The following is a 123,499-nucleotide window of genomic DNA, read 5'->3' on the forward strand; positions in this document are numbered from 1 at the left end:
TGCATTTTTCTGGGAAAAGAGCAATGCAGACAGTGCTGTAACATTCCCATTCATGTCGCAGCTAAATACAAGCATGGCAAGGTGGGTGAAGCTTTAAGAGTTTCATTCTCTATTGTAAATAGAACAATATTGGGAACAGCATAGATTGAAAAATTTAATTCATATTAATCAGAAAAAATAGTCACGACAGTTCATGAATATTCATTCATTCCTTCTGCACTTTTTCTTCCAGGCTTTCAGGTGTTGAAATTATTTTAAGAGCATCTTTATATTGGAAGGAAGCAATTTAAATACAGATTTGCATGTTCATTTGTGGCTCATTTTAATTAAAAGTCAATATTTTGGGAGGGATTAAGGAATACATTTAGTTTAATTGAGCTGAACCTCAAAAAGAAATTCAGTGATTTATCTGTTCATGTGCATTTATGTGTACATATAAAGTATAGTACTTAAACATCTATTGCAGAAAAGAACACACTGGGGATTTGGGTAGTAGATCATTTTAATGTGGGAATAGGTTACATTCCTGATTGCTAGTTAGGAAGGGTTAGTTTGTATGGGAAGGGGAATAAGGTAAATGGCCAAGAAAATTTATAGTGATGTAATTCAACAAAAATATTACTTAGAATATGTGGAATTCCATTTTTATAACCTTAATCAACATTGGTTGTTTGATGTTTAGCTAATAGTCTGTCAGTGAGAAATGAGTGATGAGCCTCAGAGTCTGTAGGAAAGCAAGCTGGCAATATTCTAAGAAAAAAAAAATCTAACCATACAAAAAAACCTCCAACCAGATCAAAATCCCTTATGAAATTTTCCAGAATATTCCAAGGTGAAATATTTAAAGGAGGACAGAGACTGTCTATGTTTTGTTCAGGTTTTGGTGCTCTATAGTTGCCTGACTGGAAATCACATTCCAACAAGCAACTGCTGTATTTATTGGCTTATATTTTATTATGTTAATATTCTGCTAGTGTCCTGCATTTCCATAGTAAGCCTCTAATAATCCATTCCACAAAATAATCAGTTGCCAAGATCCATTTAGAACCAGGAATGCTGTGGCCAAAGGTCAGTGCTGGGGGAGCTCTGGTCCCCAACCTGCAGGTGCCACTTGCATCATAGCCATTGAGCATGAAACTAAAATCAATTTCCCTGCATGCTGGCAAGCTGGAAACCAGACCAGTCACCTCAGCAGAAAAAAAAAAAGATGCAACTTGCACTCGTGGTGTGCTGTGCCAAGTCTGAGAGAAGTTTTAAAGAGCCTGTATGTCTGGCTGCATCCCCAAAACCAGCTGCTGTGTTGTCTCTGCTGCCACCATGCAGGGACCTCTCTGCTCCACTCGGTTATTGTGTTAGAAGTGACTTGCCAAGGACAATCTGTTTGATGGATTTGCTTCATGCAGTAAGGTTTGCAGTGCTGTTGGAGAAAAAAATGTGTCAGGGTATGGACTTGTGACTCTGGATTTCAGATGACAAAATGGGGCTCCTCCTCAGCATGTCATCAGTCAGGACTGGATGCTTCCAGGCTTTTCCATGCTAGGGATTTTGCTCCACCTCCTCTTTTGGAAAACTGCCTTTTCTTCTCTCAGTGGTGTCTTAGAATAGATGAACTCTTGGAAAGCTTTTCCTCCTGAACTTGACACAATTCATCAGAAAGAAAGTGATGAGAGTGTCTGTTAGGTCATTTACTGAAAGGACAGCCAAATAATCAATGTATCAGTGTTAAAGTCAGTTGAATTTCAATTAGTTGCCAGCAGTCTTGATTACTTTCAAGTCAAAGACTAATAATAAATAAAAGGGAAAAAAACAAATCCTAAACCTATTTGGCCCGTGAGCATAGGTACATGATTAAGTTTTGCTTGGTTCTTTATACAAGTTGGTTGTTGATTTTTTCAGAGTTTTCAGTTTATTTCATCCTTATTGCTTTCATTCATTACTGATTTCCAAGCCTGCAGGTACAGCACTGACATACTGGTGACAAGGGGCCACCTACCTGGCTCGTGTGATCCACATCACAAGGATTCATCTTTCATCTCAAAGCTTCAGATGCTTTCAGGGCCCTGGGGCTGAGGTTTCCTGCTTTAGCACAACTGCTAGGAGCAGGGAAAAAGCTGTAAGTTTCCCTGGAGATCCTCTCCCTTTTAAATAGCCCTTGAACTGGGGAGTGATCCCTGATTCCTGGGAAAGGTGAGGAGCTACTCTTGCAGTGCATCCTGCAGGACCTGGGTTCTCTAGGGTGCCTCTTGCCCACCTTGGCTGCCAGAGCATCATTTCTGGTTCTGGATTGACAGCTGTATCCTATTTGTTTCCATTTCCTTCTGTCAAACTGGTTTTGGACAAGATGGCTGCTACCAAGTGCTCTTAATTTGGCATTTTCTTTAGGACCTATCGACATCCCTGGAAATATCATCTGTCAGGGAGGTGGCAAGCTGGGAATTGGGTGCCTGCCCAGCCATGGCATAACAAGACTTCAGGGCACAATTGACTGGGGTGAACAGGAAAATTTCTGAGCCATTGATCCACAAGTTCACATAATGTGTGAAATTGAAAATGTAGCCTGTCAGAGGGAGCTAGCTGGGTATTTTTAGATTATCTTCCAAAAAACTACCCTTAACCATCGTGCAGTAGAAAATGTTCTTTGATGTTTTGCTGGAGACTATTTTGGTGTGGGGGGGGTGTGGTGGTGGTGGTGGTGTTTTTTTACAGAGTACTTCCTACTGGTAAATATTGCAGTTTTTCTTTTTAAAATAATTCTAGTAGGCCACTTTTTCTTTCCTGTCCTGTAGCTTTATGTGTAAGCACACACACAGATGTAGATATTGACACAGATGTGTTTCAGAGGCCAGCAGTAAGAAATATTTTGCATTATAATCCTGGGTGGTAGAAACAAGCACTTGGCAGGACAAGAAAGGGTGTCAGGAGCTATTTAACATGCAATTGCACCAAGAGAAATGAGCATGAAGCTGCATCCTTAGAAATCTGGTGCTCTTCTCATTCACTTTGATATTATGCTTATAAACATCAGTTGACCTCTGTGGAGTTATTTCTGATTAGCACATATGTGAAACAGTCCCAGAGACTGTCATATATTCCTTTTCTGCATCTCTTTTTTTTTTTTTTTTTTTTTAAAGGTTATTACTGCTCCAGTACTGTATTTCCTACCAGAGGTTTCCTAGGCTCTGAGAAGTTTGTTGGGTCTTGCAGCTTGCCTGCTTTTGAAGTATTTTCTCACCCTCTGAATGGATTTTTCTGTGAGCAGAAAGAAGGTGTCTGGACTGGGACAGCAAAATCTTTCAGTGTTTATACATCCACTTCTACTGAGCAGTACCAATTAGTTACTTCTTGCATGAAGCTTTTTTTCCTTTTTTTTCTTTTCTTTTTTCTTTTTTTCCCTTTCATTTCTTTTTTCTTTTTTCCCTCTCTTTTTTTTTTCTTTTTTTTTAAATTTTCTTTTTTCTTTTTTTCCTTTCTTTTTCCTTTTTCTTTTTTTTTCTTTTTTCTTTTTTCTTTTTTTCTTCTTTTTCTTTTTTTATTAGCTGAGAGGTGACCATTAGATATTCAGAAACTGTAATATTATTGACTCTCTTCTACCTGTGGAGGGGGAAGTGGTGGCCACTGACTGCATCTTCATGTTTGCAGTCCTCCTCAAGTTTGGGAGATTATCTTCTGTACTACATGCTGGTCCTCTGCCAAACCCTCTTAGCACACAAAACCCACTATTTTTGTTCTTTTTTTCTGCATAAAATTGAAGTAATGAATCTTCACCATAAGGTCTCTTATTTGATAAATAGGTGGTTCTGTATGGGTAGGGATGTGTGCATATGTTTCACAAACTACTGCTTAGTTGTTTCAGTGAAAATAAAGCAGCTTTACTGCATGTTGAATGTCAGTAATGGTATTTACACAGAATATTTCAAATGGAAGGTTTTCTGTGAACCTCATTGCAGAGGTAGTAGATCATCCCTTTAGGGCCCTTAATTTTACACAGATCTGAGAATAAAGCAGGGTTAAAGATCTTCCACTTGTCTCTGAGACACTAAGGAACAAAATTCTATCCCAGTTTACCTGCTGGCTTGGAGAACTGTTGGTGTAAAAGCAAAGGAAAGAGCTGGTTATTTTGGTGTGGTTATTTTGGTAAGAAATTACTTGGCTTCACAGAAATAAAGAGTGGATCAGGTCACCAGCACCCAGGGCTTTTCCTACCCTCTCTTCTGAGTTTCCCTCCTTCTGTTTCTTGAGGCCAAGTGTTTTCAAACTGGTAAATCCTGTAAATATTCTGTATCCTTAGCAGCAATTTAATTAACTGGAAATGAATTAATTTGGAAAATCATGACTTAATGTTTCATTTTCTTTTTAGTGCTTGTCCAGGGCACAATCCTGTTTGTGACACAAGTTTGCTCTAAAAAGCAAATATTTTTTTAAACCAAAACATTTATTTTTTTGAAATTATAAAAAAGAAAAAAATCATGGAGAGATCCTTTAAATAAATTATTTCATTCAAGTAATAAAATACATTACATTTAGAAAAAAGGGAAAAAGCCTTTAGTGAGGAAAGTTGTGATGTTTCCTTTCCTACTTTGTGTGCCAGCTGTACTCGGGCTGCTTTTCATACAGGGGGAGAAAGGTTGTGCTTCCAAATCTAATCTACAATTAACCTGGGCATAAAATCAGCCAGATAACAAATGAGTTCTTTATCATTATTTTATTTCAACTTGTTCTTTAAATGTTTTTTTTATGTGACTAAATTGAAAGTTGTCCACATCTTGGTATGATGAGCAGTACTAGTTCCATCTCAAGTATTGCTGGTTCACATAGCAGTTTGTGCCCTTCATAAATTACATGGTTATTGTTACTGCAGCAAAGCAGTAGATTTGTCTGATTTTTAACATTTTCATGTTTTGCTTGAGAAGTTAGGGAATCATCATAATTCTTATTATTCATCCTTCTCCCAAGAGTTTCGCAGGCACTTTGGGGATGCAGAGCAAAACTGATCCTTGCCTCAAATATCTCACAGCTTAGCTAACTTTCTTTTCAGTTCTTATCTCAGAAAATGTTGAAATTGTTTTCCCAAAAATAAAGCATTTTAAACTTGTGTTGGAAATTCTGCTAAAGGCTTTCTCAGAGCTGGCTGATTTCTGACAGCTGAATTATTTCTAGCACGAGCTCAAAAAAGGGGAAGGCACAGGACCACGTGTAGGGTTTGTTGCTTTTTTAGGGTTCATCATATGATCCATCTGGGTAGCACTTTTTTTTAGTCAATAGAGCCTGTTGAGCCTTTGTCAGTGGTTTAATTATATTTATTGTAGCATATTTCTATATAGTGAGCTTTGCCCTTGAAGGGCAGAGAGTCACATTCCAACAGTTCTCCTTGAAGCTATGAGAATATCTCTAATACCTATGAGAAGTCAGACAGAGGAGAGGGGCATTTGGAAGCTCAGTAAGATGCTTGGGTTTTCTTCTTGCAGTGATTCATGGATCTGTCTGATCTCCCCCTTTTAAAGGATATGTCATTAATGAACATTGCCATGACACAAAATCAAAACTAATTTCATTTTGTAAGGGACACCCACAGCTGTGACTCTGGCTGAAAATATGATCATGTTGTTTTTCTGTCAGAAGGATGAGTAGGGGTAGGAAATGTTAATAAGTTAGCACTTCTAGCAATGATAGGTGAGAAAGAGTTCAAGCTGTATCATGCAAAGCTTGGAGTTTATATAAAGAGGCCAATAGAGAGGTTTCTAGCTATTGATTGTGTTAAGAAAGTTCACAAATCAGGAGCAGTGTTCTTTGCTTAATTTGAGAATGTTGGATTAGTTATTTAAAAAACCTAAAATCAATATTATGGATCATGAAAGAAACCTCCTATAAAGCTTCTCTACACCACAGTTTAGGAGGGCAGCCCTAAAACAGAAGTCAGGCACAGGATTTATCTGTGCACTGCAGTTATTTTTTCAGTGCTGGTGTAAAATAAAGACACAGTGTCCTATGATTGCCATCTGTCACAATGGCAGGATAAGCAGCTGAGAGGTTTGGAGGGAAAGATCTCCTATCCACCAACTGAACTTGGATAAAATCACCTTTGAAACATGATAAAGGGAATTTTTCTTCCCAGTTCTCAAGGCAGTTTATCTATTTCTGAAACCTCTTGTCATTAATGAGCATATTATGATGTCCTGGTGTAGGGTAGAGAAGGACAAAGGTAAAACTGAAACCAGGTACACCTAGATGAGAAAGTCTTGTTTTTTCTGTGTAAAACTTTCCCTCCCATGCTGTCTGACAGTTATGAACAAAAGGTAATTAATTTAGGGATTAATATAACCCAGACTGTCAAATCTGAAGCTCCCTTGGTCTTTCACCCACTGCTTTTGGAGGACTAGTCTTGAACCCATACCTACATTAAGCTGCTTCTCTAATGAAAGCAGATCCATTTTTTGCTGATTTTTTTCCTTGAAGAAGATGACTTTATTAATTGTGTGTAGTCTGATTTTTATTGGCTTTGATTTTATTATTATGATCTCTGCTTCTGCAGCCACAGATCAATGTGAAATGGCCTGGCACACAGCTAGGTCAGCTCTTAACCTTGCCTTGTTTTGAACGTGTGTGTAGTGTTGGCATCACCACACAGGACTAACCCAAAACAGGTTTTTTGATTCACTTAAGGTTTTGTGCCATGATATTGCATTTTTTTAAAAAAATAACACTAGCAGCACTAGCTGAGCTGTTCCAGATTATACCTCCAGAGTCATGCAGTCTGTAGCAGTGGTGAGAGCTCAAGTTTAGAAGAGTAGAAACCTTCTCTGTACATAAATATTTTATTTTAAACCAAATGGTGACTTGCACACTAAGAACACCGCCCATGGAGGGCCACATTTAATACTGTTTGAATACTACATCTTTCTACTAAGAATGAGGACATTTTTTCCCTAATACTGCAAAATAGGTTACATGACATTTAAAAAAACAATAGAAAAAAATCTAAAACCTAACAAAGAGAACCCTACAACATACAAAAAACCCACCCCGAAAACAATGCAGGTCCAAAGGAGGGCAACCAGGCTGGTGAAGGGACTCGAGCACAGATCCTATTAGGAGAGGCTGAGGGAGCTGGGGGTGTTCAGCCTGGAGAAGAGGAGGCTCAGGGGAGACCTCATCACTCTCTACAACTCCCTGAAAGGAGGTTGGAGCCAGGGGGGGGTTGGGCTCTTTTGCCAGACGACTTTCAACAAGACAAGAGGGCAGGGTCTTAAGTTGTGCCAGAGGAGGTTTAGGTTGGATATTAGAAAGAATTTCTTTAAGGAGAGGGTGATCAGACATTGGAATGGGCTGCCTAGGGAAGTAGTGGATTCTCCGTGTCTGGAGATATTTAAAAAGAGACTGGATGTGGCACTCAGTGCCATGGTCTAGCAACCGCAACGGTGGTTCAAGGGTTGGACTCGATGATCTTTGAGGTCCCTTCCAACCCAGCCAATTCTATGATTCTATGATTCAATGCAACAGCAAAAAAAAAAAATCTTATGTTACTTCTTCATTAAACTGGTTGTTATTTTATAAACTGATAAAGTTTTAACATTTTCTTACAAGCAACTGTTAAAGTTTTTTATCTAGATCACATAGCAGATGGTTTTGTTAAGCAGTTTCACTTAATGTATTATGACCTTGACAAATAGACTGTTGACTGCCATTATTACAGAGAAATCAAATAACTATTCAACTTCCAATATAAACAGGCTCCATGAGAGCTGAAAATTAATATTAAAGCAAATGTTCTGGATCTGTGGTTTGTAGTTCTGAGGTTGTTAGGCCAGTGTGAGTTAAGATTGACTTTTGATCTTTAAGTGGTTAAGGATTGGGTCTGTAAGTCAAAGCTTTCAAATATTCCTAACAAATAGGAGAGTAGGAAGGAAGAATGATAAAATAGTGTGTGAGAGGTATAATGCTGTACAGAATCCTTACATTTTAAAAATCAAGTTTAAAGGTATGGTAGATGGTGAAATTTGAAGGTAGAGTAGCATCACTTTTTCAGCTCCATACTGACCCTCTTCTATTAAACTGGCTTCTTGAAACTCCTAAATTTTAAGACAGGCACTGGTCATTATAAGTGTTCACCTGAGGACAGCTGCCTGAGCTCTCTGCATGTCTCTGCCTATACACAGGGAGGATAAGGGACTGGGAAACTGGGAGGCACAGGGTAGTTCCCAAGTCCAGTCATTTCAGTGGGAAAAGAAATTCCCATCTCTCTCCCAGCAGCTTCCCTGCACACCACCACCATCAAGCAGTGCTCCCTTTTGCAGTCAGTGTTAGGGCAGATATTTTTGAGAATGTTTAATATATTACTGCTGTTACTTACTCCTTATTTCTAGGGCCAGCTTTAAGTGAGGAAGGGAGATGAGTCCCAGGCTCCTGGCAGCCTCAGCCTGTACATGAATCATTCCCATTTGTCAGAGCATGGAAGTAGATCTGGGCATCCCTTTCCCATCTGATTCAGCCTTTGGAAATTACCTTTGCTTCTCGTAAGAGCTTGATGACAATGTTATGAGATAGCTGAAAAAATAACCAAACAAACTCCAATCCAGCAAAATAGGTTTGCATATTGCCTTTGCTATGCTTTGGGGTGAGACCAGAAATTGCTGCAACTGAACCTTATTTGATTTTTCCACAATAATTGCCTCTCCCCAAGCCAGAGAACAGAACACGTGCAGGTTTGATGAGGACAAAACTCACCACTCTGCACTGTGCCTTTTATCTTTTCTCCCTGGGAATCTGAAAATAAAAAAAAAAGACCAAGAGCTGCCCATCACCCTCCTGTTCTCCCACACCACAGTGTCAGGAGTTGAAGAGGAAAGAATGAAGCAGCTCTGGTATTTTCCAGCAAGCTGGCAGAGGTGCTGGAGTAAATACACACAGAGGCTGAGGCTGTCCCCCTGCTCCTGAGAGCCTGCCTGGCAGCTCCACCTTACACACAGCTAGAAATTGTTCCACAAATGATTTCTAAGACCTCCTCCATTTTCATTTGGGTCATTCAAAATTAATTTTATTTAAAATTGTCCCTTTCTCACATCCTTGCATGAAGTATCAGCTCCAGCTATCCTAAAGCACGTAGTTTTCCCCTTGAGATGCTGCCTGTGATGAGCCACATCCAGACTGGGTGTTGGTACTGAAGTCTGAACTTCAGAGAAAATAATTACCTTGTTAAAAGAACTCTGTTTAATGCACAGTACATAATGAGAGGACAACAGGGAGGATCATTTCTCTTCTTAGCAGGCTACAATTAAACTTAAAGCCAACTTTTTTCCTCACTTCCATCAGCATAACACAGTCCAGGACTTTCCTCTTATGTGCAAGGTGCAGTTCTGCAGCTTATTTGTTTTTGTGGAAAGCTTCCTGAGAGTGAAACACTGGGCAAGAGCAGCTGCAGGATCAGGCCCATGGTACACATGTAATTTTGATAATTCTAAAAGAAAGAGAAAGGCACTTGCAAAATGGCACTTCAGCTCAGAGAAAAACCCAGTGTCTTCCATCTGCTCCCTGCTCATACAGCTGAAGTGAATTATGATGTGCTGTCACATTTATAGGGTGATTTCATCAACTGATTTATTTAATTAATTTAGATTTTAAATTGTACAAAGGGTATGTGATAAAGTGGTGTAACTCTTTCCTCAGCCATCGCACCAGCCAAGATTTAAATATCCTCTGCCTCGCTGTGTCCTCCCTTCTTCTTTTCAAGCAGCGGCAAAGAGAGGGTTTGAAATTGTTAATTGGACCTAAAGCTGCTTAATTACCAGTGCTGCCATGGAGCAGATCTGGCAGCTTCCAGCTTGTGTTGTGATGCTAGAGTTCAAGCTGCCATATATTCTCTCCACTGAAAAAAAAAATTATCTACCACTCTAATGAGTCCCTAATGACTCCTGAACCCACACAATGGTTCATGCAGAACCATGGACACATCTGTGGTCTGGTTGTTACTGGGGGTGTTAACACGTTTAAGAACACTCTTCTTGAATGTCTTTGGATGTGATCTTGAAACAGCATTGACCACTTTATTTTGTTTGGGTGGAACAGTGAAGTCCACGGGTGCTACAGTCAGTAGCCATACAAGTCCATGCTTGTCACTTGGTGTCATACAGGTTGCCAAAATAAGGGACTCTGTCCTGGTGATGGTTTCAAGAGTAATAATAGTGCATTTATATTATGCTGATGTGGACTGTAGAAATAGGAAAGTTTGGCCATGTGTTTTGGTAGCAGATGTTGGGAGCCATGATTCCTGTCCTGAAAAGCCTCATATCAAAGAGAGACAAGTTAAAAGAACAGAAGTATTCCGGGTTGAATATATTCTGATATACACACATACATCTGTGTGTGTGAGAAACAGAGCAAGATGTCTGATTTTGCTTCTCTGCAGGGTGGACATAACCTTGAGTATCCAGAGGAAGCAGCAGTTTCAGGTTTTTTTATCTCAGTATTTCTCCAGTGCTTTCTTAAAATGAGGGCGAGGGTGATGCTGAGTAATCCAAGTAAAATATCAAACAGAATTTAACTAAGTCAGTATAAAATATTTGCATTTATAACACTTATTTTGAAGTACTGATCATGCTGCTGTTATGAGCAGTAAGAATTTGGTGATTCTCCTTTATGAGCAAATAAAAACATCCAGTGGAAAAGACAATGTAAGCAATCAAAAAGGACCAAATACTTATTACAATGTGCACATGGAAATAGTCTAACCAAATTTTGTGTTTTCCTGAATAAAGGAATAGGTTTTAAGAAGCCAGAGATAGTGGAAATAATTTCTGTGTTTTGTTTGCATTTGTGTTGCTCATAGTCCTGAAAAACATTCAGTCTTCTGAACCATATTTTATTTTATTTTCCCATTAAGCAATATATACTAAAACCCATAGCTTATGGACAGAGACTAGAAATTCAAGGTTTTTCACTAGTAGAAAAATATAAAATAAAAGCTCAGTTAAATAGGTAGATGGTTTATCTAAAAAGCTTCGTTATTCTTACTGTTGGCTGTTCTGATTTCACAGAATTGGGTAAAACCAGTGCAAGAGAAAATGTTATTACAGAACCTAGGCTTGTTTCCACAGTACTAGAATTAAAACTGAGACCCTAGAATTCCAGGCAGCATTCAGGAAATAAAATTGAAGCAAAAATCAGTAATTTAATGTGGTATAATCATAAAAGGAGTTATCACATGGTAGTTTGGGAAAAAATGAGTCAAAGAAGTGTAAGAACCAGATCTTAATATCAAAAGTAACTTGGGTGATGAGAAGTTGGTACTGTCATTGGCACACAGACACAGTTACACCTTTTGGAAGTTTATTAAGTTCATAATCAAAAGGTAAAATGACTGGGAAAACCAGCATAGATTGTTCAGTAGTATAGACTGATGGACTAAGATTAAATGACACAGAAAAACATTTTGTAACAATATCCATTTCTTAATAGTGTTTACCTCATGTCTATAGATACATGGACATACTTGTGCCACAATCAAATAAGGATTTTCTTTCCACCTCAGTGCAGTTTGTTCATCTGAGTGAAGAAGCTTCCATTCCAAAAACAGGTTTTATAATTCTCCCATTGCAAAAGAACCACAAGCTGGTTCTTTGCCACTGCTGTATAGATTAGCTGCTGTTCTTACTGAGCAATTCACCTTTTGATTATCCAATCAATAAGAACACTTACAACTTGCTATGGATGCTGATGGTTTGGTTTTTTTTTTCTTCTCTCACTCATTATTTTCTGTGATTTCTCTGCTAGATATTGCTTTTCACAGACCCATGTCCTGCTTCTTCCACACAAGGGTATTATTCTGGCTGAGTGCATAAGAAGTCAAGGATCCATTCCTGTCAAAAAAAGAAAAAAAAAAATCTGGTAAGTGCTTTCAAACCCAAAGGAAATGTACATGTGAGTTGATAGTTACAGGGAAATACAGTAGAAATATATTATGTTTAGCCCAAAATTGTACCTATTAGTGTTGAGAGAGGGGGGGGTTGATTTTTATGATCATATCACATCTGGTAGATCCCTTCAGGGCTGTTTTTAGTCTTTTTTTCAGTTTTTCTTTTTTTTTTTTCTCTTCTTCCTGCTAACGTTGAAGTTGAAAACCAGCACCACCCACATTACTTCCAGACCACTGTGGTTTGCCTAGGAAGTGAAAATGACTTCTGAATCAGAAGTCTGATCTCCATATGGATTCTCTCAACGTTACTAAGAAGCTAACAAAAAAAAAAACCCAAAACCTCCTACTGTCAAACTCAGAATGTTTGACTTTCATATCCCTTATTTAACTAAAGAAATATGTATGAACTTACAAGATGAAGCAAGTCGTAGAAATCAAGCTAATCCATCAAAAGTCTAACAAATCAACCTTTAAAAATAGCCTCAATATTTTAGTCCTTGAAAAACGTAATATTATTATTACTTATTTAATTATTAGTAATAATAATCATCTGAGATGGCTTAATCAAACTTCCCATGATTGAGCTAAGGAAGGTGGCAAACATATGATTGCTCCTAGCAATAATGAGAAAACCAGGAGTGGCTAAGAAATAATGGATTTATTTGTCTTTACTTATACTACACAAAATACACATGAGACTTCTTGTAGACAAATTAAAATGTTCTTTGTCAGACACATTTACAGATTCCATATTTTTTCCTTACATTAAACCATTCGTTTCGTGTCCTGTAGAGAAAAAAACTGCTTTGAAGATTTCTCTATAGGTTTTGATACTTGCTGTTTGATGGGAAAGGAATTGCAAATTGCTCCCACTTTAAAACAGAATATTAGTGGAACTATTCCAAGAGAAGACCAGATGAATAAATAGCTAGGAAAAATATCTGCAATCACTGCAGTGAATAATACTGAGAATAAGGTAATACTTGAAACCACTGCTCATTCATGAGAGGTAGCACCTAACCAAGTGGCAGATTAAGGCCTGGGTCACAGTAAAATCTTCTAAATTGAAGTTAATGATGCATTTTGTGATGTAACTTCTTGGCAGCCTCTTTTCACAAATATGTTAAAGACAAGGTTTTTGTGGGTCACTAGTTGAGCCCTCTAGTTTGCCTTTTCTAGCAGTATTTCCTTCTTTACAATCACCATTTCTGATCATCCACACCACCCAGGTTGGACTTCTTTTTCTTTGTCATGTACTCTTGGTGACTCTCTTCCTGGTCCTTCATTTTATGCCCCATAGACTTTCTCTTCAGTTTTAGCTTCTGTACTGTCATTTTTTTCTTGCTCTCCAAAATCTCACCTCCTGTGCCATGTGTTTTAATTCCATGGTTGGTTATGTCAGTGGTGAAGGGGCCACCAAGCTGCACTTAAGGGATCTGTGCATCACATCAGTAACAGAAGCATTCAGAGTCCTGGTCCTTTGAGGCAGATGAACAGGGGACTTAAAAAAAAATATAATTTACCTTCTAACCAACACCAAGGGTAAATATGGTGAAAATTGCAAGCTACATAGTATTGGAAACTCTTGGGTATTCCAGCTGTGTAAATCCTTATTTCTGTCAAGAAAGGGAAAAATACTGCTTTTTTTCCAGAGATTCTTGAAGTTTTTTGCCTCTCTTTACTTTCCCTGGACTTCCTTTAACTCTCATGTTGGAACCTTTGGATGAGTCAAGAACAAAACACATCCAAAATTGCTAAGAGTTGCCTGGTTTCACATTCAGGGACACAAAAACTCCAAGTTCAGCATCATTTCCCCCCAAAATCATAAATCTGCTCACAGTCAGTCAGCCTGGGATCACAGAGAAAGTTTTTAAAGGGCCCAAATACAGATTTGCTAATAAAACCTGTCAGCAGGTTTGGATGTCATTACAAACTATTTGCACAGTTCTTTTTGAAAAGCATGCCTGGAAATGAGCTAGAAGCCAAAAGATAAATCACAGCTGAATCATGCAGACCCAAGAGTAAGAACCTCAATTTTACCTGTGGTTTGTGGACAAAAATCTTAGTGGTGTTCATCACTGATCTTAGTTTTGGACAGAGCAAGGCTTCTTGTGGTGCTCAAGATAAGAATTTTGGCAGTCTGTCTATTCTACCAAAACAAAAAAACAACCAGATTTGAAGCTTTTAGAAACTTCCCCAACACAGCACTTACCTGATCATGTAAAAGGGTCCCTTGTCTACCAGAAGATGATGAATGCAATGCAAGATGGAAAATCAGGAGCAATTTTCTGGTAACTGAAAGAAGGTTAATATTATGTTAATATTATATAATATAATTATCAGAATTATCAGAAGGTTATAAAGGCTGAAGTTCATTGTCTGAATGCTCACATCTTTTTGATCAGTATTGAGATGAACACTAAAGAAAGCCTAATTCTGAAGATTTCTGCCTTCTAAGAGCCATGGTGCCATTTTTAACAATTAACAGCTTAATAAAACGACAGGGCTCTGGAGGCCAAAAAAATGCTGATTTCTTTTAAAGGTGGGGAAATTATTAAACCCATGAATGGAATTTGAGAAACTGTCATGAAACTACAGCATTCTTGCAGACAGATCATCCATGCTCAAGATATATGACAGGACTCTGGGCACCTATCTGTAATACATCTTAAATGGCTTGCTAGAAGGGTCTTGTTAAAAATACTGCTGTCTGTCTTCATAATTGAATGGTTCTAATATGGGGCTTTTAAAATGCTTATGTCCTGAAATTTTAAAGGCTGTTGTACTTCTAGAATGTCCCAAAATGTGGAAAAACAGAAAAAAAATCCACTATTTTGATATGATATTGATTAGAATATGATGCAGTAGTTCACAATGTCCTTCTGAATTTTTATTTAATGACCAAAAGAGGCTACATTTAAGAAATGGAATTTATTTGGTTATGGCACAGAAGGAAAAACATTGCTCTTAATGAGGAGTTAACTAATCTTAAAACTTTGAGTTTCTTTGAAAACATTGGGTGTTGAAGAAAAAGAATAAAAGAAGCCAGGATGGTTTTAAAGAAACCAAAATCAATAGGCAGCTACTTAGAGTATTGCAATATACAGATAAGCAGCTGTACTAAGCCTGAACTTTGCACAGCAACATCAATACAACTTGTAGAACAATGAACTTCAATCCAAATGCTGTGGAGGGAGAAAGGAAAAATACCTCTTATAAATGAAGCAGTAAAAGGTGTTAATGCACGGTGACAAGAGCCTGCTTGAGTTATTTACTGTGGTTAAATACCTTGTGAATGAATTCCTAGGAATAACTGCTTCAGAGAAAAAAAAACATGGAATTGTTGGGGCCTATTTGTTGGAAATACAACCATCAACCAACACAAAACTGACCCACTGAGAAAGGCTTCATTTCCACAGGGTGTATCAAGAGAATAATTCACATTTTTTTTCAGTTGTGTAGAACTTAAATGTCTGTATACACAGAAGTATTATACAGGTGATAATGATATTTAAATTTAAAATATTTCTAATATTTTGTGCCTCACAGTTTCTTAAGTTTATGCTATTAGAATTATACTGGCATATGTCTTGGATAACTGCATTGTGAGTGGTGAGGGCATGAATAAGTTATTGGATATACTAAAGGATGGGGTGAGGTAGAAGAGTTGTAAGTAAACACTTTTGATGCTTCAAGAAAATAATTCATTGGATACCTGGCTACTTATTCAGCTGTCTAGAATGGAGCAGTGACAAAGATCCAGCCTTTAGACTTTACAAGCACTGAGTGCAGTCAAAATAGGACTTACAGATGTAGAAGACAAATGCTTCTGTGAAAATTCTCCTTTGGCTGGGAAGGCTGGCTTCTAGGAAATTCTTGGGAAAACCTTTGAAGGGATGATCCATCATCATGCCTGTGTCTGGAAGGTCTAATGGTCTGCCAAATTTCTGGCTTTGTTATTTATTTATTCATTTATAATATATACATTTTTGGGAACACCTGATAAATGTCTTACAGGGTTTGTCTGGTCTCTTCACCAGGATACTGTGCATGAAAATAATGCTGGTTTGGGTCAGTCAAAACAGTTGTTAAAATAATTACTGGTCTCTGAACTAGCTGTGAGAAATTCCCACCTGAAAGATCTTAGGGTCCTTGTAGCTGCTGCCCCACCTCTCTGTAACTTGGACTCCATGGATGGTGGTGGGTGGGAGATCAGTGCCCCTGCACACCCAACCTCAACAGCTTTGAGTTTCAGCTTTGGGGTTGGAGATGGTGATCTTAGAGGTCTTTTACAACCATCAGTTCTAAGATTCTGTGACCTGGAGAGTTTCATTCCTGAAGTATTACAACTCCTAAAGGAGAAAAAGTGCCTTCTCAACCATTACCTAGACCAATTATAATTGGATTATAAGTAGAAAAAGTAAATTATCCATTTTAATTAAAATTTAGCAGCTAAATGTTTATATTTTTTATCTATTTCTACATTTGAAATTCAGTAAAAGAGGAAAAAAGTGGAGTTGAGTGTTGTTTTAATTAAAAACAAAGTGAAACTTCATTATGGTAGAAGCATTTTCAGCTACTCTCATTGAAATGTTTCAGAGCAACTCACTGTCTCATTTTTAGATAACTGGAACTTTTTAAAGATTGCAGGATTTCATGCATTGATCTTGGCCTAGAAAAGAAAAAAATAATCTTTCACAAGCAGTCTTCACACAAGGAAAAACAAAATGGTGCATTGCTATAAGAAGCTCAAGATCAGATCCAGAGATGCCCTTAACACCTTTATCAGTCCTTACAGATAATTTAATGCCCCGTAGCCTCAGAGAGCACTCCAGACAGATGTCTGTCTGTCCTGATGCCTCCTGAATTTCACCTGGAATTTTTTCTTTGTCCAGAGTGTTTCTGCATGAAAGTCACTTAAATTGTTCTTCTTGTTCTCTTGTCTTCACTGGATATTTCCAAGTCTTTCCAAACTTGAATTCACTGAAGCTTTTATGTTTTTCTGAGTGGTTATAAAACTGTGCACTTACCAATATCTTAATGAGCTGGCATGGTTGAAACAGGCACCCAAATTTGTAAGGCATCTTTTTAAACTTTACTACAACATTTCATGTCCCTTTCTTTTTGAAATTTAAATTCAGCACTTTCTGTGAATTTTGAAATCTTTGAGTATTTCTGCTTCCAGTACAGCTCAGTGAATATTTTTTCTTTTGCTGCCCCTGCTAGAATGGAATTTTTTTGCCTTTGGTGGCAATCAACTCCAGATCTGCTTCAAATTTCCAGCCAGCTGCTTGCATTTGGTCCTTACCCTTTCCTCACACCTGAGCAAGCCTGACTGGTCCTTTGGTAATGGCACAGGTGAAAGCAAATTGTGTAGCTCTTCCTACAGCTGGAGCATCCAGCTCCAAGGACAAACAAGTGTAAACTCAACCCACTCTTTGCTTAATACCAGCACTGCTGTTCTGGACCTTCCTGAAGATCCAGGGATTTTTTTCTCTTTAATGCCTAATGCAACCAGGTATTGCTACTGTGCACTCTGCTTGTTTTATCCACTTTTCTCCCCTGCAGTGGGATAAGGAAATCTAAATCCCACCTATCATTGGGATAGGTGGTGACTTAGCAGCATTCTCTGCATTCAGTCTGATGGGTTGTTTGGTGTTTATCATGTCTCTGACCTCTGTGACTCCAGTGATTTGTTTCTTTTCCTTGCCTTCTGAGGCTAAGGTTATGTGATGTTAATTTGAAAAACTGGTGGAGTGGCCAGCCTTTCATTTGTCTTCTGGAGGACACTGGAACTAAATCATTTCTCTGGTGCTGAAGCAAAGGAATTAAGCAGCAGTGAGGACCCTGAGCTGCTTCCCAGAACAGTTTTGCTCACTGAAAAGTAACTGGTGTGTGAATAAACCCCTGATGCTCATCTAATATACCACAATCTCCATCCCAGTAAGTGAAAAGGCATGCATTTTAAGCTCTTATTAACACAAACCACTTAGAAAATAGAGTGTATATTTCCAGGGAAAGTCAGAGATAAATCGTTCATCATTTTTGCTTAATCTCCTCTGGACACATTTGGGAAAACTCTGCTTATATTTGCTCAGAGAAATCAGTCTGTGATTTATGAAGTTGTGATGCCAAATGTACTGTTTCTGCAGGAGGTCAAAATTGAACACTCCAAGTACTCAGCAGTGTGCTGGGGATGCTCAGCCCAAGGAGAGGATGAGGCAAAACAGCTGAAAGTGTGAATTCCAGGATTGCTTCCAGCAAAGAGAAATCTAAATAATCTTTCAGGTTTTGTGTCTTTCACAATAAGGATTTTTCTTTCCTATTGCCTACATGGTAAATGGGGCTTTATCTGCTGCACGCCACCCTTTCATGGATCAATTCCTAAAGATGTTTTCCCTTTCAGATTTTTCATCTGTGATGTGCAGTATTATTTAATCCTAAGGGAGAACTAAGTGATTGATTTGCTTAGTTTTAAGCTATGAATGCTGCCATTTTGGGGCATGTACTTCCCTTTTGACTAGGAAATAACATTTCCAAACTTAGATGCTCAGCTCCTCTTTCCAAAGGTACTGGGCACACCTCTGGCAGACCCAGCTGCATTTTGAAGAACTTCTTGTTCCAGTAGAGGAAAATAAGCACCCAATGATTTATTTTGCCTGTTAGGCTTCAGTGTTTGAAGATGTTTGTTTTATGGAAACAACGGCTCAGGTAGTGTAACAGGAATTATTAGTGGGTTATGGGTAATGCTGAGCTGGTTTTATTCCATATTAATAATAAATTACCTACGAGGCCTTTAACAAAAGCACAGCACAAGTTTAGTGCTCTGAACTTCATGTGGAGTGGTCATTCTCATTTAACAGAAAGAAAATGTTGAATTGGAGTTTTTAGTGTCAGAGGATTAAGAATAATGCTTTTAATCATGGTACAACTCCTCAGCTGTTTGGAAACCTAAATATGTTAAACATATTTAAAAGATGGGGAGCACAAATTTGGATAATGAATTGCAAACCTGGTTCACCAATGTTAGCTTTTGCATGTATCAGCAAATTGAGTCAGACTTTTGAGGCTTTTAAATAATTTCTGCTTGCTAAATTCAAGTTTTTGAGGCTTGGCTTCAAGGAAAGAGTCAGAATATACTATCTGTTTGTTCTTTTGAAATGCAATCTGAAATATTTAAATTTTTTAGGTTATAGGGTGAGTAATTTTAATTGTACTTTCCAAATTACACTAAGTAGCCTTTTCCATACTGTATTTGCTAAGCAAATCCTCTCTGTTATAAATTTAATCAATGTGTAATAGAAAAATGCTCAGAATCTGAAATTCTCCTGCAATGATTTTCTATCTAATTACCATGGGTTTTTTGAGAACTGTCTCTGAAATGAAGCCCTCTATATAGACAGTCCCTTATATACTTTATTAACTCATACATTGCTTGATTTCTGTGATTTTCCCTAGATAAGCAACTGGGGCAAGGACATTGCTGCTTGAATTTATTCAAAGTAATCAGGACAGCAAGTGATGGCATTGTTAGCATTCAAACTGCATCTTCACTTCCCACGGAAATGTTTTTTTTTATTAATACAGCTAACCATGTCAGCAGTCAGACTTACACATAGACTCGTTGCCAATTAATATAAAAATTCCTTCCTTTGATTTACTAGGAGAAACCAAGGGGACAAAATGGTTTTATTTCATTTCACGCATTTCCTTTCCCCAGGCTTCACCTGCTTGAGGTACTGGTTCTCTGTGGGTCAGTGTGTTTTAAAGTTATTAATTACTTCTCTTCGATCTATAATATTTAATTAGAGCTTAAAACAAAAATAAATTGGTTGTGTTTGAAAATGCTGTCAGCCAGCTGGGATTTTAGCAACATAATAGAGCCTATAGGTTCATTTTGTTTAGAGCGATATTGGATGACCTTGAAGTGTTCATCTGGCCAATGTGGACTCTTTAAGATAAGAACCCAATTTCTTTTCTTCTCTTTACCTGGGTTAGGATTACTAGTTTGCATTATCAAAGGATATTAGCACATGACAAGCCTACAGATATTTCTTCTGTTATTTTCTTTGCTGTCACTTGGAACCAGCACGAAGGCACCGCCAGCAGAATGGGACACATTTGACTGCAGCTCTGTCTGTGCAGAGAAGAAGATGGCTTTAATATTCACTCTATTGCATTTCTTCAAGTCTCATTTTGTGACTGAGCAGAACCTTGCTCTTATTTTGTTGCTCTGAGAGGCAGAATTTAGAAATTGAGACGTTATTAGATTGAAACAGCCCTCACCCTGTATCCTTGGAACACAGAGCAACTGGATTAAGAGGTAGTGATTGAACTCTTCCAATCCTTCTCTCCTTCACTGGAGTGCCTCAAGTCCAAAGACTTTGTATTTGGTATAATTTAAAAGCAGCTGGCCAAGAAAAGCCTTTTCAAAATGCCACAAAACATTCTGCCCTAGTCTAGACACCAGCAGTAGCTGCTCTGGCTACTTCTCAGTTGCTGAAGAAAACCTTTCAGTAATCAGCTCCATTAAACTCTTACCTTGTTATCCCAGATTTCACATGAAGCCAGCATACCCTGATGCCCCAGCTTACATCTAGCTCTTTCTTGAAGGTTAATTCTTTGTGAAAAGAGCTTGCTTTTGATATCCTAGAGAGATTTTTATACCTTTTAAATAATACAGATGATCCGTTTTCTTTGGAATAGCAACCATGGCCTCGTGAGGTGCTTCCTCCCATCTTCTTTCCTCCTGTCATAGAAATGCACTGCTTCAAAGTCAGCATCTGGGCTGAAGTTTTCTCTCGCTTATATAAAGCCAAATGTTAAAAATGAATTTTTAAAAGGTCATTGTGTGGCCTGTGAGTGCCAATCTGATATAGATGTTACTCAAAATGGAATACAGGCAAGTGTCCTTTTGGCTCAGATCACGTTTAGCTCAGCTTCAGTATCTGATGTATCTTGCATCTAGCATTTTCAAGGGTCATACTGTAAAAAAATGGGATGTTATTTCCACTACCTTTTTATTTGGTATTTTATACTCTTAAAACTAGGATCCAGTTTTTGAAAAGGTCTTTAGGTCTTTTATAATACCTTTAGAGAGTTGGCACCCAACCACTCCAGCACTTATTAGTCCTAAACAATTGCATGGTAATGTAAGTTGCTATTCTGCTGATCCTGAAAGAGAAACCTTCTCTCTCTGCTATCTTCAGTGAGTATAACCTTCACTTCTGGAACACTGTGAGACTTGTCTTGTCAAGGTGTACCTTGCTGGTTGGACAGAGCTCTCTCCTGCCTCCTGAGACTGATAACACTCAGGGAACAGACTGAGTTGACTTGCTAAGACACAGATGAAATAAAAGGGAATGACACAAATATAAAGTGGAAATGTACAGGGACAGAAAATGCATAAAAATCTCTTCTCACCCTCCAAGTCTCATGTTCCTGTCACATGGATCCTTTGCTGTGCAGACTTGGCAGGCCCTTTAGTGGAACCCATAATACCTGGCAAGAGGAGAGGCATAACAGTGGTTTATCTGATTCAGAAAAAGAGCTGGAAGTTACTGAAGCATGGATTTGCAGTGCACCTTAAAGTGCAGGTGTGGGTCTGCAAGTAGAACTTAGTGTTTATATTCCCATCACACAAGGGAGATTTCTGGGGAGATTTTCTTTACAAATAGTATCTTGTTCAGCTGAGATTTTTGTCAGAAAAAACTTGCCCAAGGAATGCAAGTCCATCCCTTCCTTGAATACCTGGCTAAGTTCCTGAGTATTAAATCTTGTGTGATTACAAGAAAAGATGCACAGAGGAACATAGACCTTGGTGTATGTTATTTACATCTGCAAAATTTTGGGGGAGGCTGAGTATAAAATCAGCTTCATTCTTTCTGGAAAAGTACAAAGTTAGGAACTAATATAAGCACCCTACTCTTGTGAAATCAAACAACAAGGAACCAGCCCAGAAAATGGAAACTCCAAACTAGAGATATTTTTTTAATTAGGATATATTTGTGGTGGTTTAGCCTGTGCAAACTGGATCAATGAATTGAAAAGATGTTGTTTGGAGAAAGCTTAATCAGGTCAGATTTGCAATTGTCTTTGACTCAGTAATCACACAACTCTGGATCTTTTCAGCCTGTCAAATCCCCTCACAATTACTTCATTTGCCTCCAGGGCCACCGTATCATATCTTAAATTAGTTGATAATGACTTTGGTAGGGTCATGTCTTGCATTTTGTAGCCTGTTATCAATTTTGAGCCTCAAGTGTGGACCTCATGGCACCGTGTAATGTTAATAAATTGCCTTTGAATTAAGAATCTCTACCTGTTGAACACTGTCTCAGATAAAATAGGAATTGCAGATCTGTTGGTTAGATTATGCTGTTGTTTATGAGTGTCATTAGACAATGGGGAATGGATACTGAAGCTAGAAAGAATTGGGTTTCATTAAACATCTTAGATGTTTACTGGGTTTTTTCTATTTGATGCATGATCTTTCTGACAGCTTGCTTTAATGCAATAAAAATTGACCAATGTGCATTTTAATTGTCCCCATGTCAGCAATATAATTCAGGTGGCCAAGAGCACCCTGCCTTCTGTCAGAAACAGTGTGGAGAGCAGGACCAGGGAAGTGACAGTGTCCCTTGGGAGGCTGCATCTCATGCATCGTGTTTGGTTTTGGGCCCCTCACTCCAGGAAGGACATGGAGGGGCTGGAGCATTTCCAGGGAAAAGCAATGAAGCTGGTGAAGGGTCTGGAAAATAAACATTATGAGGAGCAGTTGAGGCAACTGGGGTTGCTCAGTCTGAAGAGGTTGAGGGGAGACCCTATGCCTCTCTAGAGCTACCTGGAAGGAGGCTGTAGCAAGGGGATGGGCAGTCTCTTCTAACTAGTTACTAGTGATAGGATCAAGGGAGATGGATTTAAGTTGTACCCATGGAGTTTTAGATTGGATGTTAGGAAAAACTTGTTTGCAAGAAGGGTTATTAAGTACTGGAAGGGGCTTCCCATGGAAGTGGTTGAATCACCATCTGGATGTGAGTAAAAATGGTACAGATATATGCTCAGGGACCTGGTTTAGCAGTGGGCTGGTAGAGCTAGGTAAGCAGAGTTAGGTTAAAAGTTGGACTGGATGATCTTACAGGTCTTTCCCAACCTGAATGATTCTATAATTCCATGATGCTTAACTTTTACAGTCACCTGAACTACGGAAAGAGTGATCAGCTCTAAAGAGTAATTATTTGAGCACATCTGAGTTACATGCAGAGGGCTTCACTTCTTTTAAACCAATCCTTTTGTCCAAAAAGAGCAAACCTCCAGTGAGAAAGTTGATTGTTACTGGTTGCAACTGGTTGCCAGCACAGTGTGGGATAGTCAGAGAGTTGCAGGACCAGAGAGCAGCATCAGTGTCAGCATGGGATGGGGGTTGCTGCTGGGCTCTGGGCATGCAAGAAAACTCATATTCTGGTTCCTGAGAATAAATCATGCTGTATTGACAGCGAGGTCAGTCCTCTGAAGGTGTTGCCATATGATAGGGGATGCTGACATTACCAGCTCTGCCCAAGCAAAGGCAATATGTGGGTGTGAAGCAGGCTTAGGAAACGTAAGCCTTGTACAAACACTGTGCTCTTCCTGCAGGTTAATCAGGTCTTTAATAAAAGACCATGGAAATGTCAGCAGTCTGAGCAAATAAACCAGAATTGTAACTGGATGTTCATTCAAACAAAGAAATATAAACCGTTTTTTATTAACGTTCTTCACGCAGAGAAGAAATGGATTAAAATTATAATTTGGAAATAGATATCTTCTAAATATTATCTGAGCTTCTGTACATTCTGGAATATATGCATTCCATGATAGTCTTATAGATACAATCATACTTCAAGGCTTGCAGTACAAGTTTTTCTTTAATGAAAAATAGATGAAACAAAAATAAATAGATGAAACAAATGGAAGACTTAACTAATTAAGCAGCCCTTTATACTGGATTAATTAAGAGATGATAATGATAGAAGGAAAGAAAGGGGGGGTTTTTTGTCTTGGAAAAAAGCTAGTAATGTACCTTTTTGGTCAGAGATATAAACTGCTCTTTAGCCAACCTTTTCTTGCAGGTAGTGGTGAAATTCATTTTTCCTAATGCTGGATGATTTGGGGCAGACTGAAGGCTGACTGCTAACTCCTACTCTTAAATGATCCTATTACTGTGTCTTGAATCTTAAATGAGATATAACCTGTTACCTCTCTGAGTAGTATCATTTCTATGATAATTTCTAGGTGGGACTTTAGGGGCTTGTAAATCTCTTAGTTTTTGTAGGGTTTTTCATTTGTTTCAAATATAAAAACTGGCTGATGAGATGGTTTGAGATGGTTTGATGAGATGGTTTGTTTGCTCTTTTAAAGCTTCCCTAGCCACTTAAAATACTGTAATAATTTCTGCTCTGGTTTGTTTACCTGCAAAATAAGGCCAAAATACTGCCTGATCTCCTAGTAAATTGAACGTAAATATAGGAATAGGAAAGCTGTAATTTTTGTCTACTGTAGATAGGTGGGAATACAGACAGCAAAGCAAGATAAATTAAACTGCAGCAAGGAAAAATTATAGTTAGTATAATGAAAAAAAATTATATCCTCTAATGTTTAGATTATAAAACATGAGGCCTGAAAGCCTAGCCAGGCTCTGGAGTTTCCATTTTTAAAGAGATAATTAGACAAATATTAGTTAGGAAACAGAGTTGTGTCTGATCTTTTTCTGGAGCAGGGGATAGACTGCATAACCTTTGGGGAAGAATGTGAGTGGAAGGAATCAGGCATTTTCTGTCTAAAAAGACTAATGAGAAAGTCAGTATGCACCTTACTGCTTTTCACCATACGGAGTGGTTTCTGCTTTTTTTGTGTTTGCTTTTTTTCCCACCTTTTTTTTTTCTTCTTTTTTTCCCCTTCCCTTTCTTTTCATTGTTTCCAAATTAAATAGAAGGAGTTTCCTAAAACCATACCATGAAGTTTGATCATAGCTGCAGAACCATGACCCCTGGACCCTCCCTGTCCTCTCCCATTTGCCTCTTGGGCTTGATGGGTAAAGTAGGTGTGGGGAAGGTGTGTAGGTAGTTTGAATCTAAATATATCAAGGTGTTATTCTAGATTATCAGCTTCTGAATAGCCAGTTCTCCAGGATTTCTTGGATATTGAGAATTGTTTAATGTAGTAAATTGCAATATTTAATTGCAATACAGAATTTGTCTCAATGAAAATGATAAATAACCAATTCAGTATTTTTCTCCTTTTATAGATGCCTTTTTTCTTGCATGTCTAACATGCTTATTGCAAATATAGGTGGCTTACTTGCCAGAAATTTTTGGTCTAGCCATGGTAGTCACCTAATTAGGCTCAGTTACATCAGTTGTGTTGATGGTGCCAGAACAGTGGAATCCAGAATGGGACAGAAAGAAGCTTGAGCAGCATCTCGTGGGAATATGGCTCTGGCAGTAGGACTACAAACTGTTACATATAGGGAAGCAACTAGAGCTGGAATGGTTCTTTTCAAGGAATCCTTCACACCAGACCATATTTTGGAGCAGCTAGTAAGGAGAAATACTTAGCCAAGTTTACAATGTGGAATATGAATTAAAACACAATGTGATGTATGGTTTTGCAGTAGCCCATGGAAGACAAATTTTTTTTGTTTGTTTTGTGGGTTTTTTCCCTCTATGTAGAGAACAGCACAGCATATTTTGAACCCTTATAATGAGTACAAAAAATAATCTGGAATTCATGCAATAACAAATGTAAAATCCCATACATTGCTGGTTGAGTATTTTGCTCTCAGGCAGCTGATCTATCTTACTGGTTTTAGATCAAAGCCTGTTGAGCAGTGTAAGAGAATTTTCCTCATCATTAGTCTTTGCAGAAAGGTGTCTGAGTGTCTACCAGAGTTCCTGTTGGGTACTGTCCCTGTCACTGAACATATTAGCCAGACAGCAATGCTGAGAGCTTTGCCAGTGTGTTTATGAGAAAGGCCAAAATCCAAAGAGGCACAGACTAAACTAAATCCTCCCTTCCTTCCTTCCTTCCTTGTCAAGACCTTGATGCTGTACGTGGATAGGAAACCTAATATTACCTCTGCAGTGCCTGTCTCATGGATTAATAGCAGAATTTAGTCCCCCTGCATGTTAACATGCACTGCTCTCTCAGCAGCAATAAATTCACACCAAAGTACCAGCAGTTCACCAAAAACATTGAGTCCTGTGCTCTCCTGTCTCACCTCAGGTGCACTATGCCTGAAATTTCCTATGAGTGAGTCTGCTTGATGACTGAGGCATATTACTGCTTTAATTACTTATAATGAAGGATCATGGGATGGTGATGTCATCACTTTAAGACTTGCTATGTCTAAGTAAGTGCACTGCCAGGAAGAGGAGAGATGAATGATGATTTATGTACCTTGGACAAAATTCAGATTAAAACCACTTCAAGAATGTTAAGTATTTGAGGTCATTTTCTATTACATAGGCTCTGTTCTTTAGAATTTCCTACAGGTTAATAGAGATGATTCAGGAGTGTTCAGCCTGGGTTGGTTTGACAGGAAAAAGAAGCAACAGAGAAGGGGGGGTGGAGAGGGGAGGGAGGAAGGAGGGAAAAGAAGGAGACAAAGGGTGTGATTTATCCATGTGCACTTTGCTAGTTGTGACTAACAAAGAGATGGTTCAGAAATGTTTCATACTCAAAGCTGTGATCTGTCAGAAGTGCTGAGCTGGGGGAATACTACCACTAAGCAAAAAACAGATTGGTCAGCAGTTGCAGACTTATCTGTAAGCAGGTCAGCCCATGTACTATCTGGACAAGCAGCAGGCAGATGGTTTTGCCAGGTTAGGAGTAAGATAACTTTGTTGCAGTGTTGTCAGTTATCAGTCAATGGTTTTAATTAGTTACGTGATTGCCTAATAAAAATCCTCACAGGTTAATTGATTTCTTTTTTTTTTTTTATCTGGCTAATGTTTTATTGTATGCAAGGTGATTTTTCATTGGAGCTAAATGTTTTGTTATCAAAATACTGAGGTTTTTTTATAATTCCTGAGGTAGTGTGAGTAGGCAAAGGAATCCTGACATCTGTCAGGACAAAATAAGGTGCTACTGATCAGTGTTCATCTGGGAAAAAATATCTGAAGCCTCTGTGAAATAATTGTGAGGGTCCACATATAGTTTTTTGAAAGTTATTGCCATTTGCCACAAATCAACCTTTTGTAACGTTGAAAGAGATGGGGTTTCATATTGTGACACTCCTCCTATGCTGTGTGGATGCTCATGCTAAATACTGTGTAGATACTCTTATAGTAAATAATAAACCCAGTGCTTCTTTACATTGCACCTCAACCTCTGGAGAGCAGCCAGGCAGAAAAGGACCTGGGAGTCTGGATCGACAAGAAGCTGAACATGAGCCAGCAGTGTGCCCAGGTGGCCAAGAAAGCCAATGGCATCCTGGCATGTATCCGGAACAGCATTGCCAGCAGGTCCAAGAAAGTGATTCTGCCCCTGTACTCAGCGCTGGTGAGGCCACACCTTGAGTACTGTGTCCAGTTCTGGGCCCCCCAGTTCAGGAAGGATATCGAGGTTCTGGAGCAGGTCCAAAGGAGGGCAACCAGGCTGGTGAAGGGACTCGAGCATAGACCCTACAAGGAGAGGCTGAGAGAACTGGGGTTGTTCAGCCTAAAGAAGAGGCGGCTCAGGGGAGACCTCATCGCTCTCTACAACTACCTGAAAGGAGGCTGTAGCGAGGTGGGGGTTGGGCTCTTTTACCAAACAACTTTCAACAAGACAAGAGGGCATGGACTTAAGTTGTGCCAGGGGAAGTTTAGGTTAGATATTAGAAAGAATTTCTTTACGGAAAGAGTGATCCGTCATTGGAATGGGCTGCCCAGGGAAGTAGTGGATTCTCCATCCCTGGAGATATTTAAAAAGAGACTGGATGTGGCACTCAGTGCCATGGTCTAGCAACCGCAACGGTGGTTCAAGGGTTGGACTCGATGATCTCTGAGGTCCCTTCCAACCCAGCCAATTCTATGATTCTATGATTCTATGATTCTAACTTAAACATAGTTATATATCTTTACACACAATGTTCTCTCTGCTTTGAACAGGCTTGGGTGGGTAGTTATGCACATCTGAATTTGCTCATCATAAATCTGAGGCAGGACCCATCACAGCAAACAAGTGATGACATGGACTTGGCTCATAAGGTCCTGACTCTCCACACATGCATGGCATGATATCTTGTAGTAGTATCTCTGGAGTGGCAAATATGTGATATATATCCCAGGAACAAGTTTACAGACCGCCTGGGAATACTGGAAGAGCAACATCCCATCTTGCAGTCAATCTGCCATTAATATCAGCAATCTCAATGCATGCTTGGAAAGCAAGCTGCTAAACTTGTTCTTTTAGGGGGGGATGGACTGAGCTGCATGACATGTAGGGCTGAAGCACTTTTGGATGCCAGGCTTTAAGGTATAAGCCTTGAGTAAAACAGAGTCTGAGTAAATCAGATAAGAGAATCAATTTCTCCTGGTCCATGGACCAAGATTCAATCTTACTTGTCTTCATGTCACTGCCCTAACATTGAATACCTTTTTATTTTATGTTCTAGTGTCTGTCAGGACCACGTTAGCTGTTTCTCTTGACTTTGAAACTCTTCATTCTTCCTTTTTTTCTGTCTTGAGCCGTGCATTTTAACAGACTAATAACAAGAAGATTAGCACAGTAATGAGACTGAAGTCCTCCAAAGACCATCATCACTTCATCCACAGACCTAGCAGCTGGGCTAACCCTTGCAAGGTCAAAAAACATTCCATCTTTATGATTTTCCAGGGATGGAGTCTAAAGGAGAAAACACTGGGCTGACTCAAAGCAGCCTGGTAACTGCTTTTCATCTGTGTCAAGGAGAGGGTGTTCTGTGAGGACTGTAAGTCACAGGCAATGCAGACTGTACCTCATTGAGCAGATTTATCTGGGGCTCCCCTCCAACTTCCAGCAGTCAGGGGAACCTCCTTTTTCACTTCTTGCACTGGGGTCTACTGTAGTTATTATTTATTGCAGATATTTATTCTGAGCTTTGTTCCCAGCTATGCTACAATATTGTAGCACATAAAGATAAATTATAAGCTTTTCCCCACAGCAGTAAAACCAAAATACATTGTTCTAATACCTGTAGTGAGCTCTTTTCCTGGCATCTATATAGTAAGTAGTAGAAATATTTTTTGCCACAGCAACTATGTAAATGAGAAATCCTCCAGCCTGCTGAGGTAAGGTGTCTCTGCTTTTTGCTGATGGTTTAAATGCCTCTTGTTAGCTGCTAGTTCCTCAAGCTGCTCAGCAGCTATTTTGGGTAGCTAATGAATGATCTGCTCTCTGCAAATGAAGAGTATTACTGTAATGGCTTTGTGTGTGTAATATTTGCAGCTACAAGTATTTGCTAAGCTTTAGATCACCCTTATGGGAGAGCAGCAAAGCAGATGATGTGCAAAAGGGGAAAGGTATCACTGCCAGACCTAGTGTTTCAGAGCACATCCTCTGGGGCTCATCTGGCTGCCGGGGCCACCCAGTGCAAGGGATGAACCCTTCCACTCCTGGTTGTGGAGCTGACATCTCTGAGCTGTGCTGAGGGATAAACATCTGAACAGGTGAAACATTCTGTTTGGGAAAGAAAATTTCTGTCCCTTTTCCTTGAAACTCAGCCTTTCCACTGGATCATCACTCCTGCCCCAAACACTGCAGGCTCCAACACCTGGAGCTAGCTCCAGAGGCTGATCTGAGCAGGAGGGTGCAGGAGAAAACTTGGACCTGAGATCCTAACTCCATTAGGGAGCTGATCCTGCCCAGGTAAGAAGCCTTAAGTCAGTCCTGATGTTTTCCTCAACATTGGTGCTAGGTGTTGTATGGAATATGGAAAAGGGCTTGTGCTGCCTGAGGGTGTCCTCCTGGATGGCATTCACTGCTCCATTGTGCCATGATGCTTGTCCTTAGGAAAGGTCCCTTTGGTGTGTCTCATGTTAGCCTTAGTGGCCTTGTGTCAGTCTTAAGGGAAGCACTTGAACCCTTGTTAGCAGAAGACTCAGAGAGAGGAATTATACAGAGAAGTATAGTGAGATGCAAACAAGCAGAAAATGTGCCTCAAAGTTCATGAAGGAAGTTGGAAGGACAGGAGAAGACTGAGGACAAATGTTCAATGTGATCACATAGTTGGAGATACTTTGAATTTCTATTTGTGGAGGGCTTTGTAGAGACATTAAGTCACTCTCTAAGGTAAGCTCTGAATCATATTTATGAGGTCACTGCAGGATTCTTATGGCAATAATCAATAGAAACTTCTTTTCAGACTTGTTTCAAGCATTTCCTAGAGGGAAAACTAATCTCAAGCATTTTAACTTGTGGGAGATGGAACTTTTATCTCACACAAAGTTTAAAGGGATAAACATGTTGCTGACCCAGGCACAATGTTTTTTCAGAATGTGTTTAGGAAGATTTGGTTGGATTTACAATGAATGCACAGAGAAAATAACTTTGTCTGAAAATATCCAGTGAGTAGTTTGATTCATATTCCAAATCAAGACTCCTAACACCAGCAAATTCAGGATCTGTGGGACAGGGTTAAGGGATGTTAAAGCCTTGAAATCCAAGCTGGAAGTTGTTGAGGGCAGTAGGTCCTTTAAGATTATTTCTGAGTTGTGAGTTGGGGGTTAGGTTAAAGAACTTGGGAGAAGCTATGAAACAGAAACACTGAACAGTCCAAACTTCATACCCTGATAGTGTGGTTCCAGCTGATTTGGGCTGGAGCTCTCTTGCCATTTTCCATTTAAACTTATTCAAGTCCTCAGTGACTTGGAAATTAGTTCTGGCAGGGCAGGCATTCTTGTTTTCAGTTTGCTGCCAAACAAAATGTCAGCAGGTGACAAGCAGTGTTTTCTTAGTGTAGCTAACAAGGTTAAAGAGTCTTAATCTGTGGCCCTTTCTTCTGCATGTCTTATTATTCTATGTTTCCTACTAGCCTCTCGGATGGGAGGGTATTGAGGACTGTCAGCTTAATGTCTAACATTGTATTTCAATGCAAACCACTTAATTTCATGTCCTTTAAGCTCTGGAATTTTGTGAAGAGTTATTGTGTTGGAAAAAACCAACAGAAGTTGCTTCACCAGAGGAGGTTTCCAATCTAGCTTCTTGGACGACTCTATCCAAGCCAGTTTCAGGTGAACTTAGCAAGTGCTTTTCTGTGTTTCCTGGCCTAGAAAGGTGTGTATGCTTTGTTTCAGAAAGGTAATTTTTTTGGTTTTGTTTACTATCAATATACAATTTGTTGAATTTGGTTTTACATTAAGCATCTTTTCACTGTAGACGTGCTGCACCCTTTGAATAAAGCAAGTACAGCACTTCTCTGAGATTTTCTCAGTAGAGCTGGGACTGTGGTCAGCATAGAGCTATTAAAATTCTCTCTGAAATGAAATATAATAAAAATGTTTCCCTCAAAAAATAAGATATATAATTAGTTGCTACCACTATATAAGGAGTCAAACTGTATTACACAGGGAGTCCTCATCACTTCAGGCACTTTCCATGGCCCCACCATGGCCCAATATCAGGCACCTGCTGAGAACCATCCTGCCAGGGTGCCAGGCATCTCTATCCCCTGCCTGCAGAAGCTGACATCTTCTGTATCAACACCCCTACAACTCTGGGAATTTATTGTTTGCAGTCTCCTTCACGAGCAGTTAAAGGGTTTGCAGGTTTTTTTTAGAAACCAGACATCCCTTTGATTCAGAGATGCCTTATGCAAAGCATTCACTGAGGAACCAACATTAAAAAAAAAAAAAAAAGACAAAACCACCTTCCCCCCAGGAGCATTTCTCAGTATGTCAATGAAACATGTTGAGACTCTCTAAATTGACTTCTTAGGTTCACTGCTCAGTTTGTCTTTCAGTCACAATCTTTTGTCCTGTCTGTGCCTCAGTTGTTTATATTTTTTAAGTCCTTTGGTGGCTGATTTATTGGTGGGGGGACCAGCTGTGCCTGGTTTATTTGGGATGTATTCTAGGAGGGCTGGGAAGGTCTGGTTTAACTTAGAAATATTGGACTTGTAGAAATTGCAAGTTGATAAAGCATTCATTCATCTGATTTCTGTTTACTTGGATCAGTCAAACCAGTTTCTATCAGGTGGTAACTGAGCAACATTTCAGTGTAGTCAGTGTAATGGGAAAAAAAAAAAAAAAAAAGAAAATTTCAGATTGTGTCTGATGAATTTGGGTTGCCAGAGTCTAAGGGACAATAGCCAATATTCCAAAGTTTTCTCTTCCAGTAAATGAGTGGTGTGGCTGCTCCCTAACTATTGCCCTGCATCAACCACTACCTGTGTCACCTTGCTTGTGTTCCCTGAGCTCTTAGTTGTAGTTAAATAGTTGTAGTTACCTGCTGACAACAGGGAAACAGCTGTGGTGAGTTGCTCTGAGATACCAGGCAGCTGTGTTGTAGAAACAAGAAAGAGTTTCCTTCATTTATGCTGCTTCAGAGAAATCCAAGACATTTTTTCTGAACTAAAATACAGAATTTTCCACAGCCCCAACAAAGGGAAATATACTTAAAGTATCTGAATTGACTGGGCTAACTTAAAAGAGAAACTGGCTGTCCCTTTGTAATAGGAGGTATTTATGATTGTCATCTCTTCTTGTAATGTGCATAAATTAAAAATATGATGGTAACCTACTTTCTGTTATTTGCTTTAGGCATTTCAAGTTTCTCTTGTCTTTCTCTCCTGGGCTCAGATTCCTGTGCTTTAAGTTCATGGGAGTCAAGACCCAGAGGAATAGGAGAATGAATTTCTAAGGGCTTATATTGTTCCTCTGCATGTGTCTAAAGGAAGGCAGAATGCCACTAAACAGAAATACTTTCATCTGTCTGGAAACAGAATAAATATAAAACCGGCCTTGATGACTTGATTTTGCAACACCAAGGCAAAAAAATTCTTAAAATTTTTAATTCTTACAAGTTTTTAAATGGTGTATTACAGTCAGTGTCTGGTTGTCTTGTGCTCTTGTTGCTCCTTGTACCAGAGAAACTACAGCCAGAGCCTTGTTGTGCTCTGTGACAGAGACCCTGTCTCCTCTCCCCAAAATACAACTAATCAGTATTTCACACTTCTATGTAATGTACATGTGCCTGTTCTGAAATAAATGGTAGGAAAGGCTCTTTTCATATATATACTTTGAAAACCTCTCATGACCTGGCATTGTGAGCAGGGACCTAAGGGAAAGGAGCACAGATTTTCCCATGTTCATGAAAATGAACCCACATTTGCCTGTGTTAAGCCTCTAACTAAAGGAACTTGCACATTCAGCACTTTCTTGAGACTTTCTGCTAAAATCCCAGAATGGTCCATTTGTTTCTAATGTGTTTTCCACTCCACAGAGCCTTAGGGCCATGCAGGATGTTAGAGGGTCAGAGACCTCTTGTCTCGGGGTGAATCTTTACAGGGCTGGCCATGACTTAGCATCCACTTCTCCTTTTATTGGTCATGATGAGTTGAACAATTTTCTCATCCTTTTTAAGGCGAAATTATGATCAAATTCCAAAGTTAAGGAACAGAGATCAATTGTGGCATCTTTTTGTTCATTTTATGGTGGCAGTCGTTGCTGTTTTGGGTCTTGCTCTCAAGAAAAACCAGGTTAAACTAATATCTTGTATATTTATAATCTATCATGTCTACCTACAGAACTGGTCCAATAGACTTTTTTTTTTTTTCTTTTAGAATGGTTCTTTTCAGACATCTAAATTCTTGTGGTAACTTATGCAGCACTCAGTGAGGCTTCATATGATGGAATTCTGAAATTCTGATTTTAAAAGACTAGGAAATATCATACTGGGAAAGCTTACACTCAAGGACAGTGTCACAGTATTGAACACTCAAAATAGCCAACAAGTTTAACTTTTCAATCTGAGTTCACCCCTTTCATGCAGAGTATTTGTTAGAGTATATATAATTGTATTTATATATATTTATGTATAAATAAATGTGTTTATATATATTGCATATACAGGATCCAGGCCTTCCTGAATGCACAGGGAGGACAAAGCAGCATCCTCTGTTTGTGACAGGTATGTTATTTTAAAGCTATATCTTTGGGTTTGACCCCAGGAATTTACAAGTTCTGGCACTGCTTCTTCCACTGACTTCTAGCTGGTACTGAATGAGACTTAGAGCAAATAAAAAATGTATGGGGCAATCTCCCTTATCACATTTCCTCACAAGCAAGCTCTTGATTTCATTTTTAATGCAATGTTCTTAAATGTAGGGACTGTGTCCATTTGTAATAGAAAAGCACATCCTGTGAGCTCAATAGAATGCAAGGGGCAAACGTGCCTCTATAAACCATGGCATGAATGAAGATGTGTGACCTAACTATCTGAGTGCTTTCTTTTATGACCATGGTCCCATATATTTAAAGATACATTTTAGTATTAATCCAGATCTGGTGAATTAGCCTAAGACCATATTTCCTGGTTTCTAATGATTACAATTTAGTAACACATGGTGCTGAAAGTAAATCAGATTATGGAGATCATTTAACCCAATACGGGTTAACTTCGAGGTGAAGTGCCTTGTAAGTCCTGAATTTGATATTTTTATGCTAATTCCTATAGGGACAAAATTAATTGTTATTCCATTTATTGTGATCTTCTCTTCATTAACTTTAGTGTGCCTCCATACCTATGTTCATGCCTGAATAATGGTCATTATTTGGTCAGCTCTTACCAGCAGAATTTGACCTGGTGGTTTAGGAGACTGAAAACTATCAGATGTGCTTTTGTCAGCTCAGGTTAGCTGCATTTCACACTGAACCCCAAGAATCTGGATGTTTTGATTTAGTTATTTGTAAATTATCATATGAGAAACCCTACATTTGCTTTTCAGGACATGCTGTGGTCATGTTTTCAAGTTCTCTGCAGACAGGTCTCCTATGTAATGAAGAAAATAAAAGCTGAGGCTCACAAATCTTTACTGGACTTTCAGAAATAACCATAGTTTTACTTGGTTGCTACTATTTTTATTTTTTTTTAGTTCATACCAGAGTATTTTTTCAGGGCTATCTACATATTTCAGAACTTTTGGTGAGTTGCAGAACAGGGTGGGTAGATCAGACTGAGCATTGAACAGAATCACAATCTCACACATTCACCTTCCCCAGGCTGGCCATACTTTAGTTGGCAGTGAGGAGGAAACTTGTCTTGGCCATTACCTGGGCTATTACCTGGGCTCTAAGCTCTTGAGCTTTCCCATCTCTCAGGTGGGCTATTTAATGGAAGACCAACTTCTAAGAAACAAGGATGAAAATAACATTTTTATCACTACGATCATAGCAGTACATTATCTCTTGGAAATGGACCTGGAGAAGAGTCAACAAGGGATGTTTTATATTGTCTTAGCTGGTTTTAATTTATCAGCTGCCAGTTTCAATATATTTCTCTAAGTAGTTGTACTGTAACTTGTGGAAAAACATCTTTACCCCCTACTATTCTGATTCTGAGGGGGGGGGATGTGTGAATGTGCTTATTCGTGTTCATAATGTTTCCAGGCAGATTCACAATGTTTGTTTAAAAGCTAGAAAAATCCAGTCTTCAAAGTTCAGAAGAACTTCACTGCTCACACTGATATGGAGAAATTTATCCTACTAATGCTTGTTAATACCTCAGGGAAATTAATGCCTCTGGAGTAATAGAATAAGTGTGGAGCCTCAATGCCAAGGGCCCTCTGGGTTACAACTGTTGGGATGATGTTTTAGTACAGTTCCAGGCAAAAATGATTTGCCTGTGCAAATGAGATAATCATGAGCCATCAGCCCTGTTGCTGTTCCTGAGAGTGCCCTGGGGATGTTCCTGCGCTGATGGATGCTGGGGCAGCTCTGCTGGGTGCTCTCTGAAGTGCCCATCAGCCCTGCTCATCACTGCAGCAAGAGGTTTGTGTCCTGCTTGAATCACACTCCAGTGTTCTGGCTGATACCTTACAGTACCCAAAATGCAGATTTGGGTTGGACTCTGGGTTCTTAAACTGGTGCTGCTGAAAGCACAGAAGTTGGTTGTCAGTGTGTATCACAGGGAACACACACCCACTATGGCTTTGAATTGATATAACAGGTACCAACCATGGCACTCACAGGAATGTCCTTCCAACAGTGATACAAACACTGAGCTAAAGTTTCCTGTCGATTTTGAGAGCTAAAGTATCTTGACAGGTTCAAGTCAAGGTGAGCAACTTAGTGGAAGCAAAACAAGGGGATTTCTTGCTTTGTGTGGAAACATTCTAGCATCATCACCCTCTGCTTCACATAAACTTGTAGCCATGAAGCCAAGCAGGAGGAAATTTCAGATAAATCAGTAGTTTGAAAACTATTTTATTATTGACTTCTGATAGCATCAGACATGGAGGTCTATTTTGCCCAAAAAAACAGATGGGTACAATTTATGATTTCATAAGGGTTTTGATACTTAAGTTTATGCCTTCTGTGAAACAAACCAAATGGCCAGAAATCAGGCATTGTTGCTGAGTAATATATTATCCAAAGCCCCTTATTCTATTTCCCTGGACACAAACTACTCTCTGTTGGAGAAACTTCCAACCTTCTTGCCAAGCAGCAGCAGTGGGGGCTGATGGGGGCAGTCCCTGTAGCAGCCAGCTCAGAGGAGGGATAGCTTTGTTGGGTGGCCAAGGGATTTTGGTTCTTCCTGGTCTAGCCCAGGCTCATCTTCTGCTTTTCTACTTTTCCTGGCACAGCATCTTTGCTTATGCCAGTCCCTTGTCACTGTTTTTGCAAGAATCCTGTTTTTTCCATGAACTCTGTTTAATGGAGCCCTTAAACTTCTTGTGATTGGGATAATTGGTGACATTCTTCACAAATGACTTATTTCCTCCCTATGTGAAAGAAGCATCTTCTTAGTTCCCTTCTCTAGGTGCCTTATCACAGGTTTGCTGCTTTCTCATAAGAATGGGTGTTTCTAACCATTTCACAGCTCTTCTGGATGAGCACTCCAGCAGAACACACACTGTTCCTCCCTCTTCCAGTGATCTCAGGTGGATAAAAAAGGAATTGATTGTGTGGGTATTGTGCACCTTGACTGTCAGCTGTATGTAACAAGTGAGAAACAAAGGAGCAGACAAAAGGATAAGGAAATACTGTATGGATTTTGGAAAAACAGGAAATAAATGTGCCACACAGATAAACTCTTTATCATTGAAGTTATCAAAATTTGATGGTTCCTTTTACAATGAGACCTTACTCAGGAAAAATATCTGTTCAGTGTCATCCCAGCTGTAAATATGAAAGCCTTGACAATTTGATCACAAGGTAATGTTAAGTGTTAATAAGCAATTTTTGTCATTTTATAATTTTTTTCTCACATGATCAAGAATAGCACTTCAGACTCTATAAAAACCAACCTCATAGCATGGGGGGAAAAGTCCTGAACTGATCCAGAACTGGGTTTCAAACAATGTTCAAGAAGAAGTTTTGTGTAGGAAAATATTTCAAAGCTCATGCTTGAATTTTTGGAAAACATGGAAATATGGAACTGTCCTCAAATGTCCTGCCCTGATACTAAATGAGCATAATCCAAGACTTCTGATGAAATCAAGAAACAGTTATCAATTAGCATCAGTTTCAGGAAGCATTATCATATCAAGACATCTCAGGGTGCCTTTAAAAAAGAAAAAAACCCACAATAATTTAATAGCTTAGTCTGCTGTGCCAACTGAATGACTCAAAGCAGGAAAAAAAAAAAAAAGACTGAGCCATAGTTTCACAATTGCAGCAGCCTGCAGGAGAGAGTCAATTTATTTCTGAAGTATTTTTGCTAGGAGAGTGATGGGAGATGACTGTAAAGCTTGAGCTAATTTGGAGAGTTGAGGACACCTAGCTTTTTAGTCTCCATTTTACTGGCAATATCTTCATTCAGGTTTTGAAAGACTTTCAGACAAAGAAAATGTGAATGGCATGAATGAGTATTTTGTTAGCTGTTGGAAGGGGCAGGTGGTTGTAGGCTTGTACTTTAGAAACTCAAGGGCAGATGCCCCACCGCCTGTGCTGAGCCTCTCTAGCAGTGTGGAAACAAGGCTGGGCAGGAAGTGTTTCCATTTTTCCACCAAATTTGATTCTTGAGTGAAAATTCAAAACGTCTCCATTGTCATAGGCTTTTGCAGGGTCTCAGAAGATGCTGCAGTTATTTTTGTCTTCTGTATGGTAGGCTTAGCTTCCTGGATGAAATATATTTCCTCAATATACCATCACTTTTCCATGCTGAGGGTTTGCAGTGTACTGGAGACCATAAAGGAGAGCAGCTCCAAGAAGGATGGGTGACTGCATCAGCATTGAAGTGGTGATCACAGGAGCTGGAACACCCCAGGCACTGATGTTTAGTCCCTTTCTCATCCAAGTTGGCAACTTTTTCCTCTGTGTGCTGTCCCTAAGTTATGATCCTCTGAACACGTATAAATCTGCTTAACTTAAAAGCCTGGAAATCAAATGAAAAAAAAAAAAATTCATTCTGGTGACCTTGTATGACGAACACGATGGCATCTAAAACCAGTTTTAATGTGCTGGAGCAGAGCCTGAAGTTGGCAGAAGAGCAGAGCCTCGGCTTCAGCTGCTGAGATGCCAGAAGAGATTGGAAGTCCTTGAAATTCTTCCAAGAAGTCACTTTGTCCTGGATGGAAATTGGCATTTATCAGTGCAGATGATAGTAGTGTATTTTAGATGGCATCAATATTGATTTGTATACTGTGCAAGCTTTTAAATATGATTTAAGATAAAGCTCAGCTTAACGTAAGACATTTCTGCACAAAACATTGATTTAATGTTTTATGTTTGTTTCTTTGCTGCAGCCTTTCCCTCGGTTTATGGAGACATCCCAAATATGCTTCTCAGCTCCCTCTATTACCAGCATCCCTGAAAACCTTACAAACACTTGTGCATGTCAGTAAGTAGTCAAAAACTTAATTTATATTATCTGTCAGGCTGATTCAAATGCAGTTAATTTACGGTGGTCACTCGTGTTCATCTCAAATTCGTTATAACCCCTTCAAGGGCTTGCACTTGGCTAATTGTTTTCCCAAGACTGATGGAGAATATGGGAATGTTTGATAGAGATCTAACAGAAAAGTTAAAACAGTCAAGTACTTTTATCAGTTCTGCCGGGTTATTTCTTTATTTTGACTTTCACAGCCTTGGGTATTTTAAGCAGAGTCTAAAGAGAGAATTTCCTATTCCATTTGTATTTAAGTAATCGCTAGCAGCTCTCTCTAGGTGTAATCGCACCGAGCATCGTTCTGCAGCGTCTGTGTCTCCCTTGCCCTTGCTGTGTGTGCAGGCTGGGAGAGAGCAGAGCTGTAGCTGCTCATCCCTGGCTGCATCCTCACGTCCCGATCTCCAGAGCACCGCGGCTGTGCCGAGACAGCAGCAGCTACGGGAGGGAGGGAGGAGAGAAAAACCTAACCCCAGCAGGTCGGAGTGACCTGGGAGGAGAAGGGACAGGCGAGGGGCAGGGTTTTCCCTCAGCCCAAGAGGACCCCGTGGCCCCCCCGGGCGGCTGGGGAGCGCGGAGGCTGCGCGGCTGCGGTGCGGGCGGGTGTGGCGGGGCCGATCCCGTCCCGGGGCTGCCGCAGCGGGGATCGGGCGGGTCTGGCGGGCGGGGGCAGCTCCGGCAGCCGAGCACGCAGTGCTTGGGGCGGTGTTTGTTAGCGCCGGCTCTTTCGGACCGCTTTTCGCACCGAAACCGACCTGTTCTTAAAAGCGTATTTTTGGTTTGGCCTGGTCAGATGTTCTTTTTTTTTTTCCCTGCTTGCGGTTTAAAAGTGGCGTTTCTCCGCTAAGCGGGATGCTGGCTCTCCGGGCTACTTTGGTTGCCTGCCAGGTGGAGCTCATCTCTTCCAGCATCCTCCTGCCATCAAGCAAAAATTGTCTCCTCTCCCAAAGATTAATTATTCAACACGTTTAATGTGTTTGGGGCGGGGGTGGAGGGGGAGGAGGCGTCCACTTGGATGCCTCCTGGTGCCGCAGCGCCTGTCCCTGCTTTGTCTCGCACCTGGTGTGTTTGCACGCCTCGCCTGTCCCCCCTCTCCCGCCTCCCCGGACCCCTCCTTCTCCTCCTCCTCCTCCCGCCGCACCCCTCTGCCGCCCTACAGGGGCCGGGTCCCTCCAGGGGTGGCCCCGATCCTCCTCTCCCACCCGCCCCTGCCCCGCACCTTGCCCGCTGGGATGCTCGGGGCGGGGCGGGGGCTGCCCGCCGGGAGGGGCGGCCCGGGCGGTGCGGCCCGGGCGCGGAGGAGGGGCCGGGGGCGGCCCGAGCCGGGCGGTGCCGCCGTCCGCGTACAGCACGGGGGGTTCGGCGGCGGCGGCGGGTTCGGCGCCGGAGGAGCGGGGTTTCGCCTGCGACTTGAGCTTCTCCCCGCAGAACCCGAGAGGCGCCGGCACCGCTGAGGGGCACGGGTGCTCTTCCCGGTCGGTGGGAGAGGGGCGGTACCCGGGAGGAGCGGCATCCCGAAGAGGCATCCCGGCGTCGTCCGTCCCGTCCCGGTTCGGCTCGGTGCGTCCCGTCGCGGCTCGCTGCCGCTGCCATGGGCCGGCCCGACTGAGAGCCCGTGGGGAGCGGCCCGGAGCCCGCCCGGTGCTGCCGAGGAGGGGCCGCGGGAGTCCCGGCGTGGGGGAAGATGCCCTCGGCGGGCTGGGCTGCCGGCTTGCTCCTTCTCTGCGGGGGTAAGTACCGCCGAACCTGGCCCCGCGGGAAGTTCGGGGGGGGTTTAGGTGAGCTCTGCCACCGGTGGGTCGGCAAATTTCTCCCCAAATACAAACAAGATATGAATAACCCCTAATACTTTTTTTTTTTTCCTGTTTAAACTCTAAAGCTAAGTTAGAACAGATGTGAGTTTCCTTGTTCTTTAAATTTATGATGTGAAGAGGAAGAGTATTCAGGAATATTCCCATTTTAAGTTTCCACAACGTTATTCCTTCTCTGTTTTCCCCTCTCCTGGAGCTTTTTGCATCAGCAAATGAAATGGAGCTTGGATTGATAAATGAAAATGATCGAAATATGTGAAGTGATTGGTTCGTAACACAGATGATGCTATCCTCAGATGTCAAGTTTCTAAAGCAAACAGAAAATCCATTCTATCTTTCCTTCTTCCATATGGCTTTGTTTGCCAATGCATTTCTGATGTTTACTTCAAGAAATCAGAAGTTGTTGGGTAGAGAATGCAGTATAATCTGGCACACCAGAAATGCACTTGTGAGAAAAAGTAAACCCCCAAACACCACCGTGGGTCACTAGTTGGTATAACAGAGAGTAAAGTGCAATGTTAATTCTGGACTTGGAGTTCTCAGAAAAACGTGCATCTTATTATTATTTTTATTGTTTCAAACTAATCATACTAGTTCACACCATCTTAAACTACTCTCAGTAACTTGCAGAGATTACCAAACCTCTCTTTTATTATGTTTTTTGTCAAGTACAGAAAGTTGTCCTTACTTCTTCACTTCCAAATATGTTAAGGCCTGATTTTCCTAAAAACTTACTGGTACTAGGTTGTCTGGAAATCAACTATATAGAGTGTAATGCACCTGAACACTTATTAAAAATACAGAATGAGTGTTATCTGAAGTCATTTCACTCTCAGAAAGAATTAGCCATACTTGTATTACTAATGGATGATCTATTATGCCTACTCTGCTTTTATCTTTGGCAAATCCATTTTCTTTAATGTTTTTGGCAGAATTAGGAGAAAGGTAATTTACCTAAGTTCTTTAGTTTGAGGGGTATGGTTTCATCAGCCAGAATGAGTCACTTGCATGCATTTGCTTGAAAATGATTTTCAGCTATTTCCATTTAAGCTGGACAGATAAACTTCTATTCATGCCAGGATGCCTCAAAATACTGTTTGTACTGAACTAACTGGTGCTTGGAACCCCCAACCTGCTTTCCCAAATGTTTTTGGCTTGTAAATTGTTTGCTTTTATTGTTTTTGTTTTTTTTTTTAATTTTTCTTTTAAATGTATTTTCATTTCTTTGTTATTTTCGATTTTTTTTTAGTTGTTTCCCATTGAGTTGAACCCTCATTTGGTTCTCCTTGTATTTGTGTAACTGTAAATGAATTTCATTCTGAAAGGGAGTTCTCTCTGTGTTCTCCCCACTCAGATACCTAAACCCTTCTTTAAGCTTAACAGACCTAAGCAGTTGGAAATCAGTTTGAAAGACTTTTTATTATTAAATGTCACCATAAATTTTTAACTGTTAGATCTGTCCGTAGCTTGGAGGAATATTTTAGGAGTTAATTTATTGGAGTTCAGTAGACTGCCAAGTAGAATTTTGTTTTTTATATCACTTGCTTATACTTAAAAATGCAAATATTTATTTGTTTATGTTCTAAGCTTTGACAGGTGAGATTTAATACTCGATTCTCCTTAATTTGTAATAGAACTATGGAGATGAAAAGTTGTATACATTTAGGATCACATTTCAGGGTAATGGTATTTGTAGCTATTTTAAGAAGTCAAGCATATTACCAATGTCATCTGTGTGTCTGTGGCAGGAGGAGCACAGTTTCACACTGCTTTAGATGCCTGGCACTAATTTCTATTTATTCAGGCAAGGCTGAGGTGACAACAGGGCTGAGATGGGTTGGTACATCTTGGAGGTATCAGCAAAACCCCTGTGTGCATCGAGTTCTGGTTTAGAAACAGAACTCTGATGTCTGATGCTCTGGTCCCTGGAAGGAGGAGGAAAGCAGGGAAACATCAGCAGGTTCTATTCCCAGGGAAAGGCAGAGATTCCCCAGTGGTACCTGGGTTATGAAGGGATTTCCTTCACCTGGGTGAGATGTCATTATTGAGGATTCCCACCCAAAGTTACCATGCAGCAACACCTTTTCACTCAGCCCCTTGGCTTATCCAGCTGTGGGGTTTTGGGAAGCTTACAACAACTCCAGGAGTTCTTAAACCATGTGCTCACAGCTAATCCAGAGTTTTTACTCTAACTTGGAAGGAGATGGTGTTTTACCAAGTGAGCTGGATTCATCAATCTGGTGAAGGTGCTGTTAGTTGAAGGGATTAATTCTGGTTCTTTTGTATTGAGGGGCTTCTGAAAGCACATTGGAGCATTTGTTCTGAAGCAGAAAGGCTTTTGCCCCATAAGCAATGTGTGAATCTCCTGCAGGCATTGGTATTAGCCTAGAAATAGAAAAAATAAAAGGAATGTGTCTTCTCAATTTAAGATTTATGTTTCTTTCAAGAATATAAAAGTGGACATTTTCATTCTGGGGTGTGTGCAGAAGTTTTTCATTGCGTCAGTTATAACGTTTCAGGGTCTTGTGCTGTTGAGTCCAGGAGTTTGGATTCATTTCTGAAAGCTCATGGATAGAAGAGAAGGACCTTGTTAAGTATAGATAAGAGTGCCTGTGGGAAAGACTTGGTAGGATTTTCTTGTCTGGAAAGTGATTTGTGTTATTAAAGTGATAATCTGTTCTGAGTGAATAAAATAAAGCTTTAAAGCCTTATAGTATGTGTGTTTTGTAAAACTGGAAGGGAAACTTGCATGGAAATCATAGCATTACTGCTTCAGGAATTCAGCTTTAGAACACAGACTGTTCAAACTTTTTCCCATTTTAATGACTTTGATATGAAACTCCTGATTAATGTCTTCTGATATCCATTTAAGGCACTGTATGGGATTGATGCTTACAGTACATTTTCATGCTGCTAGGGTTACTGTTAATGTTTTATTTGTACTGGTTACAATTTACAAGTCATAGCTCAACTCATGCATCCAGATGAAGGACAGACTTTAGAAACCAACTGTGCAAATATTGACATTCTTCTCCCCAAAGTTTAGATATTTTGTGGAATATTTATGTTTCATGATAGAAAAGGAGTGTTTGCCCTAGGAAAAGAACACCTATGTGATTCTTCCAGAAATAATAGGATGTCCACTGACATCTTCTGATCAACAGAGTCCTAATCAGATCAAATGGCAGAGCACATCCTGGTGACTGGTGTCAGGGACCAGTCTGAAGGCAGACAGAAATTTGTTTGTGTGCCTGTCATTTTGTCAGTGATCTGGTCAGACAGTGTGTGATTTTCATTTTACTTTGTTAGATGATAACCTTGGATGGAGGGCAAGGACAAAGGGAATGTGTGTTGAAAAGCAAGAGGGACTTGGTTAGACTTTAGGTGTCTTATTTGGCCAGGGCCTGTGTGTTATGTGGAAATTTCGAACCTTGCTTGTCTTTTTGATAGGGAAAAAAAAAGAGTATTAATTATATTATGTTTTTTCCTGAATTTGTTACTTTTGTCTGTCCAGAAATTCAGCCTCTTCTGCACTGGCTCTTCCCCAGGCAGCTCAGAGCCTGCTGATGGTGCCAGTGCTTCCCCTTGCTCCCATCACCTCATCCTGCCCTCATGGGCCATGGCACTGCTGCTTCCCTGGTGATGGAACTGATGATGGGATTTGTTCTGGCACTCCTGCTCATTTCCAGGGAAGGTGCCAGGGTCCTCTGTGGTCCTCCAAGCTTAGAGTCTCTCCTCACCTTATTCCTGTTCCCAGCTCCTTTGATTTCCAGTAACTCCACAATTTAACTTTTGCACTGAAGTTCACCACCTGTGGAGTTTTCCATTTCACAGAAAGTTGGGGGTGTTGGGGGTTTTAAAACTCATGCTGATAGAATTTGTGCTCTGTTTAATTCTCATTGTTATTTTTACTCAGCCTTGTGTCCCTCAGATGCCTGTATTTGCCTGTCTGCTCAGGGCATTGTGCATTTGGGTTGATCAGTTCTTGCCACTCAGTTTGCTGGAGTCTCAGTCTTTGGCTTTGTCCATGGTTTTTGTTACTATCATAAAGACAGCATAAAGGAAATTAATACCAAGATTACAAAAGGCTGGCATTTTAATGCTAAAACCCCTCATTCATTGGACTTTGATTAACAGACAAGATTTCTTGTGGTATTAACGTAAGCAATGAGTTTGTGTGACAGTGTTGGGTCAGTGCCTGAGTACAAGATGCACATTCAGTAGCATCCCCACATCCAGGTTTCCATTTGTATGTCATGTTAGAGCCTTTCAATTTTATTTTTTTCTTCTTACTGAAATAACAGATTGTTGAGAAAACATGGATTTTGTTAATCTCCATTTCTTCTCCTCTGTTTGGCCTCTGGCAGGAGGGGAAGGATTTATTCTCTTCTTGTTGTACTTGGATTCTTGGCACCACTGCTCAGGCTGATAACGAGGGGAATACTGATTGTGGTCTTCTTAGGGTCAGGTAACTGGCTTGAGGGAACCCAAAGAGCAGGGCTCTTCTCAGGACCTTCTTTGGCAGCTGTATTGGTTTATTCATTTATGTATTTCAAGGAGATCTGGTAACAGTAATCAAGAATTCATAGTTCCCACTCCTCCTAGGCTGCTGTCTCTCTCTTAATGCAAACTGGCAAACACAAACGTGCCATGGCTTGGAAAAAATCCATCCTGCAGGAGCTCAGTGTTTTCTACAGAGTTGTTTTGTGTCAAGGTCACTTGGAGTCTATCCACAGGGAGGACAGGGTTTGCTTTACTCACACGTTGGTATCCTTCAGCTTTCCAGCAGAACTGAAAGCAGTGCCAGCTGGTGGTCAACTGGAGTTGTCCCTTGGGTTTGAAATGTACCAAACTGTCCCACACTGCTTACTGGGTGTGTGCATTTGTGTTGGTACCATGGCAAAGCTTGATACAGATGCTGATTCCTTGTGTGAAAAAGGTCAAGGTTAAGAGGATGCTTTTCCAGAATTGAGGCATGATAGGGTCTGTTCTTAGCCCTTACTTTCATTTAGTTTGGCAGAAACAGAGCTTCAAGATTCACCAAATTATTCAAAAGAAACTTTGGAATTGTTTATTCTCCAGATGATTTAAAAAACAAAAGCAAACAAAAACCCACCACACCCTCTTACATTTTGGAAAGGAAACAACTGAAGCATTGCGAGCATAAATAAAGCAATTACTGCAGAAGGATAGAATTGAGGTTTGCATTTTAGTTTGGTTAGATCAGGATTCAAGTTCAGTTAACAGCTGTGCTACAGATTTGTTCCTTGTGTCATACCCTCTCCTAGTTTTCTGTAAAACATCACCACCAGTAACATTCTATTTGCATATCATGTGCTTAGTTGATTGCATATCACATCACCCCAATTGGACCTGACACAAAGTGGGGAAAAAACACCAGGAAATCTCTGAAGTGATGCTGCATCAAGGAAAAAAAGCATCAGAGAAGCTGTAGGTAGCTGTAGAATAAAATCTGTTCAGAGGTTTTATTTATACAATGGGATCTTGTACTTCATCAGTGAAATACATTCCAAAATGTTTTGGTGAGGTCATCTTGAGCCTTTTGGCAAGTGTCATGTAGATACGTTGCTAATTAATATTATTTAGCAAGTTTTTGTTAATAAACTAGTAGGTCACCTGAGGTGTGAATAGCTAGATGGATTTTGCTCCTTTTGGAGCTCTGGGTTGTTTGTAAAAGAACCACAAAGCTATCTAAAGCAGTCTTATCCTTCAGATCTTTTGTCTTTTGTCCCCCATATGAGGAGAACACAAACCTGTTTTCTTAAAGATGACCTCATAAAAAGAGCTGAATAGTTTCTGATTTCTACCACAGCCATACCTGGCACATTTTTACCTACAAGAGATGCTCTGTACATCTTGTAAAACAAAGCTCTTCAGAGCTTAAAGGAAAATGGCAGTGATAGCAAGGGAATTGGAAGCTTTACTGTTTGTTGTTTGACTGAATGACTGTAGAAATTTGCCTAACTAAATCAGGTGATTGCAAAAAGAAAATGGATATATTATTCCTAATGGTTGCCTAATGGCTTTTCAGTGTATACATTTAGTAAATTAATTAAATGTTATATCTAGCTGCTCTAATGAAGTTTCTTGTACTGCTGTAATGGGTGGGGGGTTGTGTGTCCATTATGGCATTCTTGTGTACAGGACAAATTGTGTCTCAGATAATAAAATTAAATTTAGGTTTTTCTCCTTATTCAGAGACACCGAGCTTCGTGATATGGACAATGTAATTTTCTGTTCTTTTCATGTGCCAAGTGGCAAATCTCATATTGACATCAGTAGACCAGGGTTTCATGTATCTCCAAAGCCCCTTAAAGACCAGCTTTGCCACTGAATTAGAGCAGGTAGTCCTGTCAGTGCCATTCCAGTGGCATAGAGACTCCGACAAGTTTCCATGGCTGTCTGAAGAGGAGATGTCTAATTTTTGGATAGTTCTTTACCCCACATCAAAAGCTGAGACATTCAGGTTGCTCCTTGTGGAGCATCTCCCTGTCACATCCTTAAGAGGATCCTTCTGCATTGGTTTCTGGGTTGGTTTTGGGGTTTTTTTTGTCTTGGTTGGTAAGATGGCCTTCCATACCCTTTTACCTGAAGTAGACATTGAGAAGTATTTCAGTGCAAAGAGAAATGAGGTTGTAAGAAATACTAATTGTTTCCAGAATGGATGGAACTGATCTTTTAGGTTATCTTCTACACCCCCTGCAACATTCTTCTTCAAAGATTACAGAATTTCCAAATTTATTTACAAATAAAATGGAGCATAAAGTCAAAGAAAAGCTATGGCTTACTGAAACCTAGCCCATAATAGTAATCTATGGCTTTAAACAGCCACACTTTTTTTTTTATATATATATATTAAATGAATTATGTCTTTTGGAGGGGAAGACCCAGTGTAGAATGATTAATAAACACATTTATGACACTCAGTCATCTCAAAGTAGGAAAGGGATTGAAATATGCATGTACTCTAGGGCTGCAGTCAGAGTTTCTTTTATAAAGAATAAAACCAGACACTGGCAAATGACATCAAATGTTTCTAAATTAGATTGCCACTGCTTTGTGGTCTGCAAGAATGTTGGACAAAAGGTGCTGTTCATGAAACCTAAATAAGAGAAGGCACAAAAACTTCCATCAGAAAAAGGCTAAACGTTTTTGGGTTTGTTTTTTTTTTTAATAGGAAAAGGAGAAATGTATTTTTCCATGAAAAAAAGAAATATTAAGATTAGGAGTAGGAGAACCAGAGTGTATATTAATTTAGAGCTAATTTGGATATCTTTGCTCTACCTCATTCATCTGAGGTTTTCACTGGCAGCATGACCAAAGCTCCATGTGTATCTTAATTTATTTAACTGTCTAATTTTACTGAGTAGCTTTCTGAAGGGTCAAACTAACTTTGAGTTAGCCCAGGTAAGATCTGCACTGGTTTCCTTCAACTGAAGACCTTTGGTTTGTGGTGCTCCCATCCCTTAGATCCCTTGTGCTGCTTTTGAGATGAGGGTTAGGTACTACAGGTACCACATTGGTATTTTTATGGCCATAATGTCTTTGGAAAGAAACACAGACACAAATAGAAAGAAATTCCAATTGCCACTTAGTGCTTTGGAGAAATTCAGGGTAGAGGTTTCTCTGGTTGAGTCTGCAAACGTCATGGAAATAAAAAGGACTGAGGAGGATTAATCTGTGAACGTGTTAAGTTTTAAAGTAATGAGAGAGAAGCAGTGTGGCTGTAATAATGTTGTTGCACATCTCAGTTCTGAGCATTGCTGACATGCTCAGAATGAGAAGGCATTTTGAGCAGTGTTATTACTTTGATAAACTTTTTGTGAAGATCAGAACAATTGTCCTAAAGTGCTTAGCTAAGGACTTGTTCTATAGTGTGAGGGTTTATAGCATAGATTTTCCACATTCCTTTGTATTTAAAGAAAAGGAGAATACCCCAAACATCTAAAACTATGTTGCTGTAAACTCAGGAGCAAGCAGGATCCCCTTAAGAGACTGTGATAGATGGCAGACAAAACCTCTGTAAAAAAGGGAAAAATTATAAAATTACCTTTTTTTCTCATAATATTGAGGCATTTCAGTGAGCTGGTGATTGTTAGAGGAAAGGGTGTTTGTTTAACTCTTCCTTTGCTTAGATTTAATCTAATAAAATTTGAAAGGAAAATTAGACCAAAAGTTGCAGGGCAGTAAACGACTAAACAAAATAAGAATAGAAAAACTCAGGTTTTATTTCTTGTTTCCCCCCAACCTCTTTTTTTTTTTTTTTTAAATCTGGCTTCCACAGACTCTAATTTCTTAAAGCCCTGTGTCCTGCCATCAGATGGGAGTTTTTCACTTTATGAAATAAAATCTGTTCTTTGTCTCTTCACAAGAAATCTTGGTATTATGGCTTAGATGTCCTATGTACCTGACAGTTAGAAAGCCAATCAGAGAAATCTATACAGGTGTCTGTTACAGTCTTTCACAGTCTCTTTGTCCATGTCCCAACTTCTAAGAGACACTAAGGGAAAGGGAAGTATTTAGTTTGGTGTTTGAGCTTAGCTTGAGTATGTAGTAATTGCACCAGTAACTACTAATGTAATAGTTACATGTGTCAGAGTGATAAGGAGGCTGATAACAACAACTTTTCTTTTATAAAATGTTGTGTTGCTAAAAAAATCCCTCTGACAGAAGATTTAATTTTTTTTTTTCCTTCCCTGTTAATTTGTGGTGGCAGTTTTAAGAACTGCAGTTGTCACAACAGAAATCCATCTGGCCCAGTAGCCTGATTATTACTGGCAATATCCAGTTTGGAATGGTGCATTTTGGCCTTCATACTTCTTGGAATGCAAAGAGTAATAACAAAAAGTTTAGGAAATGTTTTTTTTCTTTTTCTTTTGTTCTTTCGGTTTTTTGTGGGTTTTTTTTTTCAGAAAAATAGGAACAATTGACTATTTATTCAAAAAGATAACTGAGAAAACAGAGTTCCAATGCTGCAGTTCATGCAGAAGTGTTGTAAAGGTGGATGTAATGGTGAAAAAGGAGTAAAGGTTGAAACAAGACAATGGGAAGTAAGATGCAGGGAGCATTTTGGTAACATGGAGCTCCAGGAATCAGTTGTCTGCAGTCAGCAAGGAATTTCTGTCACTGGAAGCATCGTAAGAACAGGTGGGAGAGCAATGTGTTGATGTTGGTTATGTATAATTGGTCCTACCTTGGGGGCTCTCTTGGAAACTTTTGACTTCATCCTGTTTGAGTTTTGTGCTTGGAGGTTAAGAAAAGGGAGAAATGCAGCCTTTGGATGTCTGCTGAAGTTAATGCCTCTTGTTTGACCCATCAGATATCATGATAACTTGAGTCTGTGGTCAGTGAACCTTGAGAGTTGATATCAAAATACTTACATTGTTAATCAGCAACAGCTGAATAGACAGGAACTAGATGTCTTTGATGTCAAGATGAGTTTCTGGTTTCCAGAATATCCCCAGGGATATATTTGATATATATATATGGTGGTCTTTGTCTTTTTAGAAATCAAGTTGTGATACCAATCTGCTCAGTGATCTCAAATCCCAGGCAGTGAGTTGGGGACCTCATGCTGGCACAGAGCCAGTTAAAGCCTTAGGACAAAAAAAAACCTAAATAAACTGTATATGTTTGGCCTAACCTTTTCACTCAGAATAATAGGGAATGTGCTGTTTTCTTCTTATAGAAAGGGAAATGCATTGGTGTGATAATATTTGTTGAAGCAGACAAAGGATTTGAGGATCTGTTTTCCCAAGTGTTCCACTGGATTTATGGTTTGGTAGCCCGGTCTTATGAAATGAGAATTTAATGATAGCAGAAAGACCATGAAAAAACCAGCACTGGGTTTATAACTCTAGTGTCAATATTTTCCACCCTGATTCCTAAATTGGAATTGCCAGGACCATTTATTTGTCTTTGACTTCTGCTGCTGCTAACTCTCCTCTGGTTTTCCCTTTCATCAGTGCAATGCTTTGCTAGTTTCTAATCTTGGAAGAACTGCAGTGTCTATTTTTCCCTGTTGGTTCTGTTTCATAGTACATTTCACTGCAATAATGCATTCATTCTCCTTTCACAGCATTTTCAAATTAAGTGTTTATATGGAAATGTGCTTGATTTGGGGTTTGGGGCATGAGCTGCGTGGCTGCTGTTGGGTGACACCACTGATCTCATGGAAGGAGCTGATAAGGTGGTTTACAAAATAAAACTGGGGGGGAAAAGGCTCAATCCTGTAACATTACCTTGTTTCCCATTCTGAGATGATTTTCCTTTACCCTGTTTGTGCCAGCATGGCATAACAAGACCTTGTCCCATTCAGAATGCAAGATAGAGGCAGGAAATCACTAGGAAGGAAAACCAGTTATTCCTCCTTTCCAAGGACTGAATTCTATCCTTGTTGATTTAAAGCAGAATTGTTACCTTGTCACCTTTTCTGGCATTTGGACAGAAACCTAAAAATGTGTAGAACTGGTGCTGGAAAAGAAATAGCACTTGGGCTACGTGATTACATTTCCAAACATCCTGATAAAGAGTGATGATACTGCCACAGTGTGATTTTTTTTATTTTATTTAATTTTTTAAGACATTTGATTTTTGTCTGGGCAGAAAGTTTTGTTTGGATTTTCTCCACATCTAGTTTTTTAATAGGTCATGGCTACCATCAGTCTCACAGTAGAATGAAAACCTTGAGCCTTGACTCTTTTCATTAATTAAAAAGATAGCAGAGATCATTATAGTCAGACTTAACTTGCAGAAACTGCAGACCCTCTCATCTCCCTGCTCACATCAGACACCTCCTTTTAGCAACTTTTAATGCATCTGCCCTAGAGATGCATCTTGACATGTATTGCCTAAACTGGTAACAACACTGAAGTTTTTTGTGCCAAAAGTTTTTCTGCCTGTACCTTTTTTTGTTAGAAGCCCACAAGCAGTTAGGGTTGATCAGAGCCTGCAGATGCAGCCCTGCTTAGAAAGAATGAGCCTTTAAAAAGTTGTCAATGAGAGAAGAAATTAAAAACTAAAAAAAAAACACCAAAACCAAACTCATGTAACTACACACCACCTTCTGTGCCTATCTTACTTGGGGAAATTCTAGCAAAGTTGGTGTTAAAATGCACGTTCCTTTTCTGTTCTCATCTACTTAATGAGGGAAAACAGACCAAGTGTAGGGAAAATCAGGCAACTGTTTTTTGAAGAAAGTACTGTCAGAAAGCAGAATGGGCAAGGTTTTCATATCATGGTTCCCCAATGCATTTAATAGGGTTATAGCCTCTTCTAGCATCACTTAATGAGGGTTGTTTTTTCTCTTAGATTTCAGGTAACCTGTAGACTGTGAAATAATTAAGGCAAGAATGAAATTGGCAGTATTATTAATAGCAGGTTCTTTTCTTTTAATGATGCTCCATGTGTTTCTGGGGAGAACATAGAAACTCGTTTCTGTTCTTCTGCCACAGTAACTTTTCACAACATAATGAAAGCCAAATTTCAGGATAATTTCTAGAGTTTTTTTGGAATAAAAGCTGCAAAAGGGATTCCTCAGTTTATTTCAATGAATCATTAATATTGAAGCCTTGGAAATCATTTAAATGTGGCCATTGGCCACTCTTTTATTGCTGATTTTTTCAGTAGGGCAGTCTGAATAAGCAAGTTACCCACTTGGACTGCTGTGGGAAACAACTGGCCCCTAATGGGTTCTTATGTTCACTGCCAGGGTTGGATGAGTCTTCATCAGGGGCTTCAATGGAGTTGGACCAGTGGAGACAGATTTTGCAGTGGCTTTATGTTTTAACTATCAATGTGGGGTGTTTTTTTTTCCATAACAAGATGTTATATGGTGATATATGAAGTGGGAGGTAGCAGACTGACATAAAATGAGTATACTAGAAATTAAATATGCCACATGGACTGTTTTGCTGATTTTATCTCACTAACTAATGGTACTGTTATACTGAAAACGCTGGAGGATAATCAGGTGCATTTAAGATGCTCTGCATTTGCCAGGAGTCTGGATTTCTCATTATAAAATTAAGAGTCAACATGTTGTCAAGTACTCAGATAAATACATGCAAGTTTATTTGGTTTTATTCTCCTGAAGTGGTACTCCTGAAATTATGGTTTAGTTCAATCTGTGATGCAGAGATGGTGATCTGTCTGTCCATACCAGTTTTTCCAGCAGCAGAATATATTACATTTTGATCACTGGTTGTCTAACTGTGGGCATCATGCTCTGCCAGCCAGTAAAGATCTGAGAAATCATCATAAACCACTACTTCAGCAGTGCTTGCAATTAAAACCTTGATGATAAACATGCACGTTTTCTTAAAGGAGAGGATTGAGGGATGTATAGTAATAGAAAAGGCTGGGAATTCCTGTTGTAAGTGATAATATCCCTGAATGGTTTTGTTACCAGTTTTGAACACACAGCTGCCCCTTTTGGAGAGGGGTTGTTGTGTGTGGGAAAAACTTCAGTGTGGATATTTAATCATTTAAGAATAAGAAGCCAATCAAAGGAAAAAGTCATAGCAAACAAGAACCTCTGACTATCAAATGATTTACAGGCATTTGCTGCTCTTCTTAAGGCATCCAAAAGAGGCTGTTAAGTGACTTTCTGAAACAATGGGTATTTTTAAAATAGGTTTGAAAATAAATTTAGAATCAAGCCATCCTCTGAATGCTAAAGGTTTGTCTGGTGAGGCTGCAGCTCTCAGGTTACTTGGCTTGTTGAAATAAGAACTCTGAACAGCAAGGATTAATCTTGTTTATCTGTAAGGTAAGGATTTCCTCTCTGTACACTTACGGCTGTCAGAAATGGTCCAGGATGGTTCTGGGCACTGCTGTCCAGATATATTATTATTATGTTAATAATATATTATATTTTAGCAACACCTATTCCTGTTAGCAAAGCTGGAAGCAATTGTTGAGTGAGAAGGTGAGAAATCAGAGTTTCTTGTTATACTCCCCCAGTTGTGGTCCTGAGCCCAGCTTCCCACCCTCTCAGTATGGAGAATGAATGAGGCTGTGTGAGTCTGACTTCTGTTTTTATAGTTAACTTAGCACTGGAATTATCTCCTAAATCATCCTTGCCAATAGCATTAACTACCCCTTTGCTGGTAGTCAGAGATGATTCTACAGTGAGTTAAAGGGTAACTCATCTTCTTTTGTGATGACAGGAAACATAGAGGGATGTAAAAGATAATGGCTAATTCAAAGCAGATCACTCCACTCTGCTTCTGGAAATCCATCAGCTCGGTTCAAACACAGATCTGAATTTCTGAAAAAAAAAAAAACCAACAAAACCCAAAAAAACCCCCAGACCACAAGCAAACAAACAAACAAAAAGAACACAAACAAAAACCACCCCAAATTTGGAAGCCCTTTCACTGCCTCAGTAAATTATCTGGGGGAAAGTGATGCAGATGCCCTTGATTTATGATTCCTTTCATTACGAAGGGGTGAATTGCACGTTAGCTTGGCATTCAGAATCCTGAAGGATTCAACCAGCGTGTTTTCTCAGCTTCAGAAAAGGTAAAGGAAAGATGCAAACAAAGTGGTGTGGTATTCAGGAAAGGTCTTTATCCCTCCATCTCCTTTTGCAGCAACAAATCTCTGGAAATCCATCATTTAAAGCAGGGCAGCTGGCTGGCTGGAGCAGTGAGGGAGGTGACAGGGGCAAGTGGAACAGCAGGTGAACTGATCCTTGAGTAAACACCTCTGTTTGCTTTTTAAAAAAAAAAATTATTTTTTAAAGACAGCTGCAGCAAAGGAACAAGAAAATCTAATGTAATAACAAGCCACAGAAAGCTGTTTCAGAGTGGTAATTTTTTTAGAAGCAAGCTGTACCTAGCTCTATGGTTCCACCCATCCCTCCTTGTTTATCACCTGGAGATGTTTCTGATGTGCAAAAGCTGGTAGGTTTGTTTGGTAGCCAGATTGTGTGGATTAAGAGCATTAATTACTGTGTTTTTCTGGAGCTGGACATCTTACAAGCCAGGGAGGGAAGCACACAAAGATTCAGCATCAAACTGCCTGCTCCTGGGGAAACTTAGCAGTGAAAAGGCTGCTTCTAGACTGGAGCAACAGGCTCTAAACACTCCTGAAAACCTTATTAAATGCTGTATCAAAGACAAATTTAAAAGGGAGCTGCTCTTTGTGAAGACAGGGGCAAAGACTGGATTCTTTTCTTCCAGCCACCCTGAATGTTTGAGATGAGGAGTAGTTTACTGAGGGAGCTTTTAGGTATGGCAGCCACAGACACTAGAAAAAAATCTGAAGTAGATTGTTTTTGCTGGGTTATGATTATAATTACTCCCAACTCTGATGTGTATCGTGTACCATGAACCATTTTTAATTTCCTGAGAACAATACAGCTTAGGATATCTTTCTTCATCAGGCTTTTTGATTTATTAGAAAACTATTAGGTCTATGTATGGAAAACTCTGTTAATGATGGCTGTGTATGATTCCTGCTGGGAAAAAGCAAAAAATATGGTAGCTTGTGTGTGTGAAAATGTGAATTTTCTTTTTAGCATGCTATAACCTCTCCATCAGCTCAGTCAAGGATAAATAAAGCCCATATCCAGTGTCATTATGAAGCAGAGCAGGAGTTGCCACATTAAAGTGGTCTTTATGCTACCACATGCAAGAGATTTATTGAAAGTAGAGGAAAAATAGCTAATAAGTAGATTTACAGTGAGAACTATTATCACAGTGTAACTACAAAAATTATCACAGTTTATGTACCTGTAAAACAATGCATTAGGCCAGCAAGTCTGCTTTTATTTTTCAGTATTTCTTTACCAGGTAATCCACAGCATGCTTGGTAAAATTACTCCTATTGCTGTAGATGTATGAGGAGTAATGTTTCCCTTATTCCTCACAGAACCAATATATTACTTGAGAATCGAGCAGTTCTTTGCCATTATGTTCAATGGTTAACCAATAAATAAACTACTGCAAAATAAGATAGCTGTCCACCAAAAAAAAGAAGTTTTTTTATCCCAACATTGTGATGAGCTCTGCTGCCTTCAGAGGACTTGGATCAATCCTTATGAATCACCCTCTTCAAACAAACAAAATTCAGAATGTATCCCCAAATTTAGAATCCATTTTAGGATAAATCAAGGAAGGATATTTAGCAGAAAGTTGGCTGAAAAGGGTATAGCCATTTAATAAAAGAAATAATTGATTTATTTTTGTTGCAAGGTTTTACTTGTGTTTTTCCAGAGAGTACCCCCGCATGCTTCTGACTTGCAGTATGGTTCAGGCATTTTTTTATTGGCAGCTTTCATGATTTAGAGCTTGCTGAGTGACATTTTATTCCCTATTCAAGGTAGTAGCAGCTCAGCTTCTTCAATTAATCACTTTTATAAGTAAAACTGATGCACTGGATATTTATAGAGGGTTTTTCAGGCCGGGGTCTTTGAGATGCTCAAATTACCAAGAAGTCCATGTGGCCAAAGACAACCTGGAGCATGCAGATATCTATGAGACAGAGATTAAAGAAGGAGGCTGTATCTGTCATCTTTAGACTCCCATTTGTGACTTCTAATACGGGGCTGTTTTTTCAAACAGAGGTGTTCAAAGGGAGCTTAAGGTCTATTATGAATTTTCCCCTTGTGATAGATGTGAAATAACTTTGGGTAGGCTCAAGCTTTGTGAGTATCAGCTGCAAAACTCTCATTAAGTCCAATTTCACCTTTTGTGTTGGTTTTGAGACCTTGTCAGAATTTCATTTGGCACAGAGAGAGGGAGCAGTAAGTGCAGTGAGGAAATAAAAAGTTTCAGAAACCCTGATTGCTTTTATAGTCCCGTGGTACCTAATCTGGCAAGACAAGTGTCTGTACCCAAAGATACTGTAGTTCATAGCCCTGTGTTTGTGATTAGATTAAATTTCTTCATAAAAACATTAAGTGTGGTTTGGGGAAAACACTGCAGTATCAGATGATTAGTGGTGGAATGAAAAGTTGTGCTTTTACTGGAAATCAAGTGCTTTCCTCTGATTTAAGGCACACGGTGATGAATATAATCCTGCTAATGTGCAGTTTTTTCTTAGAAGTAGGGGAAACCCTTAGGTGCCATGCATGTGTAAAAGCCTCTAGAAAGAAAAGTAGTGTAATTATATGAAGGGAGGTTTGTTCATTGTTTTGGAAAATAATAACAACTTGAACAACAAGTAAATTGTCATAGTTTTTGCATATCAGGATTCTTTACATGGAAAAGAAGCTACACAATCTCATGGGCTTCTGGCTACTGGGAGGGCATCACATTGGCTTGTCAAGAAGTGTCTGACAGGCTGCAGCAGTGGACCAAATGTCAGATAAAGAGTCAGGAAAAATTGTTTCCCTGTTGGTCCTGCTCTTGGCCAAAATTTGTGCGTTTCACCCTTTATTTCCTCCTCCAATTTATGGCAGTAGAGATCTAATATTTTAAAAGCTCTTTGTGGTCTGTGCATGGAAAAGTACTCTTTGTTCTAGTGACTGCATCTTACAGTTTTCTTGTTTGCTGGTTTCAGGCATAGCTGAGCGTTTTTAACCATTTCAGTATACACTTTAGTGGAAAACTGTGTCCTTTTTATTTCTCTGACAGAGATATTTCTTATCCACCCTCTCATGTGCCAAGCTGCAAAATTAGGGCAATGGTAGAAAAAGATAAATGCTGTTAATTTGCTCTTTTGTTGGTTTAAATAGGATTCTCTGGTTTATTTCTTACATTGGGAAGAATCAGGCAGCACTTGTGTCTCTTTTAATACAGGGTTTGTTTAAAGGCAGAATTCCAAACACATTTGTTGGCTTTTCTCCTGAAACATGACTGTAACAGGGACACAGATACCTTAGAGAGCCCAGTATCCCACAGTCTGGTTTGCTACTGATGTCCATACATAATTTCCACTGACAGTAATGGGAGTTACATGTGTGTAGAAAGCAAAACAGAGCCCTAAAAAATGCTGGTCAAGTAATAAAAGCTTGTCTAAAGAGAGTGTGGAAGTGGAGAGTGGGAGGGTGTTTTGTGGTGTTTTTTTTTTTTAACTTGCCTTCTCTTTAATTTGTCTTCTCTTTAACTTATCCTCATTCCCCTAATGTTAGCTTACTATTATTTTTATGGATTCATTCCTGATTTATTATGGCATGAGAGTTGAGATCCATGTGGAATAGATAAGCAGAAGATTACTTTAAAATATATTTACTCTAAAAAGAATGAGTTGAAACTAAAGAGGCTGGAAAAAGTTTCCCCTTCCTTGCTCCCCAAAATAATTATGTTTTTAAGAACTATGGAGATGAGAAACATAACTGCAGTGGATGCTGTCAGGGGTTTGAGTGTTTGCCTGGAGCTTCAAATGAGAAGGAAGCAGCAAATCCCTGGATAGTTAGAGCTAGTGGTTATCTGTAGTCTACCCCCTGATTAAATTGTTTGCAATCAATGTGTTTTCCTTGTTAATCAGTGGTCATTTGTCCTCAGAAGAAGTTAACCATGGACAGCATAAGAAATAAAACTCTTGAGACATCTACAGGTTACACAAAAGGCATAGAAATCACATTGTCCTTTTCTTCAAAATAGCTGAGCATCATCTTACTGAAGGGAGTGAGAGAATATGTTCCCCTAGTAAACCTCAGTAAAACCTCTAAAAATAACCACACAGATATATTCTAAGTTGATTAGCAGTAATTGAACTGACTTAATGTACTTGGGTGATGTCATATGTAATATTCCTCTAAAGTAATTTCTGTAGACAAGGCACTTGAAGTCCTCTTGCAGCCAGAAAACCATCTTCATGTTGCTCCACTGAGTGCCCAGGTGAAAGCCCTGGGTGGAAGAGCTCCAGAATCTGACTTTCTCCTGGCTTGCCTCTGGGAAGCAACTTTTCAACAACAAACACCTCCTCCTTCTTTGAGTGAACCCCTGGAAACTGGACAACTGTGCAAGAATTCTGACCTCTTAGTGGTAGAATAGTAAACATTAAAGATGGAAAGGACCTTTGGAAGTGCTTAAGTTTCCAAGTTTCCCTTTCCAAGTTTCCTTTTCCAGTGGTCTGTCTGGCTTGGTTCAGCCTCTCCCAAGCAATGGGGCTGTTCCACAGTCTTAATTCATCGCACAAGAAGGAACTCTGGAAAATGGTTTTCCTATGTTTTGGTCTTGTTTTCACATCTACTTAAACATTTCCTTTTGTACATCTGCTCTTTTATTTTTACAACCTTTAAAAGCTTGTAATTGGTTAATGCAGGTGGTGTCTTCTTCCAGAATATTTGGAGTTTGGACTGTTGTTTTTCTGGAAATGTAATTTTGTGAGGTTGTGGAGGGTTTTTTTTAATTTATTTTGGTTTATTTTCTGAGGGCTGAGATGTCCATAGCTGATTTAAATATTTAGAGTGTGGTACAGCATATAAATGTACTTTCTACCAAAAGAAATCGCTGTGTTCTTGCTCTGAGATTTTTCTCTTTTCAGCCTAGATTGATTTAATTTACAAATTCCCCTAAATTTTTCATCATCAGCTTTCTGTGTTATTGACAGTTTCCTTCTTTCCTTTGGTACAGTGGAGAAATCCAACTCTCTGAGATTTGACCACCTAAAGGTCAGGAGCCTTGTAAGAAAATGATTTTGACTGACTGATTTCTGAAACCACAGGACTTTTTTTTTGTGGTTTGCTTTTGTTGGTCAGGAGATCACCAAAGCTTTGCTTGATATTCAAATCCTGTCTGAAATTTTCACTTCTTATTTTTCACAATTTATATTTATTTTTCACAATTATATTTCACAATTTACCCTCCTGAAACTGTCCAAGTGCCAAATGCACTGTTAGTTACAATGCTGCCCTTAATCAAGAGACCTGGCAAGGCCTGGACTGTAGCTTCTGTTCCTGTATTATTTAATATCAGCAGCTAATAGGATGCTTAGTTAGTAATAGTTGAATTTTTGAATGATGGCTTAGGGGGGGAGAACACATCCTGTGGACGATGGCAAGAGTCATTAACTTCCTCTCCCATAATGACATTTTGGAGAGGAAATGTCTGTCCAAAAATGACATTTTGCCCCTTTCCCTGATAACCTTTGAGGAGAACATTTCCTCTTTCTCTCACACTTACTCTGCCAGCTGTCCTGAACTGCCTGCCCACCCAGAGCACTGAGCAATTCAGTTTTCCCAGAGGGTTTGGGACAGGTTTTTCTGGCTCCTGCTGGGGTGAGGAGCTGTCTGGCTGAGCAGGAATCCTTTTTATAACCTCTGTGCACTTCACTGGTACATCAGTTGTGACCTGCAGGCTCAGGTGCACATCTTGGAGGTTTGAGAGATGCTGGTGAAAGCTCTTGTTTTCCTAGGACTGAAGTGCCAGCAGGGCAAGGACAGATTTTGGCATCTTTCTGTCTCTTAAGGGCAAGTTTTAATCATTGAAATCAGGACTGAACCTATAGCGTTTTCAGAGAGGCTGACAATGCCATTTTTATGTCCAACAGTGCTCTCTCTATTCATCAAGGAAATGACCACAGAAATGTGTACCCAGCTGTCTCTCTATCAGTAGCATCTATGCATAGCAGCTGCTGATGTTTGCAGCCATCATTTCCTAGCAGAGACCCTTCTTATTTTGGTGGATAAGCATCAAAAAGTCAGTTAAAATCTTGGAACCCAAGGACACCAAAGAGCCAAGTACAGAATTATTTCAGTACCACCATTGTTGCCTCCTCTCAATCCATGAAATTTAAGCCAGCACTGAATGATGTTCCCTGCACAGAAGGGAGCTGTGCATATGCCCTGCAGCTCTTGTCCTTCAGGATCTCCCCTCCTGTAGCCCTGGTTTCAGATCTCCCAGACCAGAGGAGCCCCAGGGCCCCTCAGCACCCTATGGACCAGAGCCCAGGTTATATCCACATGCTGTGGGGGTGGGAGCAGGATGCTCCCAACTCCTCCAGCTGCTCAGGACATGCCTGCAGTGCTCACCACAGAGCGTGCCTTGGCCATTAAAGAGATCATCTGACTGAAATCCTGCTCTATAATGCTTTGATTTATTTATTTTTTTTTTAATCATTATTTTAAAATCTATGTGTCTGCTGCCATTAAGAAACTTTTGAAAAAAAATTAAATTTTTTGTGCAATTTTCAAAGAATAATAGCAAGAGAAGGGATGGTATCACTGCCAGGGCTTTAATCTATTATTTATTAGACCACAGTTAAATGAGGTGCCTGTGACAAAGCAGGGTGTGTGGTTGAGGTTGAGTCCCCTGGGTCCCCTGGTATGCAGTGTATTAGGACTGTCAATGCAAAGCACTCTTACAGAGGAACTTTGTGTTTGCATCAGAACCCCATGTTGCTTCTTCCAGCTCCTCCTTGCAAAGGAAATTATACCCCTAAAGGCACAAAGAGTGGATGGATTAGGTCTCTGCTGAGACATTTGTGTCTGAGGTTTTACTTGATGGACAGAGTTCTGCCAGCAAAACCTGGTTAGATAGGGACCCTCACCTTTCTGTGCCCCAGTGCTCCAGGTGTAAAATGGGGATAAGATTCTTCCCAGCTCAAGGAAGAAGCAGGAATACAGAAAAACATGGTGAGACCACTTAGTGCTGCAGCGATAGGGAGGGATTTTGTAAAGAAGAAATATTATATCATGTGTATGTTTTAAGGGCACTAATCCACATGGAACATATGCTGCATGATTTGTGTTCATTATTCTGTGGAAACTTTCTTCACAGAATCATCATAGAATCATAGAACTGGCTGGGTTGGAAGGGACCTCAGAGATCATCAAGTCCAACCCTTGATCCACTACTGTTGCAGTTCCCAGCCCATGGCACTGAGTGCCACATCCAGTCTCTTTTGAAATATCTCCAGACACGGAGAATCCACTACTTCCCTGGGCAGCCCATTCCAATGCCTGATCACCCTCTCCATAAAGAAATTCTTTCTAATATCCAACCTAAACTTCCCCTGGAACAACTTGAGACCCTGCCCTCTTGTCTTGCTGAGAGTTGCCTGGGAAAAGAGCCCAACCCCCCCCTGGCTCCAACCTCCTTTCAGGGAGTTGTAGAGAGTGATGAGGTCTCCCCTGAGCCTCCTCAGCCTCTCCTCATAGGGTCTGTGCTTGAGTCCCTTCACCAGCCTGGCTGCCCTCCTTTGGAAGAAACCTTTTGCATCTTAGGGTGCCTTAAATCTGCTATAGAACTCTACATTGAAGCTGTCCTGTGGTTTCTGATTGAGCAAGTCAATATTTATCAACCTAGTGCTGGAAATGCTTTTTCTTGTCCTGAATCAGATCCTGTGAAAGTCTCTGAAAGGGGGTGAAAGAAATACTTACTCTGGGGATTTCAAAACATTGTTTACCAAAAAAAAAGGAATGCGTAAGCAAGCACAACCTTTTTCTTCTGTTCATATGTTATTAAACTATGAGTGCTCAGCCAGTTGACCATTTTATGCTGTTGGGGTTAAGGCATCAAAATGTGGATTGGGAGGCCTTGAGAGTGAGATTCTTTTTGTTGGTCCTCCAAGTGGCAGCACACCATCAGACTCTTGTCAGAAAGTTGGTTTGTTTTTATTTTTTCCAGAAACCATAAAGCCATCTTTCAATGAATGTTACTTCTATGAGAACAGAAGTAATGTACTGAACCTTTACAGGGGATTCTCAGGGCAGGACCAACATTTATGCACAGATTTGCCATTTTTCCCCCAACCACCTGACCAGGCACACTGCCAAAAGAAACAACCCAGCTCGGTCCAGTTCTGGATGATCCAGAAGGTGTCTTTAAGTGGGTGAATTTTCAGCCAGTTGTTAGAGCTCCCAGTCCAGGCTTTGCTTCCCAAGCTATTGAAGCTTTCTGCGTTAGATCAGTGACTTGGAACAGTGATCAGTGCAGAGGATTTCTGGTTTGTGTGGCTTCCTGACAGGAGGCAGACTTCCTTTATTTCTCAGTGCTGATAAAATCAGGATTCAGTTTGTAGGCTCCATCCCAGCCTACATCCATATCAGCCATGGAATAGCAGGATACATTGATTTTCTAAGATGTTCAAGTTGATGCTCAGGTCTCCAATGCACCTTGCATATCTCTCTGACAAAAACCCTAATAAATTCTTTTCTCACTTTAATAATACCTGATATTATCTTAATAACCTGTTTCATCACTGCTTGTTTTTTTGTTTTTTTGGCAGGTTTTCCCCCCGGTTCTGTGAACAGCTGTAGTAGTTGTGCTTACATGGAAAACTAGCAAATTTGTTGTCATTTTAAGTTTAGTTCACAGATCAAAACATGAGAGGGGGAATCTCAGCAGTGTGTTTCCAATGGTTTTAAAGATATTTAGGAAAATACAATTGGAAAAGTTGGGGAATGTTTATATTGAAGTAATATAAGTAATATATAATGACATGGAGACACTTTTCTGTTTATGCAAAATAAATGATAGTTTGTATTTGTAGCCACCTCACTGTACAACAGTTTTGTTTTATTTTTTATCGTGCTTTTCCAGGACTGGAAACTTTGCAGTCACCTAAAATTTCAAAAGAAGTCCAAACTAATAGGGTAGAACAGCACACAGACCATGGCACTTGACCTGCTTTATCTGGCGTTGTAGTATCAATGAGGATTTGATTTAATGGTACATTCCTCCTCCTCAGAAATGTTCAGGAAAGCAGTTTGCCATTTTTTCCTAATATGTTGTCCAGGAAAACAGAATTGGAATGAATTCTGTTAAAGTTACTGGAAAAAAAGCATGGCTGCTCTCCTCCTGGAAAGAATAATGGGAAATTTCATTGAGACATCTGTTTGGTTATTTGGAAAAAATAAAAAAAAATTAAAATTGGCATTAATTTAACTCTTTTTTTTTCTTCAGGATGGCTGTTTGGAATATTATTTGATTGAAAAGAAATATTTTGGATTTTAATTACAAGTAAATCCAGTGCTTTCTGGGTGCTCATGGTTATAGACATGGAGGGTACTAAAAGGTCACTGTTGCCTTGCTTAGCTCTTTTGTGACCCTGTTCTATCCCATTCATGGGAGAATAACTAGAGATGTAGCAATAAATAAAACTTCACTGTGGCTAATGCCTTAAACATTGGAAATCATCTGGAATCTGTGATCAAATTACCAACCCACTATTATCATTATTTTAAGTACCCGTTTGTTGTTTCCATGTAAATAATGATGATCTGGAGGCAGCCCATACTTAGCACGTTTGTTGGCAATTTTTCCTTTCACTGGGACTTTAAAAAAAAAAGGAGGAGGAGAGGAGCTGAGTGTCTGGATCTAATGATGACTTGGACTTGGTTTTTAATGGAATTTCCATTTGGAATGTTCCAAGGAGTCAAGTAGAGTCTCAAATTAAACTGTATGTAAATTCAGCCTTTTTTTCCTTTTCTTTTCTTTTTTTTTTTCTTTTCTTTTTTTTTAAATCAGGCTGAAGCAAAAATAGGGGTTAAGATTTTTCATGCCTCTCCCTTGAATTGTGGTAATCTCATGAAATTTCTCTACAGCTGATCTGGGCAAGAAACCAAACATCTCAGTCTGAAATCTGATCCAAATCTGTAACTCTGAAAGTAAATTTGTATACATGGATACATGGAACTCAGCATCACCTCTTCACTCATTCAAAAACATTTTAATTAAGGTATCTTTCTTCTGTCTCCTACCTTTCCCAGATTTATGTAGCAAATTACACTCAATATACATCAGGTCTTTTGAAGTATTATAGATTTTCCATGAAACAGAACAGTTTTCAGATGCTTAGAACATCTTTTCAAAAATGACTTCCCAAAGGTAACTGAATAATCTCCAAACTCAGGATACCCTGGAGGAGGAGGAGGAGGTGTCTGTACTTTCTGGAATCAGTCTTATTAAACTGTAATCATAGAATCATAGAATTGACTGGGCTGGAAGGGACCTCAGAGATCATCAAGTCCAACCCTTGATCCACTACTGCTGCAGTTCCCAGCCCATGGCACTGAGTGCCACATCCAGTCTCTTTAAATATCTCCAGGGATGGAGAATCCATGACTTCACGGGGCAGCCCATGCAGATAAATAACTGGAAATTATAACAGTAAAGCAAACCTACTGAAATATTCTCTGATTTCTTCCTTAGATGTTTGCTGAACACTTGTACTGGAAGGTGAGGAAGATGTGTGGTAGCTTTGCAGCCTGACTTTTAAACATCCTGTGGCTGCAGCTTCCCTGAGTGAATTGCTGCTTTTTAAGCTCTATTGTCATGGTGCAATTTGTTTTAGGAGAATATTTAGTTTAGATTTTTAAAAAGCCACGATGAAGAATCTGTATTCTATCCAGATCAGTTTGCCAATGTTATCTTTCTGCTAAATTTTTTAAATCCTCTTCTTCTAGCTGTGCACATCCAGTTGTTGGGTGTGCTTTATCTAGGTTTACTACTTCCTAGTATTTTGGGTTTCTCTTGATGGTTTCTGTGGAGTTGCCCATTAATATCTTTTTGACATGAAAGCACATCCGTAGTTTTTCAGTGCAAGTGCCTGATTAAATGCTGAATTTCCTCCATGTGCTGTTTTGTACGTATCCAGCAGACTGTAGAGGATTTGGGTGTTTTGTCTGTTGTTTGAAGTACAAGAGCTGTAGCTGGTTCATTAGGAGCATGAGGCTGAGGGTTGCACATTAACCAGCTGCCCTGCCTGCATTCATGTGGCCACAACCTTCCAAATTTACCCCATCATGAGAGGAAGAATTAATTATAGTCCTAATTGACTGTTTCCTTGGATATAAGCAGGAAGGAACTGCTAGGAGGCAAAGTGATTAATCAGTTAAGCTAGTTACATCAATCAAACGTGTGAGAAAGTTCATCATCCAAAAGGCAAAGTAAAATAACGTCAAGATACCAAACCCATCAGTTCTGTTCGGGGGGGTTTGCTGCATTTCTTTTGTCACTTTTCAGAGGAATTGCAAAAAATACAAACAGGGTTGACCAATAAATACAGTTGACCAAGTCTGTCCTCCCCAATCTGTCAGGGAAGAGGTAATCCAGCAATCTGTTCTCTTACCAGACATTGCCTGTAGTCCCCAATGAAAGACCTGAGCTTACATTTTGCTTGCAGATGGGACAAGTCAGGTGGAGCTCACAAACAAACAAATAACTCAGGGCTGCTATCTCATCAACCCTGGGTGAAGCACTGCCCAGAGAACAGGGTTTAGTTGTGAAAATGTAAAGCTTGACCTAGCAGATGGCATTGCCTCGTAGGGCTCCTCCTCCTTCCCCTTCCCTCCAGGGAACCTGGACCACTTGGAGGGCAAGTGGGAAACATCTGGAAAATACCCTTCAGCCATCATCATCTGCAATTCAGGGGGTTTTGGCTTCTTGTAATGGTCTGGGTTGTAGAGCTGCAGCTTTTAAAGAACAGTTTTTTCCCAGCTTGGCCTGGCCACCTGGATCAGGATGAGAGAAGAGAAAGGATGGGTCACTGCTCTTCTGGAGAGCCCTTGCACAGAGCTAGGCACCACAGAGCTGGCTTGTCCATGCCACCTTTCTTCTGGTCACTTTAACCCCAGCTGGCTCCTTTAGCCATGGACAGCTCTGCAAAGCATTGGCAGCAGCATGGGAGGGAGGGAAAAAACCAAAAAGTGGGTGAGAACTGCTTGGGCTTGGAGTGCAATAACAGCAGAGGTCCCAGAGCCTTGAGCTCAACACGTGTAACTTCCTTTGCTTCAGGGAAGCCACTCATGTTCTTATATTTAGCCACATGAACCTTGTTTCCAGGACCAAAAATGTTGTGATGCTTTTTTTTTTTTTTTTTAAGGAAACAATCCAGTTTTACTGCCATTTATCTTGATAACTAGAAGCCCAGAAAATAGGCTTTCTGTTTGCCTAAGTGTTGGATTGCTGCAGGTGCCAAAGAGAACTTGGAAAATAAAGCTGCACAGGAGGAGGTTAGGAGGGGTGGGGAACTAAGAAAAGCTGGGCTTCTGTATAAAAAAAAAAAATAAAATTGCAGCTCTTTAAGGTCCACTGGATATAGCCATGTGCTCAGATATAAAATCTGTCCATACTAAATAAGTACCTGGAAAATAGGATGTGAGCAGGTATTCTAAACACATGAAAGATCAGGGTTCAAAGTCTGTTTGTGTGCATCTGTATTACTGCTTTTGTTTGATTTTTATTTTTTTTTTAAACCAAATATGTACTCATGCTCCTGAATGGGCATATACCAGTACTCCTAGGCCAAGCTGTGGTAGCCATATATGAAATTTAAGTGTCGAGATGTAAATTGTTTAAATCAGTAGAAATATGAGCAGTCTTAATCTTGTCCTTGTTTTGTTTCTGTATTTTAAATATCAGCCTCCGTAATGATGGACTTGCTGAATGGTACATAGCAGCTTCACTTGTGAGCTTTCCAGGGTAAATGAATTGCCTTAGAAAGCAGGGGATTCTATATAGTTAAGACAGATTTAATCCAAATTGCTCCAAAAGAAACAAGATTACATAGTGAAGAAGCAGCTTAAATTGTTTTCTGATTACTATTAAGAGTTATGCAGTGCTGTTTGTATCAGCAAATATATTTAAGTGTGGATTTTATTTATGTATGTTTGTTTTTATAAATACCCAATCCATAGCTGCATTAGAATGTTGCTATGTGTAATCTTTTAGCAGGATGCTACAGCTTTGGCAGCTGATTCTCTCTAGGCAAGTCACATTTCATTTGTGTATAATTTTTAAGATTTTCTGGAATCAAAGGTTAAATAACATTGGGGCTGTGTTATCAGAATGTCTTTTGACTGGTGTTCTGGGCTCAGTGTAAAAGATCTTAAGTAAAACAACAAGCAGCTCTAGGTGGCCTTGGTGAGTTGGGACATTGGACCAGATGATCTCTGGAGATCCCTGCCAATCTCAGGCATTCTGTGGTTATGTGATGGGCTCTTTTTTAAAAAAAAAATCTGCAGCACAAGTCAGTGTTTTCTGAGCAGGTGCCATCTCTTTGTACCTCCTCAATTTTCTTTTAAATGTGGAAAAGGTATTGGTAGCTGGATATGTTTGAGAGACTGACAAGGTCTGAAAAATGAACCCAGGACTATGGTGATGCTGAGGAAAGAGAAATACTGTCTGTAGGTGAGCAAGTCCCTTTACTCTTTATCTTTATTTGCCTGTTCTATTCTGGACCCCAGCCTTATGACCATAGAGGGCTGCTGTATAACTCTCTGCCTCTTGTTCCACAAGAGACTTATATCTTGGCCATACAGCTCTATAAGTTGATTTACTCTGCCTCCATTCAGAGAAAAGTGAATTAAACCCATAATGAATAAATCTAATTTTAAAATTACCTTGTTGATCATCACTGCAGCAACATGCGAGATCTTTTCTGAGGCTTGCCAAGCAAATGCATGAAGTGCAATACCAAATAAAATATTTGCCACTTAGCATTCTCATTTTGAGGGTCAGAGCAAAGGGATTGTTGTCAGAGGTGTGTCAAAGCTTTGAGTTAAGTCCACAAAGTCCTTATGGTGCCCAATAAAAAAATACAGGGTTTAATGATACGTAGACTGACTGACTCCACTGGGCTTCTTGGTAGAGTAGTGTTCATTCAAATGGATGGGGATCAGTGAGGAGTTACAAGAGATGTGCTAAATTAATTTTGGTTTAAAAGGGAATATTGTCCAACCTGAAAAACAAAATGTTGCTGAATTACAGCAACAGAGAAACTCATTAAGCACACTAAACTCTTAAAATAGTGCTAATACTCCAAATACCATTTTGAACCAAAATTCTGGAAAAAGTAGATAAAAGCAATATATATCATTACCCAGTGAGTAGGAGCTAAGACTTTTAAATCTGTTTTATTCAGCATAAGTTTGTAAAACATAGCACTTTCTCATTGCTTTTGACTACACATTTTTATGCAGCAGTCCCTGGGAATACATCTTTCTCTTTTTAGGTGTAACCCATAGTCTCTCACATTTATGTCATTGTGGATATGCTCAAATTTGTCTTCTTACCCTGTCTGCAAGTATTTGAAAAGTGTTGCCTGTAGTTTCAAACCTGGTGAAGTCTGCAAGGGTCTTGACCTCAGCAAGTTTGGGTAAGGCCAGTGAGTGTATTAAAAATAGGTATTAAAAATAGGTATTTTCACAAGGTACCTGCAGCATCAGTTGGACTGAGTCTGTAGCCTGGTACAAGGGTAGCATTGTGGACACAAAATAATGAACTCACGTGGGCATTTAATCTGTGCTCTTGGAGGAGAAAAGCTGAAGTGCTCCCTGTCAAGGCTCTGCTTTGGGAATACTGCACAGGCTTGGCACAGCATCTCCCAGCCAGTCAGCCCTGTGCCTTCCACCCAGCTCCTCTCTAACACTTTCCAATCTAAGAGCCAAGATTGCTGATGAAAAACTCCTGATCCTTGAAGCTTGAAGCAACTTTTGAGCCCGCTGTGTATCATTTAATGAAAGTCGTCAGTTGGGGTTTTCAAGATCTTCCTCTTCCAGCAAGACTGGTGAAGGGGTGGGTTTGAAAAATAGTCAAAAGTGTTGGCAAATTGCAGGTCTACTCTTGTGACTTTTAGCCTTTTATATTGTTAGCTAAATTTCTCTCCTCAATTTGATGTGAATTATGGTCCATGTAACTAAGCATCTGAAATGTAGAATTATAGAATGTCAGGTTGGAAGGGACCTCAAGGATCATCTGGTTCAACCCTTCTAATATTATTCTTTATATGAGAAGTCTCAGCACCCTGTCGAGCTGACACTTAAAACTTTCCTAAGTGGGGGAATCTGCTGCAGGTCAGTTGTTTTCTGTCTTCCTGAAGGACACAGGTTTATTTACAAGTATGAAAACGTGTGTGGAAAGCCATGCAGTCAGAGAAGGAGGTTGGGGCTACAGGCTGAAGGATTCCAGTGCTCTCCACATTTTATTATTATTTTTTTAATATTTAGTGTGAAAATGTAGTATGTGTGATGCCACCCCAAAAAATGTTAGCTGGGGGGAGACCTTTGGAGCAGGTCAGCCTTCATCTAAATTCCTCCAGTCTCACAGTGAGTTGCTGTATTTTTAGGATTAAATGGAATGGTGATGTAGTACTTGTAAGCTGAACTGCAGAGGGTACATCCTGAGGAATAGGCAGAATGGCATGAAGGTGCCAAGCTCCACTGGCAGTTCCTTTGTATCAGAAGCCAAAGTTTTTCTGAGTCTACATTATATTCCAAAGGCACAAGTTGGTTGGATTAGCTATCTCTGCTCCAGTGCATGGAAACACATGGGAGGTCAAACCCTTTCTAATAATATATAAAAACTAAGGAAACAACATCACCTTCAGACTGACTCATGCAAGCCTAAAGCTGGAATCTTCTCCCATTCCTTGAAATCGATGATTATTAAATTGATAATTGCTTTAAAAGTGGAGAAAGCTGCAAGGGACTGACACTTAATTTCTTTTCCTTCTGAGTACTCTCAGCTTTGCCAGCCGGTGTGTGGGAGCTCCCAGCAAGTGCCAGTGGAACTTGTAAAAATGTTAATTCCAGAGCAAAGCAACAGGAAAGCCACAAAATACTTTAAAGCAACTTTGCTTTTGTCACACTGAAGTCTCATTAGAAAAGTGAGCTGCTGTCTGGTACGTTTTGCAGTCCTTCACTGTTAAAAATATTAGCAAAAGAAATGTATATGCAAAAATGGCACCTCGGGTTGGTTATTGCTCTGGGAAATAGCAGGAGTGCTCAGCAGAGAACTAATTTGTCAACAGGACCTTTTATTCTGCCCCAGAGTATGAGAATTTTATTTAAGAAAGTTTCTGGGTGCTTGGCTTAGTCAACTGTTGTATTTTGCATCCTTTGTGTCCTGGCAGTCCTCACAGTCAGTGTGGATCCTCCTTAAAACTGAAGCCAAGTTGCCTATTTTCAGTGAGGTCTGGGATACCAAACACTCACTTCACAATTTCTAGGAAAGTTTAGCTTCAATTTTGGGTTCTGAACCTGTCAGCAGGGAAGATTTATGGAAGGAAGAGTGCACCCTGCTCCAAATATTGTATTGGTCACTGTAGCATAGAAAGAAATGTGAAAGTTAGAAAGGCTTATGGGTTGTGGTTCCTCTTTGGCATGAAATATGATTGTCATCAACAATGATAAAATAGGAATAAATAAGTCTGTGCCTTAAGATTAGATTTTATTAATTTTTGCAACAAAAAGCATCAAGCTGGGCAGCTGTTCCTGCTCCAGGGAAACTATTTAATGGAAAGCATTCATGGAGGAGTCAATGCACTTGATCTGGTTTTGTTGATGGCTGATGGTTTTTGATTTGGTTTGGCTTTTTGAGTGGTGGGTTTTTTGTTTTTTTTTTTTTTTTGGGTGGTGGTAGTGGTGTCTTTTTAAGTCCTGTAAGAGTTTCTGAGCAGAGGCTAAAGCTGTAATTCTAAGTTTATGTTTCTGGGGTATTCAATTGCAATCTGAACTCCTATTTTCATTAGGTGTTATAGTCCTTTAGCCTGTGAATATTACTGCCTCAAGAAGGGAAGAGGGGAAGCAGAGGAAATGAGGGTTTTTTTGCTGACACTTGAATTTAAAACGTGTGCTCCTGATGAGATGGTGCAGAAAGCACCTTTGCAGGGGAGCTGAAAAATCATCAAACTGCCTTGAGAAAATGCTCATGGAGATCCTGTCCTGGAACAAGGTGTGATTACTTTGTGACTGGAGGTGTTTTCAGCTCAGAAACAGCAGAAAGCATCAGAACAAAAGCATCATTTTCAGCACGTGGCAAAAACGTGAGTGTAGGGAGTTAGGACTTGAATATTCTTTTGGGGTCAGTTGCCCAGGGGCTTGGGGCTGGACAACACTTCTTGCCTTGACTCTGGGACTGGCACTTTGTTGATAAATCAGAAATGTGTGATCAGAATGACTGCAGTGGTGTTCTGAGAGTTCAGCATAAATGTCAACACCAAGGAGTCTCTGTGGGCATCAGTGCAGCCCAGGGTCCAGCCCAGCCCTCGGTGCAGTAGGAATTGCTCAGAATTGCAGACAAAAAGTGATCAGAAGTGACCCAGGAGAAGGTTTGCTGCTTTCTGATCAGTAAAACTTGTATCAAAAGTGACTTGAGATCTACAAAGAAATCCTCTTTTAGTGGGAGTGAAGATAAATATAGGGAAAGGATTTATAGTAAAAATGTTTTTAAAGTAAAAAAGGTGTTGTTATAGCCATGAAATATGTTAAGCAAGTTGAGTCTTTAATAATCAGAGGGGGATTGGTTTGTGTTTGTGTTTGGCAGTCTGAGTGCTTGGCATCCCCTCTAGCAAGAGACTGGGCTAGAACCCAGAAGCTCAATTATAGGAAAATGAAGCTTTTGTAAACTCCTGTAAGGGCCTCTGCTATTCCAGGTTTTACTGCTTCTTTTCTTACTGTTTCTTTTGGACTTCACCTGTCCATTCCTACAACTCTCCAGCAATACAAGCTCATTGAGGAGAGCTGTCTGGAAAATCCCTCAGTGTCAGATGCCTCTCATCAGTGTTGGCAGCCCCTTTCCAAGCCTTGTCAATACAATTTCTGCCCTTTTTTTCTGACAACATGTCGGGTTTAAGACAACAGCATAATGCCTGGCTACTGTGTAGTAATGGCTAAAAGTCCCCACAGGAAAAGTTCTTCAGTTTCATTAAACAGTGATGTTCACAGCTGGCATAAGAAAGCAAGTTTTTTGTCTTTTGTTTCTTTGTGTTTTGTGTTTCTCTCTTGTTTGCTGTTCTTGGGTTTTTTGGTTTGTTTTTTTAATCATGGCAGGGGTGATACAGATTTTTAGAACACTATTCTGAAAGCAAGTTGGTATTGTAAGAGTCCTTAAGAAACTGTATTTTCTGCCAGAGTGTCTTAAGGGATTAGAGGTTCAAATGCAGATCTGTGATAACAGTATTTTATATAGATATTTTTCTTTGAGAGAGATAATATAAATTAAAAATTAAAAAAAAAAAAAAGAGCATGACAAGACCTTGTCTTCTGCATTTCATAGATCCCTTGAAGTATAATAATCCACAGCTAAAATATAATAACCTAAATCAGAATTCTCTGTTAAATCACGGCAAAACTTTAAATAAATAAATAAACAAACACACTCACAATTATGCTGAGATTTCACTTCCTGGCTTGAAAAATTGAATTGCAGGCTCATAGCTCCCTGGAGTGTTTGGAAAGAGAATAGCAGCTCCTCATACCAGGGCACTTTGCTGGGGTGAGGTGGGCATTTGGGTTATTACCATTTTTCTGGCAAATTTTCACCCAGCAGCAGCAAAAGTTTTCATGGATTTCTTCCTCCTGTGAGGCAGCAATGATTCTGCTGCCTCTTTCTTTGGTGAACTGCAGGAATTGGAAAAAATGACCTAGAGATGTTAGATCTGGGTAAAACAGAATTGAGGCTGAGCTGTTTCCTAGGGTGGGATGTAAGATCCAGCAGAGTGGGTTTTTTCCACATCTGCACTAAATACAGAAAATAGGTTTTCCAGTGCAGCAGTGGAGAATCCAAAGTAAAAAAATAAAGATGCTGTGATGCTCTCTAAAAACTGAGAAGGTGCCACACAGATCTGTTGTCTGAAAATCAAACCCCTTTTGCCAGGGCTGAGGTAGAGGGGGCACTGGAGTTGCTCAAGAAGAATCAGAAATTGTGCAATTACCCCAAACTGATCCAATTCCCACATGGCCAGGGGTGACCATTTTGTAAATTATTGCAATCCAGTGACAATGAAGGACATAAAAACCATTTGTGAGGAAGGTTGGGACATATTTGGAATGTGTTTGCCCCATGAAGGTGGTGCAGACAGAGGAAATAACTAGATGGAGGTGTATGGGGCCATCAGAATTCTGAGCTGGGACAAGGTGATCAGTGCTGTCTGACTCTGCAGGAAGGCTCATGTTCATTTTGATGATGCAGAATCAAGTGCAGCTGGGGGAAAGGAAATGGAGAAACTTGAGCTGAAGTAGTATTGGAATGCAAGACTTTGTGCATATACAAATCTTAAAAATCAACAGATATTTTTTTTCATTCGTTTTCATGACTTGGCATTGTAAAAATTCAGTACTTTATTTTTATTATGGAAGCAACATAGTGATCTAAATCCTTAACAGAGGAACTGCAGTGTGGTACTGATATCCTTTTGACTAAGACAAATGTAAATTTATTTGTGTTCACCTTCAAGGATCCTCACATCTCCTCAATTATGCTGCAGAATTTCCGTGGCTGAGTGTGCCTTGTAATTTATTTTATTTTTTTTTATGAAATTTGAATATATTTAGTTGTCAATACATTGTTCTCCACATCACTGCTGTAGTGTTTACCCTGCATATGAACTCTGCATTTTGGAGGAAATATATGTGAAAGCTAATTGAAGTGTAACAAGAGTTTAGAGCACTTGTGTGTCACTACGTTATTAATTGAGGATTTTATGGGTTTGAGATTTACAACTGGTGTGTCAGTTTTAGCACATAACAGGGATACATCCATCACTGGACCTCTCCAGCTTCTCATGTGCCACAAGCTCTGCATGTGTGTAATACATAAACACACTGTAGAAGGCACGTGAAAGATGGATAGGGAAACAGGTCAGTTTTTTAAAAACTAGAAATAAACCAGCAGACTGAGTCCACCTCCTTGTATTACCATCACTTCTGGTATAGTGCAGAATAATTTGCTTGCCAGAAACACATGGAGCACGAATGAACCTCAGCTGTGTTGGGTTGCTGGGGCTCACAGAAACTACTGAAACTACTGAAACTACTGAAAGCAAAAGAAAATGGCTAAGAAGAAGTCTGTCTCCAAATATTGAGCTACTGCTCTATGAAAGAACTTTTCTATATTCTTAGTGGTCCTTTTGCTTTAGGTAGATTCCCACTGCAGAAGATGCTCTTTAGTTACCAAAAATTGGATTGTGTCCTGCAAAAATAAGAATTGGCTGTTTAAATTATTTCTAATTAAACTTCAATATTGAAGTTGGGAAAGGCCACACAGCTTGTGCATGAGGATACAATTTGAGCCTGCCACTAGTCCTGGTTCTTTTATCCTTTGTATAATTGTTAGGCACTTATGCAGGTGATGATCAGGTAATACAAGAAGTAATGTTGTGATTTATGGATCTGTATTTCTTTTTTGTTGATGACTCTTGAGACTCTTACCTACAGACCTTACCCACAGTGCAACTTCTGCTTCTATATAAACAGGCTGAGGTGGTGCTGATGGTTGTTCTGGCTGAACTATTTAAAGAAAAGTAATGGCTGAGAATAGAGCTCTGTGTGTGTGTGTCTGCATATGTATTGTCTCAAATTCAAAATCAAGCTGATTTTTTTTAAATTATTTTTTTCCAGGACCTTGTTTTAAACTTGGTACCTGTGTGAGTATGTTCACACACACGCCCACTCTCTAGATTTCTAAATTCACAGGTTTTAAGTGAAGATTTTTATTTGTCACTTATTGGAAGCAAGCCTGAAGAAAGCCACAAGCTTTGCAGCTTTTAGCATGCTCTGTCATTTCTCTGTTGCTTGTAAACTCTGGATTAATCATCCAAGCAAAATCACGAGGTTGTTGGAAATACAGAAGTATGGAGCAGGATAAATCAGAGCTAAAGTTGAGTGGTGCAAAAATGAAACATTATGTCTTAATTTTTTCATGCTGCCTTGTAAACACTCCACATTTGAGCCAGATGTAAACAGTTAAATGTGAATCAATGTCATTTGTGCTGCAGTGCAATATTCCATTTCTGTGTCTAACATTTCAGCTCTGTGCTTATGCAGAGGAAAATTATATCCAGTTATTCTCAAGCAGTTCAGCCATACTTCCAAAGTGAAGGAGTATTTAATCATACCAACAAGAGGAGTGTCAGAATCAGAAGCTGAGGAATTTGCTCCCTCTTACAGAAGCTTTCAGTGCATTTTAGTTTCTGTGTGAGATGTTTTAATTTTAGGAACACTACTGTTTAGACTTCCAGACTCTCTTCAGTGCCAGCCATGTATTCCAAGGCTCAGCAGTTCAGAACAGGACACAACAACCAGTGAAAACTGAATTGGACATAGCCCCTACTTTGGGAGAGACTCTTAAGGCCATGCAGCAGCTGAAAACTGGCAAGGCAGCTGGGGTGATGGAATTCCATCACAAGTCTAGAGGCTGGGAGGCCAAGCATCCCATCCTTAAATTTCATGAGCTCCTTGTGTGTTCTTGGGAAAAAGGTGAATTACCAACAGGTCTGTGATGCAGTCATCATCACCCTGTACAAGAAGAAAGGAGAAAAGTCAAACTGCTCCAACTACCAAGGTATAACTGAAGATGGAGCTGTGCTGGGCAGGGCACATCTCCAGGATGGAGGATCCCTGCCTCCATAACATTGTGCTCTGTGGTGAGCTTGGCACCAGCAGAGGAGCCCCAAAGAGGAGATACAAGGACTCGCTGAAACAACCCCTCAGCTTTGGCCATATTGACTGCCAGAAGTCCACTCCTCCAGTTGGGAGACATGGAGGTACAGCATCCATAACAGAGAATCAGCCAGGTTGGAAAGGACCTCTGGGATCATCAAGTCCAACCCTTGATCCACTGCCCCTTTGGTTCCTAGACCATGGCACTGAGTGCCACATTCAGTCTCCTCTTGAAAACCTCCAGGGATGGAGAATCCACCCCCTCCCTGGGCAGCCCATTCCAATGCCTGATCACCCTCTCTATAAAGAATTTTTTCCTAATATCCAATCTAAACCTTCCCTGACAGAGCTCAAGCCCATGGCCTCTTGTCTTACTGGGAGCACAGCCCAACCCCCCCCCTGGCTCCAACCTCCTTTCAGGGAGTTGTAGAGAGTGATGAGGTCTCCCCTGAGCCTCCTCTTCTCCAGCCCCTAACACTGCTGCCTCCTTTGAGAACACACAGAGACTCAGTCTGGAGGAGAAAAGACAGCACAGAAGGAACCATGCCTTGGCTGTCCCCTCACAAGAGATTTCTGCTTTGCTTTCTGTTGTAACAACACAAGAACAGACCATAGGAAAGCAAGAGAAAGGCAGCTCCTCTCCATTTTTGCACTTGCAGATGCTCAGAAGGAAGTTTCCTACAAGTGCAGGCTCAGGTTTGACCTCTGTCTGAACTGAGCAGCAGTGAACCAGTGAGCAGAGCTTCAGCAGAGGTATTGTTCTCTTCTCTGGTAGGTACCACACAGAACACAGTTTTCATTCTTGAATGGAGATGAAACTAAAAATCTCAACAGTTCTCAGAAATCCAACTAAAATATTTTCTTTGATCCTAATTTTTTTTTAAATTATGTTCAAAATGCCCAATACAGGAAGAAAACCTTTTTTGTCTAATCCATCTATTGGCTTTACCTTGTGTATGGTATTAATATTGTCCAGAATTCATTCTTATTTTTCTTCCTAGCAGGTCAATACACCTGGCCAGCTGCTTGTTTTTATTTAACATTTGTGTTTACTTAATTGTTATATTTTCAGTGTAAAATACAGTGGGTTTTTTTCAATATGAGCATGGGAACCTGTTGAGGAAAATCACAGGAGAGACAGTTAACCTAGAGCAGACAAGTTCAGCAGGTCTGGAAAAGTACCATGCAGAACATATTTTCCATTCTTGAGTGGAGATGAAACTAAAAATCTCAACAGTTCTCAGAAATCCAACTAAAATATTTTCTTTGATCCTAATTTTTTTTAAAATTATGTTCAAAATGCCCAATACAGGAAGAAAACCTTTTTTGTCTAATCCATCTATTGGCTTTACCTTGTCTATGGTATTAATATCTTCCAGAATTCATTCTTATTTTTCTTCCTAGCAGGTCAATACACCTGGCCAGCTGCTTGTTTTTATTTAACATTTGTGTTTACTTAATTGCTATATTTGCAGTGTCAAATACAGTGTTTTTTTTCAATATGAGCATGGGAACCTGTTGAGGAAAATCACAGGAGAGGCAATTAACCTAGAGCAGCCCAGTTTGGCAGGTCTGGAAAATATTCTAGCTAAGTATTGTTTCTGCTTACCATCACTCTGTAAGGACCTGCTCCCTCTGGAAGAATCATATTCTGTAGAACACGTGTATTCTACTGACACTGCTAATTCATGCACTCTCTAACAATAGTGCTGCATTTAAATGTACACAGCAGGTGAAACTTAGCAGGTAGCCAGCTCCATAAAGTTGGAACCTGCCTGCAGGAAGTTCTGGTCTGAAGCTCTACAGTGACCTTTCCCCAGTCCCCTCTAACCCAGGCTACAGCTTTATAAAAAAGGAATTCTTTTCATTTTCACTTAAACACTGATAGTTGCCTTCTCTGGTTTGTATCACATCTGTTACAATTTCTATAATGGTCAGCTTAAAAATAAAATACCTAAAAATAACTAACTTCAGGCTGCTGAGCTGTGTTCACAGCATGGTAACTTAATTAAGTGCATTCCAGTTCTTCTGTTTATCATTGTTCCAGTGACTTTCCAAGGCACTGGGAGTTTTATCTTGGACACTACTGCCTCAGCCTGGCCTCAGTGAGCTGGTGGCTGAATTTTACTGGATTTCTCTGTATGAAACCAGGGGAAAAAAAATCATAATTGTAATAATTATTATTAATAATTAACTTTTGCAAGAAGCAGCCTGCTCTGAGACGTGGTGATAGCCCTGGGGCTGGCTGGGCAGACCTGGGCTCCTCCATTCCCCATTCTGTGTCCCCATCTGGGCTGTGACCAAGAACCTCAGGGAGAGGTGATGAGGGGATGATGCTCATGGTACCAGCTCTGCCCCAGCCTGCAGGTTCTGGCACTAAAACTCTCAGCTTGGCTTGAAAAAGGAAACAGCTTGTGCTCTGTTGTCAAGTGCAGGTAGGAGCAGAGCTCCAGGTGTGTCCCTTGGTCACCATGCCCTTTCAGAGGTGTTCAGATGGCTCAGCAGGGTTCTTTGTTTAAGCCATAGTTAATTTTTGCCCTGGTGAATGGCAATTCTCTGAGTGGTTAAGTCTGGTGATGGGCAGGCAGGTCTATTGGAAATTGTTCTTCTCCTGTGATTACCTTTTAAGTGAGTCCCAGGGCAGTGATGGATAGTGCAATGAGGAGTTTTTCATTTAAAATCCTGCTGCTGAACTGAAGGAAAGGTTGGAGTGTTTCCCTGGGTAGTGTGGAGATTGTTGTCTTGGTGAAGCTGTCTGTGACTGCAGAACATTCTTCTAAGTGATGGCAAAAACATTTTTATTCTTATGGTAGGGACCAGCCTGAGTTAAATGGTGGATGCTGTCTTAAATAGCTTGCAGGGTGTTCAATCCACATAGCCTTGTTTCCAGCTTCTCTTAAGTGACAGTGCTTTTCCTCTATTACTGACTTTTTGGTTTATGAGAGTGAATTTATTTCTTAATTCTGTTAGGGCTAGAAAGACATTAAGTGGGAAAGACCTTTAATACAGAATGTACAAGTGCATTGCTGCTCTCTTTCTGGGATGAATCAAAACCATTGGGCACATTAATATTAGTAATGGAAGATAATAGCCACTCATCAAACATAAAGCTAATTATTTCAGGAAAACAAAACTAACCTTGTCAAATAATTGCTTGTGGAAATGTGATGCTGTGCAACAAACAGGGGGCAATTACCAGCAGCCTCCCACGTTCATCTGCTCCATCATTAAATCCTGTATGTGAGACTGATAGGGCTATCACTGCAGCAACATCACACCCCTTTTCTTGGAAATTCTGAATGCACGAGGGCTGTTCTATTCTTAATTGTTCTGTTCTTCAAAGTGCTGGGCAGCTCTGAGGAAATTCTCAGGAAATTCTGTCAGATCCAGGTTATATAGACTGAATGAAAGACAACCCTCCTTCCATTTCCATTTTCCTGATTTTATTTTTCTGATGTTTTCTTAAAAACACAAACCAGTTGTTGTGGTTTTAAATGCATGTTCAATCACCAGACACCAGGAGATCTGTGAAGAGTTTCATCTTCTGGGAAAAAAAAGTGTAACTTAGGACCTGAACTAGTGAAAAGGAGGTAGAAAGCAGCAAACATTCTGGTTAAAGAGACAATTTTGAGATTACATGAGTAGTGAAACCCAAAATTATTTTAGAGAGATGTTTGATTTCAGTCATTGGAAGTTCTTAAATAAAGAGCAAGCCTTTAATTCAAATGTATGGTGTAACTTAAACCAAATTTAAGGTCATTTAAGTATTAATTTTCCCAGTGAGCTACACGAGATGTGCTCAGTTAGCTTGAGGCAAAGGGGAGAGCTTTGATTTTGGACAGTGCAAAACTCTCAGTGCTTCTGTGGGTTTCAGCCTTAGGTTCACAACCCCAGGTTCAAACATGAGCTCCTGCTGGGTTTTGCTATGGCAGTTCTGGGGCTGCTGGAACCTGCACTGGCTTCCCTTCAGGAGAGGGTGATGGGGATGGGTCTCTTGTGGACCTGGGTGACAGGATACTCCTTATCACAGCCCCTGATCTATGCTGGGTTTCTTTTCACCATCTCCAACACACTTGGAGACTCTGCAAGTGATCCACATAGAGCTGGGATGGTTTTTTCCAGTTATCTGAGTGCATCCTTTCCCAGAGCAAGTCTTGTGACTGGGATAGTTCAGGTTTTCTGAGGTCTGCTGGGGCACTTTGGGAGATGGTTGGAAGCATTGTTTGGGAGACTGTCTTAAAGTCTTCCTCACCACTAACAAAAAAGTCATGACACTTAATTTTGTGACTAGAAAGTTAAATTATGCTTTTTTTGTTGTCATAGTTGATGGGAAGAGTCCAGTGTTACTATAGCCACTTCAGCAGTTTGCATCAAGTGTAAGGCCCCCAGTGCTACTCAAGTACAGAAACCACTAAAAACATACAGTTTTCTACAACAAATTTTGTACAAAAAAAATTAATTTCCATCAAAACTAGCATTATTTAGCTAGTCATTCAGGACTGAAAAAAACCACATGAAAAATGGCTTTATTTCAGAAGGCAATCACGAAGGCTTCAAAGAATATATAATCTCATTTCTCCACTCTCACTTTATCTGCTTTCCCTCCCTGAGCTGGAAAACTGCTGTCATAACTGCATCTATTTCCTGTAGGAGCTCTTAGTCAGGAGCATTAGGTCTGCTTAAACATGATCACCTTTCTTTTCTGGATGTTACTGATATGCTATTATCACATAATACTGCCCATCCATCACAGGCTGCCACATTTTCTGCACTGATTGTAGAATGGAGGAGAGTTCAGAGACTCAGAAATATTTCAGTAACTCTCTCTCTCACTTGCTATCTCTCTTTCCTCATGTATCTTACGGAGCACAACCTTCTAGGGGTGTATTTCAAGGTTGTAATGTGAAATACTTCTCTAATTCCTTAGCAGAAACACTTTATCCATCAGTTTTGAGCTTAGCCATCTCAATTCCTCTTTATTTAAATTGCAGATTCAATAAAAACTCCATCTGGCTTCCATAGTAAACTTGCACAAGTCCTTAGAAATTGATTTTTTTTTTTTTTTTTATTATTTATTTCCAGGACACAAGGAAGTGTGGCCAGGATTAGAACCTCTTACTCCTGCAGCATAGTTGCCAGATGGCAAGTTTATTGAATCTGGTTTTAACTTAGTAAGGCTTAAAGGAATGAAGACAGCTCAGAGAAGTGGGTGCTGGGTTTCTACTTCAAAGGTCTCCTTCAAAATCAGCTTCCAAAGATTTATACACAGAGGGTGGTTGTGACCTGGGCAGTCTGTTGGATACTTCTCATCTCAGTTCTTGAAATGGAGTTAGAGAGCAACACAAATCACTTTACAGAAATCCCAGTAATTTCGAAATCAGCAGCACTGGGAATCTTGTTACATGGCTAAATCAGTATTTTTGAAATTTTAATTCATTGGTAAAACACAAAAGTATTTCATATCCACAGGCATCACTTAAAACTGTCCTTAGGTGCTGTGGTTAATACGGAACAGTTTTGATGGACACAATTTAGTTTAATCATCTTTTAGGTCTGAATAAGGGAGAAAAACATTATGCTTGTACTTAAATTTCTTCCAGTGGCTTTTCATAATTTCTTAAAGTGGCTTTTATATTTTTGAAAAACATTTCTGGTTGATTAGTAATGCAGCTTCCACATTTTATGAAGGAATCCTTCTCTCTCTTCAAAATACAAAGCATCGTTTTGTATTCCTGCTGTCAGAGACAAAATAAACTTTTTGTATTACAGATTTTTCCCCCATTTTTTTTTCTGAGAATGGTGAGATCTGTGAACTGATGCCAAGGAATTTCAGAGAGGCTGTTGCATAAGTAGTAACTTTTTCTTTCAAACAGAGAGGAGTCGGGATGCTGACCTCTGCTGAGGTGTAGTTGTGTGCAGTTTCAGACCTGATTTTTCCTATTCTTCCCTTTTCCAGTCTCACACTGTACCCAACCACATTGTTTGTGTCTGCTCTCCTTCCTGTACACCCTTTTTATTGGAGATGATGTTGTGTTCTTGAACCGTGTGCTGTGTTTGTGGTGGTGACCACACAACATCACTCACATCAGAACTGTTCACCCTTAGAAATAAGGATGTGAGTCCATGTTCCTCTGTCTGATGCTGTGTAACCCTCATTTTATGCATCAGTGGGTTAAAATTCACTTTTTGCTCTTAGGCACCAGGTTTTCATAATTCTAGAGTCAAGATTTTATTGAGGAAAAATGGATTTGCTTGTACTGAGGCTGGGCTTGCTATTTAGATACCATCTTATACCTCTAATTAATGAACCAGTTGTTATGGGCTTCTAGCACTGTGTATTCACTAGGCTTTCCTGCATGTCAAAAAAGAGAAAAAAAGGGATGGGCAAAGTATTTTAAATTTATTATGGATGCTCAGGAGTCTTACAAAACAGATGGTGATAGCAACAGAAACAAAAGTAATGTTTTTCTTCTAGATAGGGGACATGACGAGTTAATGCTTTTCTAAAACTCTCAAAAATATTATTGTTGGCTTCCCTGTGAGTTAATTAGTTTGGAATTAATTCACCCACCATATTACTTTATCACTTTCTTCGTATATTATAAGTAGAAAAAGTAATGATCCTCTGTAAATCTCAGGGATGTAATTGCATCCAGGGATACTGATGATGCCATTAATCACTGCAAGGTACAGTGGTTTCTGTGGTATTTCCAAATGAAATTAGAGGTCTCTTGTTTATAGCTTGTTTGTGGTCCTCTCTATTTAGGAGAACACTGTATGGATTCAATAATAATAAAAAAATAAAGACCTGTTATAGCCTGGTGCTATGTTGAAGATGTTCTGGCATTATATGCCTAATTTTACTGCTGTATTGGCATCATTTCCAGGTTGTCTGGCTTGGTTTAAGCTAAGGTAGTCTTGTATTAGAAACATATGGAAATTGTTATTATTTTCCTTTGTTCAGGAGATGGGTGAGCCTTTTGTATGCCTTACTCCTTATCAAATCAGATTAAATGGTGTAAAATTTGTCAATGTGCAAGTGTTCTCTTGTATGTCAGTGCAAGTCAAGTACAACAGAGACAGGTCCAGGATGTCAGTGCACACGAGTGCAGGGGAAAAAACTGAGAAGAATAGGACATTGACAGCTATTGTATTAAAAAGGAATGTACATTTTCCTTCCTGCTTCAGACAGTTCAGTCCTCAGCTTTCCCATCTGTAATATTTAAATTACTTATAATATTTTCATATCAATTTTAATTAAACAACTCCCATTTCTGTACTGAAAGCAACACACTGGCCTGTTCACTAAGGCTCAGAAGGACTCCTGTGTAAGGATTCCTTTTGTAATGCCAGGAAAAGTGTGAGCCATTGTTACACATTTGTGTTTTCTCACAACAAGGGAGTGTGTTTAGGTTTTTAAGGTGTGTGTTTTCATCAAATGTTTTTTCCTGCTTTGAGTATAATCTGTGAGATAATGGAATTTCAGCTGAAAGCTCCAGATATGAACTTAAGAGCAAGCAGAGCTTCATTAAGCTCTCTGCTTAAAACTGGGCCATGTTTACAGCAAAGAAGTTTTGCTTTTAAAAAGCTGATGATTTTGTAACTTGAACATAAATCACAGGCCAAGTTTTGGGTGGCTGTGCCCCTGACTTGAATGCAGGAAAACTATTTATTTACACCAGGTGAGGATCTGATTCTTTTTCCCCATCTTTTTAAATGCTTCTTTAATTCTTAGAAAACGAAGCCTTTGGAAACGTGTTGCTTAAGAAAATACCAGTACAAAAATTCATTTAACTGGGAGCACCTCTCCTCTTGTGTGTCTTTTGCAGCTTCCTTTGGTCTCTACTTCCCCAGGAAAGAGTACTCAGAGAATGTCTACATAGATCAGCCAGCAGGTACCCCCCTCCTGCGCATCCATGCCTTGAGGGATTCACATGGGGAAGTGCCCTATTTCCACCTCTGCCAGAATCTCGTCATTTCTCGAGCAAGATCCCATGAAAATCATTGGTTTCAAATCAGAGAAAAAACAGGACTTCTCTACCTCAGCAAAAGCCTGGATAGAGAAGACTTTAACATGCTGTGTAAGTATGAGAGGATTTGGTTTCCTTGTTGGAGTATCTGTTGTTAAAGTACATTCAGATGATGAGATTTATCCGTCAGTCTGTGAGCATCAAATTTGGGAAAAAACCCCACATCTGCCCTTTTAAAATAAGGAACCAGACCCAGCAAAACCCACAGCAAATACAGGGAACCGCATGCCAAAGCAAACACTGACCTGGGACAGATCCAATTGCTGATGCTGTGGACTCCAGGATGGTGGGAAAGTTGCTTTACTTGCAATATTTTTCCTCCCCAGCTTTATAAATCACAGCTTTACTTTGAGATTTGCAGTTTGCTTGTTTACTGATATAAATGAAGCCAGTTGTACTGTGTTAATGCTGGGTGCTTGGTGCCCAGTTAGATTAGCCCAGACTGTTCCATGAGTTGTCCTTGTACCCCAGTAACAAGGATTCACAAAGCACATTTGCATCCAACACCAAACAGCTCCTGGCAGAAATGGTTAAGTGGTGCCCCCTCCCTCTATTGAAGTTTGGCTTTCTTAGAGAAGGTTACTACTGAACTATAGAAATGAATTATCTCTGGGGCTTTTTTGTGTTTTTTTATTCCCTCTTCTTTTATGCTTTAGCAGTAAATTAGTTTTGGTGATTTTGATCTCTGAGGAAATTAGGGATCATTAGATGGTGGAGGAGGAAATGGGTGAGGAGTTAATGGCACACCACTGGGATCAGATGCAGAATTCTGCTGCTGGAGAGTCTGTAGTAACTGGCTTGAGTTTGTGAGAGCCATATATCAACACTGCCCTTTGGCTTGGGTGCCTTGATGTTTAAATGTTCAACTTCAGACACTTACTGCTTTATTTTGCAGTCCTTGATATCTCACCCATTTTTGCTGCGTTTTTTGGTTCATGAATAGCAGATAGCTGTCTTCTTTTGTTCAGTTACAAATACATATCCAGAACTTGAGAGTCTTCTTTTGTTCATACAGATCAAAAGTGACCTAGAGCATCTTTTCAAGTAGATCAGATCTACTGCAGAGATGCTATTAGTCTGTCTGTAGTCAAACCAAGGTAATCAAAATAATTAAGGACTGAGTGCTTATTAGTAAATGCCAGAGGTTGATTTTACCTTCTCTGTTATTGTTTGAGTGTATTTTGAAATGATGAAGCAATTTGTCCTCTAAATATAAATAATTTGGCCTATATCCTGCACTGGTATAAACTATCAGGATGCTGGGACTTAAATTACAGTTTGTAGTTGTTGTGGCTCTGTCCTGAATTATCTGTTGCCACTTGGTGCACTATTTTTTCCCTCCTGCCACTCCACTTTAGCCCTTCTAAAAATTGTGTCTATCAAAAAGCTGATTACTAACAATGATCTGCCTTGTGTTAGTGTCTTCCAGTTAGAAACCATTCTGTGAGGTTCTACAAAGTGAATTTGGTGGTGACATCTATAGTTATTTGGCTTACTGGGGTTCTGAAGATTATCTATGGCTGTTTTGTGGAATAATGGACTAGAGAACAAAGTGGGTAGAAGAAATGTTGGCTCGTCATCTATAAAATATATCCTCTGGTCCATTTTTTCTCTGAAGCTGTAGGAAACTGGATGCCATTATCAAAGGTGATGTTGTATGTCTTCCTTTCATCCCACCCTTTCCAAGAGAAGGAATGTGACTCTGCCACACGCACCACGGTCGTCCTCTCCTTGATCAATGCTACTGCACCATCTTGCAGTTCCCTGACAGCAAGGCAGCTTTGCTTCACAGAAATGGATCTCTCCTTTCACATCGAAGAGAATAAACCACCAGGCACGTTTCACCAGCTCCAGTTACCCTCAGTTCATCATCTGTGTCAGAATCTCAGCCTTTCCTACAAACTGCTAGCAGGTAAGACTGGAACTGAACCACCAGCAATAAACATCTGCACTGTTAAGATCTCTCATGTAGTAGATCTTCTGGACTGATACTATTAAAGAAATTCTGTTGCAAATGTGAATTGAGCCTGAAGGTTTTGCCTTTGAGATATATAGAGGAGAAAAGAGAGGGGATATAGGGGGGAAAGAGAGCTATCTCCTTCCCCAGGGAAAATCCTGCTTTTAGAAGTTTGCACCTGCTAAGAGCAGGTTGGGAATATCCTGAGCTTTAAACTGTGAAACTGTGCTGCTTTTAGATTGTAGGACCTTCCCATCAATCCCATATTTTCTGTTTCCCTAGCATAGCTCCACACCTTTAGCCTGGGTCACTTCCCAGGCTGCCTTTTATCGTGCAAGTCACGATATCTGGATGGATTACTGGATTGTGAGAAGGAAAAGTATCAAGGGTCTTATCCTGGGAGATGATTGTCCAAGTTCACCCTGTGCCTGTGTTTTCCAGCTGAAGGTTTGCCCTTCAGATACAACGAGAACACCACTGGTGTCAGTGTGACCCAGCGCTTGGATCGAGAAGAGAGAGAGAGATACGAGCTGATTGCCAAGTGTACTGTGAGAGAGGGCTCCAGGGAGATGCAGGTCGAGGTGCCCTTCCTGGTCAATGTCTTAGATGAAGATGATTCCCCTCCCTTCCTTCCCAATGGCACTGACACTGCAGATGCTGTCGTGGAGTTCAACAGGAAAGAGGTAACCTGCTCCTTCATCTCGTCCCTGAAGTAGGGATTGGTGGGAGGCCTTGGAAATGCCATGCTTTGGGTCTCATGGTCAAGGACATGACCACACAGAGAGCTCTTACTCAGACTGGAAGTTAACAGTAGTTTGGGGCAGGATATAAACAGTGTAAGGGAATGGGAGAAGTTCCCAGGATCAGGATAGAACCATTGCTGAAGCTGTTCCAGATCACTCCATCTCCCCGTGCTGAGCTCTGCTCTGCAGTTGTTACAGGATTGCCTCCCCCAGGAGACTAAAGTTGATTGTTGTTACAGCATTTGTGTCTGTATATTTTTCACATTTAAGGTACTAAAACACCATTCAGAACATGAGGAGGCTGTACCAGTAACAGAACTTAGAGGAGCTGCTCTTTCCTGCAGACACACATTGCACTTGAAAAAGTGTTCAAGTTTTTGGTGTCAGGCTCTTAAAGGAGAGTTCCAGAATCTTGCTTGCCCTCCCACTTTTCCCATCCCACCCCAACGTGGTCTTTCAAGAGTTCTGAACCCCAAGCCCTGGGTGTCTTTGTGCATGTCCCCTCTTGTTTCAGTGGAGCAGAACACCAGTGGGCTCTTTGCCTCTTCCCACCAGAGCAACAGCCCTTGATAAGTCAGTTTTTAATTGAAGGCATTTCTTTAGGCCTAAACGATGTATTTTTCATAAGAGGACTTCTTTATCTTAACAGCAGGTTTTTTTAACTTCAAAATGTGTTTTGCTCCTCTTTCTGTCAGGAAAGGAAAAGGATGATTTTGGGAGTTTGCTGCCACCTCCCGACTAGAACATGTGTTGACAAGACACAATCATGATTTGGCATAAAGTAAATGCTTTTTTCACTTCTGAAAATGTTGAGATTTGGGAGTTTTGTTGAGCTGTGGATGACAGAAAGTGAAGGCCTTGTAAAGCTGTTTTATGAATTAATTTATTCTCTTTGAAATTAGCTTAGCCTGTCCGAATGTATCTCATGCCTTTTAAGTGTGCATGTTGCTTACATGATTTTTTTAGTAGTATTATAGAATGACATTGCTTTTCAAAAATGAAAACTCGAGTGCACATGCACTCATTTCCTACCTCAGAAGTTTAGCACTGAATTTAGACTCAAATGATTATATGACAAGTCCCTTTTCACAGCCATCTTTGGTGTTCCTAATGCAGATGTGAATAGGTGTGAAACCGTGGTAACCTAAAGCTTTAAAATAGGTTTGAATTGAAATGGGCTCAAGTGAGAGTTGTAAGGTTTTATTTGACCAATATTTCAATCTCCCAAACGAAGAAAGCTTCAGGTCATTGAGCAATGTCATTTTTTATTTCCTTCTAGGGAACTGTCCTTGCAACTCTGACCGTGTATGATGCAGACACGACACCTATTTATCCCCTGGAAAGCAGCAGAAGGAAATACACAGGAACCATCATTACTGATGATCCCTGGATAAGTGAAACATTTCGGGTAGAGCACATCTTTGATGAAATCCACTTCAGCCCAAATGGCAGCCAAGTGAGGGGAACTCAACATGAGTACAGTAAGGTCTCTTTCTTCAAATAAAGGAGAAGTTGCTTGTTAGTAAATGAGCTTTTCCAAGCATTTTATAAATATTGATCCAAAGAAATCTGAAGAATTTCAAGTCAAGCAAACGCTTAACTTCTTGAAAAGTTAAGAGTTTTAAAAACGTATGGAGAAAATGGAGTTTGTGCCTTTCTGGGTTAGGTAGCATAGGGGATGATGTTGCATATCCTGATAAGCAAGAGGTTCTGATCAAAGGGTTCTCAGCATGGTTGGGAGAAGGGAAGAGAACCTCTTCAAATAACTTGAATTACGGAGTATAACTCATACAAGCATATTTTCATGTTTAACTCACCCTCTGACTCCTGTTAGGAATAGCTTCAATATGTATGATTTTGTTGAGATTGCAGTATCAAAATATAAATTTGCAGATGATGTGGGTTGGTAATAAATTAACATTTTCCTTTGCAGGACTGGTGCTGAATAAAAGTATTTCAGTCACAGAGCATCGTTCCTTCCCATTGGATGTTTTGGTGAATGACACAGAATTTCATGGGCCAAGAAGATCAGTGATGCTTCATTTCAATGTCTCCATCCTTCCAGTCAGCATCCAGTTTCCCAACATCACTTACCAGTTCACAGTGAACAGAAATGCTGAGCGCTTTGCACAGGTAAGAACTGTTCTTATCATTTATCACTCATTATTAGGAGGTAGAACACTGGGGTGAGGTCCAAGGAAGTGATGGTTGTAGATGGTTTTAGTGGAATCAGTGAAAAATGTGGTTTCAGTCAGATTCTGTGGTTGGGTGGGGAGAGAGAAGGCTGGGCACTTGGCTTTCCCATCACAAATCAACAGAACTGGGGCTACACATGAAAGAATTAAAGAGAAGTAAGTGTTGGACTTGATGATTTTAGAGGTCCCTTTCAACCCAGCTGATTCAGTGAAACAGACAGGAGGATTTGTTGCCTTGAATGACTGAAGCACAAGTAACTGGGAAAGAAACTTGTCCCAAATCTATATATTCCAATATGTTAATGGCTTTTCTCTAAGTAATGGCTAGTTAGTAATTAATGTGTTTCCTTATTTAACCCTCATTTTGGCTTAATCACCACCAGTGCCATTAATATTGCCTTCCAGAAACACTTTCTAACAGGTTGACATTAATCAGATGGAAATTACAATGTAATTCCTGTGGAACATGTACACTAATAAGGAACTAGTTCAATTTAATTAATGTTATGGAAATGAACATCAAAAACAAGTGATGAACCATTTTGGAGGAGCTGCTGGAGAGAATACCTGATAACTAAATATAGCTCTAAACGTGCATCTGTGTTTTTAACATGAGGATGATTGAGATGAAAATATGATCACCCCAGTTGCAGAGAAGACCAATTCATTAGAAGACTTAAAAGGAAAAAACCAGTTTTAGTAATCTTTAAGCCTCTGAATAATTGTAAAAAGAAAGAAAAAGGAAAGTTAGATATATACCATATGTTCTTGTATTTCATCCAGTGAAATGTTCTGTACCCCATGGCTGTCAGGATATAGCATAACATGACCAATGAAAATGCTACAGCTTAGTCAAGGGACATTTTACCCATAGTCTGCACTGATTATCCTAAATAAAAAAAAGATACCAAGCATGTGCAGACAGTGAGCTCACTACAAAAAGCTGCTTCTTCATGACATTTTGGATGTCTTGTGGCTGCAACGTTTACATTTGCCATCCATTAGAAACTTCAGAGCATACTCTGTGCCTTTTTAATTAATATTCTGCATCTTAGGTTTGGGTTTTTTGTAGCACCAGATTGTGACAGATTTATTCTCAGTGGTGTAAAAAACTCTTGCCTGGAGATTGGGTGAAACCAGTGGGGGTTTTCTCCTAAAAGAAAGAACAGAATAGGTGTGTGAGATGCTCTTAGTATTTAGAAATGGGCCCCAACAGGACATATGTCACATCATGACTGTAGGTGTAAAAAAGGGAATAAAACTTAAATGTTAGGTGTGTATGAATAGCTGGTGATTTCTCTGTGCACATGTGTATGTACACAAACACTTTACATATAAGTGTATGTATGCAATAACACTAGGAATGGATAAATTCCAATTCAAAATTGGTTAAACCATGTTTATCTGTGCACACCCTGGATTGCCTGTATTTGAGGTCTGGGAATATATGGTTTTCTAGTTCCAAAGTGCAAAACAAAACAATCCCCCCCAACCAGTTAGCTTTGAAAGCTGATGGGTTTGTGTGTTGTCAGGACAGTAAAAAAAAAATTCTTAAAAAAGGGAATTTTAGGGTTTCTGGCAACAATGGTGCTTCCCACTAACTGGGGAAGTTAGTGGGAAACCAGTTTCACTGGCTGGCAGTAGTAACTGGGAAAAGAGTTTTTGGAGAAGGACTCCCAAGTCTGTGGGACAGGATCTGTCTTCGTGCTTCCTAAACACAAACTCACAAACAGATTTTTTTTAATTCTGATTCTTGACCAGCAAAATGCAAAACTCCTCTTGGTTCTGGAGATGCTCTCCATCAGTTAGGTTCACCCATTTATTCCTGAGGCTGGATATGCTCAGCTTGGAGCACAAGGCAGTGGCAGCAGCTTAGTCTCCAGCACTCCAGATTATTAAAGTCATTGGCATAATGAGCTGTGATGTGCCAGAGCAGTGAGGAAAAGTACTGGGCCAAATCAATCTGAAGGCTGCAGTGTCTCTTGCCCTAAGGAAAACACAAGAGCGTGAAGAAATGATGAACTGCTGGGCTGCTGCCATTTGTCTCTTTGAGCAGCTAAATGAATTGGATCACAGAAGCATGGCCTGACAGCACTGGCTTGCCCAGTGGCATTTAACTTATCAAAGGACTTAAAGCTCTATTGACATTTACTGAGACAAATGATGAATAACATCAGCTGAGATTTTTAGAGAGGTTCTGTGTCCAAATGTCCCCGGAATTCAGCGAAGAGGAACATTATCATTATCATTAGCCAGACTTTATTAAACTCTGGCACTCCAAAGATGGATTTTTTCTGTTCCTTGTTCTGGTAAATGGTGTTTCTGTGTTAACTATTGTGTGTCTTGCAAAATGCACCTTTCTTAGATTCCTCTGCTATATGTTGATGTTAAACTTGCTCTCTTTTTCACCCTCCTGATGAGAAAGAGGAATTGGCTGTTTCTGCCTCCTTTCCCCAGTGGTGAGCTCTGCTGCATCTGAGAGCTGTGCTGACTCCTGCCATCAAAAGCCAAGTCAGAAGCCTGGGATTTTCCTGGTGGAATCAAGCAATAGGAGAAAGCCAATTTTTCTTGTTGAATTTTTTTGAATGGGGCATTTTCTTCTCCTTAAATTATACAGGGACTGGCCCCTGCACTGCACTAGGGATGATCTGTTCTTCATGGACCCCAAATTTATGGGGTCTTCTCCATCCCCTTTGCAGAAAATTTCTGCTGATCAGAAAGGTGCCTGGAAAAAGCAGTCAAGACAGAGCTTGGGATTTTCCTAGTGGAATCAAGCAATAGGAGAAAGCCAATTTTTCTTGTTGAAATGTATTAAATGGGGCATTTTTAGCTTCTCCTTGAATTATACAGAGAGCAAAACCGTAGTGCACTGCACTAGGGATGATCTGCTCTTCATGGACCCCAGATTTTTGGGGTTTTCACCATCCCCTTTGCAGTTAGGATAGAGCAGGCAGAAAGGACAGTTTGATCCATTTAATGTTAATGCCATAGCACATCCTCCTCCTGACTCAGAGAAAACCCACGTAAACAGTTGAAAACCTGCCAGTTGCAACACAGCACTAAAGCTGGGATGATGTGGTTCTGGAAGGGACCTGTCTAGACCTGGTGTCTAGACAGATTTTATGAACAGTGGAAGTCTTGTGTTTCCTTCTTTTTCTTCCTGCCAGTCCCAGCATTCTGTAGAGAGGAGAGTGTGTGGAAGGAATGGCCCAGTTTCTGATTGCTTTAATAGTCTCTGCATGTCAGCCACCAAGAAAAAAATCCCAGCAAATGGTGCCAAGTGGTGTCAGTGGTGTGAATGGGAGCAAGTTAGGGGAGATGGGGCTATCCTATGACAAAGGATGCTTCCAGAGCTCCAAATGCTTTTGAGTTTAGCCCAGGTTCATAGAAAAAGGTTTTAGTCCAAAAAAAAAAAAAAAAAAAAAGAAACAAAGTCTGGTGGGTTGCTTTTTTTTTTTCCACATTCTTTAATGAGAATGCTAAAATATAAATGTACAGCTTTGCTTTAACCAGCAGTGGTGTGACTTGAAAACCCATCTTAGCTGCAGCATTTGAAAATAATCCATCACCAAGTTCCCTTAAATAACACTCCACCCTTCACATTGTGGTTTTCTCTGCAAGGAAAGCCAATGCCTCTGGATCTGCTCTGAATCCCACTCTTGTAAATGGAAAAACCAAAGTGAGCTTTGGATCAGTTTGTGTTGGAGCTGAACTGGACACAGGGCTTAATATTGCTGTGTTCCTGAAGTTGGTTTAGAATGAAGAGAGCTGTAGCAGAGATATTCTGGCAGGCAGAGGTTCAAATATGGCATACTAACATATTCTCATTTTTAGATTAAAATGTTTTTTAAATTACCAGTGGAAACAAGGAGGTTCTTATTCCTTTTAAGGCTTTCAGAGAATTCTGCTGGCCAGAAACTTTATGATTGTGATGTTTTGAAAATTATGTATTAGCAGTTGCTATTTCTGGCTTATTTGAAAAGAGTCTCAGCTTTGTTCACACTGAGCTGCTTGCTTTCTCAAGCAAAACCAAAGTTTTTCTGATCAGCCTGGAAGAGAGCAGGGGCTGAACTCGAGTTTGCCAAATCACTGAACCCTGAGTTCAAGGTTTTTGCATTTCCACTGTTAGCCTGAAGACAATGGGAATGTTTTCCCTCTCGTTTTTACTGAGAGGAAATCACACTTGAAGCATTCCTGTACTGCATTGGTAGCAAAATATCAAATGTGTAAAACTCAAGATAAATGCTGAGCTGTGTAAGATGCACGGAAAACGTTAATGAGTGTAAGAGTGGTCAGGCACTGGAAGAGGCTCCAGGGAAGTGATGCAGTCACCATTCCTGGAAGTGTTCAAAATCCATGTGGATGTGGCACTTAAGGACATGATTTTGTTGGCATTGTGGAGTTGGGTTGGCAGCTGGACTTCACCTTAGAAGTCTTTTCCATCCTTAACAATCCTGCGATTTTCTGTAACATGTTCAGTTTTCTTTCACGTATTTTTGTGAGGCAGAGAATATTTTTGTAGTGTTGCTTCTCTTGCCTGTGATACATTTTTTGGTGTTTGAGCCTAGATAGGAAAAATCTGCATCGAAAACTGTATGAAATTCCGTGGTGTGAATATCACCTACAAGTTACTGGCCCCCAACATGAGCTGCTATGCTGTCAGCATCCTTCAAGGCAGAGAAGACAAATATGGAAGCCTTTATGTCAATGATTCCTCTGTGCTACGCAGACCTGAATGCAAGGAAATCCAATACACAATCCAAGCTACAGACAAGCAGAGCAGGAAACATACCAAAACCTTCCTCACAGTTTTGTTGGAAGGAACTCGTAAGTACCTGAGTCAATTACAACTATTTATGACTTATGAGTTACTGACATTAGATCTAATGATGCATTAGTAGGGTGATCTGTAAAATGATGGCATTAACAATAAAAATAAACCTGAGCTACGAGATACAGATCATGAATTTTACATTTGAGTTCTGATTCAGACCTTTCTGTAGCAGTTATTGTTTCAAGAACTAATAATGCCCAGAAAGGGGGTGTTATAAACAGCTCCTAACCCTATGGTATTTAATTTAGAAGAATCTTTTGTGTGTCTGTGTTTCACATATCCCTATAGAAGAAAAAAATACTATATACATACACACACAGAGGAGGATTGCACTGGAAACATTATAATTTCTCTCCAAACCATATTGTATTTTGTTGAGAAGCTTACAATTCTATCAGACAGTTTCCTCCATTCCTTTGTACTGTATCACAATTCCTCTGCCAGCAGTGAATGGCTTGAGGGAGAAGGAAGGCCTCTTTTTCCAAGATCCCTGTGCTGTCCAAAGTCACACATTTCTGGCTGTTGTCTTGTTTTATTCCTTTTCCCCAAGCACTAAATGTTTTTCCTTTATTAAAAGTTTTGCATGAAACTGTAAGTAATTATGGTCCCCATCTTTGTGTTATCAGTATGTTACAGTTAGAGTTATTATCAGTTATTTCTACAGTCCTGGGCATGAAGAGTGTGCTATCAAGCAGAGATAACCATGCCATCACATTCATCTTTTATTTCACAGAAGAGAAACATCTGGACTTTAATTATTATTTAAGTTTCCTGGTAGCTGGGTCAGGCAGTGTGCAGTTTTTCTCTCCATTCTCCATCTTTCTGTCCTTCCTATCGTCCCCTAAAAATGGAGGTTTTTGTCCTGAACTGACAGCAAGCACTCTTCCCAACAGTTTTAAAAAAAGAAGAGGACTGCCCTGACTCCTGTGCTGTGAGTAAGCATCCTGCTGAATGTGAAGAGTGTGGGGGCCTGGGAGTGCTAACAGGAAGATGCCAGTGGAGACAGGGGAGTGGAAAAGGTACCTTTCTGTTGAGTGAAGTTAATCTTTTCTTTAGAAATAATTGTGCATTTGACTTCCATAAATATAAACTTGTTTATTCTGGCTGGACAGTGGTGTATTGTAAGCCACTCTGAGCTGTGGCTAAATAAAGTAATTGTGATACCCAAGTGAAATATGCACTAGGAAAGAAAGTCTTGTGAAGTTGGAATGGGTGTTCTGATATTGTTCTTGGTGATGTTGGACATGAGACATGAAATGCAAGGTACTGAACTGGTTTTGCACCAGTTTAACTGTACCAAGTGGCTTAGGGCTTGCAAGAAAATCTCCGTGATCATGATTTGAGTTTGGAACCTAGCAGTGAGCCTCTGAGCAGGTCAGGTATGCCCCATCCTGACAGTGAACACAAAAGCAATGACTTTGTTGTCTCTCTTTTCCGTGGTCTGTGGCACAGATCTGATGGGTGACAGTACCCTTGACCTTTCCAGAACAGTGCTTCAGTGCTGATCTTTTATCCCTTCAAACTTCATGAGTTATCACAAATTCTCTTTGACTGCTTGCAACCTTATATCCAAATATGTGTGAAATTGTGTGGAAACTTCTTTAGCTGTGGAAGCAACTCTTCAGAGTCAAAGTGGTCAACTAGCCAGCTCTTTTTCAAGTAATATTGTAAGTGACATGCTCAAAGGGCTGTCACAGGCACAACACAGAAAGCAGTGAAAAATATATTCCTTCCAGCTGCCTTTAGGTGTTGTCTTGCATGCTAGTCCAGCAGATGCTATTTCTAGATACTCACAAGTGTTTATTTCCAAAAGAAAAGTGACCTGTTCTTCAGGGTGTGCTAAGATGCCCTTGGCATTCCCTCAAAGCCTGGGGGTATCTGTGCAGTGTCTGTTCCTGTGTTCACAGGCATCACCACAAACTATTCCACCTGCACCCCGAGCATCAAGACCTGTCCTGATGGCACCTGTGATGTGATTGAGAGCAAAGATCCAGCTGTGTGCCCCCAGGACTGCACAAGTATGGAAATGTTCTAGGATTTCTTTTTCTTTATCCTTGTTGGTTGCTGTTCAGGTTCCACTTCATTGATCCCAGATGTCTTTACAAGCTCAGCCTGGTTACCACCTCTGCATTGCTATATCTGCATTTACATTAGATGATAAAGCTGCCTTTGTGGGCACTGATCTTGTTCTTTTTTAAGCACCTGTTGTCTGACAGTGATGGAAAGAGATTCCCTTTCTGCTCCCCCTGTTAATTCACAAGTAGTGTTTTTCAGTGGAGGTATTTGCTGCAAAAAAAAGAGGTTTTATGCAAGTTAATGCCATATTTCCAATCTTTAGCCCAATATGATGGAAACTATGCCTGCTTGAACTGAAATTCAAATAAATAAAAAGAAGAAATTTCACTGTAAACCAAATGTGCTTGCTAAGGATCATGTGGGGAAATGTACCTGGCCTTGTTTGACAGATGACCATCAATATGATTTGATGCCTTATCTGTTTGAAGATAAAGCCAGAGATTCAGATGAGCAGCATTTGAGGGAGGAACTAACTAAATAGAGAAGTAATATAGAATAATAATAAATAATAAATAAAGAAATTAATTCATTTGTGTTTTGTCATGAAGACCTCTACCTGCATCCACTCACTTATACCTGGAAGTTCACAAATCCCCCTGAAGACATAAAAGTTAGAAAAAGAGCAAAAAAAAAACTTGAGAAATTTCAGTCTTCTCTCAGATGGTAATTTCTGAGTGGATCTTTTTATCCAGCACCCAGTTTCTAATGCAGAAAGCAGACATAGATTTATTGAATAATTCTCCTGGCTCTGGCATTGTATATTCCAAGTTTATGTTTTGAAATGGTGTCTTAGAGGAATCAGTGTTTTTCTTACAGGCTAGGCCTTACATCCTTCTATAATATGAATTATTAAAGAGGCATCTTTGTATATCTTACATCCAATAATGGGTTTGTGTATTGTAAATTACTTTTATCAGGAAGATAATTATTTCATTAGAGTGCATAAAAAACAGTCCTTAAAGTGGCAGAAATGCTTGGGGTGAATGCAAGTAACTTTTCTAATCATCTGAAAAGAATTCTTGGTCATAACCAAAATCACTTGTCAATCTTAAAGTGGAAATATTTGTGCCAGAGGCTGAAGCACTAAAACATGTAATGTGCAATATAAGAACAGAAGCCCTGAAGAAATACCATCTTACTATGTAATAGATGCACGCAAGTAAGACAAGCTTTTAATTTGTTTTTTATGTCTTTTTAATGCCTCAGTTGGATAATTTCGACATGATTTTATGTAATCCACAACCTGGGCATTCAGCTGAAACAACTGGTGCTGTGGCTATGCCTATCAAACAAAGAAAACATTGCATTTTATCAAGACTTCCTTGTAATAAGTAACTGCTTAAGGGCTGGTTGCAGTGTGAGCATCTGGCTAAATGTTTGTATATTGCTGATATTTGTAGGTTCCTCTGAATTTTGGCTTTCTGATAAAAAATAGACTGCTTATGCTTCTAGCTTGCTTTGTGCACCTTTTTCTACAATGGTGCTTGGACATTGATTTTTTTCTTGTCCAGCAACCAGTGCTTTTACTTTCTGAATTTTATTGTGGTGTGGGATAAGGCCACTGCTATTCCTTTTGGCACATGCTCTTGAAACATGGAAATACCTGTGTGTCTTGAAAAAAAAAAAAGTGTCAGTTCAGAGAGAGGTGACTCAGCACAGTCCCTTCCAAAATTAACCATCTGAGCTGCTTGTAATTTAGTGGGTATGGTCTTTGTAGAAAGATGGTCCAAACTGGTCTGTTTTGCTTACATAGTCAAGTTCCCATTTCCCTGCTTCTAAAAAAGGATGTTTGCCTTCTTGTTGCCAAAAATATCCTCTTCCTCAATTTGTGAAACATCCAAAGAAATGTAAACGAAACAGTCAAGTCATCCTGTTACTGAATTAGATGCAATGGAGGAAAAAGGAGCTGAAATAAGTAGAAGACTGCATGGAAAATACCATATTCATCTTTTGAAGCCCTTTATAGTTTAGGAGATCTTTCTGAAAGGCAGCTAAGCTTGCAAAACTTGATTGGTTTTTGTGTGTTGAATGCTCTTTGTGATTCAAGGCAGTATAAAGATGATAAATGTCACAACCAATGGTCATTTTTATATCTGCAGAAAAAAAAGCACTTGCAAATAAAGTTGCAGTCACTCTGCATGAGGAATTGCTGCTTGAAATCAAGAGTAGTTCTGTATGAGTTTTCCATAATGGGAATACTGCTAATCAAGGCTGATGTTCAAGAAGTCCAAGATGTTCTGATTGCAGGATCTCATTATTCCAGAATTTAGACTCTCCCCTGATTCTCAGGAATCCCTCTCATTCTGAATGTGTTGGGCTCCCTTGTCAGAATAAATAGAAAAATAAAGAGAATAAATAGAAAAAACTAAATAAATAACACTAAATAAATAAAATAAATAAAATAAAGATTTTTTTAAAAAAATAAATAAATTAAATAAAAATAAATAAACTAAAAAATATAAATAAAATAAATAAAATATCCTAGAATAAACCCATGAAAAATTCTGAGCCTTTAACTACAAGTGAGAATCATGTCTGTGTCTGTATTTGATTAGGTGGAAACATTATTGGTGGTCATGGGAAAGGCGTTGGAAATCTTGGAATTAAGTCAGGCCATGGGATTTGTTACTGCTTCCCAAGACAGAACTGTTACTGTGAGAAAGATGACATAAAGGGTAAGTCTAAGCATTATCTGCTGTTCTCATAATTATCTTTTCTTCTGTAGCTATGATTTGCATATGTGAAACAGTGTAAACTCGTGGACATTTTAATAAGCAGTATCTTTAAGCAGAGACTGCTAATATAAAATTAATTAAGAACTGGCATCTGGACTTCTACTATGGAGCCTGAAAAGCTCCAGAGGGGAATTATTTCTAAGTTTTTTTTTTTATTATTCATTGCTACATGACAAACAGGTTGGTCATCCTCTGACTTCCAGCAGTATTTGCATTTCAGTGAAATTCCTCTGATATTTGCAAGGCCAGCTGGAGAATTAGAATAACAACTTTTATTACTTGCAAGTAATTCCAATCTCCTAATAAGAGCTGAAAATCTCAGCTTCAGAATGTCAGACAGCCAGTACCCATTGTGTTAGGAGGAGGGTATTACTTTTTTCATTGACCTTTGTTGGAACAGAAAAGCTCTACACAATTTTTTTGAAAAAGATTGATGGGGTTTAAATACCAAGGGGTTTTTTTTCTTTTTTTTTTCTTTTCATTATTGCTCATAATATAATACAAAATATTTTTCAACTTCCAAACAATTAGTGATAAATATATTTCAATTTACTCTTTTGACTAAAATTTGTATAGGCTTAAGAAGAAGGAACCATAAAGCTTTTTGGTTTTGCTTTTTTTATTCTAGGATACTGTGCTCTTACATCTTAGTTTTAAGGTACAGCTTGCAGGTGTGGCTGAGTTTATGGATCTGAAGTTCAGGTTTACCTGATGAACAGTGACTGTATTTTGGATCTCTCAGTTCAGGAACTGACTCCCTAGGAATGCTGTCTAGGGGCACATAAATCAACTTTTCAAAGCTCTAGAAGTGCTGCTGCAAAAGGGGAGGTGTAGGAGCTGGGGAGGAAAGAAGTAGTTGCAGATTTAGGCAAGATCTTCAGAAATAAATATTTTGTTAAATAGAAAGCAGGAATATACTGAGTCTCTTTTTAACCTAAGAAGCTGGAGAGAAATATTCCTTCATGTCTAACAAGTGACTTCATGAATTAAATTCACATTTGAAGATTTTGGTTGGTTGGTTGAATGTCTCTAACATAAACAAGCAAAATTCAGTCATGTTTTCAGAGAGATAAGTAGAATCAGAAGATCAGTGTATAGCAGGCTGGGTCTTAAAGAAGAGTGTCAGATCCTGCATCTGCAGTGATGGGGAAAATGGGGTCAAGCTCCTTTACCTAGACAGGCACATTTACCTGCTGGTGTCCAAAATAATTAAAAAAAAAAGTTGTAGGTGAAGTGGAAATAATAGAAAATTCTCAAATATAATTGAGAATTAGCTACAAGCTTTTCCTGGATGATTTTGAGCTCTGTTTCTGTCACACCCATGTGTGTGTCGCACGGCCCAAATCAGATGTTGGAGGCAGCAAGCCAGGTTCTAAGACTTATTCTTCTTGGTCCACAGAGCAACTCTGTGATGATGTGTGCAAGACTGTGATAGCAGGGGCAGTGCTGCTCTCCTTCATCATCTCCGTGCTGCTTTCTTCCTATTTCATCCATCGTTACCACAAGAACTCTCCCAAGCCACCCATTGCCTCCGCAGAGATGACGTTCCGGCGCCCAGCCCAGTCCTACCCCATCAGTTACTCTTCCACCAATGTGCGACGCCCTTCTCTGGATTCCACGGAGAACCAGGTGTCTGTAGACACCTTTAAAATCCCAGTAAGTCTGAAGTCCTGTTGCAGCTCTTTTTCTCTGCCTTTCCTATTCCTAAAAAAAGTTGTTTATTCACACCGAAAATGGAACAGGAATGCAGTGTTAGTAGAAACACCCAGGTCACTCAAACACAGCCAGGGAACTGAAGACACTTCATGAGTAACTGGGAGTATCCTGGCCTGTATCCGGAACAGCGTCGCCAGCAGGTCCAGGGAAGTGATTCGGCCCCTGTACTCAGCGCTAATGAGGCCACACCTCGAGTCCTGTGTCCAGTTCTGGGCCCCTCAGTAAATTTAGGAAGGATATTGAGGTGCTGGAGCAGGTCCAAAGGAGGGCAACCAGGCTGGTGAAGGGACTCGAGCACAGACCCTATGAGGAGAGGCTGAGGGAGCTGGGGGTGTTCAGCCTGGAGAAGAGGAGGCTCAGGGGAGACCTCATCACTCTCTACAACTACCTGAAAGGAGGTTGGAGCCAGGGGGATGTTGGGCTCTTTTCCCAGGCAACTCTCAGCAAGACAAGAGGGCAGGGTCTCAAGTTGTGCCAGGGGAGGTTTAGGTTGGATATTAGAAAGAATTTCTTTACGGAGAGGGTGATCAGACATTGGAATGGGCTGCCCAGGGAAGTAGTGGATTCTCCATCCCTGGAGATATTTAAAAAGAGACTGGATGTGGCACTCAGTGCCATGGTCTAGCAACCACAATGGTGGTTCAAGGGTTGGACTCGATGATCTCTGAGGTCCCTTCCAACCCAGCCAATTCTATGATTCTATGGCTAAACCAAATATTTTTCTGCTTTTCCTGTGTTTTAATATGATATAACACCTTGGGGCTAATTTAAGCCAATGTTTTTTTTCTAAATGCCACTCTACATTTAACAATAATGTGGTTTTACTTTCTCCAATTAAATACCACTCATCAGTGGGTTTGTAGTCTCTGTAGTGATGCACAGTAACACAACAAAGAGAAGTTTAAAACAAACCAGGCTGAAGGTGTGAGTTGGGCCCAAACCTTATGGTCACTCAAACACAGCCAGGGAATTGAAGGTACTTCATGAGTAACTGGATAAACCAAATATTCTTCTGTTTTTTCTGTGTTTTAATATGATGTAACATCTTGGGCCTAATTTGAGCTGTTGTTTTTTTTCTAAATGCCACTCTACATTTAACAATAAATGGTTTCACTATGTCCAATTAAATACCACTCATCCGTGGGTTTGTAGTCTCTGTGATGAGCCACATAACACAACAGTTTAAAACAAACCAGGCTGCAGGTGTGAGTTGAGCCCAAACCTTAAGGATTTTTGTGCAGTCATACAATCATGCTTTTAATCTATTTTTTTCTATTTTTAATCACATATTATCCAGGATGCCTGCCAGCTGGTGTGCTTTCAAGGACCCACATGGCAGAGAAATGTTGTTGCTTTATAGGACATGTGGCAACATCAGATCTCTTTTGGATATTAGATACTGAGGTCTTCACAGACCTGGAGCTTCATTTGCTCTAAATTTTTTGTCTGTTTTGTATATCTGTCATCATTTTGCAACCAGAAGGCTTAATAGTGCTAATTTATAAGAGAAGGATTGTTGTCTTTGATGAACTCTTAGGGGAAAGCCTTTTTCCATGAGTAAAACTGATGTACTTCTCTGTGAAGTCCAAGGTCACATTCACAGTTACTCTGAGTAAGCATTTATCCTCTATCACTTTGTCTTTCATTTGTATCTGATTCCCCAGACCTGTAACTGTAATCCATTATCCATAGGCTACCTGTACAGCTTGTTTTGAAGGACATGATTTCAAGGTAATGGAAAAATACTTGCAAAATAATTAGAGATTCAGAAACTTTGATAGGAATACACTGATACTGATGAAAAGAGCAACCAAACGTTGAACGCTGCACAAGAACACCAATGCTTCAGGTGTTTGACTGAACTCCTTTCTTGCTTCATCTTACAAGGTTCCTTTTCTCTCCTCCAGGAAGATCCAAAGTGGGAATTCCCTCGGAAAAACCTGGTTCTGGGGAAGACTCTTGGAGAAGGAGAATTTGGAAAGGTTGTCAAGGCAACAGCGTTCCGCCTCAAGGGGAGAGCTGGCTATACCACTGTGGCAGTGAAGATGCTAAAAGGTACATTCATAGCTGGGTCTGAACTTAGTTGAAAACTCGTTGTTTTAATCTTTGGAAGGATCTTAAGAGGGGCTAGCATTAAAATAAAAGGGCAGCTAAAATCACTGCTTCCATTTTTCCCAGCATTGTGATAAATTCTGTCAAGTTTTCCTAATTTGAGAGCTGGTATCTCTTTGATCCAAATAACTCATGATGTGGAAGGAGCTTCTGATTAACATAAACAATGTATTTAATTTGTTTGGCATTGATGGAAATATTTCAAGGGCTTTTTAAAGCTTTCAGATATTTTTTTTTTACTATACTTCATTTTCTTTGCTAAAGATTTTCAAATAAAACCTATTATAATATGTCAAGAGACATAATAGACCTATTAAGTTACTTTCCTGATTGAGACTTCCATCTTCTATACTTTCTGATCTGTTTTTTAGCTCTGCCAGACTGGCTTGAATAGTCCAGTGCTATCTAAAGTTTTCACTAAAACTTCAAAGCTAGGGGAAGAAAAAATTTTAATTTGATAATCCTGAGATTATAAATTGAGACCTTGACTTCCTGTCCTCATCTCTGCTCAGTAGTTTTCAGCCCCAAGTATGCTGACTTCTTTCCTATTTAGAAAAAAAAATTTTACTGAAAGAAAAACATGAGGAAATTAATATTTTTGCTTGGTCTTCAAAGTAGAAAGCCTCTAATAATAATTCTAATAACTAATAATTCACATTTCAGGTGAAAGCTCTTGTAATGCATGGCTTTTTCCATGTTTACTGTTAGATATATGAGCACAAATTTCACATTTCTAATGTCAAGTTTCTGTTGATTTCATGAAAAGTGCAATTATAGTAAAAGAGATCAGTGAAAATTCTTAAATCTGTTGAAACAGAGATAAAAAGAAAACTGTGTCCTTCTCTAACATCTTGTGTACTAATTGATGTGTGCATGTGGTCCCTGTGTATCAGGAACCTAGGAATATAGGAGACAAAGAGGGCAAACCACCTTCAAAAATTAGGGATGCAGGCAGATTCCTTTAGCTGAGCTGTAACTAAATGACCTCAACCACTCACTGTAACTTCTAAGAAAAAAATAGTAGGAAAATGTTGTACTCCTTATTACTATTTGTTACACACAAGGTTGGTTTTTTAGAAAAAAACAACATAAACAAGCACATCTGTGCCTGCTTGAGGGCAAAGGTACTGCATACCCCATCATTTTACCAAGGAAATAAATGCACCATGAAGTGCATGTCTGCAGTGCAAGAGAATCAGTGGAGAATTGGTTATATGGAGGAAATCTAGGAACTAAGTCCTTTCAGAAGTGAAGATTGGTGTCAACCATTACACACACTACTCAAATAAATACCTGTACATCATTACCACTGCAACAGTCTTAGTAATATTTATTTGTGCAACTACTGTCACTGATTTTCTAGCACATTTTCATCAACATGTGACAGAGCTAAGATTCCAAGACACAGCAGCTTTTAATGGCAGATATTTTTCAGCTTTTCCTAGCTATTAAGAAGGAAAGAGCTGGCAGAACTGACAATGTGAGTGAGTAACTTTATTTTCAGCACCTCATTTCAATAAATTGATCTGACATTTCCAGTAATACTTGAGGCTGTGATGAGTCTGTTTGCAATGTCAATTGCACTGCAGGTAGTCACCCAAAATTTCATTTTCCAACTTGACTGTGGAGAACATACATCATTCTGCAAATATTTCTCTTTTGTCACCAGTTTAACTTCACTGTGACAACTGAAGTATAAGAAACATTGCATTAGTCCACTCTGATCTTTGTAATGCTGTCAGAAAGCATCAAGGGTAGTTGTCCTGGAGCATCACCCATTCTTTCCCTATGACAGCTGCAAAGGGGTTAATTTGTCTCAGTATCAGGGACTCTGTACTGCCTGATCTTTAAAAAGAAATGCTGTGTATGCCAGTCTGTTAATGGAGAAAGCCTCCTCCTGCTTGTTGCATAAAAGCTGTCTCCTGTCTGAGCTGTGCAGATGGCACCATCTGTGGTTAGGAACAGACCAGGGTAGGACTCTCCCTACTTTTCTCAGCTGGTTGTTATCAGCTGGGTAGAGAACAAGGAGCAGTGAGCAATTAGCTGAGCCAAAAGAGTCTTGGATGGATGGATGGATGGATGGATGGATGTTTAAAGAAACAGAGGGATGATTTTTTCAGCCCAGTATTATTGCTTTTCTCATATGAATTACATCTGACCTCCTATATGGTACAAATAACCCCATGACAATAAAATTAAAGGTGAAAACATGAACCAATATGTAAATAGATATTATTCATAAATTGTGAAAATAAGAGGCATAAAGCTTTGTAGCTAATTGTCTCAATTTGTGCTCTATCAAATGAGTTTTTCCAGCAGGCAAGCAGCCATGCCACATAGGGACCTTTGCTCTGCTCTTGCACATGCCTACACAGTTCCAGAGCTAGAAAACCAGGACTTTTCTCACAGGCATTAAGCTGGTATTGTTCTGGTTTGGTTTCCATAAATGTATATTGTTTGTAGTCCCTATCAGTAGTGAGAGACTTTCACTCCCTGGGGTACCAGACTCTTAGGTCTGAGTGGAGGTTTAAACTATCAAATAAGGCAGATAAAAACATGAAGTACCAAAATAAACATATGGTAGAATGAAATAAAAATTTATCATGACCAGGGTGTGTATTTTAAGTGGTTATCTAATAACACTGCCCTGTAGTATCACCCTATAGGAACTAGCCAGGCAAATCCTGTGTATCAGAGAGATTAAGGATGAGGTAGGAAAAGGTACATCTCTGACCTGTGTTATTTGTAGGATGCAAAATCTCCTCCTTCAGGCCCAGGTGAATTCTAAGAGTTAAGTTTGCAAGTCATAAAAATGCTGCAAAACCAACATTCTTGAAAGTGTAAGAATGCCTTTAGGGGATTTATATTGTCATATGACTCCCACTGACCTCAGTGAAGTCTGCATACCTGTCTCCCTCCAGAATCAGTCTGAACTGTATGCTTAGCTTCTGAAATGGTGCTACAAGTGTAAACCAGGGGATCAGTGGATGTTTATTCCATCAGAAAGCGTATTTAGGAGGAGGAGGGCTGGATCATGGGAGTTAACTGAGCAAGTCTTTTTGTTTGAATAACAAAAATCTTGGCTTCCATATGTTTCTGAACCCTGATTCAACCTTAAAAATTTGCTTTAGAATACTAGAAAGGTTCTAGTGATGATTTAATGACATCTTCAAGACATTATGGACTTGGGACCTGATTTTTGGCTGACCTGCACTTTCTGTAGTCATATGTATCAGTGCAGTGGGATGATTCAAACAGGTTACCAAGCCAGAAAAGCAGCAGTCCCATCCACTTAGTTCTAATTTGAATTACTACAAGACAGTAGAGATGGGGAAATTTCTCTCCTGTGGGGAAGTACAGGGTTTTCCAACCTCTAGCTAGCTCTAGGGGATATGGTTGATGTCCTGCTACACAGACAACTCTGGAGTAATTCTTTCCTAACCACAAGTCTCTGTTTGGATAATTTCTGCAGAAAATGCTTCCCAGAGTGAGCTGAGAGATCTGCTTTCAGAGTTCAACCTTTTGAAGCAGGTGAACCATCCTCATGTCATCAAACTTTATGGAGCCTGCAGTCAAGATGGTAAATATGAGAACCTTGGTATTGAGATGCAAACATTAAGCAAGGAAATGAAGAGCAGTTTGTTAATGGGTCTGGACCCTTGCTTTATAATTGCTGACCAGCTTTTAAATTTGCTGCTGGTTGAAAAAAAACCATGAGAGAAATACAAGAAAAATAATGTATGAAGGGAAGGGGAAATGCTAATTCAATGCAATTAAACATTTGTCCTGTGGTTTTCTTCAATACACATTCTCATTTTGAAAACATTTTGAATTTAACCAATTTACTACCAATGTTCCTTCAATTGATCTATATTTTTATATTATTTTTTGCTCAATTAATGTTTTCAAATATGAGTTATGTTTAAATTTTAATGGGGTTTTCATTATTGTTGTTATTAGTTAGTCAGGAAGAATGCTTTGAGACCAGGGAGTGAGATCTCCCTTTGAGAAAAAAGGACAAAACAGCAACAACAAAAAAGACAACTGCAGATTATTTTGTTTAAAACATAGCTGGATACTTAGATTCATACTCAGTTCTTTGTCTCAGAACTGCTGTCTCCCTCTTGTTGTGAAAAGTTTGCTTAAAGCCACAGTCATTGAAAGGTCCATTTCAAGGGGAAAAATTTTCAGACACCTCTATTACTAACTGCAAATGAAACACATTTTCACTGTAGTGCACAGGAATAGGGATTGATGTGAATAATTCCTCTTCTTGTTAAATGAAGTTGCATGGCAATGTCCTCTTCCTTTTGCATCTGTGATTTTGCAGCCTAAAATCCCCACGTGCCTGATGCCACCTATGGCAAAGCTCTGTGTTCCCTGCCCACCCAACTCTGTTGCAAGTGGTGCTTTTAGTTGTATCCAAGGAATATAATTCAGGACTGAGTCATCTCTGAGTCTTAGTAATAAAATGAACTACTGGGTGGGACTTTTTTTTTTTTTTTCTTCTCAGTACAATGGATTTTTTTCATCCCAAAGGAAGTGAATTGTTTCTGAGTCACAAGCTTTTAATAAAGAGCAAGTTAATATGGGGTGGGAGGGCTTTGATACAGCAGACAGATGTATTCAGCATTAAAAGCACTGAGTGGAGATTATTCATGTGGGTAATGGGGAGGAGAAACTAATGGACTGAAATGTCAGAATTGTTTCTAAGTGCCCTGAAAAGGTACCTTATATACAACACCGGAATTAGGAGATGATCTATGAGCTTAGTATCACACACTCCTGAAAAGTATTTTGATTTTAACATTTGTTTTAAAGTTTCTCCAAGTTAGGCTGGATTTAGGTCTAACTTGTAAGGAGGCTGTGTCTTTTTAAGAGTCAAATTATCTTGATAAGGGAATATAGGCAAAAACCTGAGTGCTGCTTTGATTTAGGGTGAAACTCGCTCACTTTGCATTGAGGATGGAGGCTCAAAATATTCTATGATCCCATAGCTGATTCAGGGCTATTTCCAGATAGGACAGGGGTGTTTGGAGCCCCTGCCTGCTCAAGACAACATGCTGACTAGAAGAGACTTTCTTGAAAAAAAAAAAAATGAAGCTGGTTACCTGCTAATTGCTGACTTAACGAGTGTGTCGGTTTGTTTCAGGCCCGCTGTATTTAATTGTGGAATATGCAAAATACGGCTCCTTACGGAGTTTCCTCAGGGAAAGTCGAAAAGTAGGACCAAGCTATGTGGGTAGTGATGGCAACAGGAATTCCAGTTACTTGGATAACCCTGATGAGAGAGCCCTAACCATGGGGGACCTGATATCCTTCGCCTGGCAGATATCCCGCGGCATGCAGTACCTGGCAGAAATGAAGGTAGGGAGGTGCAGTCTTGGTCTGAGCATGTCCTGGTGATGGATGGGATGTCAGCACTTGGTTTCTCCACAGGGAGGATAAAAAACTAATTGTTGGTTTCTTCCAAAAGCTTGTCCATCGTGACTTAGCAGCCAGAAACGTCCTGGTGGCAGAAGGGCGCAAAATGAAGATTTCTGATTTTGGGCTCTCCCGTGATGTCTATGAAGAAGATTCGTATGTCAAGAGGAGTAAGGTACAGTGCATATTGTAAGCAGTAGTGGCAATTATTACCTAAGCAAGAAAATGAATTTATACTGCAGGACCTGAGCACGGAAGAAAAAGATAATAGCTATTTTTTTATTTATTAGAATAACTCTCTAATTTAAAGAAATAAAAATGAGGATGAGGCAAAACTGTGGGCATGATCAGTGGGACAGTATGGTTTATAATTGTTTAAAATATTCTATGTTTTAAGTATTTTTTTTTAAATCATATTTAGGTCACCATTACCTCCTCAACCTCTTTTTGTCGTCTGATCTACCAAACCAATTCATTTCTAATATATAAAATTTAATAAAAGCAAAAGAAAGGTCATTATGATCATTAAGGCCTCAGAGCATCTGACATGCAAGGAGAGGCTGATAGAGCTGCATTTGTTTAGCCTGGAGAAAAAGGGGCTCAGGGGGATCTTATTGATGTGTATAAATACCTATGGGAGGGAATAAAGCCAAGAGAACCAGGCTCATCTATGTGTAGCCCAGTGACAGGACAAGATACAATGGGAATTCTTTTCAAAATTAGAAATTTAATTTAAAGAAAATTATTTTAAAAGCCATTATATAAGGAGCAACATGAGATCTGCAGGTTTTTAAAAGCACTGTGTCAGATAGTCTGTAATAAATTATTTCTTTTCCTTAATGTCAGAGAGCTCACAGAGGATGCTTATGAGTCATATGTGTTGTGTTAATGGGACTACAGAAAAGTGACACCTTTTTTGTGGCTGGAGCTTTTAGCCATTAACCTTTTCACAGGTAGAGGGCAGGCCATTTTTAAAATGAAAAAATCTTTCATCCAGTCCCACATCACACTGCTTGAAAACACAAACAAAAAAAGCCATCGTTTTTCCTCTGGGTTTTTTTCCTATTTATACTGAAATGCATAAACAAACAAACAAAAATAATCCTCAGGAGCTGAAAAAAATGAAATTTCTATAAAGATTTCAGGAATTACTACATCCATGCAGAAGCCTGGAAGAAAAGGCCTCCCACAAACACTTAGGAATGTTTGAAAGGTACCAAATCTTTATCAAGATGGGACATCACAGGTGTGGGTAGACTAGGACCTAATGCTACATGCCAGAGGTTATTTAAAGCAATTCCATTTTGCCTGCCACAGTAAATTATTATCAGGTGCCTAGATAAGAGTTCAGGCTGCTCACAGCAGGATTCAGCATGCAGCAACATTCCACCTCTGGGACTGTGCAAAGGAAAACTGATGGAGAGACAAGTTGTTGAGTCACATCACTAATTCCCTGGAAAAAAACTCTTGGGCTTGATAACACTGAGACTGAGAAAATAAGTTCAGGCTTGCCATTTATTTATTCTTAAAAAAACACTGCCAAATGTTGCAAACATTGGCTGAGGGAGCTGGGTCTCTTTAGTTTGGAGAAAAGGAGACTGAGGGGTGACCTTATCAATGTTTTCAAATATGTAAGGGGTGAGTGTCAGGGAGATGGAGTTAGGCTCTTCTCAGTGGTGACCAGTGATAGGACAAGGGGTAATGGGTGTAAATTGGAGCATAGGAGGTTCAAGTTGAATATCCGGAAAAAATTGTTTTCCTGTAAGGGTGACAGAGCCCTGGAACAGGCTGCCCAGGGGGGTCGTGGAGTCTCCTTCACTGGAGACATTCAAAACCCGCCTGGACACGTTCCTATGCGAAGTGCTCTAGGTGGCCCTGCTCTGGCAGGGGGGGTTGGACTAGATGATCTTTCGAGGTCCCTTCCAACCCCTAGGATTCTGTGATTCAAACCAAGTCCTGCTTGCTGCCTCTTTGCATCCCCCTGTCATTGGCACCAGCAGAACTTCTACAAGTCAGTCCCCAGGACCAGACTGATGTTCATTAACACATATTAACACATTAATTTCTGTTGCCTCTTACCTAAGATGAGTGGTGTTGCTTCAGTTCCCTCTATGACTCAACCTGTAAGAGTTGCCAGCAGATTTTTTTGCAAGTGAATATTTCATGAGGATGCCCATAAATACTGTGAATTTTCAGTTTAGCTTTCCCTGGGTTTTCAGGCCAGTTTGTGGGGAAGTTTCCTAAGTCACATTAAGTTTTGAAGAAAAAAAATCCTTTTGGAAGCCATGATTATATATAAATGGCTTTTCTGTCTTCGTTTATCTGTCTTCTGATGGATGTATTTTAGATTGATTGCCAGATTCCTCTCTATTTTAAGAAAAATGCACTCGCAGAAATGCAGTTTCATATTATTTGGTGAGGTGTTTTCTCTTTACTTCTGAGATGTTTGCTGCCACACTATTATTCAGAGCCTAACACACAGGTGTCTGATTGCATCAGGAAGCAGGGAAAAGAAAAATTGAAAGGAAGGATAAGTTTCAAATCTACTGAAACGTTTCCATATGTGTATGAGTTTTGTGAGAACAAGTAGTGAGGCATGTGAATGTTAGAGGTTTTGTGAAAGTTATGAAACACCTCAGAAATTTTGAAAGCTAGATTTCCATGAATATCTGAGGCAGATTTCTCAGATTTTATCAGTTAATTTCTGCCAGTGGAAAGTAGCAAATTGTAGATTCAATTGAGTAACCAGGTCGAGTTCTGAAACCAGAAGTGTCCTAACATCTAAATGTGTCCATTTATGCATCATCCCTGATACAAATGAGATGGCTCTTCCTCTTTCCTTATCATTCCCCATCACATTTGCATTTTTGCATTTTCACATTTCCCAAAAGCAGTGGGGAGGCAGACACACACGTTGATGTTTTTATCTGACACTTTGGATGAAGCTTTTTGCTTGAAGAAAAACCACAATATCTTATTGTAGGTAATTAGATTACTGAAGTGTGTGGCGTGAAACGAATGGGTGGTTTGAAAAACTCTGTTTTCTTATGAAATGCTAACTCCTCCAATCCATTGAATATGGATGAAGTATCCTTTACAGTTTTGAGTTTCCACTTAGAAATTTAATTGTCTGACCAGTAATTGCCTTGTTGCTTTTTTTTCCTCCTAGGGCCGAATACCTGTCAAATGGATGGCCATAGAGTCCCTGTTTGATCATATCTATACAACACAAAGTGATGTGTAAGTGTAAATTCTTCTGTTCTTTATGGTTGGGGTGTTTGTTTAAGGAGATAAGGGAAGAATCACAGCAAGGTACATAGTAGCCAAAGCTGTAGAGACATGAGGAACACAGCCTGCTATGAATATGGAAGGTTTTGTTGTGGAATTAAAGCTAAAGAAAAGTTTATCAGAGGTACATAATTACTGCTGAAATCCACAAGGGTTGGATCTGGCTTTATGACATGGTTGCCTTTGAATATATAGGCACAAATAGTTGGTCTTTGGTGAAGGTAACAGCCATATACAAACTTCCCAGTTCGTGTTCATCACTTGCCTGGAACGTTTGGCTGGCAGCTAAGAGAAGGAGTGGGAAAAAGGGAAAAAGCATTTAATTCCTGGCCTCACTCCTACTGAAATCACTGACAAAACTCCAATTAATTTTCATGACAGTCAGCTCAGAACTTTGGGGAATAGTCCTGTTCTGGTGCCAAGATGCAAGTTAATTTGCATGATGAGGGAAGCAGAAATCCTGAAGATGGTTCTGCTCCTTCCCTGCCTGTGCTGGTGAGGTGACAAAGCAACCAGATAAGCTCTTATAACACCTGATAAGCAAGGAGCCAGGCAGAGGAGTGTTTGTATAAGTTTAACCTGGAATCAGATACTTGAATTTCCCTCTCTCTGGATGATGCTTGTGACTACTCACCAGGCAGATACTGCAAAACTAAGTATTATTTATTTAGGAGAAAACCTCTACAGGGCTATGAAAGCAGCAATACCTATGCCTGCTTTTCTGCTAGGTAGCATCTTGTTGCCCTCCAGCTTTCCCTTGGAAGAGAATCTGATGAAAGCAGTGTTTTCATTAAATCCCAGCAGAATAAAACATATAGATAATTACACTCACTGAAAACATTATTTTATGGATATTATTGGTCGTGGTAACACAGTTATATTTTGGGTGAATGTATTTAGCTGGAATGTATTTCAGCTGGAAGGCAGGAGGGCTCTGCAGAGGGACCTGGACAGACTGGAGAGCTGAGCTGATTCCAACGGGATGAGGTTCAACACGGCCAAGTGCCGGGTCCTGCACTTTGGCCACAACAACCCCATGGGGAGCTCCAGGGAAAGGGACCTGGCAGAAAGGGACCTGGGAGTCTGGATTGACAGGAAGCTGAACATGAGCCAGCAGTGTGCCCAGGTGGCCAAGAAGGCCAATGGCATCCTGGCCTGGATCAGGAACAGTGTGGCCAGCAGGTCCAGAGAAGGGATTCTGTCCCTGTACTCAGCGCTGGTGAGGCCACACCTCGAGTACTGTGTCCAGTTCTGGGCCTCTCAGTTCAGGAAGGAGATTGAGGTGCTGGAGCAGGTCCAGAGAAGAGCAAGGAGGCTGTGAAGGGATCCAGCAGAATTCCTGTGAGGAAGGGCTGAGGGAGCTGGGGGTGTTGAGGGTGGAGAAGAGGAGGCTCAGGGGAGACCTCATCACTCTCTACAACTACCTGAAAGGAGGTTGGAGCCAGGGGGGGGTTGGGCTCTTTTCCCAGGCAACTCTCAGCAAGACAAAAGGGCAGGGTCTCAAGTTGTGCCAGGGGAAGTTTAGGTTGGATATTAGAAAGAATTTCTTTAGGGAGAGGGTGATCAGGCATTGGAATGGGCTGCCCAGGGTAGTAGTGGATTCTCCGTGTCTGGAGATATTTAAAAAGAGACTGGATGTGGCACTCAGTGCCATGGGCTGGGAACCGCAACGGTGGTTCAAGGGTTGGACTCGATGATCTCTGAGGTCCCTTCCAACCCAGCCAATTCTGTGATTCTATGATTAATATACTCCACAACCATCTCAATATGCTCTTTTTTTCTGATGTTCTACTTCTGTTTTCCAGCCTCTTCTTCCTTCTGAAGCCTTTCTCTATAGTTAGTGGTTAGCAGTGCTTAATAGCAGTACCACTGGCCAGCATTTACAAAATCCCTTTATGCTGCAAAGGTCACTGACATCAGTGGAAAGCCAACCTAATGTCTTCCTCTTCACATATTTATTTTATCCTGCCTTTTTCTGATCACATTTTTGTTCAACAATAAACACAGCACAATGCAACATTTCTTATCTTCCATTTTTCCTCCCACAGTACCTAATTTGTATAATGTTTTGAAAGCACTGCAGCATTCTATGCCAATATGCCCATTTACTAAACAACTTTAATTAAGAAACTAATCATCTGATCCTTCCTTCCATATTCTATAAAATTTCTCTTAAGCAGAAGAGGTGGTTTTTAAAAATAAAACCTGTGCCACACTACAAAGTGGATTTGAATTAATCACTGACAGAATTATAACTTGATGGCAGAGCAGAAATGGCTTTGAAGAGAGTATAAGGAGATACATTAATAAAGTATATGCAAATCTGTAAATATTCATCAGCTTTCAAGACTGTGCAGAGTGATTAAAAATTCATTCCATGGATGGCATCAGGGAGAAAAATCACAACATGAGATTCACTTTGGATTCTCTGCCCATTTTGGAAGTTTGATTGCTGGACTTTTGGGTTTACCATTGTTCAATCCACCTCTGTTTATCACATTTTAGAGACAGGAGGGAAGGTTTGTGGCTCCTAAGGTGGAATTTGCAAAAGAATTAGGCTCTGCTGTTTGGTTGAGGTGTGTAACACTTCCTAAAATCATCTTAAAAATAGAGTTTGCACAGAAATTACTGGACAATGAAAGAACAACAGCTAACATTTGTCATAAATTGTCTGTAATTTTGTTTCCAGGTGCATCCCATTGAGTGTCTCCTTTGAGTGAAACAGTGCTGGCTAATTTCCTTAATTTTGAACATCCAAATTTTGGCAGTTTGGTCAGCTGAGCAAATACAGAGTCATTTGTACATTCTTTGTGTCTCAAAAAAACCATCCACTAAGGAAAAAAAAAGCATTTTTGCCTCTTTTCTCCTGGCCCACCCTCCAAAATGCACTACTTTAATCTATCTAAATATTAGCAACCTGCTGAGCAATCTCTTTTTGCTTGAGCTCCTCAATAAAGTAGGTTGGAAACACCACCATTTCTTCTGCTCCTTTCAGAAAACAGCTTCTTCTGTCTTTTGTTCTACGTTAAACTACATTTTAGTCATTTCTTTCCTGTTCTTTCCTCAACTCTAAGAAGAAAATTAATTCCTGAAGCACTGGAATATTTTGTCTTTTCCAGATGGTCATTTGGAGTCCTGCTGTGGGAGATTGTAACCTTGGGAGGCAATCCCTACCCAGGTATTGCTCCTGAAAGACTCTTTAACCTCCTAAAAACAGGCTATAGAATGGAGAGACCAGAAAACTGCAGTGAAGAAATGTAAGTAGCTCTTCATCTGATTGGCTTCATCAAACGTCTCTTGGATAAACACACCTTTAAAAAAAAATGTTTGAATAAATGCCACAAAAAGACTTTTCTGTGTATCTCAGAGGTGTAATCAACGTATGGAGTGCTCAGATGATTGTAGGGAAATTAGTAAAGTTCAGGAAAAGAACTGTCAACTGAATGCTTGCAGCTACATCCAAAAATATTTGTAGGATGTCAGAGAAAAAACTTTCCAAATAATTCAGAGAGTCTGAATATTCAAAACTTTTGAAGGTGGAGGAAGGTGAGGAATTTCATAAAATGCAATGGTAGCTGAAATATTCAAGGAAACATTTGAGGACTTTTCTGCAAGTTAGATAGATGTTCCAGCCACAGTCACTGTCTGCTGGTTGTCCTGGCATCATCTTGGTGAAAGGACCCAGAAATCTATCCCCTAGAAGAGACTTTTTCTGTGGTTTGAGAAGCCCATGGCAATTTCCTTTTTTTCCCGTTTTTTGAGATAGTTCCTATTTTATTGGCTGATTTATTAAAACACTCTCAGTGTGAAATATCCTCTCTGTGGTTCTTTTGGCATTTGAGGATGAAGCATGGCTTTATGTTCAGCCTGCAAATTGGTCATGGTAAGGTTTTTTTTAGGAAGTTACCAGACTACAATCACTATGACATCTCTTTTCTTCATATTGAAAGATACTTTGGCTCTATCCAGGCTGAGAAGATGCAGTAGAAATAACATAACTTCAATTTTTTTAACACCATATACAGAGAAAAAAAACATTATGAGTTTCTAAATTTAGGACAGGATAGAAGTTTACAAGTGTTGCTGGCAAATATCCTCTAGCAAATACTAAATATTTAATTTTTGTTTCATCTCTGCAGAGATCAAGATTTCATTTCTCAAACATACATCACTGATAATTATTAAGTTAGGCTTGCTGACCATGTCTGGGGTTTTTTTTTTTTTAATCCAAGGCCTGACATGGTTTTCTGACTGGTTTAGATTTCTTCTGGTTTACTCAGGATTTTTCTGACAGCCTCTGAGAGCCCAGTTTAAGGACTGTTCTTCTTAAATTGCATTCTCTCCTTTATCCAGTCAAGTAAGAGGGAGATCACAGATGAGGGCAGAAAATGCAGTATTTTTCAGTAGCTTGCTGTAGTTCTTTTAGCCATCTATTTCCACAATTAGTGTACTCTTGTGACCAGATCACTTAGTCCTGAAAAAACTTGAGCTAGAAAAATAGCATGAATGACACAGGTTGGAGATTTAACATGTCTGGAACTTGGCCAACACCTGTGTGAGAGTCACTCAGCTGTAAAACTTCAGCTCTTTTTCCTTTTGTTTCCAAAGAGTGAGAATCACCAAATTACTAATGGTAGTAGTAATCGTAATTAAGTTCGTGTAAGTATTTTTAGGTTAGGTTTCACTTTGAACAAAAATTTACTGAAACTCAAACAACTGAAGAATAAAATTCCATTTTCTGAGATAGATAACAGCAGAGTTTTTCAGGTTGAGATGCACATCAGTAGTGATAAATAAATTTCTTCCAAGTCTCAGGCAAACAGAATCAATTAGAAACCTGAGGTACACATGAGGTGGTCCTTTGAGAAAGTGAAAATAAAGAAACCAAAGATTTCAGTCCTTCAAGGACAGCAAATGCATCATCCTTTCAAGTCATCAAGACTCAAGAAAATCAAAGCTGGTTCTTGCAGATGTCAGTTGTTGGTTCAAGAGCACACACCAAAAAAGGCTGATGTACTTCTGGGTGGCCTTCATGCCATGGTTCAACTTAAGTTCTATAATTTTTTGAGCAGTGAATCCACTTCTAACAATATTTCACTTATTTTCTTTCCCACCTGGTGGTGGGTCACAGGTACAACCTGATGTTGCGCTGCTGGAAGCAAGAACTTGATAAAAGACCAACATTTGCTGAGATCAGCAAGGAACTAGAGAAAATGATGGTGAAGAGTAGGGTAAGTGTGGGAAAAGTTTTGGTGATCATCCACGTTTGAATATACAGGAGTAAAATAAAAGAATTTTGCTTTTCATCAAATTTGGAGGCATTTAAATATCTAGTTTCTTCCAAATGGATCCAGTTTTTTGAAAGCAGCACTACTTCATGTGGTGGCTTTGGTGACTTCATCCTTAAGTGCAGATGAGTTATACTTCATCTAGCTTCCTTAAATAAAAATTAAAAAAAAAAAATCCTGTGAAAAGTTACTCCTAAATTACACCCCTGAATAAATACCCAAAGGAAGAACTAGAAGAATGCAGTATTTCCTTGAATCTTATTTAGTTACATGATGATAGAAGCAGTCATACAAAAGCTGTAGGATTCCATCATTCAGAGTTACTTTAAAACTATTCTAATCCTGTATAGATTTGCTTTGAACATAATGGGTGCTTAGGAATAAAACAGCAATTCCAAGTTGCTATATTTATAAAATGGTTGTGGGAAGGGGGACAGTTACAAGTGAAAACCAGAGGAAATACAGTGACCAGTATCAGATCTGAGAGTGTGAGGACATTTACATTGGGTGCAAATAAAAGGACTGATAAACAAGTGGGAACAATTCTGGTCAGTTTTTTGGTCAAAAGATAAATGTGAGGACTATAATTGCTTGTTTTAGAAGAAAACAGATGCATCTTTTAGAAGAAAACAGATGCTGGAGGGCTGGGCCCAGAGAGTGGTCCTGAACGGTGCTGCATCCAGTTGGCGGCCGGTCACCAGTGGTGTTCCCCAGGGATCAGTGCTGGGCCCAGTTCTGTTTAATATCTTCATTGCTGATTTAGATGAGGGGATTGAGTCCATAATCAGCAAATTCACACAGATGACACTAAGTTGGGGGGAGTGTGGATCAGCTGGAAGGCAGGAGGGCTTTGCAGAGGGACCTGGACAGACTGGAGAGTTGGGCTGATTCCAACGGGATGAGGTTCAACACGGCCAAGTGCCGGGTCCTGCACTTTGGCCACAACAACCCCATGGGGAGCTCCAGGCTGAGCACACAGTGGCAGAAAGGGACCTGGGAGTCTGGATTGACAGGAAGCTGACCATGAGCCAGCAGTGTGCCCAGGTGGCCAAGAAGGCCAATGGCATCCTGGCCTGGATCAGGAACAGCATGGCCAGAAGGTCCAGAGAAGGGATTCTGTCCCTGTACTCAGCGCTGGTGAGGCCACAGCTTGAGTCCTGTGTCCAGTTTTGGGCCTCTCAGTTCAGGAAGGAGACTGAGGTGCTGGAGCAGGTCCAGAGAAGAGCAAGGAGGCTGTGAAGGGATCCAGCAGAATTCCTGTGAGGAAGGGCTGAGGGAGCTGGGGGTGTTGAGGCTGGAGAAGAGGAGGCTCAGGGGAGACCTCATCACTCTCTACAACTCCCTGAAAGGAGGTTGGAGCCAGGGAGGGGGTTGGGCTCTTTTCCCAGGCAACTCTCAGCAAGACAAGAGGGCACGGTCTCAAGTTGTGCCAGGGGAGGTTTAGGTTGGATATTAGAAAGAATTTCTTTAGGGAGAGAGTGATCAGACATTGGAATGGGCTGCCCAGGGAAGTAGTGGATTCTCCATCCCTGAAGATACTTAAAAAGAGACTGGATGTGGCACTCAGTGCCATGGGCTGGGAACCGTGGCAGTAGTGGATCAAGGGTTGGACTTGATCTCTGAGGTCCCTTCCAACCCAGCCAATTCTATGACTCTATGATCTTTAGCCTTTAGACACAACCAGCACCACTTCCAGGTGCATTAACCCATCTTTTTTTTTGTGTTCACTTCTTAGGACTACTTAGATCTTGCAGCTTCCACACCTTCTGATTCCTTACTTTATGATGATGGGCTCTCAGAAGAGGAAACACCACTCGTGGACTGTAATAATGCTCCCCTCCCTCGAACCCTCCCTTCCACATGGATTGAAAACAAACTCTATGGTAGAATTTCACATGCATTTACTAGATTCTAGCAACACAAAAAAACAAAAAAAAATTTTTCTTCTGCACTGTTCTGACTCTGTAACCCAATTACAGTGTTTCTTGTCTGAATCAAGCCAGTCAAAATTTGCTTGGAAGCTTCTTTTGGGTTTGGTTTTTTTTTTGGTTTGGTTTTTTTTTTCCAGTTTTGTTTTTTTTTTTTCTTTTGGTAAATGTCAAAGTTTCCATCAGGATTGTCCCTTAGTCATTTTGCAGCTGTGTTTAAAATAAACATTTCTTAAAAGGATGTGAAAATAAGTAAAATTACTAGATATCATACAGTCAAAGAAAAAAAACTATCAGGGAAGCATTCTCAGGGGAAATATAAAATGCTAATGAGTATGTAATTAAACTGTCCTGTTTGGGGGGGGGCTATGAACATTTGAAGTATGTTAGATTCTGCACCTCTTAATTTAAGCAATAGACTTTTTATGTTGTTTCTTAAATAGTGTCTTTGGCCAGAGCTTTATGATAGGACCCATCTGCAACATTTTTCATTTATCATTTCTCAAATTCAGCTGCTGTTAATACATTCTGAATCCATAAGCTGAAATATGTCTATTTAATGTATAATAGAATAAAACCAGAGTATTATATACAGAAGGTAGAAGTCCTGTATATAAGTATTATATACAGACTAAGCCAAGATGTAAAGTCCCTTGAAAACTGAATTAGCAATGAGCATTTTGAAATACACTCAGCTGTTTTCACGTCCTTTGATTTGGTATGAAAATGTCAGTACTAAACCTTGATTGAATGATGTAGCAAGTGTTTTTAAAAAGAACATATGCTTTCATTTTGTGATGGTGAGATGGACAGTAAAAATGGTTCTTGCCAAAACTCCTATATTTTGTCTCCTGATTAAATATTCTACATGTTTTTAGATAATAACTTCACAGGTAATTTTTTCATTCTTCAAGCAGTATGACTTTTGAAAAGTTGGATCTTTTAAAAGTTGCCATGAATACATGGCTTTGGGGCTAATTTTTTTATTATCTATACCATAGCTGTAATTTTCTTTAGTAGGTTCCCCCAGCTCATGTTCACTTTGGGGTATTTAGTGGCCAGATTGTTAAAAGAATGCAGTAACAGAAAAAAAAGTTGCCACTGAGGTTGATGGCAGATGCTGAATGCTTAATAAGCAGCCAGATTCTATTTCTCTTTTTGAAAATCTTGACCCTGGTATGGTTGGACAGTTGGGTCAACATGGTGCTAAGCACTCTGCTTCCATTCTGGTGACCACTTGTGCCTAAATGGGGACTCATTTAAATAATTAATTACATGCCTGGGATGCAAGTTTAAATGCTGAATCACGAGAGTGCTCAGGACTTTGTTGGGCTTCACCCAGTTGTGCTCCTGAGATTTCCTGAAATTAAGCAGGGGATCTCTGGTGAGGGTGTGAGAGTGTCCCCAAAACCTCACGGAAACCAAAGGAAAGGCACCCATTTAAGTAAATGGAAATCCTCTCAGTCATTGGAATGGACTTTGGATCCTGTCCCAAATAGGTTTATTAATTCTTGGAGCACTTCCTGTACAGCAAGAACTTCCTCTTGCAAAGCAATATATTGCTACATGGTTGTTATAAAAGCAAATTGCAGAAAGTTGGAGGCTCATCAGAAGAAAAATTCTTAGCTTTTTATGATGCACATGTGCACACACAGCATTTTTTCTCAAGTGAGAACTTTATTTCTCAGGATTTTTGCCTACAACTGCATTTGTGCTTCAGGGATTTCGAAACATCATTTCTATTAATTGACTTGGGACAAAATCCAGTGGACTGGCTTAAAATCTTGAAGGGAGTTTTGCCAAGGGCCTTACTGTCTGCACGTGAAGTTATGGTTCTTCAGTGCAGAAAAAATTATCTGTTTTCATTTTTAGGCATGTCATACCCGAACTGGCCTGAGGAGAGCCCCGTTCCACTCACAAGATTCGATGGCACTAACTCTGTGTTTTCAAGATATGCAAATGATAGTGTTTATGCTAACTGGATGGTTTCACACTCAGCGGGAAAATTTATGGACAAGTTTGATAGCTAAAATTTTCTTTGTGGAAGGTAATGCACTCAGGAGGGGAGCAAAGAATGGAAAGTCCACTGGCTCGTTCTTTGTACGACCAACAAGTAACTTTGAAATTGGCAAACCCTTTTCTTGGTAGATTCTGAAGTGTGTTATTCATGCTGAAGGCTAAAATTGGTGATGACCCCTTTCAAAAAACATATCAAGCTGGATAAGAGTTGTAGTTCCAGTACTCCTTTCTAGATTGCCACTTTGCATATGGTTCCATTGGGCAACCTCTTACTGCAAGTGGCCTCACGCTTCATTCTCACTGGTTTTTAGACAAACCATCCTGTGTTACAGCTTTCTTGGATGGGAAAATGTACTTGAACTGCTACTTTTATAGTGGCTGTTAGCATCTGATCACTTGATCTAAGCAGGAAGCACAAACAAAATGGGGGTGGGGGGTTAGGGGGGGTGGGGGAACAGGCTCCCAAATTACTGAGCTTGCTCTCAAATGAGAAGTTTGTTGATGATGGAGGCACCAACAAGGCCTGTACCTTGGTTTGGAAGCAAACACTAAGTCACTCAGTAGAGGACTTGAGATTCAACATTTGAAGTCTTGTAAAGTGTATTGTCTTAATGAGAAGAGAGTTTGTTTTCTTAGTCTCAATTTCTCTTACCTTTATTAGCACAATGGAGATAAACTTGATACAAGATGAGCTGTATAGACTGATGGCAATCAAGAGTATTCATCTGACACAATTTCCTTTCCATCATCTCCATCCTCCTAGTGTTAAAACATACACTCTTGTACAATCATAATTCCTCTTATGAGTTCAAAATTGACTGTACAGGATTTTAGATTGAATTCAAGCAAAGAGTTTTTGTCTGCAGTCACGTTTAGTGGGTTGGAGTCCTCCTCTCAGCTCCAGAGTGGATACACTGCCATGCACAGGACACTGCCACAACAAAACTCCAAATAAATCTGTTACCTTGAAAGTCATGAGAAGACACCATTTGCACAGCAGTATTGGTCTAAAACTCTACTGGTATTGAACCCACACAAGGAAAATGTCATCGGAATTTGTTCAGGTGAAGTATAAAAATGTTGTGTTTGCAACACTCTGTTTGGGAGAATGATCTGGCTGTGGGTCATGTGTTCTATGTGGACGAGACAGATCACTGCTTTTGTCTTGATTTGTAATCTGATAGGGTGAAAGATAATTTTTTTGTTTGTTACAAATGTTGGGCCGTAAATCCCGAGTGATTCGTTGTGAGCGTTGTGATGGTGATTCTAAATAATCCAGTTCTACCAAAGCTTCTGTCATGATCCAGTTTAGCTGTTTTCAGATGTTGTTTTGTGTATCAACTTTATGTTCCCATTAAAATCTGTGATTTCAGAAACCAGAGAGTCCAGAGTGCCAAAACCCAAACACAGGTTTTCCTTTTACCGAACGTGGGGTAGATAAAATGTTGGAATTTAAACGCCTTGACTGTAGAATATCATCCATGATTCTGTCCTGGTTTCAGCCAGACATGAAGCAGAGTGACTTTTCCTTTGTACAAACATTTGCTGTGTTGTGTAATGCTTATGTACAGTAAACAGATCCAGCTGTATAAACAGAAGGGTTTCAGTGGTGATCCAATGGTCATCTTCACTGGCACGACACAACTGTCAGAATGCATATTTGGAAATAAATGGCACTGAAAATCAAGCCCATTACATGGGCTTTTTTTTTTTTTTTTCTCTACTTGAGAGATCTATGAAAAGAGGAGAGAAAAATGGCACTTGTGGTAACTTTTTGCTTTGTACAGCCCTTTTCCTGCATTGTATGTCTGTAAATGGGTATTTTTTATTTGCCGTGAGCAATCAAGGCATTGAGATTTATTTTTTTTCTTTAAATCAATAATTTCTTTTTATCAGCTGTCTTCAGTAACAGCATTCATCTGGGAGATCTGAAGTGCCCAGTTAGTAACCTGAAAGGCTCTGCATCAACATTGCTGTGCAGTAGGTGAGTGGGATAGTAAGTGATGCTAAAACAACCAGTAGATACAGAAATTACTCTGTATTTTAGACTTCCAGCATCAGTCAGTATTGTTTCAATCATTAATTCCTGGGAAAAATGTCACTAAGATTTGCTGTCACCTATTTTACTGGACATAGATTCTGCATATAAAACACATGCTGTTCATAATTAGAGTTGCCATTATCTGCATGAAGAGCAGCTTAATGAATAATTCTTAAGTGTTTCCTAATCCAACTAATTTTGGCTCCCTTCCCACTGGTGAATGTTGGTAAGAGATGGATCACTTTCAAGCATAATATGAAAGCTTCTTGTGTCTTCTGTGTGTTCTATTTTTGTAAATATTTCCCTTGAAGTGTTTCCTATTCGTTCTGTGTTGCTGTTAGTCAGAATGGTGACAGTGTTGTTTCAGTTCCCCATTAGAGAGTAAATGTACTTCCCATCTGGGGAAAAAAAATGATGATTTCCATCAGTGCCAGAAATACTTATGCACTTGGCTGCCCTGAGGAAAGTGAATTTGAAGGGAGCAAATGACTCACCTCAATGGACAGGTTGAAAGGAATTTTCCTAAAAGTTTTTGCCAGCCTTTAAATAGCAGCAGAAATGATGTGGTGTTACCTGGTCTGTGTTTTGAGTTGGGATCTGACACAGAGAGTGAATCTCATGTGTCCCTCTAGGTGTTAAAGCATCACAAGGAAGTTATTTCAATATTTGTTTCTACAAACTTCTCATTTTTTTTCTGAAAATCTGCTGTGAGGCTGCAGATTTTAACCTGCAGGCATTAACCTGCATCATGTATCCCAGGCATTTTTGAAAAATCCCATCCCATGAATATGAGGCACATAATATTTAAGTCGTGTGGCTTTATCTGCTATTTGTCATGCAAATGTTGATTATTTTCTATGGTCCTTTCATCTGGACTTGTTTTAGAGTCTAAAAAGCCAATTTCCATTCCTTGGTGTTTTATAAACCTTTTTATATGAATAATACAAGCTTCAAAATATATTTTTAAAGGGTATTTCTACTGAAACTTTTAAATTACTTTTAAAGATGACCCATCAGTTTGAAATGCTTTATTTCAAAGCCCTCTAACTCTCACTTGCA

General features: G+C 39.8%; 1 protein-coding gene across 1 annotated transcript; it reads left to right on the plus strand.

Annotated features, from left to right (window-relative positions):
• The first annotated feature begins 40,630 nt into the window (after window positions 1-40,630).
• On the plus strand, window positions 40,631-120,459 carry RET (ret proto-oncogene). The gene is made up of 20 exons (XM_030453226.1): window positions 40,631-40,677; window positions 83,884-84,135; window positions 85,703-85,996; window positions 86,483-86,724; window positions 88,064-88,265; window positions 88,718-88,917; window positions 93,548-93,806; window positions 94,707-94,832; window positions 95,721-95,831; window positions 98,445-98,564; window positions 100,024-100,280; window positions 102,248-102,395; window positions 105,925-106,032; window positions 107,605-107,819; window positions 107,929-108,051; window positions 111,046-111,116; window positions 114,284-114,421; window positions 116,296-116,395; window positions 118,188-118,335; window positions 120,253-120,459. The coding sequence occupies exons 1-20, from the start codon at window positions 40,632-40,634 to the stop codon at window positions 120,408-120,410; spliced, it is 3,318 nt and encodes a 1,105-aa protein (XP_030309086.1). The 5' UTR covers window position 40,631; the 3' UTR covers window positions 120,411-120,459.
• Window positions 120,460-123,499: the final 3,040 nt, after the last annotated feature.

This window comes from Calypte anna, chromosome 6 (genome assembly GCF_003957555.1).
Source record: "Calypte anna isolate BGI_N300 chromosome 6, bCalAnn1_v1.p, whole genome shotgun sequence".
Classification (NCBI taxonomy): domain Eukaryota; kingdom Metazoa; phylum Chordata; class Aves; order Apodiformes; family Trochilidae; genus Calypte; species Calypte anna.

Coding starts and splice junctions, on each gene's coding strand:
- RET (XM_030453226.1), top strand. CDS start 40,632: ATGCCCTCGGCGGGCTGGGCTGCCGGCTTGCTCCTTCTCTGCGGGG. Junction 108,052..111,045: donor CGTATGTCAAGAGGAGTAAG/GTACAGTGCATA, acceptor TTTTCCTCCTAG/GGCCGAATACCTGTCAAATG. Junction 114,422..116,295: donor GAAAACTGCAGTGAAGAAAT/GTAAGTAGCTCT, acceptor GGTGGGTCACAG/GTACAACCTGATGTTGCGCT.